Raw genomic sequence first — 122081 nt, 5'->3', positions numbered from 1 at the left:
TTGTCATTCTGTTCCTCAGTCTGACGTCTTGTTCGATTCGTTCTTGATGTTCTCTCCAGGCCTTTGCCTTGGGTACGTAGTGGATCTGGCACTGGTCGTGTCTGCAGTCGTCCATTCTACGTATTCGCTGTTCAAGCATTGCATAGGAAAGTTTGGATTAATATATTTGCATCGGGGTTCGTCGAGATCCTCTTCAGAACTGGTGTCGTCAACGCTAGGCGGTGCCTTGTGATCGATCTCCGTCTGAGCACGTCGTCGAGCGACGTTACGAGGTTCGTCCGAATCGTAAGGTGAATTTTCACCTTCGTCGAGTGTGTGTGAGCTAGAGCCGAAGGTCGGTTCTTGGCTGTCTGTTCGGAAGTCGATTTTTCCGTTCTCGTCCATTCCGAAATCGAGGTTCTTTCGCTTGATGATTTCGATTCTGTGTTCGCGGTCGAGGTCTTCGAGCTGCCCGAGGACCTTGCGTTGGAACTTGTTGTTCGGGGTTTGTCGCATCATGCAGATGGACTTGGTGGGAATTCGTACTTCCCTAGCTGGGATCTCTTCTTCTAGTTGAAGTAGAGATTTCTTGTCCTTCGCAGTCATTCTTTTCTGGAGTCTTCCTCCGACTGCTGCGAGTGTTTGAGCTCGTCTCGGATGGCTGCTAGGTTGTGTCCTGACGGCTTCGTAGGTCGTGGACAATGTCTGAATGCATTCCTTGTTATGATCCTCGAGGGTCTTCGGTCGTTGCGTGACCTCTTGCCTGCTTGTCATAGCGAGGGTCTTGATGCTGGCGGGCTCCTTAGGGTACCATCCCGTGTTTTCCTTACTGTCTTGATGGGTAAGGCAGTTGTCGTCGTAGCATGCTGTCCAAGAGAGTTGCTTATGCGGAATTTCCTTGGTAGCGATCCTGATCTGTTTCTCGGGCACAGGTCGCTGCTGGATCCTTCTGGGTTGTTGACAGTTGCGGGACATGTGTCCTGGCTTGTCGCAGTTGTAGCACCTGAAGACTTCCTTCTGGTACGGTTGTTCTCGTTTGGCCATGCTGAGGTCCATCGGTCCACTATGGTGTCCATAGGCCGTGGTTTGTCGGTTCTGCCAATGGTTGTTTCTAGGGCGGTTCTGTCCTTGGAAGCGCGGTTGATAGCGTTTCCCAGTGTTTGCTTGCGGGACTTGTTTCCTTTCCCTTCGTCGTTCGTAAAGTCGATTGTCAAGCTTGATAGCCAGTTCGACGTATTTCAAGAAGTCGTTGGGTCTGTCTTGTCGAGACAGTTCGTCCTTGACTTCCTCCTTGAGACCTTCATAGAACATGAAAATCTTAGCGTTGTCGGAGTAGTTAAGTCGGGCGCAGATTCGTCTGAAATCTGCAGCGTAATGCGAGGCTGATCCTTTCTGTCGAAGGTTTGAGAGCTCTCGTTCGTATTGTCGTTCTTCATCTGGTTCTTGGAACAGAGATAGAAGTGCACTTTCGAATCCGTGTAGTCCTTCGAAGATACCTTGGGTCTCTGGCTTGAGAGTGTCCCAGTCGTTGGTTATCATAAAGTCGGTAAGATGTGGTTCGAACCATGCGAGGGCTTTTCCCTTTAAAAAGGAGGCGGCATGGATGACCTTCTCGGCTTCGTCCTTAAAGTTCATTCCGTGGAAGCGTTGGTAGGCTCTGACTTGCGTGAGGAATCCCTTCAGTTGTCCTGGGGTTCCGTCAAAGGCTTGAGGTGAGTTGAGCCTGAGCTTCTCTCGTCCGTCATGCGACGTAGCGGTGATATTAGCGGTACCGTGGGGAGTATTGACCTTCTCCGTAAGGTAGTCCGCTTCCTTGGTCTTGTTCTCAAGTCGCTCCATAGCGTCATTGAACATTTGTTGCATCATGGCGATGTCGGAGTCGTTCTTCTTGATCTTCTTCTGTAGGTTTCCATAGACCTTACGAGTGAAGTCAAGTTCTTCTTCCGAGTCTTCGACGTCCTTCATTTCTTCGTCCAGGGTTTTGGCGGGCATAGGGGCCTTACCCTTGGAGTCGTTGGAAGTGGACGGGGTGGCTTGGGAAGACATCGTCGTTCTTACTGTTAGTGAGTTTCGTAGGGTCAACTTACTGAACAGGAGCAATTAAAGTGTTACGGCCAGCTAGTCGTAGGGGTAGTTTGCAGAAGTTGAGGCTGCGGAACTGGTAACAGTAATCGTAGTCGGGGATAGCTTCAGGGAAGCTATGTCTGTCAATCGTAAGATAAGGTAAGGCTTCGGTGATCAATCGTAGTCTTGTCAAGGTAGTAGCTGAAAGCGGATGTTAATCCTGATACGAAGTTAATTGCTGAAGAAGCTATGGGAAGTCTGTCCTAGAGTCCGGCTCAAGTCCATCCTTATATACAAGTCCTGATTCTGAACATGTCCTTTGTGCTGGACAGTGTCCTTGTTTGGATATGTTGGATAGCTCATATCCTGGTTATCCAAGGATAGCTTGGATAACTCATATCCAACATATCCTTATCCTTATCTCTTATCTCTTATCATCACGTGACTTGTCCATAGTTCTTCCGTTCCGTGAGAGGGTGCCTAGTGTTCCTTGTCCTCTGCATACATGGTGCGCTGTAGCCACCGCGAACCTGCGGGGCAGAGCCTGCGGGGCAGACCTTGTTCTTGGTCATGCATGTTGGGTCGTAACATGTAGTTGTATTTACCGCCTTTATGGGGAAGTACTAGGTCTTTCAACTAATTAAAATCGTGAACGCGGACGCCGCTGTAAGGTGGACGCCGCTGTATCAATTCCGGACGCCGCTCTATCAATTCCCTATTAGTATTCGTATTTTGCCTATATATATGGTGCGCTATAGCCGCCGTGACCTGCGGGGCAGGCCTGAACTTGTGTTACGCCCGCCGCAACTTGTCACTGTGGGCGCGTAGCTATATAATGCAGAACAAGGTAAAATGATGCGGAGTCATCATTATCGAAGCTTTTGCTTTGTGCCACAGTTGGTTGCCTTGTCCTGCTCGTAACAACTTGGTCATGTATGTTAGGTCGTAACAAAGGAGTAAAGGGAAAGGATTACTATAATAGACCCGATATTAAAGAATCGATAGTAATAATACTGTATAGAGCTCGCGTACAACCCCTATATTACTAGGATCTAATAGATAAGGATATTACGGCTTTTAATAAAAGGCTTAACTAGCAAGCCAATTGCCATAGTTAATAGAAGATTAACCTACTAACTATACCTCAAAATTAATATTAGCACGACTAACTATATATATTTTTAACGGGTCATTTATAAACAATACGGACCTAACCCTACAATTAGGTTATATTATTATACTAGCTAACGAGATGTTACGCCCGCCGCAACTTGTCACTGTGGGCGCGTAGCTATATAATGCAGAACAAGGTAAAATGATGACCGGAGTCATCATTATCGAAGCTTTTGCTTTGTGCCACAGTTGGTTGCCTTGTCCAGCTCGTAACACAATGATGACTCCACCCTGCGTAGAGGGGTTGTGGGTTCGATTCCCGCACGCTGCGTCGATAGTGTGATTGTGCCTCCCACACTATGAAGGGCGTCCCGACCGTAGGCAGCACGTGTAGGACTGGTTACCCCGCACCTATGCTGGAGTTTCCCTGCTTATACCCGAAATGTCCGATTGGTCCTCGGCATAGGGACATGCCTCTTGGAGGGGAGATGTGGTGTTACGCCCGCCGCAACTTGTCACTGTGGGCGCGTAGCTATATATGCAGAACAAGGGACAATGATGACCGGAGTCATCATTATCGAAGCTTTTGCTTTGTGCCACAGTTGGTTGCCTTGTCCAGCTCGTAACACGAGACTATAATAAAGAATAGTTTTTCCATCTATAGTAGTATAATGTTACGGCCAGCTAGTCGTAGGGGTAGTTTGCAGAAGTTGAGGCTGCGGAACTGGTAACAGTAATCGTAGTCGTGGAATAGTTTCAAGGAAACTATGTCTGTCAATCGTAAGGGTGGGTAAGGCTTCGGTGATCAGTCGTAGTCTTGTCAAGGTAGTAGCTGAAAGCGGATGTTAATCCTGATACGAAGTTAATTGCTGAAGAAGCTATGGGAAGTCTGTCCTAGAGTCCGGCTCAAGTCCATCCTATATACAAGTCCTGATTCTGAACATGTCCTTTGTGCTGGACAGTGTCCTTGTTTGGATATGTTGGATAGCTCATATCCTGGTTATCCAAGGATCGCTGATGATGATGATGATGATGTATTTAACGTCTGGTAACAAAAGGACGTGCCGGGAGCTATGCCGACATGGTCTATACTAATCTAAACTATATTACAGGCTACCGTCTTCACCTAACGTTCCTGTTCAATGACTCGGGCAAATTTCGGAAAAGAAATTGGTCTCCTCTATCCATTCGTATAGAAGAGAGGCTCCCTTAGCAGAACCTAACAAGAAATCAATGCTTGCTTTGGCCATACGTTGGCGGAGGTAGCGCGGTGTAGCCTTGCGTCCACGCTTGCAGAAGTAGAAATGGACTGGTGTCTTGGGTTTCCCACAGCTGCAGTTGAGCAACGCATCTTGATGAGCGAATCTCTCGTGGTATGCTGCAAAGTCTCCATGATGGGATCTTGCTGCGTATAGCCTTCCTAGTAAGTGCCGAGGGAGGCGGAGTTCGGGCGGCTTGGGGTGAAGAATTATCTCGAGGTCGGCATATTGCCGAGGGCATTGGGACAGCCATTTTCTGGCAAAGGCTTGGAAGGCAGCTACTTTAGCTTGCCTTTCTAGGTGCGCTAATGAGGGCTGTGGTTGTGATTTTGGGAAGACGAGAAGCACAGCTTTGAAGGGAGTAATGAACAACAGTATCAGTATGCTTTGCCTCCTCAATGGCAGCCAGAATTGCCAGTAGAAGGGCATGGCTTGTATGAAATTCATGCCACCAGCATGACTGTCAGATACGAGATGTCCTCCCATCCAGGTATGGGCCACGCAGGAGATGGAGATAACAGACCAAAAGCGTTCACAGATAATGCACGATGAGTGTTAGAGCTTCTCGGAAGAGGCACTAATCGCATTTGGTTGGTAATAGTACAAAGGGTATCCGCAACTCCTCTCTCCACAGACCTTCTGGAGCAGTGCCTTCTCTACTTGGCCTGCTCGGTGACCGTGGCAACACGTAATGTTACAGGGACAGAAGTCCAGTAGTCATGTTCCGCGTGAAACCTTCTTCCCATGGTCTCCCGCTTGCCGTCAGGAAAGATCCTCTGTATGCTGAGTAGAATGTCTCTGCGTGGCTCTTCTGGCATCTCGATCCAAAGCTTGTGTATTCTGGGCGGCCCCGGCAGAATTGGAATCACAAAATACGGGGACGCCCTTTTCTCGTCGACGTCTCCTTCGTAGAGACCCCGTTCCTCGAGAACCATCACTTCTTTTGCTATGCGCGCTGATAATATCGCATCCCAGATTCCTTCTTGCTGTTGAGAAGCTAGAAGAAGCTCCAAAGCCTGTCGTCGTATCCTGGGCACGCGACACTTGACGGCTGTGAAGAACAATGGTGGAACCAAACCGGTGTCTGAGGCGTGCTCAGTTTGATGCATGCAATCTTCTGGGGATGATTCAGCAGCAGGCGTCGGCATGGGTGCTGATGATGTCGACTCAAGGATTTGCCTTGCCGAAGCTACAACTGACGCAAAGTGACTCGTGTAAAGGTCAAAGATGAGCTCGTTCCCAGGGTTGAGGGAAGTGTTGGTGATGATGTATGCCATGGTATGGTAAATCGGAAGCGGCCCGTAGGCGACCCTCTCTCGGTCTGTTACGAAGTTCCATTTTCTGGCTTTGAGGACTTCAAAAGCTTGAATCCAGGATTCTAGCTCATTCCGAAGCGTTTGCTGAGTAGCAAGCAGCTCAAAAATATCGGCTGCATCCTCAGCTGGTCCAGCTGCGGCACCGTCCTTCTGCAATTGGTACGCTCTGAACAAGAGGCCGTCGAGGCTTTGGCTAGCGTCTCGAACTGATTGAAAGAGCTGTGGCAATGGCGGCCATATTGAGGAGGTGTGCTTCGTGCCGGCCCCTTGGTAGAACTCGTTTGTAAGGAGAGTCGCCTGGATATCGAGTCGAGGTATGATGTCGGTAAACCAGTCGTCTGCTGGGTCGGATGATGATGTCGGAGCAGTAGATTTCAGTAAGCTGCCTAGCAGCTGGCGGCTGTGTCTGAAGTGAAGGAAGCCCGTCTTGTATCGCTTCTGCATGAACTCCATACATATGTAAACCGTGCAGACAACCAAGACGACGCGTATTGATTCAGTGCTTGGTGTGCGCAGATGCCTCTGAAGATGGTAAATGGACTTATTATAGTATTGCAAGCTGAGATGTTCCTGTTGATCCGCTGTGTCGGGACTTGATGGCTCGCGTTTGACGATGCACGCGTCAGTATTTGTTGTCTCATGAGCGGCACCCAGCGCGAGAACGGCATAAAGAATAGCTGGCTCGGTTGAGCTAGCCTGAAGCACCAAGGTCTTCCAGAATGGCGAGTTGAAGACGCCAGGCAGTTGGTTCGTGGTCCGGCTCACGAACCATTCGAAATGAAGTTTGTCTATGAAGCTCAGTTCCGCTAAGCCAGCATGCGTGTCACAACGCGATGGAGATATTGATGAGGTTTTGAGGAGTGACAGTGAGGGTCTGCGGGCCGCTGAGCCGCCCCCCTCACCGTCGTAGCCATCGCAGACCTTGCCTGTGATGCTGCACCGTCGACAAGCTGGTCTCGTCTCGTCACACTTGACTCTGTGAATCCTAAAGATCAGGTCAGCATGAGGCCCTTTTATATCGTCCTATGTGGCATCGCGACGGAATGTTCGGACTCACCTGCAAGGTGTGCAGCCCTTCTTAGCTTGGACGGATGGCCGTGACTTGGATCCGGAGGTACCGGGTGGAGAACGGCCACAGCTCATGGCAACGAACTCTAACGAGACCTTACAGTCCGCCGGACACGCCGGGCTCTAACAATGGGGATTTCGGAGACGCGGCAAGGGCGCGCGGCGCGGGATATCGAATGCGAGCTGTTGCTATATTTTTGCCGGCAGAATGGGGGAGTGTGGAGCTGAGCGACACCTTGGCCGGTCCCTTTCAACTCGACTCGACCTAGAGGTGTTGTGAATCGAGGAGAAGAGGGGCTGACGTCAAAGGAGGTATGCGATGGCTTAAACTAACTTTCTAAGAAACCAGTAGTCGGTTACCATTTACCTATGCTGATTGGCGGTCGCCGGAGGAGTTTCATCGTCCCCCGTTCTGGTTGACGGCCAGGGTCAAAGTGTAATCTCGCCAGAGGGCTGAGCTTTCGGTGAGCTGACCGAGTCATGGCCTGATTGTGGTTGAAGCTCGACGCCTCACCGCCTGCAAGCTGCATGGGCCTCGTATATCGCAGGCCGCGTACTGATGAAGGATATGGTCGCTTGACAGTCCAAGTATCTTCCTTGGTGACTGCGAATAGAATCACTGGCAACGGCTGATGATCCGACCCTCCTCGGGCTGTTAGAAGAGTCACGTTTATTTCGCTAGCAGGCTATGGTACCGTGCTTTGCTACTAGTACACGATAATATGCGAGAGCCCGTGCAAATAACTCTTCTTGCTCTCTGGCTTGCATACTCACGCTCAAAACCTTCCGAGATTCAATCAAACTAGCCCGCGTAAGTTCCAACGCGCGGCCCAAAGTACTCACCCTTGGGCAGCTTGAGAAGCGTGCAGGCGGTAGATTCGCATCCACTCTCCGAGTCATTGCCCCACCAGTTGATCTCGAATCCGTGGTAGCTAACGGCAAAGAAGATAATGACACCAGCAATGGCGATAGCAGTCGAGAAAGCCGCCGACAAGACGTAATTATACTTTGACCAGAACGCAAGCTAGCGCTGAGGGAGATACACCATGCTCAGCCAGCCAGGCAGAACGGCCGGCCACATGTAAGCAATGTTGTACTAGACTTGATGTTAGCCACCGAAACGACCAGGGACCAGCCAGGAGAAAAGCTTACGGGGGACCAGCTAATACCACCGCTGAGAATCATCACAAGGTGAATCTTGGCGAACCAGTGGGTGCGAGGGAGTTTGCGCTGGAAATAGTAGAACATGAACGGAAGCGCAAATCCGACCGGAAAAGCTGAGAGCAGGGCCGTGTAGATTCCGCCAGAGCCAAAGACCTTGCTGGCACCCAGACTACCGAAAAGTACTGCAGCGGTGAAGTAGGTATTTACACCTGGGCAAGTAAAGCGGTCCTTTTGGCTCCTATAGGTGCGTATGCACATTAGCCGTCCGATTGAGGCAGAAACAAGTATAGGGGGTAAACTCACGTTGAGCAGAGATCAGGATTGTTGCTGATTTGGAAGTTCATAACGCCAGTGCAGACAAAAGCTGAGACAAAGACAGCAACAACCTGAGCGGCGAATGTGTGTCTCTGCGGGATCTTGAGATAATGAGCCAGCTTCAAGTCGTTGACGAAGTCAAGAGCATGAGCCGTGGTGACATAACTGCGAGTCTCGTAAGTTGATAGGCACTTACGAAGGTTAGTGGAACCAATAGTAGATCAGTCACTTACCCGAAGCACTTGAAAAAGTTCATGGCCAAAGCATTGCCTGGCTCCCAAGCACCACCAATGAATTCGGCAAGGACGCTGAAGATCGTCAGCTTGAAACATACCGCGAAAGTGCAAACATGAGTTTGCTTACTTGAACTCAACTTCCATGCCAGTGGTGGCAAAGATGATGCCCGTTGGAATAACGAAAACCAGGGCAAGTGCGATATCAAAGAAAACGACGCCGACGTTCGTCTGGAAAAAGGGTTAGTCGCCTATCGTCAACCAAGGTAGCTACGACCAGCCACGGCGAAAGGGATTGATTCAACTAACCTCGGTTGACCATGCAGCAACAGCCGAAAGCAATGGCAGCCAAGTTAAGAATCAGATACCACCATTCGGGAACTAGGAGTGGTGTCAGTATTATTGTGGCTTTGACATGAGCTTTAGACATACCTTCGGGGTAGTTGGACATGAGTCTCGTATGGACATCCTTGAAATCGGTCGACGCCTCTTTCTTGAAACTGCGCCACAAACTTCGGAATCCAAGCGCAATATCATGGCGATGATAGAGGATAGCGTAAGAAACTGTAGCGGCATAAACGGCGAAGAAGTAGTAGTACATGGTGATACTACTAGCTGCGAGATATACGGGGGAGTATGCCTGGTCAGCGCTACCGCAAGTGCAATCATTTGTCAACGCATACAAGTCAACCCAAGCAAGGGGAGGCCATCGCCATACCTAATTCAGCAAATTAACACCCCTCGATTGACTTAAATACTTTGATTGATTCAGATATTTATAGATTTGGCTAATGAGAGGCTGCAGATCTGCTGCCGCCCTATTTATTTTCTTATCGAGTGGTATGCCTAGCTATTGAAATATGCCTCTATCGCTAGTTAACCTTATTATAATTATATATCTTGATATAACTAGCTGAAAGCGGATGTTAATCCTGATACGAAGTTAATTGCTGAAGAAGCTATGGGAAGTCTGTCCTAGAGTCCGGCTCAAGTCCATCCTATATACAAGTCCTGATTCTGAACATGTCCTTTGTGCTGGACAGTGTCCTTGTTTGGATATGTTGGATAGCTCATATCCTGGTTATCCAAGGATCGCTTGGATAGCTCATATCCAACATATCCTTATCCTTATCTCTTATCTCTTATCATCACGTGACTTGTCCATAGTTCTTCCGTTCCGTGAGAGGGTGCCTAGTGTTCCTTGTCCTCTGCATACATGGTGCGCTGTAGCCGCCGCGAGCCTGCGGGGCAGACCTTGTTCTTGGTCATGCATGTTGGGTCGTAACACTAACCTATGTAATTAATACTATAATATTTCACTACTAACTATTACGGATAGTATATATAGACGGAAGGGATAGATAGACTATTTAGGGGCGGTATAGGAATGGATTGTTAAAAGGATAGGTTATACGGAGGACGTTAAAGGGATTACTAGACCACGGCCGGAAGTAAAATAACCCCTTCCAATAACTACCGGATTTTAATTTGAATTATTAAACTCCTCGGATTTAATTAATTTAGCCTAGGGATAGTTAATCCTATTATTATATAATAGATATTACTTACGGTGGCTAGCCTTGGTAGCCTGAGGGGCGGTATGGGACTATGGATACCTGAGGCAGTGGCTGGTACCCCAGGCACCAGCTACCTGATCCACCTCCTGGTTGATCCAGCCCACCGTAGCCACCTTCACCACAACATCACCAACCAACCGTCAATACCAGTCGTATTGCCTCATTGCTTGCCTCGTTGGTCCAGATGAGCAGTGTGTACTGCCCACAACACCTTTATCGGCAATGGAAGTCGTTGGTATAATTGCCCCTGGTCTTCGCCTGATGCTTGTGTCTAGAGTTCGCCAGTTTCTTCTGCATGGGCAAGCATGAATTTGCTGTTCAGTTTCCACAACATTCCACGTGAAGAGACACCACCTCGCTAGAATCCCTCATCGCGGGCTGTGATAATGTAGACGTGCTTCCTTTATACTGATTTGTGCACAGGAGAAATCGGTGTCCTTCTATTATCTGAAGATATCGATTGAGATCGCGGACTTGCCGTGTTAATGAATAGCTGGCGGATGTTTTGCATATGCCTGAAAACCTTAATAAAGTGTGAAATCCACCAGAACCGTGCACGCAACCGGTCCCGCGTATTAAACTAGAGACTGCACAGACTCATATCACTGAGTCAAGAAACTTTCCTAGGGAATTATGTGTTTAAGAAATTGTCGCAAAAACGACGCCGTTAATTGCGGGCAGCAATTAACGCCATATATACCCTACGACAGAAATAAAAAGGGGGAAGTTTGTATCGTGATAAAAAGCCAGTGATGTGCCAGAAATCCATTGAGTTCTGACTTGACCTAACTTTGGCAACGGCCCAACACAACTGCACCAGCGACAGAATTGGGATTATACCAAATCTCTCAATTAAACATCAACACTCGACCTCTTTCGTCGCCATGAAATTCATTACTGCAATCTCCTTTCTCTTCGCTGCGGTCGTATCCGCCCAGTCCTGCGTCGGTGACGAGCTGCAGGTTTGTGTAGGTAACAAGATCAAGTTCTGCAACCTCGCGAGGAACAACGTTTTCGATGTAAGCATTCTCGCACAAATTGTCATCAACTTCGTGCTCATTTTTTCATAGTTTATGGACTGCGGCAGTCAAAAGTGCCACAATGTTGCTGGAGGAGCAAACTGTCAATAATTTGGTTCATGGCACTTTGTGTGGAGAGGGAAATTTTGGATGGAATGTTGGCCTCACGCGTAGACTTTTTGAGAATAAAGCCAATCAAATGAGCTCAGCTCTGATCTAGTCATGTCATGAAACACTGGAACTTTCGCGAATTATGTGAATGCCCAACTGTGGGCAGTACACACTGCACATCTGGACCAACGAGGCAAGCAATGAGGCAATACGACTGGTATTGACGGTTGGTTGGTGATGTTGTGGTGAAGGTGGCTGCGGTGGGCTGGATCAACCAGGAGGTGGATCAGGCAGCTGGTGCCTGGGGCACCAGCCACTGCCTCAGGTATCCACAGTCCCACACCAACTGTCATCGGTGATCCGGGCAGAGCCTCTATGTAAGCCGCTACTGGATGCACAGAAAGGCGCTCACAAATCATGAGTAACTATTGAATCGTTTCACAACTAGGGTTCCTGTAAAGTCATATGCAAACAGAAAGGCGGCAATGGTTAAGCCGGTGTTCTCACTTCGGGTAATCTTGCGATTGACCTGCAGAGTGTAATTTGACAAGTCTAGAGAATGAACCAAGTTATTCCCTGACTACGGACAGCTAGGATCTTCCAGGCCTGGCTCAAGACTGTGCCAGGTCAGCATACAGTCGTATACTCAGACGGCTCCAAAGCTCCTGACGGGGCTACAGGGTTCGGCTTTGTTATCTACCGCAACAATAAACGTATAGCCCAGGGCTGCGGCCGTCTCGGCTTAGCAGAAGTGTTTGATGGTGAGGCGGAGGGGGCGAGGGCTGGGCTCCGACGGGCCCTTCAGACCTCCCAAGGCCAGCCTATACGCATCTGCATCGACAATACCAGCGTTATTCAGGGGATTCGCGGTAAGGTCCCAGACTCCTCATAAGCGGCCTTCCTTGAGATCCAGGAGGTAGCTAGGATACACGATATACAAACCCATTGGTCTCCTGGGCACCAAGGTATTAAAGGAAACGAAGAAGCAGACAGCCTAGCTAAGGAGGGAACAACTCTACCAGTCCTTAAAGGCCAACTAGCTACTCTATCAGGTATCAAGTGGCTTGCTAAAGAGCGGCCAAGACGCCAATATAGACGATGGTGGAAACAAGAGGCAACTCCCCGCTATACCCAACTAGGGCTCAAGGCTACCCTTGCTTGCCCTCCTGAACTTGGCCTCCCTAGGGCTGCCCTTCATCACCTCCTCGCGGCACGGTCAGGCCACGGGGACTTTAAACAATATCACCAACGCTTTAACCACACAGAAGCACTACTCACCTGCTCCTGTGGATGGGTTAAGGAGGCAGACCATCTAGTCTACTGCCGAAAGACCCTACTGAGGAGGCAACAGTGGCCCACCCTCTACCCCTACAGCCGCCAGGAGCCCGTAGGACCTATAGGGTCCCTCGATCGCTACTTCAAGGGGCTAATCACTGACTCTGAAGGCTTCCAGGCCTTCCTCTGCGTGACAGACTTCTTCCAGAAGATCTGCCCGCGGTACTAGGAGATAGGTCATAACCTATCCTCCAAACGACAAACTACCTCTATTAAGAAACCAGATGGTTATAACGGAACTAGGGCACCAGTGGGAACTAGGGATGGATAGAACACATAGTAGCTCACGAGCAAGATTTGGAGGACGTCAGGATACGGCGTGTACTATATAGTATATAGCTAGAGCCTGCGACCCTTCACGCCACATACCCTCCGGGAGGTCTGCCGCAAGGGCGGCTGCGCCCTTGCCGCCATGGCGTTAAATAGAACAACAACAAATCCCTGACTACGGAACATCGCCCTCAAATAGGATATTATATCTTGGCATTTGTCTGAATCCAGGTTCGACTGCCTCGTATAAAATCTTTCGCTTCCTCTCACCACTTGCCACAATTAATTTCCCCCCAAGCTCATCTTGGAACTAATCTTGGTACCGTTATTCGGCAGTTTGGCCCTCAGCAACGAAATGGGTCTGTCCCAGGATAGACTGCAGGGCCGAATACTAGCTGGTTGTTGGTGAAGTAGATGTACCCATCCGTGGCCACAGAGAACTTTACTCTCTGTCAGTTCAAGACATCAATGACGAGGTTTAGAAACAGGTGGAACCTACTGTGTCAGCCCAGTTGATTCTTGGATCTCGCAGGAATACCTGATCGGTCCCGTTCTCAGGGTTGAAGAAGTTGACTGCGTTGTGCTCGAAATTTCCATGGTAGATGAACCCGTTCGTGTCCGTCTCGAAGCCATCAGAAAGTCCCTTTTGACTCTCCGTCACAACAGCCGCCTGAGCCCGAATCTGAGACATTGGACCATTGTCTCGTAGACGTTCCGTGGGAACGCTGTACAGGTATCTGTTGCCGACGCCGCCAAAATACAACGTCTTGCCATCCTTTCCGAGAGCGACACCATCAGCACCAAAGGTCAGATGACCGGCTCGGTTGCCGGCCTGATTCGCGTAGAGCTCCCGGACCCAGACAAATGCGAGGAACTGCCGGTCGCCCTGCACGTAGGGACTTCCGTCGAGGTGTCTCCGCGATTCACCAGATCCGAGATCGACCACGATCAAACCTGTCCTGCCCTCGCTCGAAGAATCAGTGATGTACGCAACACCCTCACCACTGCTGGTCAAATTAGGATCCAGGTCAAATCGAACGTCGTTCAGGTATATGTCGGGGTATGCGACGGTGTTGGGAAAGACAATGGTCTTGATGACTGAATTTGTTGTCAGATTGACGCCGATCAGCTTTGCGCCGCCAACGCTCGCAGGAACGAGGACCCCTTGTGGTGTCAAGACTCTTCCAGTGTCCAAAATCCAAAGACGGTCCGCACTGTCAATGACCACGCTCTGTACACCGATTAGGTAGTCCTTGTAATTCGCGACCGTCGGTGGAGTGGTAGTGAAGTTGATTGCGCCGCCAGGTGGACTATTGAACTCGACGCTTGGGTATGGCTTCTCGATATTGTTCTCAAAGAGCTCGGCTACCGTGTACTTGCCATTGGTCCCTTGTGTTATTTGGGTCTAGGCCGCCGGGATAGTTTGAGAACTTTCGTCCAGTTGACGATACGACAACGCTTGTTCAAGCAGATGAGCTCATGCGCGCTCCATTGTTTACACGAAAGATTACCTGTAGGCCACTGGTCATGATACAAATGCATTACTTCAAGGGACGGACCACTCCGTCCAGAGTCAAAAATGAGGTTCTGTGCCTTGGCTGGATAAAAGCCAGCTAGAGCTGCAATCGATGCCCACTTGATAGAAACCATGACTGGTGAAGGTTTGAATGGGGGTTATTGATATTCTCAAGTGAAAGCTCCGACAATGCAATGCCTCCCACAGCAGAAGATCAAAGTGACCATTGCTTATATGCCCTGCCTCATCTCGGAGCATTCGTGCTGTTCTCGACCCATGACGCATGCATCCACATCTGTTCACATCACCTTGCCGATTGAACAGCGCCCAAATTCGGCGTGAGTGGTCAATTCCCTCATTCCTCAACTCGCAATTCTTCAAGAAATGTTTCGCAAGCGGACACTCGCTCAATTGCCTCTATTTGGTCGCTAAGTACTACTGCCGCGGCACTAATTGTTGGCGCTACCACTCCATGAGCTCATACTGCGGGGAAGCCATGAACTCAGTGCCTTGACTTGGCGGGCGAAGAGGGTGTCCTCGCAGGTGCTGTTAAAGAATGGCAGTTAGAGATTGTGTTTGCTGTTCGCTTCATGAATTATGACGAGAAAGGGTCGTCCGCAAAACTAAGGGGAAAAGTAAGAAGGGAATCCCAAGCCACTGTTGAATCGATGTTTTTACAATGTGTTGCCGAGGCCATCATCGCACACCAGACGTCCTTGAACGGGACTGCACTGAGCACCATCAAGTACAACTCTGCCTGCGCTGTTATCCTTTGCCGGAACGCTTTTTGCCGGTGCAGCAATGGCAGATGTCACTATGGTGCTGAGAGCGACGATGATGAGAGAGAACTTCATCTTGTTCGGAAAGCCTCAAAGTTCGCTTAGTTGAATGATAAGTCTGGCCAGCCAGGAATGATTAAAAGTCTCTGTTGATGAAATGAAAAGCCCGCTTGCAGGTAGTGACAAGATAAAGTCTTGACCATGAACGATTCATCGCGCATTTAATATGACTTTGGGCAATTCAAGCTTAAAAGGGGTGGTCAACTATTTTGGTCGAGATGAGACGATGTCAGGGTACAGTTGAGACGAACACCCAGTCATATCACACTCGGCTGTCGATACGAGCACCTCGCAAGTATCAAACCTCCCCCTTGTGTTCCACAGTCAACCAACAACATTGTTCCACATTACCCCACACGCTTCAGGAGTAATGTTTCGGCCTGGAGATTTCCTACTTGAGGAAGTGAAGCACCAAATTCTTGTATCCCTCTATGCTCTCGATCAACTCCGGGACGCGGATGAACTCGTCGGGCCCGTGGGCTACCAGGATTGACCCTGGCCCGTACAGCACCCTATTGTCACAGTACTCCGCCTTGAGTCGAGGCACGTCGGTCCCGAAAGCCACGGGAGCCGCTTCAAAGCCGTCAATCTCCCATTGCAGTAGCGCTTCAGGGTACTCAAAAACAAACTTCAGCTCCGCGTCGGGGTGTCGTGAAACGATCTCTGCAACCTTGGTCTTGATGCCGGGCAGGTTGGAAACCATGCGGACCTCGCACAGTGCCTTAGCAGACGGGGCGACAATATTGTGTTTTTCGCCTCCTTCGATAGTTCCAATGTTGAAGGTAGAGGGGCCGAGGAGTTCGGACTCCGGCCAGGTTGCTGCAGAGAGGTCATTCAACACCGCGAGCAGGGCAGAAGTTGCACTTTTCCCAAGATGAGGGTATCCTGAATGACTGGATCTTGGCATTAGCACGGTTTTTGAAGCCTTCCAATCTCTTTATAGGCAGTTGAGAGAGTGGACTTACCAAGCGATGCCGTTGGCGATGACTTCAAACGCTACCTGCCCCTTATGGCCCTTTGCAAGTTTGCTCTCCGTCGGTTCGGCAAAAATGCCAGACTCCCACTTTAAGCCCATGTCATTTGCAGCGATCATTCCGTGACCGCCGTTCTCTTCACCGACCACAAACAATAAGGCAATATCTCCCTCCTTCTGCACCTTGCCTTCCTTTCTTAGTTCCTCTGCAGCTAGGATCTGGGCTGCCAACGGGCCAAGGTCATCAGACGAGCCTCTTCCCCGGATGATATCCCCGTCGATAGTCAGAGGGATGTGCGGCGGTACTGTGTCCATATGAGCTGTGAGGAGCACACGTGTCTTGCGTGAAGAGCCAAGGTATGCGTAGACATTGTGGCGAGATGAGTTTGGCGAAATGGGTATGCGCTCGACGGTATAGCCTAGGGAATGAAGATGTTGTTCTAGGAAGACACCGATGATTTCTTCAAGTTCGCTGGTGCTGACGATTGACATGAGCGACTTCAACAAGTCAACTACAGGGTGTTCCATGATTGCAGACGCCATAGCTTCCAATCGGCTCCAAGTCTGGATATGTGGAATAGTATTACTGAGCATAAACTGAAAAGCTGCGATGATTGTGTCTGGGGTGGCCCCCCTCTTCGTCAAAACAAGCAAAGAGTGCCCAGTTAAGGGTGACTTAGCCAACCGTGCATTAACGCTCCAAATGGTGAGTCACGACCAACCAACGAGCGAATGTGGATCTGTTGGCGGGAACCTTTGTCGGGCAGTGGACATTCGGGCCAACATCCGACTGCTCGGGATAAACTCCGTGTTAGTTTCGGGGTGCATGATGTGAATTCTGTCCTTTTTGATTTAGTGAGTCGGAGTAAGAATTGCGACATATATCATCTTTCCAGATGTCGGGTGTTTTATCGATGATAATAGAGTGAGTACACATAGGTACAACAAACAAGTGCCCGCTCAACGACCTTGGCTAGCCCAGCACGACCGCAACCGGCGGACTTGGAGCCTCCCCAGTCAGTTCACTTCAGGAATTATACCAAAACTAAGAAAAGAAATCTTAAAAAGAAGCTCATTTTCCAGAGAATTCTAATCGTGTTCACTCAGAAAAGAGTCGATGACTATTTGACCTAAGCCGTGAGGGGCCTCGTTGGTGATCAGTCAAGTGCTGAGTCTGGCAAAATCCGTGCCTGCTGCAACACCCAGACAGGGAAGAGGCGGAACGCGATAAACGTCAGGCTAGTTTGAGTTCATTCTAGGCTTGGGTAACTTTTTGGATGTTATTTGAACCAATCTTTTTCAATGTTCTAGGCGTAACGCGAGCCGTCATGGCACACCTGTCAAGTTGGGGTGTTGACGCAGGGTGGAAGCTCTCAGAGGCCAACTGCAGTTAGGGGTAGAATGATGAATTACTGAAATTTGCTCCTCCCCCGACGTGTACTCCCTGCGCTGTATATATATCTGAGCTGCTCCTTTGTTGCTTGGACTCCTTACTACCTCTAAGTAGCCCCTATCCGGGAGGGCTCTGACAACACCCTATTTCAGAGGATAAAATCCTAGTTGCACCATTATTATTTCGTGGAGCACTGCTGTCCTATCACCTTCGTGCAGCCTGAAGCTCCGACTTCCCGAGTAGCTTAGGCAATGGAGTAGAATTGTTTTCCTGATTAATATTTCCCAAGCCAGTGGAATCCTTCTTAATCTCCCCCTGGTGTAGATTCCCAATCAAGGCCAAGGAAATCTCGCCGAGCTCTGCTGATGTCAGATCAAATGTCTCCGACAGGTTAGCGCGGCATTGAGTATCTCTGAGAGTCTTGCAAAAAGGACCAACGTGTCAATCTGATAAGAAGCTGTGCCATTCTTTTCTGTGATGTCGGAAATTGTGCCTGGGAAATATTTCAGTCGGAACGACATCTCCAGGGTTTCTTTTCGGCATCACAAAAGACCTTGCTCTACCACAGATGGCGGACAACTCCTCGAAGCCCGTGGGACGCCACGTCGGCGTTGTCGGCACAGGTGCTTTAGGACTTCTGGCAATAAAGAACCTCAAAGAGCAAGGGCTAGAAGTGACCGCTTTCGAGCAGCATGACCATCTTGGTGGGCTGTGGCACTTCTCACCCAGGCCAGATCAAGTCACAGCACTTCCAATGACGTCTTTCAACACCTCGAAGCAGATGGTGAGCAGGTGTTAGAATCCACCTATTGTGAGATCATGAGATGTGCTAATAATGCCAACACTAGGCGCACATCACAGACTTTCCTTTCGCAGATGGTACAATACCTCACCTACGCGGTAAGGCATACATATGGCTAACGTCGCCGTTGGGTTTTAGACGATGCAACACACCCGACTGCGAAAAGTATTGAACGATACCTCGAAGCTTACGCAAAGGAATTCGATCTTCTCCCTCATATCAAGTTTTCCACCAAAGTCGAAAGAGTAGAACGAGACAACGTCAACGGAAAATGGGTTATACACACCGAGACCACAGTCCCAGAGACTGAAATTGTCATGCAAAGGCACGTCTTCGACCGAGTTGTTTTGGCCACTGGAATAGTCAACACTCCAATGATGCCACACATTCAAGGCATTGAAAGATTCGAGGGAGAGGCCAAACACTCGATTGAATTCAAGGACCCGTACAGATACTCAGGCAAAAATGTTTTGCTTATTGGACTCGGGGCTACCAGCGCTGACACACAGTCCTTCCTGAAGAAGGCAAATGCTCGCTCAATCACAATCAGTCATCGTCAGCAATTCTATCTGGTAAGCTTCCTGTAAATGGGACCGAGAATTGCAAAGGAAAAGAATTAACACGACCCCAGGTTCCCAAAATGATCAAAGGAAACGCCTTTGACCACGGCATGACGCGCCGTACGCTCACAATCTTCCGAAGTCTGGGTGACTGGTGGCCCAAAGCTTGCGCCATGGTCTTCACAAACGCTTTGGACAGTGCCAGAAGGAAAGCATACCCCTGGCTCAGCAAACACCCGTCGTTCGTAGCTCCACGGGTTCTTGCAAGCGCGGAGCATCGGATTCCGGTTCTATCCAACGACCTCGCTGAGAATCTAAGAGATGGGATCACCCGTACTGTTCCTGGGGTAAAGGAAGTTACCGGACCCAAGTCTGTGACCTTCACAGATGGTAAAGTTTTAGACGACATCGATGCCATCATTATCTGCACGGGGTACGAATACGACTTCTCGGTGACCAAGGGCTCCGGTAACCCTACCGACCCTGCAAAAGCTCCAGATCATTTCGAGCGCATCAACGCAACTCGATATAAGGATCCTCATGTGCATTTCGCTCGCCTGTATCGAGGGTTTCTGTCAGAGGAGTATCCTGAATCACTTGCGTTCATCGGTCACTTCTTCATCCTGAAGGCGCCATTTGTATTCAATGATCTCGTCACGATGGCACTGGCTAGTCTCTGGAGCGGAAAGGTCCCCCTACCCTCAGCCGACGTGATGGCACAAGACATCAACAAACACTACGACACCGTTGTGAATACCCTTGAACGCGGGGCGCTACCCCACCTAGGATCCAGGATGTTCGGCAGCGACACCTACACATGGTTGAACAAGGTTGCAGGAACCGGAGTGACGGAGAGAGTTGGCTGTTTCAGTAAGGAGGCTTGGAAGCTCTGGTGGAATGACCCGAAATTCTACAACTTGCTCATGGATGGTGCCGATTCACCGGCGGTCTATCGGCTTTTCGAAACGGAGCGGGGCCGGAAGGCTTGGCCGGGGGCCCGTGATCAAATCCTGAAGATGAATAGGGAGGTGAAAGAAATGGGCGAGGAGTGGATAAAGAAGAACAAGGCAAAGTCTAAGTAGAACTGCGCCCTTTTCTAGATCAATAGTTTGATGCTGTAGGCTCTCGTGGCATCGTAACAGGTAGTCAGTAAGACTCAATCTCTATGGCTTCTAGGCCCGGCGTACATGTGTTGATAGCTGGCTTTCATGTAGAGTGATGACAAGTCATGCAAGTCTCCAATTCCAAAGTAGGGGGAGGCCATTACCCCTAGCATTTCTACATTTTCACATGAGGGGGGAAGAGTGGTAGTCATCAGACGATCGGCTATTCGTAAGCCATTTCAACAAGCGTTACTCCACTTTCTCCGCGGCACGACATCGAAGAGAGCAATGTCGCCATCACCACAGCGAAATCGGGACAGCCAGCACTTTCAATGCGTACTGTATGAGCATAAGAGGCTCAACTTCACCCGAGCCAACGAGCTAACTCAGCGTTGGCTAGTCGCAGATTAGCAGCATCTTCGGATCAATAGGACAGAGTTCTGGAGCTTCCTCAACCGTCACAGGAGACACCTGCCACACCACGTGTACCACCATGGCCACCGTCACTTTGACCCGTCCGGTCCAGCCGGACATACAGTATGCTCCGGACTACCAGAAATTTCAGGCCCGGACTGCGCGCCGAGTTCAGGAGCCTGATCTTCCCAGAAGCTTGCCTGAGGGACTTCCGCAGAAGTTCACGAGCGATATGGTCTGGGAGGGAGCGACTCTAGCCAACGAGTACGATTGGACTTACGCCCTAACACCTGAACAACTCGACGAACTTGATGCAGCGCTGGCTCACTTCAAAGGTAGAATAAGTACATCTAACCCACAAAGTAATTACCAGCCGCTAATCATCCACGAAGCGCTGAATCTGCCGCTCGGCGACATCAATCAGGAAACCTTTCCCCTAGCTAAGCTTCACCCTGAGCTTCGAAAGCTCTCATATGAGTTGCACAATGGGCACGGTTTCTTTGTCGTTCGCGGCCTCCGTGTGGATGAACATACAAGAGAAGACAACATCATCATTTACGCAGGCTTGTCCTCGCACATCGCACCTCAGCGAGGTCGCCAGGACAGGCAGTATGACGGGAAGCCAGCTGATGTCGTTCTCACTCACATCAAAGACTTGACCTTGACGAAGGACAAGGGCCACATTGGCAGCCCTGCTTATACTGCGGATAAGCAAGTGTTTCATACGGATGCAGGAGACATTGTTTCTTTGTTTGCTCTATCGACTGCTGCGGAGGGCGGCACGAGTAAGTTGGCAAGCATCGCAAGGGTTTACAATGAGATTGCTAGTACGCGTCCGGATCTCATCCATACTCTCACGCTAGACTGGCAGTTTGAGGTGTAAGTAGCTGCATGCTGACGAGGACGGATGGATGCAATGAGATGAGCATCGGCTAATGATCTGCTTCTTTGCTAGCTTTGGCAGGCCCGAGAAGTCCTTCACTTCCCGCCCGTTGGTACACTACCAGCCGGCTACTTCGACAACGCCTGAGCGTTTAGCCGTGCAATACGCTCGTCGATACTTTGTCGGTTACGGTGCACTTCCTAGAAGTGAAGAAATCCCCCCGATTTCTGAGGCTCAGGCCGAAGCACTGGACACTCTCCATTACCTTGGGGATAAGTTCGCGGTCAACCTGGATTTCCAGAAAGGCGACATTCAGTATGCCAATAACATGGGCATTTTTCATGCCCGTGATGGGTTTACCGATACTCAAGGCCAACAGTACGTTATTTCATAATCACAGTGAAACTTGAGGATGTGGCCGTGCTAACAATATGATTCTTGAATTCCGCAGACGTCATTTGTTGAGGCAGTGGTTGCGCGACCCAGAGTATGGCTGGGAGACGCCAGAGCCATTAAAGGAAAGATGGGCTCAACTGTACGAGGGTGTTACTCCAGAGGCTCAGGTATTCCCTCTAGAACCATTCATCCGTAGTGAAGGAAACAAGAGCAAAGGAAGGTCATAGATCGGTAATCGGTAGCTTGTACTAGCATGGCAAAGCCATTGATACAGAAGTGGTAACACTCTAATCAAATGAATGCTCTCAAATCTAGCTGGCCAACGGACTGCTGTTTCTCTACTCCGTACGGTGGCCCTCTTAATAAGGAATAAGGTTGAAACAATCATCGTTCTTCAAGCGCTCGCTTAGTGATGAGCGAAAGGCGTGCCAAGGGGCCAGGTTTAGACCTAGAGGAGTTCATTGGCGAGCGACAAGAGGTTCTCAAGGGAAATGGAATGAAATACTTAACCTCCCTAAGAAAGTACATCCAACAATAACAGTACCAATAGATATTTAATTAGCCTTGAGCTTAAGCGAACCTCGGCTAAACATGGACTTTTGGAAGGCAGCGCTTGTTGCCTGTTTAACATGAGTCACCAACACGCCAAGCATTTCCAAACTTCCAACAACAACGAAGCCTGCCCAGGTGGAAGTTGTCACACCACTCTCATAATCACAGTGATCTACTGACGAGAGCGACAGAAATCAGGCAAGACACCGCTCTAGCACCGAAGTCTGGATCAAAACGATCACAATTCTCCGTCTCTTCCAGTTTCCTAAATCCCAAACTTCATTGTGACGAAGACCATCTCAATGGCTGTCCTCACCAACCTACCAATCGAAATTCTCAACAAGATTTGCACTTCACTATGCTGTCATTGTCGACAAAACAAAGTGCAGCTCGATAAATCGAGCGCGCCCGACATCTCGAATGAAGACTACAGTGAGCGACTTGGGCTACGCAATCTGTGCCTCACATCACGGTCACTACGCTACGTCGCCCAACCAATTCTCTACCACGTTTTTCTGCACCACTGCAACATGAACTGGACAAAAAGAGAAACGCACTTAATACCTCGGTTGTTTCGTTTACTAAGAACTAACAATGAGAACCCCCAACTTTCATTCTGCATCAAGTCCGTCGACATCAAAGCTTATGAAGAGAAGTGTGATTGCTGTTCACCAACGGCTGACTGCGCGACCGACGAAGAGACTGTTCAAGTCATGCGGTTCTCCGAAAGGACAGGTCTCTATGTTGATCTCCTCGACGTGGATTACGATACACTCCCTGAGATTCTTACTCAATTTCTGTTGACTGTGACGCCAAATCTTCAGAAACTAAGCCTGTGCGTCCCACGTTGGTGGTACTTTCAGCCGCCGGAAACATGGATCCATGGACATAATGAGTCAATGACATTCCTGAGCCAGGTTCGGCACATGGATCTGGAGATTGAGCGCCATGCCAACGACATGTGCTTTGACGAGCACGACGAGGACACGTGTTTTCATCCCACCGCGCCGAGTCCTGTCGAACGTCTGCTTATTGACAATGCTTCGAATCTCGAGATGTTGTCATGTACTGCTGGAGGACTGGAATACCATCGCTCAGGTGGCTGCACCTCCACATGAAAGGGTCTTGGGAGGGGATGTTGCCTCAGTTGATGGATCGCCTACCACATCTGACACATTTCAGTTACTTTACCCGGAATCTGCACTCTCCCACACCCAGAGAGATCCAAGACTCTCTTCGTAACCACCACGAAACTCTTCAGCATCTGACTGTGGTGAGTCAGTTCTGGGAGAGTATTTCAGGGTGACGATTTGCGAATGGACCCAAGCCGGCCGTACCCAATGACCTCCCTCGCCGATTTCACGGCTCTTGAAACCATCAATCTCGAGGGCTATATGATATGGCCGCATCGGAACGACGGAAGTACGATCCAAGACGTGGAGTCAGACTTGCAGCGTCTACCAAAGTTTTTGCCCCAGTGCGTACAGCAGCTTCACATTGACATGGATGGCTGGCTCAACTATGGAGATGAAAACCTCAGGTCATTAGCCAAGGCTGTGGCAAATGGGAAATTCCCCTACCTGCAGACGGTGATCTGGGGCATGATACATGACCGCCGACTCCTCCGGCGTGAGACTTGCAACAGGGCGTGGGAAATGGGCGAGGAATGGAGGGAAAAAACCGCACAACAAGTCGAAAGCCGCATGCGTCGTGGTTATCATGAGGCATTTCCAGACTGGAGAGCTGAATTGTTGGAGTCTGCGGCCAAAGAGGCTTGCTGAAGTACCTTAGTCATGGAGTTCATTCGCCACAGCTACCACGTATGCAGTATGAAAAGTTTCAGGTTTTGACGATAACAACGGCTATGAAACATGAAAACAGTTTCAACTGAAAACACAGTGACCAGTTCTGGACTTGAGCCACCAACTACCATATGATAATGAAACTTGTAAACCTCAATCAAGTCTTGAACAGCATTGAGGCGTTCACATTGAAAAGATTCCGCGCACGCGCTGTTGTTAATCAGGTCCATGATAGGAAAATATTGAAGTCGTGAACAATCTAGCTCATTTTCAGTAAAGGGAGTGTAAGGTTGTCCAGATATGTTAGCTCACGTCCAGCTATGTCGATTCGAAGCTTGAGATTGCTAGTCGTCTTGCGTCCCCCACACGCCGCAGGATGAACTGTATGGGGAGATTGTCTACTGACTTTAAAAATCCATCTTACGGAAGGTTGGTTCTGGTTAATAAAATATGACCAGAACACACGGTTACAACTCCAAAATTGGCATTGCAGAACGCAGCCATTCTTTTCTCGCTTGTTGTCAACAAAAGATGCCAACGCTGGAAGCTACCGTACATCAGAGCCACTTGATTTAGACATCGAGCTTGACCATAACGGCAACGCTCTTTCCAAACCCTTGGTACTTCTGCAACGCTGCCTGCGCCTCTGGCTTGGTCCAAGCAGCCTTTGCGTCCTGTCTCAGATGTTAGCAGGAAATCATCAACAATCATGACGATTTTATGGATAGCCTACCTCTTCGCTGTTCCATCCCAAGATCCCCAAGCCGGTCGATTGACCCCCGTCGACACTCTTTCCTCCAAAGTGGACGGTCTGGCCGAGGGCAGCGACTAGGTCGATCCAAGCCTTCATCGCCTCCTCATGCTTGCTTTCGTCCGCAACATCGATGAAACAGAGTTGAGTAAACGTCTTGGGCTTTTCACCGGGAAGAGGACCAGTCTCAAACTTCTTGACACGGGGCTCGCCTCCGGGACTGGCCTTGAACTGCTCTTCACGCTCTTTCATCCACGCCGACTCGGAAAACGCCTTGTCATCTGCAGCAGACTCGAAAGCTGCGAAAAGGTTTAGCCACAGTCAAAAGCTTCACCTTCAGCGGAAGATCATACTTATCGTCTGGAGAAATTTGAAGTCTGTCACCGGCGTTCCGCTTTCATTGATGACCTGTCCTCCATCTACTCCAATGACACCTGGCTGTTTGGCAATGTCTTCCTTGATTTGCGGCCATGCACCGAGGAATTCACCCTTCTTATCGGCAGGAATAATGGGCGTGACGACGGCGAGGAAAGGCATTTTGGCGGCTGCTAAACTCGGAACTAGTAGAGATGATGAGATTGTTTGGGCTGTATGCTTTAGCACTGGTCGGTTCGCGGTGATGTGTTTGACTTTGGTTTCGATGAAATCTTGCTTCTCTGTTGCTTTGAAGTTGGTTGATGGATGCGGACACCACAAGCTTTATATGCCTTTCCAAATCAGCTCATCAGACGCCCTGCTGCATCAAGACCGTGGTCGGCCATCTATCACCCCGACACGGAGCGCAACTCAGACCCGGAAATCCCGGTGATGCGGCATGATAGTAGTCAGACGCCGTCAGACGAGTTGCGTCTTAGAAGGCCCCTGGCAAGAGCTGAAAGCCAGTCTATACCGCCGACTAACCCCAGATCATCTAATTTCTGAACCCCTCTTGTCGCGGATGATGCCACCGGCAAGTAGGGATGGCTTCAGGGCCCAACAGCTCATTGGGAGCGCCTGCTAGGTTGCATGGTAAACAAACCGCGTGTATGCTGTATCGTTGATGCTTCAACCTAGAAAGTGAAACTCAGGCGGAGTCGGAAACCGAGGGTCTGGCCAGTGTGGGGTAATGTCGCTGCCACGGCGGCGGAGGACGGGCCGCCGGGTTTTGACGAGACGGTCTCGGTTTTTCGTCTGATCCGTGATTTATGCCCCCTCCACCAAGCCGAAAGTTTAATCTACTCGGCAGCGTGCTTGGAGGCCTGCATGAATCCAAACCGGCAGCCTGGCGGACGTAAGGTTGACTAGGCTACGTCGAAGAAAAGGGGACCCCATGCAAGGAGCTGTCAAATCACCGTTGGTCAAGTACGTCTATTACACGGGTGTTACGGGCTGGACCCGATTAATGGATCCGGGCCAGCGCCCGGATATTCTGCCACGATTGACCGCGCGGGCTCCATTACGCCTACGCTCCACCTCCGCGGAAGCTCCGCTTGTAAATCCCTTCTCGTCAGCTTAGATGCTATATACAGAAATCACCCCTACGTGGCCACACGAGGGCTGGGCTCTTGACAACGGGGCGGTGCCAGAACGCCGACGGTCTTTCAGGAAGCGACACGTTCCAGGTGATGGCTTGACTTATTCAAACCAAGGGTTCATCTCGCATCGTGATGTATTACGAAGCTGGAAACACCTTGGCAGAATTGGGGGAGTATTCCATCAAAGCAGGGAGCTGTGACTAAGTCTGACACATGAAAAAACGTTCCAGAAGAAGTGCAATCCTTCGGGGATATATGAATACTTCGGGGAATTAGAAAAGCAGCCCGTGCTCGTATCCAGACTCTACAATACTCACAATATTCATATGGAACTTCCAATGTCTCACCTCAGTGTGGGGTGGACTGCGGAGATGCTCGTATGATTGAGAGTGGGCAAGGTCATGTCTTCAAGCTTCTTCATCAGATATCGTCGCTAAGCTTCCCATGCGGAGCCCAGTAGGTAGCTAATGACAAGGTCAATAGAATGCTCCTGGGTTTAGGCCGCTACTGTTCCGGTCAGTCGAAGGCATTCTTCTTGCTTCGGAACTGAACATACAAGATCGGAAACGGCCGAGACTTGAATTCCGGTGTTGACTGGGTTCTTCGGGATGTCGGGCCAAAGATGACTACCGATTGAAGAGGTAAATGTGCAAAAAAGCCTTGTTTCCTTTTGATATTGAGCAAGTCCTACTATTTTATGAAAATAATGCACATACACTCCTACTAACCCATGCCTCGACTGGCGTTTTGACTGGCGGTGTAAGGCCATGCAATGACTCGTTCCCGGCCATCACAAAGACAGGCCGATGCATCATGTACGGACCCGCAGCCATGGCCAGTTCTCCTCATAGAACTCCGAACGTAGATACCGAGCCCGAGGAGAGATTCTCCTGCTATGGCCTGCTGCAGCGGTTCCTCACTTAGAGCCATGATGTTTTCTCTATCATAAATGATCTAAAAGATGGGTCTATGTCTCTTGCTATTCACGAGTCACGCAGAAGTAAGGCATGAGAAACAAATGCGTCGTTGGAAAACGCAACTCCTTGCTCATCAGGCTAACGGATAGATATCAATTGGTGAACTACCCTCGCCCTTTGTTCAAACCACTGGAGAGTGTGTGACGCCGTCCACATTGTCTGCCAAATATCCGACACCTGATTTCCTCGCCCTTGACAGCATGATCTTGGAAGACATCCGGGAAGAGGACTCATCACAGCTTGAAATATTCACATTCAAGAGCAGTCAAAAGCTCAATTCCGTTATATGCTACTTGCCGTCAAATTGGCCGAAGACGATTGACAACAAACATGTACTATAGGCAATTGTCTAATCCAAGCTAGGTATGTCAAGCCAGCCGAGACCAGTTCACCCCAACTATTTTGCGCCGAGCATAAGGGAATCGCGCTTCCACCATGCCATTGTCAAAGTCCCCAGAATCGACGCATGCAAAAGCCTTAACACGATTCTGCCCAAGGTATATCTATTTGAGGCGATCAGTAGCAGCCTCAAGCAAACGCCACAACAGCGGCCGCGACGCCGAGAACAGCCGCCATCTCCGCCCGAGCCGTCGACCCCGCCCCCGCCGGAACCGTACTCGGCGAGGGCTCCGCTCCGCTTCCAGTCCCAGTGGGCGCGGCCTCACCCTCCGTCGACGTCACCAAGGTACTGCCCGCACCGCTCGTCCCAGTCGTGATTCCGCTCTGCCCCGACACCGTCAGCGATGCCGTCGGCGACGTAGTGACGGTTTTGACAATGGTGCTCGTCGTCGTAGGCGGTGTAATCGTCACCGTCGTGCTGCCGACCCCGCTGTTCGACCCCGGAGGCGCCAGGGTCTGGGTGACTGTCACCGTGGGCGGTTTGACGGTAGCGCAGCTGGGGAGGAGGCTCTTGGTGATCGTCTCAGTTCCGGAGTACCCTGGGCAGCCGGGGATTTTCTTGCCGATCGCGTTGTCGGTACCTCCGCAGTCGAGCGTGGTGCAGATTTCGAGGGTGTCTGGGACGTAGTGGATTACTGTCTTGATGGAGTTGCCGGAGGATCCTGGGATGGTGGATGTGAGAGAGGTGCAGCCTGCGAGGTCCGTCTTGGCTAGGACTGCGGTAGCTGCCAGGATCGGGAGGAGGTAGCGAGCCATTTTCTTCTGGAGTTGGGAAGCGAGTTTAAAATAATTCGAGGGAACGAGCGTAACTGCCCAAGGCTACTGATAGACACCTGAGATCGCGAGGGTGAGAGAGGTATGGATCGCCAAGTCGGATCTGGATGGCTGAACGGGTCCTTTTGAATGCGTGATCGTGCGGAAAGTCGTAGCGTTCCCATGCTTCCTTGATGTTTGGCGACCAATAAACAACACTCCTGAAACCTCATCACCTCGGACTCGTCTCGCCTCCTTGGTACGACCCCAAGAGGATACGACGTGCCGCATTGGCGCTTCAACTCCTTGCACCACCGACGTTCTTTTGCCATGTGGCACGAGGAAAAGAGACAAGTGGCAGAGAGGTCAGCTTTCTAAAATTCGAAGCTTCATGCCAGATACGCGAGGAGTGCAAACTAGACTGATTGTGGAAAACGCGCACTTGTATGAAATGACTGCCCAGTCCCTTGCTTCACGTGTTTGGCAATCAGTGGCAGGGACGCCAGGAATAGAAGTCCAGGTCGTCTGCTATGCACTGTAAGATCATTGTAGACTTGCATGCTACAGCCTACTAAGTAGGTACTTGATGAAACGAGAAACCAGGGGGCCCAGAATGTTATAGAGTTGAGCTAGTACTCAGAGTCCTTCTGAAAGTCAAACTATCAATTTAATAAGGAAAGTGGCTGGCCAGCAAGATAAAATCAGCTTTGCTCTCCATATCCATGCCTCTGTTCGTAGCCGAATGCTTGAGTTAGCCGTCGAAGATCGAGGAAGGGGATTAGATCTAGCGACAGATCAAAGTTCCGCGGACAACTGCTCAAAGATGGCCATACCCAAATACTCGTATGCGGGTCCCTACTTGCGTTAATATCAAAAGAATGTAGTTTGCCGTTGTTTCCCTCAAACACTGCCGCATTGTTCTCCCTTCTGTGTGACGCGACCTCGGCTTTGTACTCGAGTCACACGACACATCGCTTTCTTTGCTGTTGTCGGTGGAAGAGCCTATGCTGGTGCGCTTCCATCTCTCTGTCTAGCGGGACACATGCTTAAAGCGCGTTATCTTGCCATCACATCGAACCTCAAAGAGCGCCGAGGGCATTACAATCTGTATGTACAGCATTGATATAGTAACAGTAGCGATTGTCGCAGTAGTTGGTAAGTCTAGAATATTACAATTTATCATAATGAAGTCGTCGTGTCGGCCGTTAGAAAGGAATGATTGCATAGCCGGGGAGTCTTTCGCGACGACTCCGCCACTACGGCGTTCAAGTGCGGCCGGATCACCCGCCGCCATAAGGACGGGCGATCTGGGTAAGTGGGGTGAGCAGGGTGAGCAAAAAGTAAGTATAAGGGTTGAACAGCGAATAGGTAACAACCCTGGGAGATGTGTTAGCGGCAAAGGCTTCGGAATGCCCTTAGTAATACCTCGATGAGTCCAAAGCGTAGTTGAGTCACCACCGCCAATGAACGCCATATTCGTCTCTGCGCCAAGATACCAGTCTGCTGATCCTAGTCCTTCCCCCTCACGCCCGGTTCCAACTCGAACTCAACAACCTACCCAACTACCTTTCCACCTTTCCACCTTTCCACCTGTCCACTCTACCATCATATCGAAGTGCCTTTCTTCCCAGTCTACTCCGTACTATCTTGCCATAACCGCTTAAACGCTTAAGCGGATATAAGTAATATGCACAAGCACATGGCCCCTTTGATATCATTTCTAGAGGATTTCCAAAACGGCAAATTTACGAAATGCGATATCAATCGCAGACTCATACGCATGAAAGACCTAGTTGATGATAAGCCGATATCGAAGTCGAAAGCAGCTACTCAAAGTCTGTATATAGTAACCTAAAGGTATCTTTGTAATATCCGAGATAGACTCGGCCGACCGGTATATTACCTCTGCATCCTTGCGTCGTCTATGAAGGTACTGTACTAGTACGACCGGACCGGGTTCCAAGATGCCTTGGAGGAGTAGACGGAGGAGATATACGTACCTACAGCATTTGCTAAAAAAGTGCGATGCGCGGTTGAGGAATTCCTAGCTAGCCTTGTTATTAATACTATAGCTCGAGTTCTGAAACATCGTCGAGAAGTAGGCGATAGTAAGCGGTAGAGTTTAATACCCGAATATTAAAAGATGCTAAAGTGTTACGAGCAGGACAAGGCAACCAACTGTGGCACAAAGCAAAAGCTTCGATAATGATGACTCCGCATCATTTTCCCTTGTTCTGCATTATCCCATCGAGTGCTGCAAGGCGACAGTACATTGGCTCCACATAAGGGGCCCTCTTTTACCCCGCACCGCATCTGGTACATCCACTGCTTGAGTTGCCCCTATGATTTCTACTACGGTACATCCACCAAATCCATCATTACCAATACTCAATTAATGGATTCTGACGATTCTGACGGATCTGGCTGTTCCACGGGCTCGGCGAAGTCGTGTATCTTTGCCCTGCTGCCCGAGGACCTCGCCGCCGCCTGCACTGCCGACTGTACGCCGGAGCAATGTGATAATGCCACTGTTCGGCCCCGCGAGCCTCCGGAGGTTGAGCCCGGTATCCCTGGGCAGTTCGTGCCCTTCGAGGTGCCGCAGCGGCCCGCGGAGGTCCGGAGCCTACCACCGCAGCCGCTGGACCTCCTCCTCGAGTTCGTGCCGGCCAGCCTCGTCGGTCGGTGGGTTAAGTGGACGAATGCGGCGCCGTGCTCGGCGAGGCTGGGCCCGGTTAAGAAACACTCTCGCAGTCTCAAGTGGAGGTCAGCGACTGTAGACGAAGTCTATTTGTTTTTGAGCATTTTGATTTATATGGGCTTACACCCTGAAACTAAAATATCTAAATACTGGTCTACTTCACAACAGACAGAGGATCCTATCCATTTGTTTACTCGATTTATCTCGAGGGACCGCTTCCAGCTCCTCCTCCGCCGCATCCGGATCTTTGACCCGGCCAAGATCCCTGCTTCCGTGCCGTCGACGGCAGGCCGGCGCCGCGGGCAGCCTCGGGAGAAGCAGATGCCGAAGGTGTACCAGCAAGTCAATGAGTGGTCAGCTCACATCCAAGAGACCGGCGACCGCTTCTACCGGGCCGGCTCCGACCTCACCGTCGACGAGGCCATGGTCCGCTTCACGGGCCGGGCAGTGGAGACCACGACGATCCCAACGAAGCCGATCCCAACCGGCTTCAAGGTCTGGGTTCTGGCGCAAGCCGGGTACTCCCTCCGCTGGCTCTGGCACGTCCACGGCGACGGGCCCTGCGGCCTCGTGGCACAAGCCCGGCCCGCAGCCGGCGACGAGGAGGCCCGGCGAACGGCCTTGACGCCAACCCAGCGAGTGGTCACATCACTGCTTTCCTTGCTTCCGTTGGCCACTTATCACGTGTTTCTTGATAATCTATTTGCTTCAGTAAAGCTCTTCCGGGCCCTTCGTGACCAGCGGATCGGTGCCACCGGCACGTGCCGGAAGGATAGTGGAATCGACAAGACATTGGTTACTGAGAAAGAGACTGACGGCAAGGGACTTCCATGGGGTCAACTACACGCGATCTCCACGGCTGACGGGAAAGTATGTTAACCCAAATCACTGTCAGTGGCTATTCCATACTAAACCATTCATCGGAATAACTTCCAGGTCAACCAGTTCACTTGGAAGGATAATGCCCTCGTTCTCTTCCTCACGACGGTCTTCCGAGAGACATCCGACGTTGTACGAAGCCGCAAACGGCCGGCTGGAGATACCGCTGCGAAGAGGGCAGCACGGGAGGTCTTCGGGCCCGAAGTGCGGAAGGATCTCCGGATTCCACTCGCAATCGATGAGTACAATCACCGTATGAACGGCGTAGATACCGGGGACCAAATGCGGTCCTATTACGACTTCAGCCGGCCCGTGAGGCGGGGCAGTTGGCAGGCAATTGCCTGGAACTTTCTCCTCGAAGTCATTATTATTAATACCTTTCGTCTTCAACAATGGGGAGATCCTGAGTGGCCCCGGGTTCAGAACCAGTATGAATGGCGTAGACTGCTTTCTGCCCACCTAATTCAGCGGTTTGGACCATTGGCAGAAGGTCGTCGACGGGGACGTCCAAGGAGGGCAACAGATAAAAGGAACGAGGCAATACCGTGGCAATTACACGTACGAGGGCACAGAAATGCTAATTCTGCTTGCGTGGGTTGTAGTACGATATCGCAAGTAAAAGCGAGGACTGCGCTGGGCGAGATTAGTGGTAATATCCATACCCAACCGCAGCGGCGGAAGTACACGAGGATGGGCTGCCTCGAGTGCGATGTAGCTCTCTGTAACTCAGAAGATTGCTGGTACCGATTTCATACGCAGAATCTCTAATAATTGGAAGTATCTATTATCAATTACGTTGGTTGGTTGGAAAAAGGGGCCCGAAGTGGCCCGATTGGCTGCTCCCCCGCATCTCAATGTACTGTCGCCTTGCAGCACTCGATGGGATACATAGGGATCCATAGAGAATCTACATTATTAACCTATCAGTCAACCTAACAGCAAACGGAGGATCCTATCCACCTATTTACGCAGTTTATTTCTAAAAACCGATTCTAATTACTACTCCGGCGACTATAGATATTTAGCACGGCTGAATTTGAGCCTAGCCAGCCCAGCCAGGGCCGGGGCCGGGGCCAGCGCCAGGCCCAAGATCAAATACCAGACGTATACCAAAAGGTTAACCAGTGGTCAGCCCACATCCAAGAGACTGGTTATTCCTTTTATATACCTGGTTCAGACCTTACAGTTAATAAGGCTATAGTCCGATTTACAGGTCGATCTCTTAAAACAACAATAATTCCAACAAAGCCTATCCCAACTGGCTATAAGATCTAGATCCTTGCTCAGTCTAGCTACTATATACGGTAGCTGTGGCATGTACATGGAAAGGGCTTATACGCATTAGTCCCCCAGGCCCAGCCAGCCTAGCCAGCCCAGCTGGCTGCTGGAAAGCTAGCTCTATTAACACCAACACAGCAGGTAGTAACTACTCTTATTTCCCTACTTCTAGCTACAACTTACCACGTATTTCTTAACAACCTCTTTACTTCTATACGTCTCTTTCGTACCTTACGGAACCAATAGGTTGGAGCTTCTGGTACTTGCCGAAAGGAATGTGGGATAGATAAGACCTTAGTTAAAGAGAAAGAGACTGAGGGAGGAGATATCCCCTGGGGTGAAGTACACTATATCCCTACTTTAGATGGGGAGGTAAGCTAGCAGCCTAGCCAAGCCTAGCCAGCCTACCTACCTAGCTAACTAGTAAATAGGTTAACCAGTTTACCTGGAAGGATAATGCCCTTGTATTATTTCTATCAACTGTCTTCCAGAACGGCGAGGAAGTTATCCGCAGCCGCCGCCGCCCAGCTAGGAATTCCACTGATAAGAGGGCTGCCCGACAAGTCTTTAGCCCAGACGTCCGCAAGAACCTACTAATCCCTAGGGCAATTGATAAATATAACCATAAGATGAATGGGGTTGATGTAAGTGACCAGATAAGGTCCTATTATTAATATAGCTACCCTATTCGTCGAGGGGGCTGGTAGTCAATTGCCTGGAATTTCCTGCTGGAAGTAGTAGTTGTGAATAGCTTCTTATTGCAGCTCTCGGGTAGCCCTAGGTAGCAGAAGGTAAAAACCCATGACCGCTAGCGGCAGCTACTTATAGCCTAGCTTATCTAGCAGTTCGGACCATTAGTACAAGGACGGCAGAGGTCACGGCCTAGACGGGCTACAAATAAAAGGAATACCTCTATTCTATAGGAACAGCATAGGAAAGGGGTCGAGGAAGGTTAATTCGCCTTGCTCTTATTATAGTAATCTAAGGGTATTAAGGGCCCGCCAGACCCTAGGTAAGATATCTGGGAATAACCTCATTAAGAAAAGAAAGAAAACACGGAAGGGCTGCTTAGATTATAATGTACCGTTGTGTATTGATGGAGAGTACTGGAACCTCTGGCACACCCAAATTATATAGGAAATTGAGGTACTATGCCCCTATTGGTTAACTCAATAGATTCACAACCCCTTATTGGCTCTACCCCGCTCTTGGCGAAAATGGGGTCAAGTGGCACTTGATGGGATAGCTCTAGGCCAAGAGATCACTCATATACTTAACTAGGGCACTAATAATAAGGTTAATTTTGACCTAGCTAAGTGTAAGGTAGTCCACTTCAGCAGGAAACATAACGAGACAAAAGACCTACCAGATATACAAGCGAGGGGCCTAACTATTAAGGCCTCAGTGTCAAGTTGGGATGTTGACGCAGGGTGGAAACTCTCAGAGGCCAACTGCAGTTAGGGGTAGAATGATGAATTACTGAAATCTACTCCTCCCTCGACGTGTACTCCCTGCGCTGTATATATATCTGAGCTGCTCCTTTGTTGCTTGGACTCCTTACTACCTCTGACTAGCCCCTATCCGGGAGGGCTCTGACACTCAGCTAGGCCTATACGATGGCTAGGAGTCTGGTTTAACAAGAGACTCACCTTCCGTCACTATATCGAAACTAAGGTAGCGGCAGCAAGGAAGGTAGCCCAGTTCCTTCGGCACCTAACAAATACTAAAGAGGGGCTCCCAGCAGCCGCAGTACAAAAAGCGGTTATTACCTATATCCTTCTAACAGCCCTATATAGAGTTAAGACCTAGTATACGAGCCTAACCAAACCAGCCCTAAATAGCGGCACTAATACTAGCAGTAGTACTACTTTATGGATAGCTATAATTAGCATAGGACAGAAGGGCCTAGCCCGTAAAGTTAGCAAAGTTATTATAGCAGTAGCAAGGGCTATCCTGCCTATCTAGAGAACCACACCGACCAGCAGCCTCATCCGAGACGCTGGCCTTCCTACAGCAGAGGTAGCCCTCGAAGCAGCGCGACTACGCTTCGCTATACGCCTGCAGAAGGTTGACCAACAGCATCCCTTGGTCCCAAGGCTGCTACAGCCAGGGCGGCAACAGACCAGGCTCCAAAGAACAGCTGGCCTGTTACCTAAGTGTCCAAGGCCAGCACTCCTACAGCCGCAATACCTCCCAGGGTCTTATAACCTTATAATTACACAAACGAAGGATGTAGCAGCTAGGATCTTCCAGGCCTGGCTCAAGACTGTGCCAGGTCAGCATACAGTCGTATACTCAGACGGCTCCAAAGCTCCTGACGGGGCTACAGGGTTCGGCTTTGTTATCTACCGCAACAATAAACGTATAGCCCAGGGCTGCGGCCGTCTCGGCTTAGCAGAAGTGTTTGATGGTGAGGCGGAGGGGGCGAGGGCTGGGCTCCGACGGGCCCTTCAGACCTCCCAAGGCCAGCCTATACACATCTGCATCGACAATACCAGCGTTATTCAGGGGATTCGCGGTAAGGTCCCAGACTCCTCACAAGCGGCCTTCCTTGAGATCCAGGAGGTAGCTAGGATACACGATATACAAACCCATTGGTCTCCTGGGCACCAAGGTATTAAAGGAAACGAAGAAGCAGACAGCCTAGCTAAGGAGGGAACAACTCTACCAGTCCTTAAAGGCCAACTAGCTACTCTATCAGGTATCAAGTGGCTTGCTAAAGAGCGGCCAAGACGCCAATATAGACGATGGTGGAAACAAGAGGCAACTCCCCGCTATACCCAACTAGGGCTCAAGGCTACCCTTGCTTGCCCTCCTGAACTTGGCCTCCCTAGGGCTGCCCTTCATCACCTCCTCGCGGCACGGTCAGGCCACGGGGACTTTAAACAATATCACCAACGCTTTAACCACACAGAAGCACTACTCACCTGCTCCTGTGGATGGGTTAAGGAGGCAGACCATCTAGTCTACTGCCGAAAGACCCTACTGAGGAGGCAACAGTGGCCCACCCTCTACCCCTACAGCCGCCAGGAGCCCGTAGGACCTATAGGGTCCCTCGATCGCTACTTCAAGGGGCTAATCACTGACTCTGAAGGCTTCCAGGCCTTCCTCTGCGTGACAGACTTCTTCCAGAAGATCTGCCCGCGGTACTAGGAGATAGGTCATAACCTATCCTCCAAACGACAAACTACCTCTATTAAGAAACCAGATGGTTATAACGGAACTAGGGCACCAGTGGGAACTAGGGATGGATAGAACACATAGTAGCTCACGAGCAAGATTTGGAGGACGTCAGGATACGGCGTGTACTATATAGTATATAGCTAGAGCCTGCGACCCTTCACGCCACATACCCTCCGGGAGGTCTGCCGCAAGGGCGGCTGCGCCCTTGCCGCCATGGCGTTAAATAGAACAACAACAACAACAACAACATCTTCACTCATCACTTTTAAATCCCCAAGAATGCGTGCTCTAGAAAGGGTTGCATAAACGCCTGGCCGTCTCACATATGTGGGTAGACGCCATTGACAATGTGTATCAAGCTTCACAACCAAAATTCACCTCAAAACTTGCTCCAACATTTTCTGCGTTGTTAAAGACACCCGATTGCTTGTAAATTCGCATTTACTTTTTCTTCCCTAAGATTACCAGCAACGCTCTGAGATAAGAACCTCGTCATATAAATTTGACGCAGTATAATGAAGCACTGCCCTGCGGCCTTCTCCTCATTTCCAGGCATCTAGTAGATAATGTTTAGAACACTAATCATCGCGATAACATCATGATTTCGGGTTCTCTTCTCATCAGGTAATATTCGGCGCCCGTGTTGTTCACTTCTACAAGTAGTCATTCACGGCGACGTAAATCACAAAACTGGGAAATCACGACAGCCCGATCAGCCGGACTATTGTCGGAAACTGATTTATCAAGTCTACACTTGGCTCGAGAGTGGGATATTCCAGAGTTTCCTGTCTTTGATTTACAATAGGTAGCGGCTGACTTGTTCGAGTTGGGTCAGGTCTTTACGAGGGTTGATATTGGTGCAGCCCGCATGATAGGCCCCCGCATGCTGCACATCCGGAGAATAGACCAACGTCAAGCCAACTTACCTCCCTGCCGGATCCATCGTTGGATTCGACGTCTCAAAAAGGGTCAGAAATGACGCCAGTGTCTCTAGTCCCGTGTTCGAAGGCTTAGCACGGATTGATGAAGTGGAGTTTGAACTTCAGTTGCGGAGCGGAGTGGTCGGGTCCCGGCCTTCAGCTATCCTAAAATGCTTATAAATCGCCGGAATTCCGGCGAAAACCTACTCCATTCGGTCGATCGAGATGTTAGTCTCGGCAGGGTGAGCCCGACTCAGGCCCACGCCGACTCGGCGGGTCAACACACATCCTCTGCACCGTGATGTACGGAAATGCTTGCTGTCGCAGATCTGGCCAACCACAAACTGCATCATTCTTCGCCTGCTAATCAACGGAGTCCTGGGGATGGCTATGCCAAATCCAAAGAATGACAGGGCTTCTTCCCCATGGGGATGTCGTTAGCTCTCGGGCATCTTTCCCCAGAACCTCGTGAGATGCTGCTCTCCGCAATCTGATTACATGCAATATGATTGGCTAGACCTGTGCCAAGGTTCGCGACGGTCTGCTTCCAGAAAGCTTGGACGTATTGAAAGTATAAAGTGTTCATCAGAGAATGTTTAGACGAGTGAGTTTGTGCTCGGACAAGCCTCTTGCAAGTCTTCAAGTCGCGTCACACACTTGGAAGCTGCAGTGAAGACAGCTGTTCCTTGGCAAGTTCTCTTGACTGTCTTTGTTCAACGAACTGCACCTTCTTCTCCCTCCGCAACACACACCAGCCATGTCCGACTTGGAAAAGCGAACTTCTCGGAGCGGCTCTCAAAGCCAAGTTGAAGATGTGAATAACAACCTCCTGGCCCGGGCCGATGCACCTATCAACTATGACAGTGATGGCATCAAGGGAATTGTGCGCTCGCCTTACGTGCTTGGCGCCGCGTTGCTCGCGTCTTTTGGTGGTTTCTCGTTTGGATATGGTAAGGCCCGGAGTTTGGTTCTTAAGTGCGGGATCGCTTCACGCCTTGCTGACATCCACAAGACCAGGGTGTCATCTCCATCATTCTCGTTATGCTCCAGTTCCACGAGTGGTTTCCCGACACCGCTCCTGGCGGTCCAAGATATGGCTTCTACACCGGGTTCATGACCGGGATGCTCGAGTTTGGAGCCTTCATCGGCTGTCTTTTCCTCCCGTACCTCGCCGATAAAATATCTCGCAAGTGGGCTTTAACCATTGCGACCTTCTTCTTCTGCGTCGGTGCCATCATCCAAACCGCCGCTCACAACTATGGAACGCTCGTCGCGGGCCGCACCATCGGTGGCGTTGGAGTCGGAACTTTGGCAATGGGTGGTGCGCCGCTCTATATCTCAGAGATTGCGCCCCCAAACCTTCGCGGTTCCCTCCTCGTGCTCGAGTCCATCAGCATCGTAATCGGCGCCATTATTGCTTACTGGATCACATTTGCGACAAGACACATGGATGGAGAATGGGCCTTTAGACTACCTTTCGCTCTGCAAATGGCCCCAGCTCTTATGGTCGGTCTCGGAATCCATTTCTTCCCCTTCTCTCCTCGCTGGCTCGCCATGGTGGGCCGCGACGAAGACAGTCTGGGGTCTCTTACGAAGCTGCGCCGTGTTCCCCCAACAGACGAGCGAGTCCAGACTGAGTGGAAGGGGATCCTGTCTGAAGTTCGCTTCCAGCAGGCCATGCTCGCTCGGGAACACCCGAGCTCCAACGCTTTCACGGCAGAGTTGAACCAATGGGCGGACCTCTTCAAGCCCAGGTATTTGAAGCGCACAATTATTGCCCTCGGCATTCCATTTTTCCAGCAGGTAAAGATCCAGGATGGGCACTGGAAGCTCAGCAGATGGCATAGTACTGACACCCATTCCAGTTCAGTGGTATTAACGCGTTTGTGTACTACGCACCAACGTTCTTCGCCGCCCTGGGACAAAAGGGAGACATGCCTCTCATTCTCTCCGGCATGGTCAACATCTGTCAGCTTTTTGCCGGAATTCCCACGTTCCTGTTCCTAGACCAAGTTGGCCGCAGAAAGCTCGCTATCGGTGGTGGTTTTGCAATGGCTGTTCCCCACTTGATCATGGCTGGGGTGTCGGCAAGTTCAACTCGTCGTGGGATGAGCACCCTGCCATGGGTTGGTTCGGTGTCGCCCTCATTTGTAAGTTGGCCTGGGTCTAGGACTGCAAGCTATAATTTACTGACACGTTCTCTAGATATCTACGTTCTTTACTACGCGACTTCGTAAGTCAATCTTAGCGTCTCGACGCACCCAGCCACTGCACGTGCTAACTTGTTGCTCTTTTAGCTACGGCCCTCTTGCCTGGACGCTGCCTGCTGAAGTCTTCCCCAACTCCAAACGCGCCAAGGGTGTTGGAGCTGCAACTGCCATGATCTGGCTGGCCATTTTCATCATCGGTGTTTGCGTACCGGAAATGGTCATCAAACTGGGATGGGACACCTATCTGTTCTTCGGACTGTTCTGTGTCGCTGCGGGCGTCTTTTCCTTCTTCCTGGTGCCCGAAACTGCCCATAAGTCTTTAGAGCAGATTTCTGAGCTGTTTGGTGATAACAGTGTGTTGAGGAGCAGAATATCCGCCGCCGCATCATCGAGGAAGTCTGGACTGACCCCAATCTCGATCACGCACACGGATGATAATTAGCGATTTGATAAGCCAGGTCTAAGTGGCACCAGTAAGATGAAGAACATCCAGTGCAAGTATCTTAGCCTGTTCATGTAGTCATTGTTATGTAAAATAGAGTGATCTTGCTTCCGCGCGCTTCATCTTCATTGCTGCAACAAAGGCGCGCTAAGCAGTGTAGCAAACCACGTAAATACTTCGCTGTTCGTGCGCCTTTACGTTCGGCCAAACGAGTACATTCTGTCCAATCAGGCCCATTAAGCAGACCCTTACTTCAAAGTAGAAGAGCGAAACCGACACTTATCCGTGGCGTTATGCACGGATACGGGCGGAGGGGAAACCCTAACAGTTAACTTAGCACGCTTACCTAGGTCGGAGAACGCGTTAGGTAGGGCGAGTCAGAACATGGATAGGCCGCCAACTAAGCCAGTGCTAGGCCACATGCCGCTACTTTCGCCGAGTAATGTCCCTCTTTATATCCCCTCTGCCGCCCTGTCTCACTGAGCAGTCTATCGGCGAAATGCTACCAACCTGGGCCCATCCTATGCATCCCATCTCCTCCTTCCTATCATCCTTCCCTCCTCCATCTTAGCCATGGTCTGATTGTCCTACTTCGGGACGGGAAGGGATGGCTCCACCACAGCGACGCGAACGAATTGTGCCCTGCGTGAAATGCAGAGGTAAGTAGGATTGCGGGATTGCAGGTTCGATGATTGGTGATTTTCCTTCTTTTTTATCATCGGATATAATGCCGTCTTACACCCCGAGCAAGCCGCGGGATGCGCGGGCTAAAATCTTCAACTTCACCCCTTGTTTTGATTTTTGGTGATGTCAATCGAACGTCGAGAACTGATTTGATCGATTTTCTGGGTCATAGAGAAGCACCTAAAATGTAAGACATAACCATCCTCTTCATCCATCTATCGGACATTGTCCTTGGGTGGGCCTCCACGGTGGTAGTCCCTAAGTATCGTTGGGTCGTATTAACCTGTTTTGGTCTCCAGGCGACGGCGAGATACCATGTTCTCACTGCAAGAAGTCGGAGTCTCGATGTATGCGAGTGAACAACAAATTCAGGTTCAAACGGGTAGTTATGACCGAGAAACGATTTTCCTTCGACGTCGATCAGCCTTGGTTACAGACGACCCCGGACAGTTGTAGGACTGACCCTCTCCCTCTCTAGTCCTTGACACATCTCAGCCCTAACGCAAGCATGGAAACGTACAGTCCAGGCTCGCCCTCTCGCCACTGTCGATGAATCCAAAAAGCCATCAGAAGACACGAATCCGAAACCAAAACATACATCGGCAGCACCGATTTCCGATATCATCTCTCAGGATGAAGAGCCAAATACCCAAGTCGACGATCAGATTCACGACCATATAACTGTCTCAGCGGAATTACTTCAGTCCATCTCACAAAGAGAACACAGTAATCCATCTGTCGTGATGGCTTCAACCATCTGTGGCCTCACTATCCGTCACGTGACCTCGGTTACATAATCACCGAGGCCCACACTCGCTCGCATCACCTATTTCAGAGCGAGCGCAACATACCTCGAAAGGTACCCACTGTTAGTAATTATTAAGGTTATAGAGGGCTACGGCCCACTGCACTATCATCTCTCAACATCAGCCCATACGAGCTGAATTCCACGACCATGGCGGTCTCCCTAGACGTAGGGCCATCGATCACGGTTCACGGGGACGCCGGTATAACTCGGCGGTCGGGACGAGTCCGGAAGCCGACTGTAAAGGTCAGAGTGTTGAGCAGGTTAACCACCAGGACAACTCCGAGCTTAAAGACGAGATCAATAAGCTTTCGAATCTTGTCCAGGACCTCCTACGTCGGGACGCCGAGAGGGAATAGCTTTTGAAAGACTGTTTGACGAAGATCGAATCCTTGGAGAGAGAGCTTTAGGAGGAGAAACAGCGTTTAAACTGGCATCAACGTGGTCTAATAAGGTCTATGTACGCTATTGGCACAGGGCCTAGCGAGACTGACCTGAGTTCCCAGGGGCATCCCTCGCACACAACCCAGAACCAGCCGCCCCTAGTCCGTTCATACGCGGCGGCGGCGAGCCAGCCACTGTCCAGAAGACAGGATGAACCAACGCCAGCCAAATAAGCCGTAAAACAAGCTACAAACCGGGCGGCCTTAAAGGATCTATGCGTCTTTGCGCGTCTATTGCCTGAAAGCCCGCTTCGGAACGAGAAAGCCTACGATATATACATCTTGGTTCGGGAAAGGCTAAGTCCCCAAGCCCGAGAAGCCCTCAAGGGGATCGACTATGTTAAGATAGGATTAGTACTCCTACTTTCGTTAATGGATGGTGTAGAAGTCCTGCTAGAGAATAGAGAATAGATCGCTGCCCTTCTCCAAGCGCAAGCGATCGAGCAACGTAATACCTAGATCCGAGCCTATATTACAAACGTCCCTTATACTAGGTATTATCTAGTAACCAATACTGAGCTGGAAATCACGACCGAGGAGCTCCTTAAAGAGATCTAGGTCTCGACGAAACTTAAGCCTGAAAAAGTACACTTCTCTAGGAAGGACGAAGTCGAAAGGCTAGGCACGGTGACAGCCTAGTTCAAGGCGGAAGCTATAAGGCAACTACCAAGACGCCTCCGTTTAATAGGGGCCAGCGTTTTTATAAACCTGCAGTTCCCAAAGGAGAAGAGGTCTCCTTAATGTCTCCGCTGCGGCGGTTTTCACAGCGAACGACCGTGCACCAGAAGAAAGAGATGCCTCAAGTGCAGCTCTCCTTCCCACACAACTGATCAACACCGGGCACCCTGCGGCGGCACTGAGGGTCACGATGGCTGCGACTACCCCTTTAAATGCCCGTCGTATAACGGGCCTCACGCCGCCTTCGATGCGACTTACCCTATCCAACCTAAAGTGATGAAGGGGGTAGTCCAGAGGAGGGATAAGCTCAGCTACGGCCATCCGAGCTGAGGGAGAAAGATTATAGAGAAATGCGACCCAGTTGTCGCATCGACATTCCCGTAAAGAAGAATAAGCGATGGACTATACCCCGGCGAATGAGATATAAAAGAAGAATATAGCCCTTTAAAACCCTGTAAATTATGTAAGCGAATGTGGGCAGGCGGGTACCCGCCTACGAAACAGTACTGAACCTGGCTTACGTAGCCTAGATCGATATACTCTTAATATAAGAGCCGTCTATCCGTTCGGAAGAGAGGAGGCTCATAAGACACCACCTAGGTTTTAAGACTTTCACCCTAGTAGATAACTGGACCGAAGACCGTCCCAGGGTACTTACCTACCTCCGCAGAGGAACTAGGGTACGAGGCGTATAAATACGGCCTCTACCCGATCCGTCCACAGACCTGCTCTTCTTACGACTCCTCTTAGGAACGAAGGAGGTCCTTATAATCATTAACGTATACAACGCCCCTCGTGGCTCTCTACGATCTGGCCAGGCTCTCAGGAACATCCTAGCGGCCTAGTAACCCAAACCTGAGGATCGAGTACTGATTACGGGGGATTTTAACTTACACCATTGGACGTGGCAGCCCGAGGCCACGAGTTCCCCGGACGCTGAAAACCTAGTAGAATGGGCAGAAGCCGCTAGCCTTGTCCTAATGTCACCTATAGGTGAACCCACGCACAAAGGCGGCAACACCCTAGATTTATGCTGGGCGTCCAGCAACCTCCATGGGGCTTCCACCAGCATAGAAACGTCACTACACACGACATCAGACCACGAATCTCTGCTTACCCGGGTCCCCTTAGCCCTGATCGATTCACCCAGCCAGACCCCGGGAAGGTTTCGGCTCGACACGATGGACGAGGAGCTTTTCCTCGGCATCATTAAACGCAACTTACAACCCATGCGCCGCACTACAAGCAACATCCAAGACCCACAGTCTTTAGATCTCCTAGCACAATAGCTTACGGACTATCTTATTAAAGCACTTACGGCTTCCATAAAGCGCACGCTCGGGAAAGGTACAGGGAGACTATACTAGAGCGAGAGCTACATACGTAAATACCGAGCCTATACGAGTAAGCGAACGATATTAGCAAGACTCCGCGCAGCCGGAGTGAACTGCCAATGGGAAGAAGAGGAGGTCGAAGCTCTAAAACAGGACTTCCTTTACGAGTTTAAACGCTGCAAGGATGCCTTTTAGAAAGATAAGATCTCCTCAGCCTCCTTAAGTAAAGATATATTTGAAATAGTCGGTTAGCATAAAGCCATAGGATCTTTTCAGACCCCGCCACTCCGAAATATAGAATACCAAGACACGCTTGTCTTATAACTAAAAGAGAAGCGCGACTTATTTACCCGCGTCCTCCTTAGAAACGCTGCAATCTCCGAGGACATACCAATAGAAAGCCCAGTCCTACAAAGGCAAGCTACGCTTCCTTTCCCGTAGGTTACGAAGGACGAGGTACGGTCTTCGGTTCTCACCGCGGGAAACACGACTCCTGGGACCGACGGAATTATTACGACTACTTTGAAAATAGCATGGCTAGTTATTGAGGATATTGTCCTCTTACTTTATAGCGGGTGTATACGCGAGGGTTGGTATCCTACTTGTTTTAAAGAAGTAACTCTCGTGATCCTAGCAAAACCGGGAAAAAGAGATAAGATACTCCCGCGCTCCTATAGGCTAATTGCGCTCTTGGCCGTCCTCGGAAAAGGCTTAGAGAGACTTATCGCCAGACGACTTGCCTGGATCGTAGTTAAATATCGTGTTCTGCACGATTAATAGTTTGGAGTACTCCCTCTTTGCTCTTGTAGCGACCTTATCGTAGCGGCTATCCACGATATTGAGTGCGCCTGGCAAAGAGGCCTCGTTATTTTTATACTTATGCTCGATATAAAAGGGGCTTTCGACGCCGTGCTCCTAGGACGACTGGTCCGATGCCTCTGCGAATAAGGATGGCCGGAGAACCTTGTACGCTGGGTCTTAAGTTTTGTTACCGGAAGGATAGCAAGAATAAGGCTTGATGGGGAGGTAGGAGACGTCTTCGGTCTCGAATGCGGACTATTATAAGGCTTACCCGTGTCTCCTATTCTATTCATGCTCTATATCGAACCTCTTTTTAAGCTAGGCATAGCTCGCCTAGGAAGGAAGCGATCTCGTTTTGGCTATGCCGATGACGTCGCTATCTTAGTAAGCTTAACATTACTAGAGAATAACTATGACATCCTAACTAAGGAATGGAAAGAAACCTTAGGATGGGGCGCGATAGAAGGAATTACTTTTGACCTCGATAAGTCCGAACTGATCCACTTCATTAAGAAACGAAAAGACGGAAACCTATTAATCATAGTAGGTTTGCCGGATAGGAGGTATTATATAGTTTAGGCTATTAAAGAAGGCTCTTCTTTATGCTGGCTCGGCGTTTACTTCGACCGTAAACTTATATTTAAGAGTTACGTAAGAAACCTCTCTATAAAAGCATGCTAAGTAGTTAATAGACTATAGGGACTAGGGAATACTGTCTGGGGCGCGCCTGCGTACTTACTTCGTCGAGCGATCACCTCTTGTGTATTACCTACTTAGTACTATGCATCTAAAGTATGGTGGCCCGGTAAGAGCCGGATAAAGAATGGACGTATTATCTTAAACGGGGTTGGTAGTCTGCTATACTAACTGGACGCGATATAAACCAAAGCCATTAGAGCGATGGTCCCCGTATACAGAACTACGCCTATACCGATCCTATAGCGCGAGGCGGCTCTACCCCTAGCAGAGGTAATACTGGATGCGAAGCTCTATATAGCGTCCACTAGAATCCATCGTCTGGACGAGCGATACCCTCTCCGAACGAGACTCAGGGACAAATCAGGACCAGACTTACGGCTACGACGAATAGCAAGCCTCGTAAGCAAAAATACCGAATACATCGATCCGATAGAACTCCCCCCTTGGGAGCAACTAGCGGACTGGCAGACAGCCCTCGCCAGGGTCGGCTACGAACCTAATAAGACCAAAGAAGAACAGGCCCTCTTCTTTGCAGGCAGGATGGCAACTTTCTCCAAGCGGGACATTGTTGTCTACACTGACGGGTCCCAGATGTCGGACGGCAGCAGCACCTCCGCCGGAGCAGGCTGGGTAGGGTACCAAGCTACACGGCAGATCTTCCGCGGATCCGAACCACTCGGCTCCCAAACTGAGGTGTATGACGCGGAGGCACATGCTGCGTATCACGGCCTAATAGAAGCCACCCGGGCTCCTACGGCTCGTATAGCAGATAACGTCCACATCTACCTCGACAACCTCGCAGTCGCGGCTAGACTATACTCCCAGAGCACAGGAAGCAGCCAGGCTAGATTTAGGGCCTTCAATAGGCTCTCTTCCTCCTGGACTCGGAGACAAAGAGAGAGCTGGACAACCCCCGGCAGGGTTTATATTTGGTGGTGCCCTGGGCACACGGGAGTACCAGGAAATGAAGAAGCGGATGCTCTAGCCAAGGAAGCCTGCAAACTAATCCCAAAATCACAACCACAGCCCTCATTAGCGCACCTAGAAAGGCAAGCTAAAGCAGCTGCCTTCCAAGCCTTTGCCAGAAAATGGCTGTCCCAATGCCCTCGGCAATATGCCGACCTCGAGATAATTCTTCACCCCAAGCCGCCCAAACTCCGCCTCCCTCGGCACTTACTAGGAAGGCTATACGCAGCAAGATCCCATCATGGAGACTTTGTAGCATACTACGAGAGATTCGCTTATTAAGATGCGTTGCTTAACTATAGCTGTAGGAAACCTAAGACACCAGTCCATTTTTACTTCCACAAGCGTGGACGCAAGGCTACACCGCGCTACCTCCGCCAACGTATGGCTAAAATAAGTATTGATTTCTTATTAGGTTCTGCTAAGGGAGCCTCTCTTCTATGCGAATAGATAGAGGAGACTAATTTCTTTTCCGAATTTTGCCCGAGTTATTGAATAGGAACGTTAGGTGAAGACGGTAGCCTGTAACATAGTTTAGATTAGCATAGACCATGTCGGCATAGCGCCCGGTACGTCCTTTTATTACCAGACGTTAAATACATCATCATCATCATCATATTTCAGAGCGAGCCTCGTACCTTTTCTCTACTTTCAATGGATAACCGTTCTCTATCACACATCTCGATGCCCACATTGTGACCACACGACACCATCCGAGTCGCTCGACCAGTTGGGGGACCTATCCCATCAGTCTCTAGTTCGGAGGAATCAGTCGCATTTAAGAGGAGAAATAGTCCCTGAGGATATTCCTCAAATAGCGTTTGAAGATGCCATTGATCCCAATCTTGCTGCTACTCCGGCAGCCTCTTCAACCATAGAAACTCCGTATTCTGGGTTCTCAGCTCCCAGTCCGTCGGTCCCCCGGTCAGTACCAGAGGGATGGGGTCGCAGGACTCCAGAAACTGGAAGCAGCAGATTGAGTGCTCTCTCCCAACGATGGCAACCGCCACTAGGAGATACCCGCGGACGATCGTGTTCAATATCGAGGAGTCTCGGTGGGGAGCTACACGTTGGTCTCCAAGAGGAATGCCTTATTCGTTGCTTCATAGAACATCTTGCTGCAGCTGTAAGTTGGTACTTCGATGCTAGACGAGTTGCTCGGAAGCCTCAATCTCTCTCTTGACTTTGCTAATAGTTTCGACAGTTTGACACAACTGATAGAGACCGACACTACGTAACTGTGGTTCCGCAACGAGCCATGCACAATCCATTGCTGATGAACGCAATTTGTACTGCATCATCCAGATTCATTACCCAGATCTGGTCAAAGAAGCCACTGAATCAAATCATAGAGTTTAATGGGATTTCTCTCCCGGATCTAGACAAAGAGTCGGCAATTCACTATCACAGCAAGTCCATTTCGTATCTGATGGATACTTCGACTGATCCTGCAAACCCTTGTACGGATGATGCATTGACTGCTATTACGATTCTACGATATCATGAACAAGTAGACAGTAGGAGATTCGGCGACCCGGGCAGAGTAGAAACCTGAAGACTAATCTCGCTTTCACAGCGCACCTTATCGGAACCGATCACAAAACCTACATCAATGCCGTCCAAGCTGTCTTCCACGCTCAACAGGAGGAGACGATCGGACTTTGCAGCATCGTATACCACCCTCTCCGAGGCCTCGACATTTACGCGCCGACTATGCCCTCTTTACGACACTCTGCGACTCTAATCGCTCTCCGCCAAGAAATATGGTCTGTTCTTCTCTATCGAAGGCCATTTCGACTGCCCCTCTACGGTACCGAAGACTGCTCCTTGTTCGATCCCGACTCTGTTGCCGACGACTTTGACTGGGCCAATCGCATCTTAGTCTGGTGCGCCTACGTCGTCAAGTTTTGCTTCGGGGCAAGCTCCGAGAGCACCGTCGAAACGGAAGATCCAAAGATACGAGCTGATCAATGGAAAGCCATCGAGGCTTTCCAACATAACTGGGACACGCATCAGCCGCCTCACTTCAAGCCCTTGGCCTACCAGGAGCGAAATCCAGAGAAAGGGGAGTACTTTCCTACAGTGTGGCACGCCAACGACTGTCAAGTGCTGGCGCTCCAATACATTGAACTCATGCGAATTGTCTTGGCTGTGCGCGGCGCCAAGAACCAACGGCTCGGCATTGGTGCTCAAGCTGCTAACCAAATGTTGGAGGAGACCCTGAGGGAGTCGACAAGGAAGATTTGCGGTTTGGCCATATCGAATCGCAAAGATCAACCGTCAATGGTCACGGCCGGAGTCGGGGTGTCGTTGTGTGGGGAGTATTTCCGTGACGAGGGGGAACAAAAGGCTGTCGTCGGCTTCATGGATATGCTGGAGAATGCATGCCTGGCCGACGAGCTCAGTCGTAGATGCTTTGAAAACGGCCTGGAGTACCCATACGAAGGCTTGATGCAAGGAAGCAGGAACTTAATACAAAGCTTGCAATGCCTCTATCAAACAGTAACGGTCGTCTCGCTGGCTAGTCCAAGTTTTCTCTTAATCCTTCATTAGTCTACTCATAATCTCATTCAATCTCTTAGTGACTGGAGATTGTCGAGAGTTTTGAAATGCCATGGACTGGCTCTGACTCTTTTCTAAAAGACTTATGTAAATGCTGCTGTTAAACTCTTATTGAAGGCTCTGTTTCTCAAGAGAAAGCTATCCGAACGCAAAATGCAGTCAGTCTATCTACATTGAGGTGCCCTCTTCCTACCTTGACTGAGCATCACCTCTCCACTTCTTAAACTGTCGCGCCGGCAGCTTGATATTGAACATATGATCGATCTCCATCACGCTTCGCCCCTTCATCTCTGGTAAGAAACACCAAGAAAGCAGGACTCCAAAAGCACATAATCCAACGTAGATGAAGCCCGTCTTCCCTCCCCAATTTCCAGCGTCAGGATTGTAGGCTAGAGGGAGGAGGAAGTTTATCAAGACAGATGATCCCTGTTGAGCAACGCCACCGATACCTTGAGTCTTTGCTCGCAGCCTCAACGAACTTGTTTCCCCCATGATGGCATAGCCGGCAGGCCATGCGCCCATACCGCAGACAATGATGATGGCGATGCATCCTCCGGCGGTGAAGTATGCGACCGCAGGTCCTCTCCATATTCCAGAGATACCTACAGCAATCCAGAGGATAGTGGAGATTGACATCGATATGAGAGTGACGTTCCTGCGTCCAACTCTCGACAAAACCCAAAGACCGACGCCGTTAGCGAAGGTGCCAGCAACAATGCCGCCGATAAGAATCATGAGACTGGTGCTCGACTTCATGCCAATGGTCTGCAAGAAGTAGCTCGACTTCGCAATAAGGTCGAGACCGAACATCGCTGGAAGCAGGTTGGCCATGATTACAATCATCGTTCGTCGAGTATTAACACCCTGGAAGCAGGTCAAGTACGTCGCTCCTGAAGTAGCCTCCTTCTCCTCGGCGATGCTCGCCCGGACCTTCTCCAGGACCTTCAAGGCGTCCACTCTAGGTGCGTAGAGTTTGCGGGAGGACACGAGAGCTGCATCGGATTGTCCGCGTTCCTCGAGATATGCTGGAGTCTCGGGGATGATTACTGAGAGAATAAAGGGGACGACAGCAAGAAGCCACTGGGAACCGAACGCGAAAAGGTATCCGGTTCTATTGGGGGCTTTGTTGACGAGGAAAATGACAATAGACCCCAGTAGTTGACCCAAGAGATTTCCCGTCGGTACCAAGCCCATTGCCGAGGCACGTAGAGACGTCGGCGCTGTCTCGGAGATGTACGTCATGGCAGTGACTTTGAGTATTCCAATAGCGATTCCCTGGACCGTCTTGCCGGCGAAGAAGAGGGCTCGCATGGTCTCGATATCCGCCGGGAGGTAGGAGAAGAAAATGCCCGCGACGCCAATAGCGCAGATTATTGCGCCCGTCCTCAAGCTCCAAATGCGACCGACACGATCCTGATACCATCCCGCAAAGACGGAGCCGATGGCCATGCCGAGAGGGATCGCGGCCGACCAGAGTGAGACCCAGAGCGACGGAATGATCCATTTGTCCTTGTACAACTCCCCATAATCATGCTGAAAGGGCTCGACGGCGACGATGGAGCCGACAATCACCAACGCGTAACCCCATCCGACAACGACGATTGTGAGCGACAGGCAGTACGCTACGACCTTGGGGTATTGGCGAATTGCCTGGCCAAGAGGCAGGTCCTTTTCTTCATCTGGCACATTGGTGACAGACGCGGTGCTGGTTGACTTCATGAGAGGGTTCGTTGACTCGTCTCGGACGCGACTGGTTTCGCCTGGCGCAAGATCTCGTTCTCGTCCGCCCCTCGCCTCTGTTATGTAGGACGGAGAGGGCGACTCCGTCAACTCGATATTGTTGGTCGTGATCGAACCCCTGTCGCCAGGGCTGATCTTATCGTGAAAGGGGTTCATCGCTTAGCAAATATTTGCCAAGAACTTTAAACGGGCGAATGGGGTAGACAGAATTAGGTATAGCTCCAAGCAGAGTGAAATGAGATGCGACAATGATTTGCTGTGTGCTCTGCTGGTATCCCCCGGCAATTGTTTGCGTAACCTTCTGGAGTGTGATTCTGCGTTGGTCGGAGAGAACAATGGTTAGAGATGGTGTGATGCCTTTTCATTAGGAATTCCAGTATTGTGATTTGAGCAGACCAGAAGCTTTTTAAGGACCCGAACTCCTCTCTGCACGCCTGTATCTTCATCTTCAAATTATGCATTCTCATCAACCATTCTCAACAAACATTGCGGTGGCATTGCTGTGAAGGATTGACGACTAGGACATGCCAAGGCGCAGCACGGGTCAGCAAAGACGAAGTCCCCAACGGAATCATTGACGATCGCCAAGATAGAGTTGACGACGCTCTTGACTTTACTGTTTTGCACGTATTAGGGACTTGGATCCTTCGAGTAGTGATCCCAGATATCCAAGTCCGCATACCTGGTCGTCGTCCGCATAAGAAGATAAGCATTGTGGCATTCTGAGAGGATGCGGGGGCGTGCAACGAGGCGGCGCGGGGCCGCTGTACGATGTGCGCTTCTTCCGACGGTTACGGGAACGGGAACGGACTAGAATCTGAGATCTAACTTCTAAGGTCCACGACTTCCTTAGCTGCCGGTATTCTTCGATCCTTCTAGGCTCTAGCCAACGGTACCACTCTGAATGGAAGCTCCATATGGGCCTATCTGCATGACCAGTCCCTACGGACACGGATACGGATAGCTCGTTTAAGCCACATACTTATTGACTACTGTCCCAGACGTAGCGAAGACACTCGATCATAATGCTGCAATGAGATGAATGCGTCGTAATCCTATTCTTTACTCAATTCCCGTAGGAAACTGAATATGTCCCGCTTGCACTGGCGGAGAATATCCATATCCCCGGATCGCCGAAGCTTAGGAGGATGAGAGCAGCATCCAACGCCTCTATCGACAGCTTTTCTATCTTGGATAGACTCTAATATATTTCAAGAACTGTTATCAAGAATTACCAAACATCTTTCCTAACTCTACAAGGAACCCCGACACCCAGGATATTCATCCAAGTCAATAGTTCTATCTTTGTTGGAGTACCTACCGAACAAACACCACACCCTCAGCATGAATTCTTTACTTCAACAGTCTCCTAGCATGAGTCCCACCCCTCTCTGCCACATTGTTACACCAGTTGGGTGCATGGGTTACGGCTTTGACGAGGACTCTTCCGCCAATGAACTTGCACAACTCGTTCCCAGTGGCGTTCCCACGGCCATTGTCCTAGATGCCGGGTCAACTGACAGTGGCCCAGAGAAGCTGGCCCTTGGCACCATGACTTGCCCTCGCTCAGCCTATGTCAGAGACTTGACCAAGCTACTGAAGCTCGTACACGCCTTCCGAGTTCCATTGGTCTTCGGCTCCGCTGGCGGAGATGGCTCAGATGAACACGTGAAGTTGATGGAAGAGATCATTGAAGAGATTTGTGCAGAAGAAAGTAACTCGTAAGTTCTGGGTGCTCCAAAGATTCAATCACTAGCTGATGGGATAAGACAATACTCCCTCAAGACAATCTCGATCTTTTCTGGCATCGACAAGTCCATCATCCTCGAACGACTTAACGCCGGCGGAATTTCCGGCTGTGGGGTTTGTGTGCCCCCCTTAACCTCGAAAGATGTCACGGATTCAGCCCGTGTGGTTGCACAAATCGGACCCGAAGCATTTGTCGACGCAATGGAAGCTACACCAGACTTTGACATCATTATCGGCGGAAGAGCTTACGATCCTGCCCCTTATGTTGCATACTCCATGTATCAGCTCAAGCTTCAACACACAGGCCTTACTTCCGAGCAAGTTGAGGCAAGACACGGCGGTTTCCTGCACATGGGCAAGATCATGGAGTGTGGTGGGCAGTGCTCGACACCAAAATCTCATGGTGCTGTGGCCACCGTCTACGAAAGTGGCATGTTCGATGTCAGACCTATTGTGTCCACATCACGCTGCACGCCGCTATCTGTAGCCGCGCATTCATTATACGAGAATACAAGGCCTGACGTTTTGCGAGGGCCCGGAGGTGCTCTCCATCTTGACCAGGCGCAGTATGAGCAGCTCGATGATCAGCGTACCGTCCGGGCGCGCGGGGCACGGTTTGTCTCATCAAGCGCCGATGGGAAGCCATATCAGTTCAAGCTTGAAGCTGCACGCATTCTCGGATATCGATCCATTGTTCTTGGCAGTGTCAAAGATCGTGAGTCTACAGCGAGCTCAGGGACTTTACTATCAGTGAATACATGTAGACAGGGTTACGAGGCTGACATAACACAGATATTCTCATCGGCCAGCTAGACGAGTTGCTCACGCTTGTCAAGGCTTATGTGAAGCAGCAGCACAAAGATGTGCCCGGTAACTGGGATCTAGACTTCCACATATATGGCAAAGAGCAAAGTACGCCTAAGGGCCCCGGGGAAATCTTCATAATCGCGGAAGCCATTGCCCCCACTCAAGAACTTGCTACGGGTCTCGTATCGACAGCGAGGATTGCATTGATTGTAAGGATGACCGTTATACGTAATGATGATGATTGCTAAAAGCCATACAGCATGGGCCATACGCAGGTCAAAAAGCTACCTCTGGTAACTTCGCATTTGGGATTGCTGGAAAACTCGAGATTGAGACGGGCCCCTGCGCACAGTTCTCGGTGTACCACCTCATTGACCTCAAGCCGGGTGAAGAAAGACTCTCGACTACATCAGACAGCCAGGGAAACGCAAGCATTCTTCGCTCTTCTGTCTCCCGCTTTGGAAAGGGCCAGGGTCCTAAGAGTAGCCAGCCTCTTCCGTCGGACGGCGAGTCTCAGTCGACAGACGGGCTGGCTACGAATGGCAAGAAAGCCCACAAGAGCCCACAAGATTACTCTTCAAGTCCAGAGAGCATCGTAGACCACCCAAAGACGCTTTCAGATATCTCCCGGGTCCTGCGTTCGAAAAATGCGGGTCCCTATGAGATCACAATAGATGTTATTTTTGAGTCCGAGTCGATCTTCAACGCAGTTCGGGAGTCAGGACTGTTATCTCCTCTACATGTTGCCGATGCCCTTAGTATTTCTGAGGATGAAATTGTGTGGACTGGATTCTTTGAACCAGCTCTAGCATTCAAGGTGACTATACCCCGGTTTAGAGGGGGCAAGAAAGCTTCAGCTGGCAGCTTCATGGAGAATGACATTCACGGGTCGCAACAGCATTTGGGACTTTCAATTCTGAAGCTTCCGCAAGACTTTGTGGTACTGAAGACTTGAAATGATGAGCTTTGAAGTTGTTTTGGATGAGGCGGTGGTTTTTGTTATTCTTTTGTATCACAAAGCGAGGTAGCAAGTGGAAGACATGTATAGTAGAAAGTGGCTTGATTCCTCTAAGTGGAAGATCCGTATGAGGGTCATATCTATATACCGTACAAGACGGGTAATCGGCTTGTGGAAAGCGGTATCGTACGGCAGTAACCGGCAGCGCCACGTGTGGCGCTGCGACATTTTGGCATATAAACATATAATTCAGGACATGATACATGATGACTTATGCGGTCGATCGTGGCCGTGCTTCGGGATGTGACGTTCCAGCGCGCAGCATATCGAGTGGGCGTGAGACCCAAAGCACTGCGGCCCAAGATCAATCACCCTCGCTTTCCGGTTGACCCACCCCTCACCATAATTCGCCGTCGCGTGATAGATGCAGTAAACACGGCTTCGATCATGAGGATTTGGCAGGAAGCTGGCGTGCCCCGGCCCGTACGGACCTCCACACCGCTTGTGACTGACCATCAACGGCGTCGATCGCTTAGCCCAGGCGCCCGGATCCAGAGGGTTTTGCCCCACGAGCGGCAGTAGACCGAGTTTGTAGTCGCTGGTCCAGCTTCCGTCAGCCGAGTACACGATGCCTCTGAAGACGCTAGGGATGTCGACCCATGTCGGGCCCTCGTTGACACCACGGCGGCCCTCATCGGGACGCTCCCATGAAAGCTCAGCCCTTGAGATACATAGGAGTGTATCTGTGATGGCTTCTTCCGGGACACGAAGCTTAATCAAGAACAGGTCCTGCTGGGTGTCTGAATGATCTCCGAGAGGCCATCCTGACCAGCAACAGTACAAGTCATGCCCGTTGGGACTGAATACTGTGGCGTCAATGGACCAGTGATCCGGCATGCCCTTCAGCGGTCCTAAAAACTCCCATGCAGAGGCATCCATCGGGTCCTGGGACGACGATCGGAGGACCGTGGTCCGATGGCCCGGGTTTCCGACCCCGGGCGGCGCGCCGCAGGTATAGATGTACCACCGGCCCTTGAGGTAATGCAACTCTGGTGCCCAAATGTTGACCGACCATGGAGTCCCCGGCGCCGGCTGCCAGACGACGCTCTTGTGACAGTGGTGGAAATTCTCCAGCGTGTTGGAGCACCATATCTCGATGCGGTTGTCGAGGGTAAAGGTGAAATAGAACTTGCCGTTGCCGGCCACGATCCAGGGGTCCGGCGTGTCGACATCGCAAATGGTTCGGTTGGACATGATTTCGAGCCTTTCGAATGGATTGCCAAGTTGATCAGGCGTTTGTCTCAGATGGTGAGGCTCTTTGAGGTGTTTTCAAGCTTATTCGTGGTGTGTTCAAAGAAATTAGACCTAGCGGCTCGGTCAAAGGGCTGGAGTGTTGAAGACGCGGCGCCGCTTGGGCTGCGGGAACGTCACCGGCGTTTCATCCAAAGTCATCTGATATCCCGGCCTTGGAGTTGGAGATTTGCAGGGACAAGGGCCGGTAATCCTAGCTCTTGCGTCATTTCTCCGCATTATCTGCCCCGGGTTGATCAGCAAACTCAAGCATCGTTTGGAAAGCTCGGATGGGCAGAGCTTTCGTAGAGTTGAGATCTCGTGGTAGCTAGTTTGACACGTGCAAGCCGATATTGAGAGCTTTTTCGTAGGCCGTGATGAACTAGCAGCTCCGAAATCATTAACACACAGTGGTGAAGGCATTTCATGACAGGTATTGGCGCTTCTATTCACGAGTCATGACAAGACCGTTGGCCAAATCGGATTTGACTCCATGCGGACTGAGAACACAAACAGAGTCTAGTTTGGCTTTGGCAAATAAGACCTGAACTCAAATTGATGCCTAGAGGGCCTACTGGAATCCTGTTAGAGAATTGCAGAAGTTTATTTTTCATTTTCTGAAATTGCATGGCTGGCTACAAGCACCGCTGGCCATCTCTATAGAAAACAGAGTCGAGTATGCCTTTCATTGCCGTGGTCTCCGCTCGACAATGATGTGTTTTGTTGGGTTTGGCAGAATCTAAAATCTGTTGTCAGATCTTTGTACTATCTACGGGCAAGAAAAGGATTGATAGGGAGGCACATACATATTGGCCAGAGTGAAGGTCCTGATATCTCTCAGTCTCCCCTTCCTCGGGACTGATCTGATAATTGGCCAAGAGCTTAATGAGAAACATCTTGGCGATGGAGCAGCCGGCCCAACGACCAGGACACATATGTGAGGCATAGCCAAAGTTCACGTCGTCCTTTGTCGCCGAGCCCCAGTCATACTTGTTGGCACCGATCGTTGTCGTCATTTGCTGCCGCAGGTCGTGGTACCGGCGTCCGTTCCACTTAGAGGGATTTTCGAGTTTCGGGTTGGACAGGTGAGCAGCCGCCATGACCACCTCGAATATCGTGCCCGCTGGTAAAACTACTCCATTGGGGAGTGTTTGAGTCTTATGGATCTTCTTCATCAGATTGGCTTGAATAACAGAATGAGAGTCAGTAAGCCGATCCTGATGTCTATGTTTGCTCTAGGTAGGTGCATTCTCTGGCAAGGGCGGCGATGAAGGGTAAAAATGACGAAAGGTACGAGGTTCAAGACTTACAAGCAGCGGTTGGATGGTGTTTGTGTGTCTCCTTACAGAAGCTGTCCAACAAGGACAGTCCGTGAAGGTTGTCTCGCGAGAACCCCCAATGCGCAGGGCGTTCCCCAAGGATATCATATGCCTCCTTAAGCACGAGGTCGACGTAGTCAGGACGGAAGGCGAACTCGTACACAACTTGCGTAGTCGATGGTCCCGGCGAGAACACAAATGTGAAGGCGAAGCCGATGAGAATATTAGTGAGGTACTTGTAGTCGCGTCGCTTCTCGGCGGGCGCCATGCGAGTCAACTCCTCAAGCCAATCATTGTCTATGGGGCTCTTCGGTAGTCCCTCCTCGAGGGCATGTACGCATTGCTCCAATAGGGGTGTAAAGAACGCAGCGGCTTGTTCAAGCTGCAAGTTGACTTGGCGGACGTCCTTCGAAAAGGCGGCGGAGATTCGAGCCATCATGGGTCGTTGGGCCTTGAGTGTTTTCATCACGGGGATTAGTGTTGCGGAGTACTTTTTGAAGATGTCGACCACCTCAGACTTGAATCTGTCCCCTAGAATGACCCTCCATATAACATGTGAATAGATGTGAAGAATCTGCGGCTGCATGATAACTCGCTTGGATGCTTTCGAAGACTAGCGTTAGTAAGGGTTTCGATATAGGAGTTGCAAAGATTGTAAAGAAAAGACTACTGATTGAAAAGCCTACCCTTTTTCGAACCATGGGACGATTGATTGAAGACACTAGATATACCCTCATCCAACGCTGTAGATATGACGTCGAGATAACGGTCTTGCACCAGAGGTCGTTGTTAGTTACAGGGACGCAATCTTACGAAGGGACCTGGGAGTATGATACGCACCGAATCCTGGCATGCGCGAAGCAAGGTAGCGATAGAGGAATGGTTCTTCGAATGGTGCGCCGTGCAAATCGCAAAGGAAGAACTAGGCAATTTCAGTTATGCTCAGTCGATAGTCGCGTCTTCGTGGACAAACCTCCTTGCGAGCGGGCGCAACCTCCTCGTCCTTCTTCTTGCATATTGCAAGCCAATGTTCTGGTGCAATCAAAACCAAATCGGAGCCTGGGATCTCGTCAGACACCAGATAGTCCGTTTTTACTTGCGACGAGCGTTTTGCTCAGAATGGACACACCATCGAGAGCGGTCACCCGAAATACACCACTCTTAACCTGTTTGAAACCTTTCTCGATGATCTCAACGCCATGCGCGGCGAAGTCCTGCCTGCTTGCGAACCACGAATTTGAGCTCGTGACTTTAGGTATAGAAATCTCTGGGGTGGCCCGGTCCATGACCATGGGGAGGATTGTGACGAGAACCACGACAACGGCTAATGCCGAGTAAGGAGTCAGCAGGCTCGCTAGTTGCGGGAACCAGTGCAGCGGGACAGTGGTGGAGTCCATCTTCAAACTAGGTCTCAATACTACGACTTGAATGAGGTTTTGGAAACGATTAGGGTGCCGAGCTAAGGTATGGAAGGAAGAAAGTAGGTGGAGTGAGAGGACGAGGTCTGAAAAGCTTCGGGACTGACTCTCACATGCGCGCAGAACAAGGATAAAGAACTAAACGTAGACGCCCAAATATCCTGGCAACAAGCTTTGCCGATGCCTACGCCTTGATCTCAATTCTCCGCGGAGCTGTGAATAGCCGAACGCGAAAGGGTGGGAGCGGAAGTATGGGCTTTTCAGACAAAGCATGGCAGACCGTCCCAAGGGGAATTCTATTTCCCCATGTCTGGCGGCTCATGCTCCCCGGCTTCGTCGTAAACCTTCTGCTCGTATCCGGGGCGGACCGTCCGACCACGTTGATCTGATTCGACCGATGATTTTGAGGCTCGAGCTTGCAACAACTTGCTTCAAAAGACGACGAGCTCGGGATGGTGGTGTATAGACGATCAAATTTTCTATCTTGGTGAGTTCTGAACCCCCCTTCGGAGGTAAGTCCCTGATCTTCGAAAGTTGTTGTGAGCCAGATTGCCCAGAATGGGTGAGATCCGAGACTTGCGAAATTCCAGGCCTTCTCAGCCGGGCTCCACGGTCTCGCAACGCCCCGAAGCTACTAAGCGACTATGCTAAACAGTTGAACACAGGATTCTTTCAATAATGTTCTTTTGTTTCATTCGGCCGGTACTCCGTGATGGGGCGTTTAATCTCTCTCGCTTCAGCCTTGAATCGTTTGGAGCATGAATATCTAGGGCCTTGCTACGTGTGGGTTTGTGTCTGCATGTGTAGATATAAAAGAAATTTCACTCTGAGTTTCCTATGTGTTGTTGTGTATTATGTTGAGTACTTACTTCTCCGTTCAAGACAAGCAGATTCTAAAATACAACATCCACCTATCAAAATGGTAGCAGCAACACTTAGCCCCGCCTCGGCTCAAAATCAGGAAGATTCAGAGTTCTGGTGGGATGAAATATCACATTCTTTACTCTCTAATGCAGAGTGCGGGTTACTCCATTGAAGCTCGAGACCAGTATTCCGAGTTTGTTAAGCAATTCGTGGTCTCGTCGCTAGGCCCACGTCCAATCAGCACCAAACTGGGCACCCGCCTCCCTCACTTTGACAGCTTCTGTTCCGATGACTTCCCACCAGCGGAGCTGAGTTGGAACGTCGGACTAAAGGGATCCAAAATCAGAGTGGGATCAGAGCCCATCGGACCTTTCGCGGGGACCTCAAAAGACCCCTTCAATCAAGATGAGCCCGAGGTGGTTATGTCAAGGCTCCTACGACAAGGGAGAGGTCCAGTTGACGGCGAGCTGTGGGAGTTCTTCAAGAAGCACTTGCACGTTGAGGCAAAGTACGCCAACGACATTGTGTCCAAGATGGCGCCGAACGAACACATGACGACAAATACCATCTCATTCGACTTGGAGGGTGAACAGCCAGCGCCAAAGGTTTACTTCTATCCCATTCCCATCTCTCTGCTGCAGAATAACTACGCCGGCGAGCTCATCACCGATGTCATTGCTCAGCTACCGCTCAATCTAGCGCCGTCCTTCAACTACATTCGCGGCTTTGTCTATCAGTAGTTATGAGAAGCAGCCTAACAACGAAGCCATCCTCCGACTGGAATTGATCGCCTTCGATGCCATCCGCCCAACCGATGCGCGCTTCAAGATCTATCTACGTACCAAGGAGACGTGTCTAGCACGAGTTGAAGAGGTCTACACGCTAGGTGGCACTCTCCAAGGTGCAGAGATTGATGCAGGCGTAGACTTGATCCGATCGTTCTACATGCACGTCCTCGGTCTCACCGCGCCGGAAGAGGATCTCGCTCACAGCTCGCATCGAACGGCGGGTATCATTTTCAACATGGAGCTCATGCACGACCGCCTCGTTCCTGTGCCAAAGGTGTACATCCCCGTACGACACTACGGAGGGACGGACTTGCGTATCGCTCAGTCATTGAGCAACTTCTTCCGGGCGTGTGGATTCCCGGATCTGGCTGACACATATGTCGATGAAGTGCAGAAGGCCTTGTAAGGTATCCCCGCGAACATTATGCCAGTCATGTCTATGCCAGTCACATCAGGTTTAGGCAAGTCTTGTTTGAGATAAAAAGCTAACTAGGGTGTTAGCCGAAAGCAGGATTTCTCCAATACCATCGGACGGCATTCCTATGTCGGTCTATCATATAAAAAGGATGGGCCTTATGTCACCATGTACTACAATACAATGACATTTTCCGTAGGGGATGAGCGGGATGGGGATGGCAAACTCGTTGGACCTGCGGCCATGAAGCAACGGCATTTGCTGGATTAGTGTCTTGATATCTCAAGCTTAACAGAACCAAAGTTTATATGCTCAATATCAAATCGTGACTCTCTATGCGCCCCGAGCTGCTAAGTGTGTGAGGCGGGAGTTTCCAACCCGGTTCTTCAGCCTTACAACTCGAAACCATAGCTATTTGCCGAAAACAGTGCCACATCCAGGATTCCTGTTCCAGACTGGCGACATGGAAAGTTTAGCCTCAAGCCTGAAGTAACGGCTACGCGAGCTTCACGTGCCGTGGAAAGCTACAGGCCTTGAGACGAAGATCAGGCGTAATTTCAAAGCAAACCGGTTTCTGCTACCACAGGCAATATGAGCGGGGAATATGAACCATTCCTATTACATCGAATGTTCCAGAGAAGCACTTTGAGCGTACGAAAGACCTCCCGGAGAAGGATGGGGAATCCGAGCAGCGTGGACGGCATGGCAAAGGGTGGGCCGCACAGATGAAGAAGACAGCCGGATGGGGTCCGGTTTCGGGTCGGATTAGTGACCTGAGCCTGCGAGTCGCACTCGAGCATCCGTCAAAAGTGGGCAAAGCCTGTTGATCGCGAGACACTCGTACTCATCGAGGCTGTGATACAGGAAAGCCTCGCTTGGGCATTTTTAAGAAAGTTGAAGACCCAACCTGGGACTCGGTTTGTAGAGAAGATGAAATATCTAGTTGAGGGAAGATGTAGCGAACAGGATAAGCAAACATGGTGATGGATCATGAGCTCCTTTTACACTGAGCCATCTTGAGTCAGATTTCTAAGGTCTACGTTAAGGCCATCAACCTTCACTTGAGTGGCTAGGAAACTAGCAAGGAGTTAGAACTTCCGCCCTCTTCTACCGATTTTCCAGCCTCAATGTCACCAACTCATAGCACCTAGCCTGAACATACCACTCTGACATCAAGTGTCAGAACCAGAACCAAAGCAACTCTGCGCCATCATGGAGAACCCCAACATGTTGCCAAAGTTCACAGCCAACACGGCAACCCTAGCCATCGCCATTCTCGCAGCCTACCTCCTCTACCGCGCCCTCCTCTCCTCCCCAATCCCAGGCATCCCCTACAACAAAGAAGCATCGCGCTCCCTCCTAGGCGACATGCCAGCAATGATTCGCCACGCCAACAAAACAGGCGAAATGTACGACTGGCTCGCTGCGCAAAACATCAAGCACGCCTCTCCCGTCGTTCAAGTCTTTGGCCGCGGGCCCCTAAGCAAACCCTGGCTCGTCATCTCAGACTTCCGCGAAACGCAGGATATCCTCCTCCACCGCGGGAAAGAATTTGACAGATCCGCATTCACTGCCGATTTGCTAGGCGGCGTGATCCCCGAGCATCATAGTCGTTGGCAGACGGATGAGGAGTACAAGAGTCGTAAGAGGCTTGTGGGTGATATTCTGACGCCGAGCTTCCTTGGGAAGGTTGCCGCGCCGTTGTTGCATGAGAGTACGATGCGTATGACGGCCCTGTGGCGAGAGAAGGCGAGGCTGGAGAGGGGACGACCGTTTAGTGCGTTGAAGGATGTCAGCCATTGTGCATTGGATGCGGTGCTGGGCTTTACCTTTGGTCCGGGGATGGAGGGTCTCAGCGCGACGCAGCCGAACGTCGACTTTCTTTCGGCCATGTCTTCACTGCCTTTTTCTGGAAAAGGAGAGAGCATAGATGTGAACCAGCCGGCGGTGTTCCCACAGGCGCCTCCCAGCCCCGTCATTGAAGCCTTGTTCAAGATATCGGATAGTCTCGAGGTGGCGATGAAGTCTGCATTCCCGGTCCTAGCGCATTGGTTTTTGCGCCAGAGGCATGCTTTGAAGACGGCAATTAAAATCAAAGAAGACCTGCTAAGGGAACAAGTCGATTTATCCGCCGCCAGAGTCCAGTCTACATCGGAGGACCACGTAGTACGCTGTGCGGTAGACGAGATGGTGCGTAGAGAAAGCAGCCAGGCAGAAAAGGACCAACGCCAGCCATCCTTCCACACACGACTATTCTACGATGAGGTGAGAACTAAAATCCGACCCAGAACAAGAAGCAAGAAGCTGACATGAATCCCCAGCTCTACGGCTTCACCCTAGGCGGCCACGAATCAACATCAAACGCGAACCAATGGGCACTCAAAACCCTAGCCCGCCACCAAAACCAACAATCCAAACTCCGCGCCAGCCTCCGCGACGCCCTCCCCGACGCCGTCACCAGCAAACGCGTCCCCACCCCCCAGGAAATCATGCAGGCGCGGTGCCCTTCCCTAGACGCCAGCATAGAAGAGCTCTTCCGCGTATCACTGACGGCGCCAATGTGCGTGCGCGGCGCGACGCAGGATACGCAGATCCTAGGCTTCGCCGTGCCCAAGGACACCGTCGTCTTCCAGGTGTGGAATCGGGCGGATTGCACGATGCCTGGGTTTCTCGTTGACGAGGCGCTGCGGACGCCGGGGGCGCTGGCGATGGGCATTGGGGTGACGTCTCGGGCATCGATACGGCGACGTATGCGCCTGAGAGATGGCTCGTGAGGTCTGAAGATGGCACGAGAGACATTTTTGACGCGAGGCGTGGTCGGAATATGATCTTCAGCAAGGGTCCTCGGGGATGTTACGGGCGGAAGCTGGCATATGTGCAGTTTCGGATGCTGGTGGTGCTTCTGCTGTGGAACTTTCACCTCCAAGAGCTTCCGCAGGAACTCAACACGACTGGGGCTTACGATAAGTTGACGAGGGAGCCCCATGATTGTTTCGTTCGTTTGACGACCTTGCCGTTATGAGCATGGTTGAAATGACAGCATTGCCGGTTGAAACGCAAATCAGGAAACTCCACGGTCCTGCAATGAGAAATCGGGTATTTAGAAGAGTTCTGCTAGGGGGGCTGTGTCAGTTGGCTGGGGGGGCTGTGTCCCACGTTTTCTGGCCAATGGGATAATCGCGATTTTCTCGACTAACTATGGCAGGCAATTGGTTCCAGCCTTCCATTGCTAGCCTCGCGCAGACCCGGCTTACGTAAACTTGTGTAATTCGAAAATTCTTTGGCTTTTATTGCGGTAATCGAGAGATCTTGACGAATCTCGATTTCTGTTAATTTTTATTAAAACTGCCTTAACTACGGCCTCTGATTGGCCAATTGAGTCGCCGGAGCTATAGCTGTGCTGGCGCCGTTGAGGCTGGAGGAGCTTGAAGTCGTTTACTTCGTCTCTTTGCTGCTGGTCGCTGGGCTTCTTTAACTTCTACTACTTGACTTCCGCCTACTATTATGGTCGACTGCGTGCTCTGCGAGGCCAACTCGTCCTCGTCGTCGTACTTGAATGCTGACCGATTATGGCGTATATTCTGCCTAACTGGTCGCGATGCTGGGTACTGAGCTCTGCGAGGTTGTCTAGGTGCCCTCGCCGTTAGCCGGCCTGGTGCTGCTGAGGAGGTGGGTGCCCCTGAGGAGGAAGGGGTCGGCAAGGTGCCGTAGTAGGCGATGTTCTTGTTCTTCGGGCGCCCACGCAGAGTAGTAACAACGGCAGGGTCTTCTCAGTGCTTTCAGGCCAACCTCCTTGGAGACGGTCTCAAGCCAGTCACGGCGGAGGTACTCATAGCGAGTACGAGACTCCATTACCGCCACCCTCTCCCTATAAGTACGGGCCTTATTGTGGAGGCAATACTACTGTATTGGATCTGATGATGATCATGGGAAAAGCTGAGCGCTGGCTGGGCTGGATATCTGGGCAAGGTGTAGGTGGGGCAGCTCCGAGATGTGAAGGAGCTGCCTCACGTGACCCACCTGCACCTGCCACACTTATTGCGCAGCATCTCCTCAATTACCTAGGCGACGGCTGGCCAAAGCAAGCATTGATTTCTTGTTAGGTTCTGCTAAGGGAGCCTCTCTTCTATGCGAATGGATAGAGGAGACCAATGTCTTTTCCGAAATTTGCCCGAGTCATTGAACAGGAACGTTAGGTGAAGACGGTAGCCTGTAACATAGTTTAGATTAGCATAGACCATGTCGGCATAGCGCCCGGCACGTCCTTTTGTTACCAGACGTTAAATACATCATCATCATCATCATACCTAGGCGACGGCGTATAAGTCGGAGTTACCGTTGATGACATACGACTTCAGATCCTTGTAGGCAGTCTCGGTGGGACTATTGGTCCTGACGCCGAAGTTCTCATACCGGGAGATGAAGCAGTTGGCCCATTAATATCGCAGTAGAAGGTAGGTGTCTGTGATGTACTTCAGAGCTAAGTCTTGGTCGGCAAACTCTTCCAACAGGCGGTCCCAGGCAGCGTCAAAGTCGTCCTCAGTATTGGCATACATAACGTAAGCCCACAGTTGACAGAAGCCGGTAGGTATGTGAGGAATCTCCTGAGGCTGCTGGCCGCAGCTGAGGGCCTCGTTGGCACGGGCTCGATCGTTGAGGTTCTGAATGGCCTCATCCTCTGCGGCCTCCCTATTACGAGTGACGTCGAGCTCGTTGATTAGCCCTCCAGGCCCCTTCCACTTCCTTTTGACGTTAAGAGAGACATTCTGGTTAATGTGAAAGATGCAGAGCTGAAGTTGGGTATCGGGCCAAGTGAATCACTGGCCTCTCATTGGTCGGATGAGTTCGAGAAAGTGGGACACAGCCCCCCTAGCAGAACTCATTTAGAATGGGCTTTTGCTGCGAAGAGATTCGAAAGATGGGTCATGGAAAATGCGTCTTGGTCTATTCGTAGACAACATGGACGTGGTAGTAAACACTATGGTATCTTTGCTTTAGTTCTCCTCCGCCTCCAATGGTTCCGATTACGAGCCATGTGGCGATGCTCCAAGTCTGTGCTGATACCGCAAAGCACGAGGTCAATTGATGCTGGGCCCTGTTTAAAGTCCATTACTGGCACAGCCGAAAGGCTTGCCAACGGTCCCCGCTCTAAACTCTTCAATGATGCCTTCAACACTGGCGTATGTGCCGGCGGTAAGGAACAAAAGACCGGTGAGAATGATAATGACGTTGAGACCCATCGTCGCGAGATCGGCAAGCTTTCCGGGCTTGGGGACACCGGCGCGATTGTCGGCGCCTCGCATGCGGAAGTAGGCAACGCCCCAGAAGATGAAGCCAAAGAATGAGTCGAACAACGAGGACATGAGTGAAAGCACTAGATCTAGTCAGTCAAGCTTCTGCATCACGGGCTCAGTAAAACTCACGAGAAGAGAAGAAAGGAATAAGTTCGGCGATCAAGAATGCCAGAAGCCATAGAGCAAGGAGAATGGTGGCCCAAGAAGCCCAGCCAACAACGGTGTGCTCGTGCAAGTGCTTGGTGCCCTTGAAGAGGCGGAAGAAGAGGAACCTGGCCGAAACACTGGCGTACAAGACGCCGAGGAAGACCAAGGTTGGGATCATGAAGGAGAAGGACACCTTCTTGTAGACTTCTTCGAGGGATCCAAAGGCGGGCGCAGTCATGTACTGGTTTCCAACGAAGGCGTAGACAACAGCTCCGACAATGCTGAAGACGATGATCTCGCCAATTGTAACGGCCCAGAGGGCCTTGGGGAAGTCCCTAGCCTTGGCTTAGCAAATATCTCGAAGACAACGTTATTGTAGTCTTACCTCGGGTCTTTCATCTCCGCAATGAAACTGGGCAACGTGATCTGGCCGATGAAAGTGTAACTGATGTTCAGGAAGGCATTCATTCCGGAAACGAAGGTGGTGGCAGCAATGGGAATGGCTGTGACCATCGGGGCACCGCCAGCCTTGGTCGTGCCAGTGGTCTCATCGACATATGTTGATCGGGGGTCGTAGCCGGCGGGGTGCGCCTGGATGCCAGCAAAAATGGTTGCCAGAAGCACTGAGATGAAGGTGAAGGCCGCGGAGGCAGTTCCGGCTTTCGAAAGCGCATCAAAGGTGCGAGGTAGCGAACAGAGCCAGCAGATGATGGTAACAACGATGGAGAAGACGACGGTTCTGCAGACGACGGGGTCGGATTCGGTCATTGTGTTGAGGTACTTGGCGCCGACGAGGACGTGCAAGGCCTGGATGAACTGCGCATTATTAGCAATGCGCCCATGTCGGCGATGGTAATAGGAGGCTTACAGTGTTGTTCAGGATGAACATGACAGCCGTAGCGTACCATGCCCATGTCTTTCCCCAGAAGAGCATCTGGCCGATATCGCAGACGTCGCGAACTTCAGGGTGTCTCATGCAGAATTGCCAAAGGACCAAAGATCTACACGGGCGGTCAGTATTATGTCGAGGCGACCTGGGCGAGACGGTAGGAGCCTACGTGTAGAGAACAACGAGCGCGATGACGGCAGTGAGGATCAAACCAGGCACTAGTCCAAGAATACTGTATGACGACGGAAAACTCATGATGGCCTGTACCGGTCAGCACGATGCGCCATGCGCCAGATCGTCGCAAAGACGGAAAGCTCACCAGACAAATGTATTCGGAAAACAGCAAACCGGCCGTCTTCTGCCAGCTGCACGTCCTGTACTTGATCGCATGGCTATTCTCCTCCGCAAGCTGCTTGGTCAGGATGGCATCGGCGCTATCCTCGCTATCGGAGCCCTCTCCGACGCCCTCCTTGCGAGGCGCAATTCGCGGCCCGACCTTTGTGTTGCGGCCGCCGAACCAGGCGCTGAAGCCGGAGGAGCCGCCCGTCTCGGCATCGGCGCGGGCAAAGGCGAGCTCGGAGGAGCCCTTGTCGTTGGACGTGGGCTCGGGTTGGCGTAGATCTTTATCCATGGCGCGCGCCAATTGAGTCGCGGCGGTGCGCCGGACGACGTTGGGAGAGGAGAGAGAAGAAGAAGAAGAAGAAGAAGAAGAAGAAGAAGAAGAAGAAGAAGAAGAAGAAGAAGAGAGGCGTCGGGGTTTTCGCGTTACGGTAGGTGATATCGATGACAATGGCGTAATGTTATACTGCTGTGACGAAGTGGTGGGAGGGATCACAGACGCTGACGGGGCGGATGAAGAAGAGAAGAGACGGTGGAGTCAGGTAGAAGAGGAGGGACGAGGCGCAGGGACGAGAACAGAAGGGAGGTAGAGTTCGGAACAGACTCCAGGCACAAGATGACGGAAAGAATGTGCGAGCACGTGGGACGTGCGAGTTTAAGAGGAGGAGGAGAAGGAAGAGGAGGAGAGCAGCTACGGGACACAGGTGAAAAGGAAAAAGATAAGCTTAGCCAGGCGTCAGCATCTTTGATCCCGGCAGTTGGGAAGACGCGGCATGGCGTGGTGACATGGGAAGTTGGGAACGGCCGAAGGGCTGGAGCTACGGACGCGGGTTCCTTGCGAGCCAGGAGTGTAAACTGGGCCGGAGGGAGCGATGGGAGGAACTTGTTGCATGCCACTTGCAGTAGTAGACGCAGTAGACGCAGTACTGCGGTAGAAGCAGCAACGACAGAGGAGGAAGCGTGGATGGTGGCAAGTAGTATCCATAGAGATGGGAGTACATATCTGTATGGTAGGTTTTCGCCTTGTCAAGGATGATGGCAATACCTGAAGAAACACTGCAAAGCAGGTGGATTGCCATGTCACTTTTGCCTGTCCATCGACTTATTCTGACCATGGCAAAGTTGGTCGAGTCTCGACAACGTCCGCTAGAGATTACGATACCCGCCAGCGGACATCCCCCCAGGCAGAAACGAGCCAATGCAGGCAGGAAAGTTGAAAGCGTGCAGAGGAACAAGGGGAGGAGAAGGGTCTCCCTCCCCCCGTGCGTGGGTGGAACTCACACAAAGTTCCGCCCCGGTCAGAGATTGCAGAGCCTCTCAAAGTCTTGAGAACACAGAGGGCAGAGGCGTCGAAAGGGATCACAATCCGGCCCAGGCTCGCGGAGCACGTCATTGTAGGATATGGGGAAGACGTCGAACCAACAGCAGCGCTTCTCTCAAAGGGGCATTGGATCGCGGATGGCTTCGCGGCTCGGAAAGACTGCTGGAGGTACCTACCTAATAGCTTGTGCTTAACCTTGCCGGTATCTGCAGTAGTGTATCCGCAAAGAGGCGGACATGTTGCTGTCCCCATAAAGATGTCGTTCAAGAGATAGCATTGGACACTGCGAGAAACAGAGTGGGCGAACCAAGAGCAATCTAAACCCTCTAGCGGGCCGAGTAGAACGAACGTTTCTTACGACCGCGGCGCCGCCGGGCACCGGTTCAGCCCTCGAGAGACTCAAATGTCGTTGAAGAGCCAATTGAGCGACGCCAGCGATCGACAAGAGACAAGCAAAATGCCAAAAGGGAACAAGCAAAGACAAGCATCGGAAGATGCGCCACCAGAAAAGCTTGCTCGAGCTAGTGACGTCGTCCCTCGTCAGCCCCCAGTGCCCCCCAATCCTGGTCACTGGTGAAGTGGTGCCTCATCTCCTACTAACAGACTAGTATGGGCGTGAACTTGGTAACTTGGTGGGTGCGTGTTTACTCGGAGGATTTGTGCCAGCGCCAAGTAGCCAGCGTCCTCTGAGCGGGAAAAGTCCAAGAGATTGTCAAGAGATGGCCAAGAGATGAGGCACTTGCTCGGCACGCGGGAACATGAAGCTTGGCAGGGCGGCGATGACGGGGGAGACGGATATCTGGCTGATACTTGAGACATGAGACTCTCATCAATAGTCGCCCCATCTGTGTGTTCCCAGGAGACCAAAGCACACTGAGCTTTCATCGAATGAACATTCTAGGACTCCACACTGAGCAACCAGTTGATGTTTACTCACTCAGTCTGAGTCAGAGCTTGGGGCGTGGAGAGCTCTGAGAGTAGCAATGGAAAGACTTTGGACTCGAAACTGGGGGGGAGGGGGGGAACGCCCCAGACACTCACATCTTTCAACGCTTCAACGGTGGTGCCCCCCCCCCCCCCCCCCGCCGTCCTCTGGTTCTGCATTAGCCCGTCAGCATTCCCAGGATGCTGCATGCAACGAGCAGGGTGGGCTTGAGGTGGGTGGTGGTGGCACCGTCGGGCCACATCCGTGCCGTCCTAGAATTTTGCTGGACATCTGGAGTATGAACATGTACCTATCAGTCCATCTTCAGTGTGCGCTGCCTGTACTCCGTGCTCTTGGCCATGAGACTCGAAGGATCGTCATCGCAGCCATGTATTCGAAGATGTAGCAGTGATTGAGAGCCTACGAGAGTAAAGACAGACCATCGACAACTTGATTAAGAGCCAAAGAGTCTGAGTCTTCAACCACTAAAAGAAACACAATGACACATGGAAACTATACCAACGTGGGATGTTTGCGTCCCTTTTGATCTTCCAGTCACGGTACCCGTAATTCAACCTTGTCTTCAGCTGAGGTCGGGATACGGCTGCCACCCGCTCAGGAACCGTGGAGGCCATGGGTCGAGATCCAAATTGCGCCATCGGCTTTTGAAATTGCATCAATCTGCAGGCAGAAACGTAAAAACGTGAACCTCAAACGTCAAATGTATTCCTGAATCTTTCTTGGTGACCCAAACCAGCGGGATCCCGATCGGTCGAGGCCCGCGGACAGCTGCCGAAATGCAGGGTTCTGTTACTGCCCCGAAATCTGGATGCCGTCTTCTATACTATCGTGATGCTGATTGTAATGCTATACGAAATTGGAATGCGATGAAAAGTCCGTTTGCGCCGTTCGCGATGCAGTGCGTGCAAATAAAAGAGCATATACCCAGCAGTCAATGGTGACCCGGTCACAGCTCACTCCCTCTAGAGACAATCCTCAGCAAGTCCGATCAACTCGCCAGAATCAAACAGTCGTCTCGTCCCAGTCGACCCATCTCCGAATCACATCGTCCACCGCGCCAATGCCCTTCTTGGACGTCTGCACCTCAAACCACTCGCGGTGCACCGAGGTGCATCCGGCACACGTTATGGGCCCAGCATGCAAACCCATGCCCGACAGCTCAATGTGAATCAACCGCTCGACGCGGTGCACATGCGGCGTCATGCGCGGCTGCTGTCCCGATGCCGCGCTCGATCCCGGTATGTACGGGTAATATCGCAGTACCTCGATCTCGTAGGAACACTGCTTCGTCCACTGCTGCATCCGACGCTGGACGTTTTGCGCCCTTCCGATCTTGATGAGCATCTTATTGTCTCCCGATGCGCCGCCATTCGCGTTTGCAAATGCCGACACAACGTCGCTAGACCGTCGGTTGCGCCCCACGCCCCGGGCCGGCGAAGGCGGTGCGAGGAGCGATCTTGCCTCCTGCACAGGTGCCGCTTCCTTCTTGGATGTCGGGGTGATCCAGAACATGTAGATGTAGCCCGGTTCTTCAGAGTTGCCGTACGGTCTCGCCAGTTCCGCCATCAGCGCCGACGCCGTCTGAGGGTCGGTCGATGGGGGGATGAGCGATAGATACTGAGCTGTCTGGGACGTCGAGAGCGGCTGAGGCGACGCTTGCTGGGAGCTCTTCCGGGAATGGCTCGACGTGCTCGGTCGCGGGCGTGAGTTCGAGGGGGCCAGGAGCTGGCTCGAGGGCCGGGGCATGGCTGCGGAGCCGCCGTTCTGCACCGGCCGCGGCTGGGGCCGAGGCGCGGGCTGGGATTCTTGGACTTCATCGATGGGTATGCTGAAGCAGCAGCAGAGGTGCAGCTCCTTGCGCTCATTTTGCGGCGGACGCGTGTATGCTGATGGCGGCTTCGAGGCGGTCGTGGCTTGCGTTCCACTGCCGCCGCTGAGCCGTCCTCCCTGAGGTCGTTTCTGTTTCTTGGTTGGGTTGGAGCCGACGTCCATCAGGCCAAGGCGATCCGCGAGTGTATCGATGCTCGTTCGCTCTTCCAAGATGGGTCTGCCGGACAGCCTAGGGCCGGGACTCGACTGTGCAGAGCGACTTGCGGCCTGGTCTTTGTGGTGGTGGCAGTAGAGCGACTCCTCCTTGACCGTTGGCGAAAGCATCTTGCCCCTTGCGGGCGTGACTGAGTTGCGACATAAGTTCCCCGCGCCCGTGAGGCCCTTGCAAGTTGTCTTTGGATTTTTCGAGTCGGATCGCTCGAGGCGTTCCTCGGGTGTGTTGGCAATGTAGCCCATTGTTCCTGCCCTTCCGGGGTAAACAATAGGATTGTTCGTTCTCCTTTATTCGTGGTTCAAAGGTCGTGATTGTCTTCGTGTCTAGAACAACCGAGGCGCCAAGAAAGATGCGAAGAATGGGAAGCTCAAATGCGATAGCGACAGCGAGCAGAGGGCGCGTCAAAAAGAAGGTAAAGACTTGCCAAGAGTCGACCAGACGAACGGCAAGGAAAAGAAGAGTGTGACGACACTTGAAGCGGATTCACAACGATTCTTGTTGTGCGTGTGCGTGAATCAGGGCCGCGTCCAAGATGGCCTCGCGAATGACGACCTGCAGCCAAACCACGATCAAGAACAGGAACAAGAACTTTGATAAACAACGGCGACACCCTGGTCCGGCCGACGATGGGTCATCTTGACTGAGAGAGTCTGAGGTCACGAGGTGGGCGCGGACTCGACGTGACTGGGGAGATGACTGGAGGAGGTTGGGTCTCGACGGGGTCTAGATGGGGTCAGAGACCAGGGCAGAGAACCTGCTGAGCCTCTATTTCTGGTTGCCGAGACGGACTGAGAGCTCTCTGCCTTGCGATACGGTGTGTGCGGGTGTGCGGGCGCGCTTCGCGTGGGTGCGTGGATGCGTGGTGCCAGTGGAGAGCTGCGGGAGCTTTGGGCGCAGATGTCGTCGTGTGGCTAGCGTCGAGTGGCTGGTGTGCACAGCCGCAGTTGAGCCACAGTCGGAGGAAACAACTAGCCGACGTGCTCAGCCACACTTGAACATCTGAATCTTCACTCAACACCAAAAATCGCATCACCACACCACATTTTCGGCCTCACCTCCCATGCGATTTTGGAGACTCCAATTCAGCTCGACGCGGGGTTGAGAAGACTCGTTCATTATAGATCTTTCAACCTGCTTCGAAAGCCTTTCGAGGGCCTGAGTCCAGACCTCTTCCTCTGCTCTGCTAGACGTTAAAGATGCCTCTCCAATTGGGTGGCCACCGGCACAGCAGTGAGAACAGATACCGTTCAACCCTCTTCTAACATCAATCCATAACAACATGCGAAGCCTTTCGCTTGCTCGCCTAAACCCCCCAGGTCCAGTGACGTGACCAAAATCAACCCCTCCGGCAGCCCTTCCCTGCGAGGCCAAAGGCGTCACTGGCAAGGGAAATGGGCCTGGCCAACCTCGACGAAGTTGATGACGAGTCAAAAGCCAGCGACAGTGAGGATTCCACCTGGACGGCAACTTTCGCACCCTTGTCCATCCAAGGTTCAACATCCACCACCTCAGTTGGCCAGGGTCAACTTTGGCATCCGTATCCGTATATCTCCTAGGCCGGAACCCCCACACCGCAAGTTCCGTTCCTCACCAGTCAAGCTACTCCGATGAAGACACCATCAGGCCCGAAGAGTTCCCACATTCGGCCGTTGCAATCAAGTTCGGGGGTGCTCCGTCGCGAATCGAGTGACTGCCGCGTGTCTGTGGCCATATGGGGCGGAACGGCGAGCTGAGAACCGACTACTCGACGGCGGGCGGACTCATCGGCGCTCCGAAGACGTGCATGTTCTTCTGGGGACCTTGCGTCCGACGCGGATGCACAATCATAGCATGTGAGCAGTGAAAAGCTTCACTGCCAGGCCTACGGATACCTTACTCGGAAGATGCCTTGAAGATCCCCCCGTAACTATATGGACAGAGCTGCAGATACTCAGCTTGCTCATCTGATGATAGACCATCACGCAGACCACATATTTGCCATCTTCTCTGGCCCTAGCAAGTCTCAAACGTAACCACTACTGAGAAATCACCCAATGCCCATGCCAACGTCAAATTCCCCCATTCGACAGTCTCATCACTTCAGAAGTCCATCTGCACGTCCAGAACCAGAGTGCGCGTAGGCAACATGCGCTGCCCCTGAGGCTGGCAATGTCGGGGACTCGAACGCGGCGGACAAAATCACACCACAAACAGACCATCGGGAAGTGGGTCGCCCGGGGATGGAAAATAGATCCTCTGTGCCTCTCTTCAGCTGGAAACACACGGCTCCGGGTCCTTCACGAACAGAGCCACTGTTCACGGAGGGAACGAAAGACTCCCAGGCGATGAGAAGCTGTCACCAGATTTGCCAATCTCATTAGCTTCACAATGAGCCAATGACAATGGTCTGCGAGGCGCAACTATTTCGTTTCGTATTCGGATCGGTAGATTCATGTTTACATGTAATGTCTCCAGTGTCCCCCGCCCCCCCCCCCCCCCCCCCAGAGGAACAGGCACAGCAAACATGCAAGTTATCGTACCACACCTGAGCGGATGCCGGTGAATTTTTATCGTCCCATCGGCGTCTGGACCCCTGCACCGCCCTTCGAGAAGAACCCTCCATTTCCAAAGCCCGTTCAACGCCAACACGCAGTCTCCACCAAATACGGATGGTTTATTGATTCAAGTTGACCCCTTTCGCTGTTCTGCCGGAAATCCTTTTTTGATCTGGTTGCTGCCGTTGCATCTCGAGAGTTGCACATCACTTTCCTTTAGTCTCTCCCTCTCGCCTTGGGGTTCACTCAATACCATGGCGTCCTGGTAAGTCAGCCTAACCGTAGCTTCTCACGTTCAAGTTGACCATTCGCTAAGATTCGATACTCTCATAGGAACTCGACCGTCGTATTTCCCAACCAGACCTCTACCACAAGCTACCTCGTAGTACTCGACGATGTAAACAAGTACAATGTCCAGCTCAACGCCATCGAGCGCCTGTGGGCGGCATGGTATCTCTGGATGCAGAACGACATCCTCGCCACAGGCATCATGACCTTTGTCATGCACGAGGTCGTCTACTTTGGTCGAAGTCTGCCATGGATCATCATTGACGCCATTCCCTACTTCCGCAGATGGAAAATTCAACAGGCACGTCACTCCGCGAGTCCGCATTTCCCATGTCTCATGTGTCCAGCAGGATCCTAGATGTGGACGACCAACAACACGCATGCCGTTTGCTAACTTTGAATAGCAAAAAATCCCAACTTGGAGAGAGCAGTTTGAATGCGGCGCCCTAGTTCTCTTCAGCCACTTCACCGTCGAGCTCCCACAAATTTGGCTCTTCCACCCCATTGCCACCTGGTGCGGCCTCGACTACGGCGTGCCCTTCCCAGCCTGGTGGAAGATGGCTTACCAGATTGCAATCTTCTTCGTCCTCGAGGACACATGGCACTACTGGATGCATCGCGGTGCCCACTGGCCTCCTCTCTACAAGGCCGTCCACAAGATGCACCACTACTACTCGGCACCCTTCGGCATGACGGCCGAGTATGCCTCCCCGATTGAGGTCATGTTCCTTGGTCTCGGCACCGTTGGGTCCCCCGTTCTATGGGTCCTCATCACCAAGGACCTTCACCTCTTCACCATGTACATGTGGATCGTCCTGCGACTGTTCCAAGCCATCGACTCGCATTCCGGTTACGATTTCCCCTGGTCTCTGAGGCACTTCCTCCCCTTCTGGGCCGGCGCCGAGCACCACGACGTGCATCACGAGAAATTCATCGGCAACTACGCGTCTAGCTTCCGGTGGTGGGATTACCTCATGGACACCGAGGCCGGCGCGGAGGCCCACCAGCGCAGAAGGGAGAAGAAGTTGGACAAGGCTAAGAAAGCTCAGTAGAGGGATCAATCCTCTCGCAAATGCATTGTTCCCGACTCTCGCCTCTCGGCTGGGACAAATATTGGCTGGACTCTCGAAGTGGCAGACAACTAGGTGATTTAAGTGAAATCGCTTCACTACGCTACTCACCTTGGCCTGGCCGCTTTATACATTCTCACAAAATGCTAGAGGAGCGTTGGGTGAGCTGGGTGAGCAATTGCATAATCTAAGGCGGCGCTTGTTATTAGCGTGTTAGTACAAGAGCCATCCGCTCAGCGCTTAGTACACTGAGGGGTACGTACATACCTCCATAGACAAATGTGATTCGTTAATCGCGATTATTGCTTCTGGAAAAAAGACAGTTAAGCAAATGCAAAAGACCTATAAGTGAATATTTAACAGCTAGGCGGCCTGTAATTCTCTTACACGGATTTTCTAAAAATTAGAGTTGTTGACAGAATCCATGCATGCTTCTACGCGAGTCATGGACATAACCCATTCGGAATGGTCTGACCATCACGAAACAGGCCAGACTGTCATTTCCACCTGGTCCTAGCTCTGCAAGACTTATTAGGATAGCATTAGGCCCACAAGCCTGTGGTGATTCCATCCACTCTTTAGTACGAATAGACGCTCTTTTCTGCTCACTCACATATGCATATTCCGCTGGCCACCCTGACTAACCGTCAGTTGTCATGTTAGCACTGCCATCACTACCTACATCTAATAGAATTTCTGCCTTTGTTTGATCGCCTCTAATACGCCAAACCCCAGGAGACATCATCGCGGCGGCGAAGCCCAAGGGATACAAAAGAGGGGCTCACTAAGAGCAAGACATTCAGACTAAGCTGGAGAGGTACGGCCTAAACACTATAGCAATGCACGGCACTATTCTGGACCAATACGTTACGTAAGTTTAGCATATAAGCTGATTTCCACCACCCCGATTAACTAACAGGAATTTCAATTATGGATAGTATTAGGATAGGCTTTACGATGAGGTAATCAAGTCGGGAGGAGTAACGCCCGATTTTGAAAACACTCACAAGTACGTACTTCGGCCATACGCTCCCATGCCTAGCTTGGCCGAAACTAAGGACTTTTTCCGCTTCTATATCGACTCCAGTATCGGCAAGATCACGAAGAATAGAAGACCATTAGTTAAGTCGATAGTTACGAGAGCGGAGGACTTCTTCCGGGCTTTCAGCTTCGTCACAAGAACGGAGACGGATAAGGAACAAAACAGCGAGGTCTACTACGTTCGTCGTCACTTTCCAATAGCCTCTTATCACTTCTCACCGGATTCGCTAATTTTGCGGCAGTGGATGAGGAATGTGTGGGACTGTGGATACCTGAGGCAGTAGCTGGTGCCCCAGGCACCAGCTGCCCGATCCACTTCCTGGTTGATCCAGCCCACCGCAGCCACCTTTCACCTTCACCACAACATCACCAACCAACCGACAATACCAGTCGTATTGCCTCATTGCTTGCCTCGTTGGTACAGATGAGCAGTATGTACTACCCACAGGTTATGAGAGCCCATTTTGACTCTTTCCCCAGCTATTGAAGCTATTCGATTATTCCGTTAGATTCGCCTGCCGCAACTTCCTCCGTTTGTTTATTTGGACTATCACGTCGTTAATACGTAAAGTCCACCCCCGACCCTTAATCCCCTGCCACGCTAAAGCAAGGATCCCGACCCTGCTGATCGACAAGGATTCCGTTAATCCATTAATTAACCGTACGATCAATTAATAACCTATAGATCATCACCATATCCTACTAAGGGTCTTCCGTGTTACGCCCGCCGCAACTTGTCACTGTGGGCGCGTAGCTATATAATGCAGAACAAGGGACAATGATGCCGGAGTCATCATTATCGAAGCTTTTGCTTTGTGCCACAGTTGGTTGCCTTGTCCTGCTCGTAACATTTAGGATAACTTATATATATAGATAGCTGGGCGCTACCTCTGTACATTATTATTAAGGGCAAATACCACCTCCTCTCGTGGTATGCTAATAGCCAATTTCCCCCGAATAGCACATCTACCCTAGCAAAAATGGATGGACTATAAATGAGATTAGCCTAGATTAGCTAGAGCATTTTGAAAAATATATAAAGTCTCGTACGAAGGGTATTAAGCGGCTCCTGATTCTTAATAGCTATAATAGCCATAAATCGACCAAATTTAACGATTACTACAAGGAGCACAGCATTATTGCTCTTTGCATGCCTCCCCATTCATCGCACGAACTTCAGCCTCTTGATATTAGCTATTTTGGTCCGCTAAAGGCTTCGTACGGCAAGGAAATCGAGAAGATAATAGGGATGCAGATTACGCATATTACCAAGGACGACTTCTTTCCTGCTGTTGGATCTCTGAGCAGTCGGCAGAAAAGGTGGATCTGGAAGGCGGTATGGGCACTTACAAACGACCCCTTACATACCACTTCTGAGAGGCCGTGGGCTCTGCCCACAACCTCCTCCTTCCACCTCCAGACGCAGCAATAATAGACCATTATTGACACTTCGTTCCAACCGTACGGTTGCCCTGCTGACGTGTATACCAACACCTGCCTTCAAAGCAGCCTTTTTTACTTTAATAAGTAAAGGAAACGTACAAGCTGGTTTTAGACAGGCTGGCCTTGTACCCTTTGACTCAGAAGTAGTTGTTTCCCGCCTTGATTTTAAGCTAAAGACGCCAACACCATCTAACTCACGCCCAAGCAGCCAGGGCTCCTGGGACCCAAAGACACCAACCACAGCACATGACGCCGTACGAAGCTCTGATTCACGTAAGAAAAGGATTCATAGCCATCAATATAGCTCACTAACATATTTATACGAAGTTGTTGACTTGCAAGCCAAAGGTATTAGCAAGTTAGTACATAAACTAGCTTTTATTGAAGCTGAGTGCCGCGGGCTTTGTACGGTAAATGAGATACTAAGTAAGCGCCGGAGGGCTAAAAAGACCTAACTGCGTCTTAGAGGGTTACTTAATATAGCTAAGGCCGAGATAATCCGGGTAAAGAAAGGGGTTATTAATATTAGAGGCAAAAATATACGTTAGGAGGGTACTCGTACAGAGGGGGGTGAATTGCGCAGGCGGCGATATGGTAACTACGGAAAGACTGGACATAACGTACGAATATATTAGGTAGTTTAGGAGACCTCTGAAGAAGAGGCTGATGAGTAGTTCTAATTAATTTTGTACGATGCGGCTTAATTGACTTATACAAAGGGCTGGAGGGTATTTGAAAGTGGGCGACTCGTTATGATAGGCGACTTGCTAACTTATGCATGTACGTTAGCTACTATAAATATTAAATATAGAATAACGTGAATGATAAGCGAGTGAGACAGACAAGCGAGTGAGACACAAAACTGCGCCGATGATGCTTCAACACAAATGGAGACGTTTCTTCCACAACACATCATGGCATCCAGAAGTAATGAGTCAGGCATACAGCTGGCCCTTCAAGCTATCAGAATCAATCCAGAGCTTAGTGCACGGGCTGCAGCTACGATCTACTCGGTCAGCCATGCAACATTGAGTCGACGATTGAAGGGCTCTACATCTCGAAGCGACAGGATACCGAACTCGAGGAATCTTACTTTGCTAGAAGAGCAGACGTTAGTTGATCACATTCTCGATCTAGATGCCCGATCATTCCCTCCCCGGATCCGTGGTGTAGAAGAAATGGCTGATCGACTACTTGCTGATCGCGACGCGCCTCCGGTTAGGAAGCGCTGGGCCTTAAACTTCGTCAAACGACAACCACAATTGCGGACGCGGTTTTTTCGGAGGTACGACTACAAGAGGGCCCAATGCGAGGATACAGAGGCTATTCGCGGCTGGTTCGCTCTTGTGAAGAACACAATCGCGAAGTATGGTATCGATGAGTTTGATATCTACAACTTTGATGAGACTGGCTTTATGATGGGCCAGATTGCATCTGGCATGGTTGTCACAAGTACTGAAAGGCGTTCAAACACAAAAATGGCGCAGCCTGGTAATCGAGAATGGGTTACAGTGATTCAAGCCATCAACTCGCAAGGCTATAACGTCCCGCCGTGCATCATCGTTGCAGGCCAATATCACCTCTCAACCTGGTATACAGAGTCAGGTTTCCCGGACGACTGGGTCATTGCGACGTCAGAAAACGGATGGACAACAAATGAAAGAGGCCTAGATTGGATCCAGCACTATGATCGTCATACGAAACCACGTTTGAGAGGCCAATATTGCCTCCTCGTCGTCGACGGGCACGAAAGTCACCACTCAACAGACTTTGAGCTATATTGCAAGGCAAACAAGATCGTTACACTTTGTATGCCGCCTCATTCGTCTCATCTACTCCAGCCCCTTGACGTTGGGTGCTTTGGTCCGCTAAAGACGGCGTATGGGCAACAAATTGAGGATAAGATGCGGCGGGGCGTAACCCACATCTCAAAGGAGGACTTCTTTCCTGCATATCGCAGCGCATTTAGTCAAGCGATGACTGAAAAAAACATCCAAGGGGGTTTTATAGGAGCTGGGCTTGTTCCTCTGAGTGCAGAAAGCGTCCTATCAAAGCTGGATATCCGGCTACACACTCCAACGCCTCCAGCATCACTACCACAGACACCTCCGCCTTGGGTTTCAAGGACACCAAACAACCCAGTAGAGGCAAGCTCTCAATCCAACTTTATTAAGAGTCGGATCACTCGTCACCAAAGCAGCTCCCCAACCTCTATTTGCGAGGCTGTTGAACGACTTTCTAAAGGTACAAGAGGCATCATGCACCAAGTAGCCTTACTTAGATCTGAGGTACAGATTCTTAGAGACGAGAATAACCAACTCAGTCGACGACGGAGAACTAAGAAAACACGCCTACAACATGGAGGAAGTCTTACTGTAGCTGACGCAGCAGATATACAGTCACAGAAAGATGTGACTGCGCAGGTTCAGGAGGAAATGCGTCGTACTAGTGGTCGCAAACTGAGGGCCGAGACAGGTCAGCGACGGTGTGGCGTTTGTGGTCACCCGGGACACAATTCACGAACGTGCCAGTTTATTGAAGAGATGTCTGAAGATGAGGATTATGAGTAGTTTGAATTGAATTGATGCTGTTGATGTTGATATGGAAGCCAGTTTATCTCATCGGCGCAGTTTTGTGTCTCACTCGCTTGTCTGTCTCACTCGCTTATCATTCACGTTAGTCTAACTTAGTAAAAAGGCATAGTTATACACTCATTCAATTATCCTCTATATTAACTGCCTTATACACATTATTGTGATACTTTTCCCGGCCGAGTCTCCGTGGCATCAGCGTCGTATTTACTCGGTCGCACTGAACTCTCGCGCCGGACTTCTGGGGGCCAGCATCGGAGTTATATCGTTGCCGTTCGACCGGGTGGATTTTGCACGAATCATGAAGGAGGATGTACGCGAAGGCCTGGAGATCTCCACGTTCATGACTACTAATTATACTTAAGTTTGTACGGTGCCGATCGGTTGGTGGTTGACATTGCGGAAGCGGGGTGATGCGGGGAAACCACCCGTTCTGGAAGATTTGTGGTGGGATATTCGAGAGTCTAGAAGAATCTTCGCTTCGGATTGTCGCCAAAGGTTGATGCGGTCTGAAGTTATGGTGTAGCACTTGAGCTTCGATGCGTAGTTCTGTTGGAATATTACGGGAAAGGGAATTCCAAAGACAACGTTGTCTAGAATGATTTCTGTCCTCTGGACTCAATTGAATTTATTGCATCGGCCGTTTCACCATATGGTTCCAATTTGAGCTGCGATTTTCTCGTAACAGCTTGATGGCATCCCTTGTCTAGGTAGTAGCAAGTTCCCAGACCGAATTGAGACTCCCTGACTAATAAATCACGCCTTGGTTGAGATCTGAGAGTCGGTCGAGACCTGCGAATCGGTTGAGACCTGTGACTCAGCTGAGATTTGCGACTCATTTTCATCGATCTCCTTCATGAACAGTAAGAGCGCCCTGTCTTCCTCCTTCTTCATCCATCGTCGCATTCTCCAGAAAGTAAATGATGTTACGATAATTGTCAGCGCACAATAGATAGCTACCCAAGGTGATATGATCTGATTGCTGTCGGGGGAAGTCCAGTTGAAGAATGACATCGAGAATAGGCTCTAGGTTCTTGTTAGCTCTGCTGATGTCAAAAGCTGGCCCAACTCTATTGGAATGACCAGGAGTTTATGCTGGCTTACAGCTAGAAAAGTGCCGGGAAGAAAGATCATTCCCAGGTGTGAAATGCTTTTCATTTGGCTACCGTCTTTCTTCGTCGCCCGAGCGATAGCAATTGCAACTCTCGCATCTCGCCTGGTGTAATGGTTCGACTCCTAAAGTAAACATGACCTTGTCAGCGGCATTCGTCCCGATGACATAAGTTAATATAAAAAATCTGTGAGCACCATTTGCGCCGCCAACGCCATTCCCCCAAGTAAGCTGTCGCAACTCCTCACCTTGCTATCGAACTCGATGAGCATCTCAGATAGCCTTGTCTTGATTCTTTCTCCTGTCTTATGCTCCTCATCGTGTCTATCGGTCTTTCCATCCCGTTTGGCGGGCTGTTTGGACACCGCCGCTCCGAGTACTTCGCAATGCTCGATCATCTTCACAAGCTGTCCGCGGAGACTCTGCAGTCCATTTCTAAGTGAACTGACCTCTATCCATAGCTTGGTGGACTGACAGTCTCTGTTGTTTGATCCAAGCTCCACATCGTTTTTCCCTGACTTGGAAGCTCGCGACTCTTGATGAAGCTTGTCTTCCAGTTTGATGATCCACTGCCTAAGGGCTGTTGCCTTCAGGTCAAGGACGTTGAAGAGACGTTTGCGTTCAATCTCTGCAAATATTAAAGGCATGACTAACGGGTGAAGAGACTGTCCTTTGAACATCCCTAGCGACGTGGATACCAGCGATATTGTTTTGGGTGTACATCCATACATCGCAGCGTACGTCATTCGCTGGTCAGTGAAGTGTGTCGCAGACAAGACTATATCGTCGGGTTCGCCAGGAGACGATGTATCGGATTTGCAATTGTAAACTAGATGTTCTCACAGTGTTAGTAATACCGCCAGCACCATCTGATGACATTATTGTAGAAAGAAAGATTGCATCCATATCATCTTCTTCACAAACGCATGTATCACCTGGCGGCTTCACGTACCAATGGCCGGTGCTTTGGATTCACCAAGATTCCATGCCACTGATCGACTATTGAATAATGCAGTGGAGATCCTTCCTAGAAGAAAGGCAAGGGATCGGTGTTGGTAGAGACATTGTGCGACTTTCTGGAACGTTGCCTTTCCGTAGGGTATCGTCATGGCCTCTTCAGCCATTTCAGGGTCTGCTGTGGATCTTGAGTGCATGACGAGCAGTAACCCTGCTGACCTATGATGCTCTCGCAAAGCCGGGGTCTGATTGGTCCTATGTAAGAACTCGAATGAATGAAGGTTTTGCAGGCGGATATGGTCGTACCGTTTCTAGGGACCTGACGAGATCACTCTCAGAGCCATATTTAGGCTCTTCGAACGTAATTTGGGACCCAGAAGGCTATATTCATCCTCTGAGTTGCTGTCATTGAGAGAGGGGCTTGAGCACTTACGTCTAAAGAGTTCTCATGCAGACGCACGACGTGAAAGGAACTTGTTGGGCAGTGCTGGACTTGACAGAGAACATTTTCATAGCTGTTCGATTCCTGATTTAGCCAATCCATGTTGAATTGTACAATACGCGGGAAAGTATAATTTTCTACTGTTGTTGTCGGGGTTGCCGTGACATTATACTCCAGTCAAGTTCATGCTGGCTTCCACTCATGATTGATGGATACCTGTGAGGATTGCGCCTGCTCGCCTCAGAATACCTATGAGAGACGTAAAGCTGTTCGGCCCATCCAGTCAAAAGCCCGCAAGATGCTGACGGCAGATGCAAATGCAGATGCACTCCGGTCCAACGATGTGCCAGCAGTTTTTCTCTCGTCCGAAATAATTCCAACTCGTGTGGCAGTACATATTTCTACCTCAGGACATCATCATCGTATATCCAACCAATAGTATCAGGGGCGGTGGTCAACACCGATGAGGGCGCAAGCGGTGGGTGGCATCCAGCCTGCCTCCAAGCCACCATGTTGCTTGGGATGCATGTGTTGTACAATAATCCCATCACTTGACCACATGCATTCGCCAAGACATGGCTGGACAATACTTCCATATTGGTGTCAATCTTTTGATTGGATCAGTCAATATAAGGCAGAATTCTGCCTTACAGATATTTATCTTTCATAGCCACAACGATTATGCATCCTATAGAGTTCGGTGAGAACCGTCGCCCAAAACAGCACTTTGATGACTGGGAGCCTTATGAAATCGAAAGCCAAGGCCGAAGTGGCGATTGGAAACAGAGAAAACACACACCTGAGACGTATAACATCGTGCAGCCTCTTTCAGATTGCTCACATCCGGCTGAGAGATTTATATGCTGCCATCGCAGCAGTTATCGGTGCCCCTCATGGATATCCACAAAGACCAAGCTTGGATCACGAGACTCAGAGTTTTCCTTTTCCGCAAACGCCCTAAGATGTCTGATCCCGAAGATTTTAAACCGACTGACAGCCTGGATTGTCGATATAAAATCGACAAAGAGGTTTTGAAAAAAAAGCTTATCGAGTTCGGGATACCCGAGAATCAAATTGCAGTAAAGGTGCGGTTTGAGATACTGATCAGTCTACCTGCCATTCAGTGAGACTTTGCATCAGTAACTAAACCCTATCACAGCTTACAAATAGAACCGGATGCCAAATGCAGCTCCCTAGACATTTGACTGAGGTACGTTAGCAAGACCACTGAGATGCAGCTCGTTAAATTGACCTCAAATGTAAGGAGGAGGTGAAGAAACTTAAAGACGAGTTCGAGCGCTTGCACAAGGAAAAGTCGACTGCTTGACCAAGGGGTCTCTACTGAATCCCTTCCTCTTCTTTCTGTAGATTGAATGGCCATTCGCAAACAAGAATACTAGGACTGCAGTATCAAAATTCCCGCATCTTACATATTCAAAATGCATTCACAGAATAGAACGTCTCAAAATACAAATAGACATCTAGCAAAGACGCGGAGCGTTCAATTCTCGGTGCTTTTGAAATTTTGGCTAATGCGAAATAAAGCATGCTTATTACGGCAGCCTTGCGTGGAAGATCATTGAGCTGATGTTTTAAGTGACATGATGAAATTTCTATTGTGTTAAAGTACATTGCTTTCAAATCAACTGTTGAAAAAACTCGCGAACCTTGCTAGATTCGTCTCTCTTTTTGGTGTTGACGACTAGCATCTTCCGCTCGATGTAATCAAGAATCTTCCCTAACTTCATGTTACCACGGCATATTTCATGACGTCGCAGGTCGTCCATATGCTTTCCAGACATCAAGTTAGTCTTTGGCCTGAGTATTGGTGAACAGCCTCTAGTACTAGGAGGCTATTCTGGGAGTACATGTGAGGTACTCACCGAAATGACGGAAGGCTTGATGTTTGCCTCCTTCCTGAAGGTCTTTCTAAAGCACCAGCCATACTGAGCAACCTTCCTTTTAGCAAAGAATGTATCCTCTATCCATATAGAGCCTCCAGATTCGGTTTCGTCACGTTCAGTGCGTTTGTCCTCGAAATCTTCTACTCCAGACCAGCCGAGAATGGCCCAGGTTACGAAATCGAGGTAAAGGCAACCCAAACACCAGACGTCCATCTTCTGCCCCAGATCAGATCCGTCAGGTATGTCTACTTCAGGGGGTCTATATGTCAGTGTTGCTGTGATATCCTCTGGTCGGAAGGTGGATCGGCTATCGGCAAGCAGCGACAGGCCAAAGTCTGTCAGCATGAGGTTGTATGTAACCTCACCGTTCCTTGAATCATCAAAACACAGAATATTTTCCGGCTTGATATCATGATGAATCTGTGGCCTGTTCACAACCGCATCTCCATTAGATGAGTAACCGTGGACAGTAGCTAGTGCATCGGCTATATTATAGCATTGCTCTGTTACCCATTCCGGTGAAAACCATGGGGCTGGTTCGCCCCCGAGGTCAGGGCGAGGCCCAAATTTCTCCCAAAATTGCTGAAGATCGCCACCACTTGCTAAAGGGAACAAGAGATGAAACTTATTTCTATGCTTGAAAGCGGCAAGGAGGGGGACAATTCGTGGATGGGTGGCTCGTTGATTAGCGGCCGTCTCGCGTTTGAAGACATCCTCAGCATAGGCGAGCACCTTGCCTTTCTCGAGAATTTTGACCGCAAACCAACCTCCATTCGATGTCTATAATATGATATATGTTAAAAGGTCGATGGAAAGGGCACTTGAAGATAATAGGGGTACTCACATGATCGTCGTGGTGGCCTGCATGAATTTTGATCTTGTACACAGATGACAAGTTTCCACGCTCGCTTCCCACTATCTTCACAGCCTTTATCCATGGCAGAATTACCTCATCGCGAACTTCAAATGGCTTTACGCCTTGCGAAACTTGCGTTGTGGTCTTGAAGTAAGGAGATCTCATACGCCATTGGAGGCTGATGAATAACTCTTTATCTGGTACTTCAAATGACTGTGTGATATTCCGGAGAGCTAAGGCGGTCGGACACTCGTTACTTGGGTTATCAAGCGGCCAGGTACTATCACATATCTTCTCCCCAGACTTGTGTATTTCCAAGATACACGCACCCCTGTTCAGGAGCAGTAAGGTTACGAAGATGATTCTCAATCCAGTGCATGTTGCGACTGAACACCGAGGACACTCTCCATCCTCTGGACTGATATCGCGAGCGATTAGATCGATTTTTGTAGTTTCGACACTGGACGAGAGACAAGCCGATAGGCATTGTAGTGCGTTGTTGTAGTTGAAAACAGATATCAACCGATTTCGTGGTATGAACCCATTACAGTCGTCTCCAGAATCGTCGTTTTCTTTGGGCTCGTCGGGATTTCCTCGCGAGATCGACGTCAGCATCCGTTTGATATCGTCCGGGGCAATATTGGCGCCGTGCTCCAATATCTGCAGGAAGGGATCGTCAGCAGTGCAAAATGATTATGCCCGCACACAAAATGCTCTCTCTGTCGAATCAACGAAATGTGCGTGCAGGAGGCAGTGAGACTACGTACGACTGATGTGCCTGGGATTGGATCCATGCTTGGAACTTCGTATCGGAATGACTATTGGTACAGAGGCTGGTGCTCGACGTAATGATCTGCAAGTGATTGGATTCGATAGGGACAATTGACTTCGGATGTATTGTTGGGTTGAGTGAGATTGAACGGGGACAGAAGTGTTCTTTTGAGAGCCGACTATTTGACGCTCGGTGAGGCCAGCAGGCAATCCATTACACTCCTGCAGGCAGGTGGCTTGAAGTCTTCGACATCGTTAGGCGTACAAGCGCCAAGGCATAGCCGGCCGTTGCTGACAGTAATTATCTCTTCAAGGCTGCTTTCATAACCAAGGCTGCTGGCATTTATTGCATCAAGCTGATACTTGAGGGGCAGTGAACTTTGAAGTGCATGAGGACCATGTGGTCTCAAATCTGAACCTCTGCGCGCATCCAGTGCGGCATCAGCATGTACATGTAACTTGTATTCTAGATGTCCGGATGAAATTAGAGCGCCACCTGGTCTTGAATGCGCAACCGACATGATTCGGTGTGGTGTTGCTTAGTTCTCAGCCAATGAGGTGCTCTCGAGTGTGTGGGATACCGACAATGGTGGGCAGCACGTCGCCGTCATAATATCAGAGTGGCAGAGCCTGCTTCATCACACCATGTTCTACGGATTCTTGTTCTTCTTGGAGGGCTGACCGATCGGACGATTGGCCCAGCAAGGATACGCCCCGAGAACTGCAAGTCTACTGTATAGGTAAGATCTGCCCTCAAATGAAATAACTTGTTCAGATACCTTCCATATACAATCGCGGAGGTGTTCTCATTATTGTGTGGCTAAAGAGTTTACCAATAGGTAGCTATTTTCTCCCGGGTGATTGACCAGATTATCATGCATTTGCTCTTTTCCGAGACCACAAGCACCACGAGCCCTCAATCAAGGGCCTCCCTTCGTTCCATGTGAGGGGAAATTGATGTCTTACAAGCAAGCGTAACCCATGGACAGGAATGGTGACAGCAAGTCCTGATGCAAACCGGCGGCCGTAATTTAATGGAGCACCTAGCCACCCCCAAAGTGATGGAAAGCTGACATTCTCACCTCTGGACCCATTCACTTACTTCCTTACCTGAGTACATACAATCGAAAAAGGTTTCTAACATTGTATTATCGTCATTTGAGACTTCGTCTCGAGAAACTACTTGCAACAGAGTATTTGCCACGGACCTTTCATCAAGAATGAGCCCATTTTCAAACTTCTCCCTCTTCCCAAGGTCGCACTCCTCACAAGCCAATGTCGAGCCTTGCTCTCCAGCTTCACACTGGCGAAGTACAGGCTTCTGGTCTATATCATCATCCTTATCATCTTCGTCAGGTTCATCAGGTTCATCCGAACGCTCCTACAACGAAGTGACTAAGATCGCCGGTCGCCACATCGACAAAAGAAAGCTGCAAGAGCTTCTGCAAGACCGATTCGGGGATGAATACAGGCTGCAGGTGTGTCGCCCATTAAGTCAGCAACATACAATTAAGCCACTGACTGACACCGATTCGATTCATGCACAGTTAAAGAATAACAATTATCGATTACATGCCGATGGACAACTGAGTGAAGCAGAAATATTAAGTTGTTGCTGAACTATTTTCCGGGATCATTGTGTTGCCCTTAGGCCTGTCCCTCCATTGAGCTGCGGTTCGTTTGCTTTCTTAGTTTCTTTTCAATCAACTTCTACTTCTTCTCTATTTGTATTACCAAGATTGTCAACCGTGGTGGATGAGGTTTTGTGCTAGGTAGTAGGACACAATCGTGCCAACAGGTATCGGGAAATTGCAACTCAAGGAAATTTCTTTGTATTAAGTGCTCATGTAATAGTATCTTGGTCAGGAACTCTGCAGTCATTCACTTTAATCAGGACAATAAAGAAGGCCTTACACATGGAGGGTCATGGGCATCGGGTCATAGACTCCGCCATCACCGACTGTATGCTGGGAGACGATTGAGTGGAGAGGAGATTTTGAGTTGTTGCTAAACTAGTATCTTGGAGTGTGTTGCTATCACAAAGCGAGGTAGCAAGTGGAAGACTTGTATGGTAGAAAGTGGCTTGATTCCTCTAAGTGGAAGACCCGTATGAGGGTCCTATCTATATACCGTACAAGACGGGTAATGGGCTTGTGGAAAGCGGTATCGTACGGCAGTAACCGGCAGCGCCACGTGTGGCGCTGCGACACACCCCCTCAGTCGCGCCCGTGTGGAACGAGGGCGCGGCTGCAATACGATATCGTCAGATTCCAAAACGATCTGTAGTGAATGCGGTAAGTACAAATGAAAAAGTAAATAGTCGTGGTTGTTGTGTTCCGTTATAATTGGCCCCTGGGTGTGCATGGCGATGCGTTCCGTACATCCTGTAGGTTGAGAAGTGCTCGGAAGTGTTCAAACTTCGCTCGTGGTAGGTTTTTCGTAAGTCCGTCTGCTGGCATATCATTCGTTGGCATGTAGACGACTTTGAAGCTGCCCGCTGCGTGCTCTTGTCGTAACCACATATTCTGGATATCGACGTGGCGGAGTCGGGTTGAGATACGTTCCCCTTCCCCTACTACGAGACGAATCGTTTGCTGATTATCACAGTACACGTTCCAGACGTCGCCGAGATCGAGGGTGATATCCCTGAAGAGCCTCTTGAGTGCCATCGTCTCTTTCGCAGTATGTTCGAGGGCCAGAAGCTCTGCTTCTGTCGTAGACGTAGTAACAGTACTTTGGCGCGTCGCCTTCCACTGGACGACTCCGCCGAAGAGGAGGAAGATGTATCCCTGTGAAGATCGACGAGTTGAGTCGTCAGCGAACGAAGCGTCACTTGCTGCGAGGAGGACATGAGCGCCGTCTTCCATTCCGTAGCGAATCGACAAGTACGCGGTGTGGTAGAGATATCTGACCACTCGTTTGGCAGCGCGGATGTGAGTTTCGCTTGGATTGGTAAGAAATCTTGACAGCAGAGATGCCGCGAAGGCGACGTCGGGTCGGATCATTATTGACGTATACAGGATTGATCCAACAATCTCTTGGTAGAGCTTCACTTCGGCCTTGGTCGCCGTTCCCTCGTTCGGTACGAAGTCGACCATCGGAAGAGGGGTGGCCGGTGCGAAAGCGTCGTCGAGACCGAACATTGCTGCCATTGCTTTGATATACTGGTCGTGGCAGAGGTAGATGTGCCCGGCAGCACGATCTCTTGTGATACGAATGCCGAGATACGAGTTGGCTTCGCCCATGTCCTTCATCTCGTAGGCATTCTTCAGGCCGTCTATTATTGCATTCCCGAGGTGTTCGTCTTTCTTATGGTACATCACGAGGATGTCATCCACATAGAAGACGACGAATACCTTCGAGTCCGTCGTCCTGAAGATGCACGGGTCCTCCTTGCACTGGACGAGGCCTAGGCTGCGGAGGGTTGATGAGAACTCTGTGTACCATAGTTGGGGGGCATCCCTCAGTCCGTACAGAGCGCGTGTGAGGGTGGCCACCATGCCATGGAGTTTGTGCCCATCAGGCAATTCGCAAACGACTGGTTTGCCTGATGGGTCTCGTTTCGCGTTAAGGAAAGCGTTGATCACGTCGAGCAGCCTAAGCTCGAGGTCAAACTTCGCTGCGAGAGCGATGGTAACACGAAACGTACGCGCCGCAAGAGTTGCGGCGTATGTGTCTTCAAGGGGATCCTTTGGTTGGAGATCGCCTCTCACGCAAATTCTCGCTTTGCAGCGTGAGAGGTAGTTGTCTGTATCCCACTTGTATGAGAACACCCACTTGAGAGGGAGCGGTTTAGAGTCGCCCGCGTCCTCTCTTCGTACGACCTTCCAGGTGCCCTTTCGCTTCAGCTCGGCAATTTCTTCCCGTGCTGCTGCGAGGAACAACTGTTTGATGTCTTCTGGGAGCTTATGAAGCTCTCTCCAAGAGTTGGGAGGTCGTACGGCGTGGTCTCTATGGAGTCGAACGCCTAGTGGAGGCAGAGGTAGTCGGCATTCGATCCGTCTTATGGCAGCAATCACCATGGAGTGAAGGGTGAAGTGCCCGTATGAGGCTTCGTCTCGTGCTTGCTGCTGATCAGGCAGGAACATCGAGAGAATTGAGTCCTCGTATCGCTCGCCACGAAGGAGCGTGAAGAAGGCTTGAGTTGACGATTCACCCCCTGAGTCTACGGTGCGAGATTTCCGTTTGGGTTGGTCGACTATTCCGTGGAATCGTTGGGGAGGTCGTTTGACTCTTTCGCTTCTTCTTGTTGGGCCGCCGTCTGAGTGCGCGCGCTGCACGTCAGACGTCGAGTCTGGAGGTGGGATCTCGGTTCCGTCGCGTGGCCGCGCGAGGTCTTGAGAGGCTGACTCTTCCAGCTCGTTCTGTCGGGAGTGACCCGTCTCGTCGTCGGAAGGAGAGCTTCCGCGGACGTAAATTACATCTTCAACCAGTTCTTCTACGTGCCCTGGCTCCGACACGTCGAACTGGCCTTCGACGTCTTCTCCATCGCGAGGTCCCACTGCCCGTTCACTTTCGTGTTCGGGTACCTCGTTCAGTGAGAGATTTTCGGTCAACTCGGCGAGAGGTTGTACGTCCTCAGGGGCCGGTGTTGACTCGGGAGTTAGGAACCCTGTTTGCCCTCGTTCCGCCTGACCATCGTTCGAGCGGACAGCGTCCTGTACCGCTTTCTCTATTGGCAGGGGATGAGGGGCTTCAGCTTGCGGCTGTGAGGGTGTCGTGTTGGAGGTCAGTTGGATCGTTCTGATTACTCCGAGCATGTCGGCGAAGGCGTCGGCTACATGGTCCTCTTCTTGTATGACGGAGACCACGTTTTGTGCCTCGGTTTGTTGGATCGCTTCGCTGGCGTCGCTCTTCGTATAGAACTTCGTCTCGTCGAATCTGACGTTCCGTGTGATGACAACCCTTCGTAGCGCGGGCACCCAGATCCTGTAGAGGTTGTGCGCGTTCTGCACATACCCTACGAGGTATCCGATATGGGCGCGTGGTTCTACTTTGAATCTTCTTCTGTTAATCCCTCTCTCTCGTTCGCTCATGAGCGGGTACGCTCTACAGCCGTACGCGTAGGTCCAGCCCCAGTGTGGTCGCAGATCTCTTGTGAGCGCCGCTGCGTACGCTGGCGCCCACCACCGGAAGTACTGTCGGAACCAGAGTTCCTCTGTCTGAATTGGAGATATCCAATCGTTACGTTGGATTGGACTCGCATTGTATGTGTATATAGCTGCGAATCCGACTTCTGGCCACAGCTCGTATGGTAGACCAGACGAGTCTAGCATCTTGACGATCTTTGTGATGATCTCAAGGCCGGTTCGTTCGCCACTGCCGACAGGTTCCTTCGTGTTGGGTGGAGGTAGCTCGAGCTCAATCCCTTGGTCTGCTGCCCAACGTTCGTACTCTGTACTTCCCTTGATCCCAATAACCGCAGTTTCGTTGTCTGACCGAATCTTACAGATCTGGAGGCCTCGCTGTGTGCTGACCCATGCCTCAAAGCGTCTTAGGATGGTAAACACCTCGTCGTGGGTCTTCTTCGCGAGTGGGCTGCCGAAGATACGTCCGGAGTACTCGTCTCGGATGAGGAGGAGCCATTCAGAGCCGTCAAAGCCTCTGGTGAAGTCAAATAGGTCCCATGAGATGCGGTAGTACGGTCTCACTGAGCGTCGTTCTGACGTACGACGCGATATAACCTGGCTGGCGTGTGCTCTCGCGCAGTGCTCGCATTCAATACGAGTAGGACCACGGATTCTCACCCCCCGAGTGTTGGTGGCGAGGTGAGAGAGCGCTTCAGGGCCTAAATGTCCGGTACGAAGGTGCCAAAGCCAACCGTCATCTACGCGGTCCGGTGGAGGCTGACGGGAGGTACGGAACGAGGTTGAGAACACGTCGATTCGCGTTATTCCCGCGAGGCTGACTGGTGGTCTGTCACGTATCGTAGGGGACTGTGGACAGGGGGAGATCGGCTTGTATTGCAAGAAGACTAGGTTTCCTTCACGCTGGAGTTTGAGAATCGTGTTGTTCTGCTTCTCCATCGGTCCCCAGCGCAGCGAGCAGTCGAATCCCGTATACCAGAGACCGCTCTTTTGTCTAATCAGCCCTTCCGACGCGATGTTGACGTGGAATCCAGGCACATACGCGACGTCCTCAAGCACGAGGTCGATGCCGTTCAGTACGCCTTTCATCACGCGCGTGCCGTATCCCTCGATGGGGTACGCCGTCGTTCCGGACTCAACAAAGTGCGTGTCTCCTGGAGGCTTGAGAGAGCCTGGTTCGAGCAGGGATTTGTCGTTCACAAGATGGGTTCCTCCGCAATTATCCAGTACAGTAGATTCGCGCAGTGGGTGAGCGGGTTGAATCGGAGTCGAGAATACGCCAAGAGACGAACCTCGCACGAATGGGGTTGAGGCTACTAGGGATGAGGAAAAGTCGTTCCGTAAGATCGTAACTGCAACAAACTTTGTTGGCATGCTTTCGGTGGTAGATGACTCGCTCCCCTGTCCCTTGGTCCACCCCTTTGCTTTGATTGTCTTGCGAAGATCGGCCCAATGCCCCTTTTCGACCCGCTTTCTGATAGCCGCTCGAGTTTCGTCGCTCAGAGTTCCTCGGAATGCCGCTGACTTGCCGCGGTAGGCGTACTCGACGAATCCGCACTCGGCCGGGGTCCATGGGTGTACATTACGCTCGCAGGGGCACTTCTGGTTGGGTCTCTTGTTTGATCGCTCTGTCTGATTGCCAAGCGTTGCGTATGCCCCTGTCGCTTTACGGAGCTTCGGCGGGTCTGTCCGTAGGAGGTCTCCGAGAAGGTCCGCGTACTGCTTCAAGGTCAAACGGACTCCCGTCTGAAGGCGCTCCTGTTTGTGGATGTCGTTGAGCTCGCTGGTTGCCCAGGATGTGGCGATTCGCTGCTGGACGGCTCGCAAGAACGTCTTGACCGCGAGAGATCCCTCAACCTCTGGTATGGAATAGGCCTGTCCGTTCAGGAAGGCGCCGTACCACTCGTTTAGCCAGGTCATTGGGTCCACGGTCGACGCTGCGAGATCCATCGCCTTGAGGTATCGTTCGCGAGCGAGATCCATGGATACGTCTTTCGACGGAGCGAACCTGTCCTTGAGGGCCTGTATCGTCTGGCGTAGCTCAAGTTTCTTGTCTCCATTCCTGTCGGCGAGCTCAGCTCGGATGGGCTGGAGGATATCCGACGCGACGGTAGCCTCAACCCATGCTGACAGTAGGTTCAGATCGTTCTTTTGCTGCTTGAGATCTCCGTTTTCGATCGCTTGGCTCTGAATGAGGAGGACGTATTCGTTCACGATGTTGATATGACTCGTCTGGTGTGGAGGTGATCTAGCAGGTTCTGTATGGCCTGTCTTGTCTGCGAGTTGATCGTAGTCTGCTTTCGCCTTAAGGAATTCGGCTTCGGCTAGTACGTTGCGTTCCTGGACATAGCGGTCGATTGACGGAAGTAATCGTACTAAATTGATGCTGTCGGTGCCGTCGGGGTCGATATATTTCCAGACGGCTCGTTCGCGAGCCGAAATGCGAAGGGAATTCCACCACGGAAGCCAGTCCTCATTGATAGTCATAGGACTGTTGAGCTTCCTGGTGGTAGGGAGCGAGACTGTAGTCATTGTTGCGTGTACGATGGTTTCGTTTTGTACGAGAAGGGGTATGTGAGAGAGAGAGTAGGCACTTGCAGCCTGCTTCACAATAGTAGGGGTTTCTGTTGCTTGTGGTCAAGTCAGAGCTGGGCTCATAACTATCACAAAGCGAGGTAGCAAGTGGAAGACTTGTATGGTAGAAAGTGGCTTGATTCCTCTAAGTGGAAGACCCGTATGAGGGTCCTATCTATATACCGTACAAGACGGGTAATGGGCTTGTGGAAAGCGGTATCGTACGGCAGTAACCGGCAGCGCCACGTGTGGCGCTGCGACAGTTGCGTTTGACCTTGTCCTTTCCTTGAGTCTCGCGTCTCTCGCCCAGCACGCCTCTGCTATATCGATTATTTTTCCAGCTTTGTTATCTCGCTATTTTAAATACTTTCACTGGCTGTATTATCTCATCTCTCAAATTTGTTTTCAATTTCTGTCATCTGTCTTCCACAACCTACTGGTTCTTGTATTACTTCTTTCTAGTTTCGGCTTTTTTCTTATGGTTGAATATTCGTCTACGCCCAGCAAAGGTCAGTGAATATGCAGTATGTGCAGAAGGTACATTAATAAAGAATCCAAGGCATTAAAATGCTAGGGATTTAAGCTTGAGGGGATCTTAGTACCATCAGGACGATCTAAACCCAACTTCAACTACCTAGAGAATAGCACATGGTCTAGAGGTTTTCAGAATTTACGGGAGCTGATCTCGTCACATGCCCGGATTATGAATTCAATCCTGACGAACAACGATCGGGAACTATGCTACCAGGTCTACCAGGAAGTGTCTATTGAACGTGGATGTGTAGCATTGTCGAGCTAATTCACTGATAAGTACCACGTTGTTTTGCTTCAAGAGTCGATACTCAGCACAAATGGCCGTCGGTCAATCCTCGACCTGGCTGAGAATTGTGAGCGTCGGTTGCGGTGCGACTTTTCCTGGCATGTGCTATTCAATTGGGTACAGTCGCATGATAAGAGCGACGGTGATCATCCTTAAGGATTTATCCATCTCAGAATTTGGATTGGACGACGAGTGTATTAGGTCTGTGGCAACTATTGTAGCATTCCCGTAGAGGAGCCCTGTGCCAATACATACTCTCACTCAATAATCATCTCTTCAATGAAAGAGGCCCGGGACCAGATATCTATGTTCATGAAGTATTCTGAACACACATCAGGTGCTGTGACCGCGAATGCATTGTCGGCTCCACTAAACCACCCACATGGCGCGTGAGACTTCATCATTGTTGTTGTTGTTCTATTTAACGCCATGGCGGCAAGGGCGCAGCCGCCCTTGCGGCAGACCTCCCGGAGGGTATGTGGCGTGAAGGGTCGCAGGCTCTAGCTATATACTATATAGTACACGCCGTATCCTGACGTCCTCCAAATCTTGCTCGTGAGCTACTATGTGTTCTATCCATCCCTAGTTCCCACTGGTGCCCTAGTTCCGTTATAGCCATCTGGTTTCTTAATAGAGGTAGTTTGTCGTTTGGAGGATAGGTTATGACCTATCTCCTAGTACCGCGGGCAGATCTTCTGGAAGAAGTCTGTCACGCAGAGGAAGGCCTGGAAGCCTTCAGAGTCAGTGATTAGCCCCTTGAAGTAGCGATCGAGGGACCCTATAGGTCCTACGGGCTCCTGGCGGCTGTAGGGGTAGAGGGTGGGCCACTGTTGCCTCCTCAGTAGGGTCTTTCGGCAGTAGACTAGATGGTCTGCCTCCTTAACCCATCCACAGGAGCAGGTGAGTAGTGCTTCTGTGTGGTTAAAGCGTTGGTGATATTGTTTAAAGTCCCCGTGGCCTGACCGTGCCGCGAGGAGGTGATGAAGGGCAGCCCTAGGGAGGCCAAGTTCAGGAGGGCAAGCAAGGGTAGCCTTGAGCCCTAGTTGGGTATAGCGGGGAGTTGCCTCTTGTTTCCACCATCGTCTATATTGGCGTCTTGGCCGCTCTTTAGCAAGCCACTTGATACCTGATAGAGTAGCTAGTTGGCCTTTAAGGACTGGTAGAGTTGTTCCCTCCTTAGCTAGGCTGTCTGCTTCTTCGTTTCCTTTAATACCTTGGTGCCCAGGAGACCAATGGGTTTGTATATCGTGTATCCTAGCTACCTCCTGGATCTCAAGGAAGGCCGCTTGTGAGGAGTCTGGGACCTTACCGCGAATCCCCTGAATAACGCTGGTATTGTCGATGCAGATGTGTATAGGCTGGCCTTGGGAGGTCTGAAGGGCCCGTCGGAGCCCAGCCCTCGCCCCCTCCGCCTCACCATCAAACACTTCTGCTAAGCCGAGACGGCCGCAGCCCTGGGCTATACGTTTATTGTTGCGGTAGATAACAAAGCCGAACCCTGTAGCCCCGTCAGGAGCTTTGGAGCCGTCTGAGTATACGACTGTATGCTGACCTGGCACAGTCTTGAGCCAGGCCTGGAAGATCCTAGCTGCTACATCCTTCGTTTGTGTAATTATAAGGTTATAAGACCCTGGGAGGTATTGCGGCTGTAGGAGTGCTGGCCTTGGACACTTAGGTAACAGGCCAGCTGTTCTTTGGAGCCTGGTCTGTTGCCGCCCTGGCTGTAGCAGCCTTGGGACCAAGGGATGCTGTTGGTCAACCTTCTGCAGGCGTATAGCGAAGCGTAGTCGCGCTGCTTCGAGGGCTACCTCTGCTGTAGGAAGGCCAGCGTCTCGGATGAGGCTGCTGGTCGGTGTGGTTCTCTAGATAGGCAGGATAGCCCTTGCTACTGCTATAATAACTTTGCTAACTTTACGGGCTAGGCCCTTCTGTCCTATGCTAATTATAGCTATCCATAAAGTAGTACTACTGCTAGTATTAGTGCCGCTATTTAGGGCTGGTTTGGTTAGGCCCGCATACCAGGTCTCAACTCCATACAAGGCTGTTGGAAGGACACAGGCAATAACCGCTTGTCGTACTGCGGCTGCTGGGAGTCCCCCTTTGGTATTTGTTAGGTGCCGTAGGAACTGGGCTACCTTCTTTGCCGCTGCCAAGTGAAGATGCATAGTAGCGTTGGAGTAAAATTCTGGATCACCTCTGATAAATCGCAAAAGACATCTATGTTATCTGACCGTGTAAGCAGCATCCTAGAATGTGCGGGCTGGTACAGACAGTTGGATGCAGAATGAACATCGAAGCTATCTTCAAACAAGGTAGGTACCTCGCCACTGCCCATAAACCTTGGCCGTAGCCACACGCTGCCCATCAATGTCCACGGCGTTCAGTCTCCATCTTGGTATATGTTCACGCGTAAAGTTCGACTGGACGTCGGTTCAAGTTCTTCCATTGGTCTTCATATGCACTCTTTCGCTGCTCTTTACTGCGTGTGACTTGCCGCCTCCGTTGACCGTCATCTACGACCTCTCCTCCTTTACAAGTTTTGAAGCATAAGCAAGGCCCAATATGCCTCCAGTCTCCCCCAACACCACAGTTTTCTTCGACGTCGATGGCACGTTATTCGATCACTACCACTCAATGCGCTGCGGTATCTCAGCGATCCGTCAAAGGTGTCCCGCCCTCATGGGATTTCATTTGGTGGATCTCATCACTCGGTAGTTACAACAGATCGCTTCAGTCAGCCTATAATGAGTATCTCCAAAAGATCATCACGTACAACGAGGCCGATTCCAAAAAGTTCCGGTTGTTCTTCAAGAGCTAGATCTCGCTATACCAGGCGACGAAGACCTTGCCGAATTCCGAAATATCTATAGGCAAGCTTATCGCAACAGTCGGAGAGCAACACCGGGAAGCATCGAGACGCTTCTGCAGTTGCGAGAGCAGGGCGTGCGCCTAGCTATTTTTACGAATGGCCAAGCAAAAGACCAACTAGAGAAGGCGAAAGCTATTGGAGTGCACCATTTTATGGACTACATGATCACCTCAGAGGAAGCAGGCTGTTGCAAGCCAGACACCGCTATCTTCCAACTCGCCATCGAAGCTCTGGGCTGTTCTCTCGAGAAGACCTACATGGTTGGTGATTCTGTGGAGTCTGACATTAAAGGGGCGATCAATAGCGGCATGAACGTGATTCTCTTCTCGCCGATGGCAACAAATAGCCACCTATCGGTGAACGCGAAGACGGTCCCCGTTATTCAAGATTTGTCCCAGCTTACCAGAATCCTTGGGGTATCGGCCGCATTAATAGGACTTTAGTTACTTTGAGTCGCCCTAGATTTGATAGGTTTAACGGATGCGAAAAAGGTTAGAGTGTTTGTCATGGTACAATTTGAGAGCTCGGGCAAAGTATTTGCTGCATGGATCCAAAATGTAGGTGTCTCCAAAGATATTTCGATTATGACGAAAGAACTTGCACTTATTCATCTTCTAGACAAATTGAAAACATGCAGTCTGCTCAACGAGTACTACTAAACATCGAGCTTAGATCATTCCAATTTTCTCCGCCAGATTTTCACCGGTAAAGCCCCACAGATGATGTTGAAAGCCTCATGCCTTTTCAACTCAAAGTCAGGAGAGGGAAGAGCGAACTCGTACGTGTGAACAATCGAAGAAGACTTCATGGACTGGAAAGAGGTTCTGTTCAAAATTTTGGTCTCCGAGTTCGACTACAAGGAGCATTAGCTCAGTTCGCACCAAGTCAAAAGGTTAAGACGGAGTTGATGATAATCGGAAATGACAGGGAGGCTTATTCCAAGTTTCTCGGGAGAAACCACGTGACACTAGCCCGACTCCTGAAGCACACCATCGCTGTCGACCCGGCGGCGACATGGGCTGGTCTACCGCTCTCTTTCATCATCGACTTTTTGCCTGCTATGCAGCCACATCTCTATTCCATTTCCACTTCACGCATTACATCGCCTCGGAGTGAGGGTCTAACTGTGTCCGTCAAGCCGTCGCCACTACTTGAGAATCAAGATATCCAAATTCCTGGACTTGCGAGCACCCACCTATCAAAACTCCAACCTGGACAAGTTTCTTCGGCAGGAGAGCCAACTATCGACTTATCCTTTGTTCACGCCCAAATTCGCGGGTCGACGTCCAAGCTCCCATTTCTTTCATCAGTACCTCTGATCATGGTGGCAGCCGGCACTGGAGTCGCCCTCTTCCGCACATTCATCCAAGAGCGTGCTAGGCTTGCTTCTGTAGGCAAGGAAGTGGGGCGAATGATTCTGTTCTTTGGATGCCAGAACAACAGCGACTATCTATACCGTCACGAGTTTGCCGAGTGGATGGCTGGACCCCTCGCTGGTAAACTTGAGGTCGTGACAGCGTTCTCAAGGGCGGACAGTGAGAAGTGCTATGTCCAGAACAAAGTGCAAGCCAGAGGCGAGGACGTTGGGAGAATGTTGCTGGAAGATGATGCCGCATTCTACATCTGCGGTGCGGCGAACATGGCGAAAGATGTTGGCAGCGCTGTCGAGAGAATTGTGAAACAGGCGAATGGCTGGGAAGGTTCCCAGGTGGAAAGTTGGAGACAGGAGAGAAAGCGGTCAAAGAGATGGTTCGAGGATGTTTGGACTTAGGAACGAGAACAGATTCCTAGATGATCCCCTTGGCCCAAGTTCGATGACTACAGTCAATATGAGCATGTCAATTTTGTGTTTGAGGAGTTTTCAAGAATAAAAGAGTCGTTTTCCTACGCCCTGCCGTCCCTCAATGAATTCGATACACTGGTGCTGTACTATTCTGGTCTGTTGCACAATAGCGACGGCTTGCAAGCTCGTCGTCTGTTATTCTGTGGGGCCCCGTTCAATTTCCGGAATCCTTGGTCCCTCACGTTCTATGTTCGTCCTGAGCAACCCTGGTCGTGTTCCATGCACGTGGTGTTGGAAGATGCGGCCTTTGCTTATGATCAATCTTGGTACTTAAGTAGAGGCTGCTTTCACTCAGTGTCGATGTTGATGCATGTTTCGACCTTGATGAAACCAAGTCCACTCATTTTCGACAGCTCTCCGTTGACGTGAGTCATGTCGAAAGAATCGTCCTCGAAAAAGTCGTGAGGAAGATGAGATGATGGGTCGTATTCTTCCATGATCTTGATAGCCTCATTGATAACGTCATAGCCGAAGTTGAAGGCTAAGTTTTCTTGCGGGTTTTCTGAAAGAATAGTGGGATTAGCGTGACTTCATCATCTCCAAGGCAATACTATAAACTTACTTGGAATCTCATCCGCCGCGACAAATTCCACTAGGTCCTTCTCAACAAGACTTGTTTGGTCGGTCCCAACGTTGCTAAGAATTTGGATCGCACTGGCACGGTTTCTGCGAATCTTTTCAAAGAGCTCCAACCTCTTCTCGAGATCAGAAGTGTCAGATACACCGGCGAACACGACACCTAGAGCCAGGCCATCTTCGAGACCCATGGCATCGCCTTGTCCTTGATCTGCGCACAGACTTTGTATCAGCGACTAAATCAACGAGGGTATAACCGGTTGTACGATGTAGCACTCACGAGGTAACATTGGATGCGCCGCATCGCCGGTTATGACCATCTTTCCTTTCCGCCAAGTCGGTAGCGGAGCACGGTAAAACAGTGGCCATCGCTTGATCTCAGTTGCTTTGCTGATTGTGACGTCAGGTACGGCCAATCTGCGCCGATCTTGAACGCGACCTACTTGATTATAGCCAGTAGACTTGGATGGAACCCAGCAAACTTTTCAATCACTTGTACTTTGTTGACATCGGCTTGGTAATCTATCGTTGCGGTGTGAGTAAACCTAGTCACCTTGCAGACTACACCGAGATGGGTATTGCGAACCTTCGCTGGAAGCGTCCTTCATCTCTTCATCGTAAAGGATACCAACGAAGTTGTGGATCGTATTGCTAAACGGTCAGAGGGAGCTTCATTCTGGAAGTCGTAATAGACGTACTTTCGGCATGGATATGACACTAGCCTCCTGTTGCTCTTGTTGTCAGGGAAAAGACGAATGAGGCCGTCGGCGTCCTCGTTCCAAAACTTGGTTTTGGAATCTTCCTCCAGAACTTCGGCGGGAATCAAGAATCGGTAGCAGCAGTTGTGAAGAAGGGGCGCCACGGGAGGATTCTTGTGACCGAGAATTGTCTCGGCCGCAATAGAGTGAATGCCGTCTGCACCTACGACAAGGTCGCACTGAATCTCATCACCATCTTGAAGGTGCACTGCCGGCAACTCAGGGTTCTACACAGCAATCAGCCAAAAAAGCAAACATCACGGTGGAAATGGCGGCAGGGATCTTCCCCGCACTCACGTATCCCATAACCCACGAGTTGGGATGGATGGTGACGGGAACGCCCGGACCTGCAGGATCGGTCGCTATCCTCTTGAGGGTATCGTGCAGATCCACGCGGTGGGCGTACCAGAGATCGGCATCGTAGAACTCCTCGTTGTCGGCGTGTGACAGTGTCGACGTGATCTCCATCGTGACAGGGTCCTGGAAATGGACAGGCCCGGCCTTGACGAAGCCGGAGGCCTCTGGGTCGAGACCCCATCGTGTGAGAAACCGCGTCGCGTTGGGAGGGACGTTGATGGCGGCGCCGACCTCGTCGTTGATGGCAGATCGCTCGTAGATGCGCACAACGTGGCCCGAGCGGCGGAGCGAGATGCCGGCCGAGAGGCCGGCGATGCCTGCTCCAACAATGACGACGTCCAGCATGGTACTAGTCGCTTTCAAAAAAACGGGAAACACAAGTCTTCGTGTTTGGTATCACGCCTCGCCGAAGGAATCGTTGATATCGTCTGGAAGATGTCACGTCGACGAAGGAAGAAGCCAAGAAAGAATTTCGTCGGCCTCGGCCTGAGCAGAACCAACACGGGGCCAGGAAGCCGTTGCATTCGCCTGTATCTGACAGGGACTATGTAGGGTTACGACCGCCCTCTCTCCGCCAAGAAAACCGCGATCTGCGGCGCAACCCGCTCTTTGATGGAGACATAATCCTGGGATCGGGACTCAACGGCGGCACTACGCGAAGCTATTGGACGGTTACCGAAATAGAGGAGTCTTCGCCATCAACCTGAGGATACTACCGGGGTCCGTGCCAAGGGGGAGCGAGACGATTGAGAAAACAACAGTTGTCTCGATTCATATATGTCGACATGTATCCGTAGTCTTGTCCATTTGGGGGTTTTGAAACACACTTGGCAATCTGGAGAAGGTGGACAGAAGTTGAGGACGGGCTCAAACGCAACTCCAATTTCGTTGACTTCCTAGGTCAAACTATGCCAGCTTACTAGCACCGGAATAGTCTATGTCCTACCCCCTTCACTGTGTACGACTACTTGTCCCCAACGGAGCGACTCCCCGATTCAATCCAGCACAGTGGCCAGAAACGAGACCGAAATCACTGTTTCTGTGCTATTGAAATAATCAGAAGCTGTGGCAACTCGTCCTCGCTTCGGTGAGCTTCTATATCCGTACGGACACATTGATTGAGCCAAACGGAGCACTACCACAAGTGAGTTCCAACGTCGCGGAGAAGGACAGGACCCGTCAAATGAGTCCCACCGTGGCAACGCGTCGGAGTTTGTCCCTTGGTCCGCTATTGGGCCAGATTATCACGAATGGAGTCCGCCTGCAGGCGCCCTTGTCGAAAACCGTTGTGCCGAACCCATGTCGGAGAAAATTTGATTCACTGAGAGGGCCATGTAGGAGGCGGTTTCATATCCAATGAGTGAGCGGTTTTCAGTTTGATCTTTTCGGCAAAGCAATAGGCAATTCGGGTATATTCTGACAGCTGCATTCTGGCCAGCGCCAAGACGCGTCCAATTTGAGCTTCCTTGGTTGAGTGACAGGACTAGGAAACTCAAATCTCAGAAAGATACTTGATTATTGATAAGATAGTGTGGCCGAGATTACAGGAAACAAGAAATGGAGTGTGGCATCCGAAAAGCGTTGGAAGGAATGCTGCGTGCCGATCGGCGGCCCGCACCATAGTTCAGCCACCTGCAAGCACAAAGTGAATCTTTGTGTGGCAGCACAAATCACACTGAGTGATTATTACGTAGGCCATCCTCTCGGTTCCCATTCATCCAGAGGCCGAGCCCAAGGCACACCATGGATCAAGATCCGCCTTATAACGTTGTGGCCGTGCACCCTTGCCGTCTCGGCCGGGGAGTTCCGGGCAGCAAAGGGGTGGCGGGGCCGATCCTTGCAAAGACGAAGTCGCTCGTTGCTTGAGGAAGTCTGTGCTGTCTAATGAGAGATACAAAGAACAAGTGTCGAGTCACACAGCTCTGGACCAGCTAAAAGTAGTTGCTCTTTTGATGTTTTGTAATTTGTAATATTGGGCGTCGTAATTTTGAGTGTTATACCTTATTAGGCATTCTCCCCAGAAAGAGCCACGTAAGTGTGAACAACGAAAAAGAAAGCAATGCTACGCTGACCAGCACAGAGAAATGATCTTTGGTTGAGGTGGTTAACGATTACAGGAACTTTCATTGAAGCATTACTCGGTGATTGGACTACAGTTTTGTGCCTCTCTACTGCAGGCTGAGATGCATCACACGAAGCCATTCGGATAAGCGTCCTATCGCAAGGACATCTTGCATGGTTGCATAACATCTACGCAATTTTCCAGCGCAACCTTTGGCTTATTACACCTAAAAAAGCGGTGGTCAGCAATGTATATATACCTACATGTTGTGTTAATACGCTAATCTATTACTGGCTGTCGTGCTTCAGGGGCTACATCCGTTGTCTTAGTTTGGTTCCACGGACATCCGTCCAATATGTACGTCAGCGATCCGGTCGAGTCGTCGTTCCAGGTGATTTCTTCCCGACGTAATGAAGGGTGGAATTCATTCATATTATGGCCGAGATCTGCTTACCATCGCCTTCTCACATCACCGCAAGTCACCTTTCGAGTCCTCCAAGGGCCGAAGCTTCTTGACAGAATTCGGAATTGTACCGTTGCGCCATATACAAAAGAGAGATCCCTCTACTGCATTTAGGTAGTTGTGGGTACATATAGTTTCCGTCACTTCTCAACTTCCGCGGATATGGTAGTAGATGACAAGGTGATGGAGAAGCCAACTCATCCACCTACGAACACCGGCTGTGAGAAGGCGGTAACGGGGTCTTCATCGGAGACAAAGACGTGCATTGGACCTGATGGCCGTCCTCACGCAAAAACCTTTGTTGCAGTTTTCGCCATCTGCCTCATTTACTTTGCGCAATTAGTAAGCCTCGTCGGGGCTGGTGCTGTAAGACCCTCGCCCATAGTGGAATATGTTTTCTGTTCTGTAATGCTCATGCTCATGTTCATCCTCTAATAGCAAGGACAAACTATTGCCGGCCACTTCAATGCAACTGACAAGACAAGTTGGTTCTCAGCCACAATTACCATCATGACCGTCATATTAGGCCCTATCGTCTCCCAGGCGGCAGATTACTGGGGTCGAAAGTGGTTTCTCGTACTTCCCACACTATTTGGGGCGGTAGGCTCACTTGTCGTTGCTCGAGCTCCGGATATCGACACAGCCATCGCCGGATTCTGCATCATCGGCATCGCTTTCGGTACACAGCCGCTACTTCACACCGTAATTTCGGAAGTTCTGCCAAGGAAATGGAGGTCATACGGCCAGGCAGCGGCCATGATATCCAATAGTCTGGGGAGTATCACCGGTCTAATCGTTGGAGGTGCCTTCAATAGAACCAACGACCCGGCCTTTAACGGTTTCCGGTATTACTTCTACATGGCCATGGCTTGGTACTTGATTGCTGCCATACTCTGCGTTGTTGTTTACAACCCACCGCAAACAGATATTCAAAAGACGCTCTCTAGGATGGAAAAGTTGGCCAAGCTCGATTGGATCGGATATTTCCTGCTCGCAGCTGGGCTTGTCCTATTTTGCCTTGGACTATCCTGGTCGAACAATCCGTACAAATGGTCTGATCCGCACGTCTCGGCAACTTTCGCGATTGGTCTCACCTTGGCGCTGGGACTCGTTGCTTACGAGACATTCGCGAAGAACGACGGCATGTTTCATCATGGTCTATTTAACGGCAATCGCAACTTCTCCATCTCTGTATTCTGTGTCTTCGCCGAAGGAGTAGCCTTTTTCGCAGCGAACACATACTTCGCCTTCCAAGTTGGTGTCTTATATGAGACAGACGCCATTATCGTCGGGGCTCGCTACAGCTTGATGCTAGTGTCTGCGGGCATTGGCGCAGCTGTCGCTAGTTGGTACTGCACCATCACGAAGAGAGTGCGATGGATCACCACCATTGCGTTTCTAATATTCGTCGTGTTCTTCGCATGTATGGCGACGACAAATTCCAGCAGTAGCAATCCGGTCTGGGGATACCCGATATTGCTAGGCGTTGCTTTAGGCATGACGTTAACAACTCTCGTCACAGCAGCCCAGCTAAGTATTCCACCAGAGCTCATCTCAGTCGCTAGCGGTCTCATCATCAGCGTTCGGTCACTTGGTGGGACGATTGGTATTGCTATTTACAGTGTCCTGTTCAATGACGGCATGAGCCACACGTATGCAAATATCGCCCAAGCTGTTCTGCCAGCAGGGTTCGACGCTATGGACCTCCCGTCTCTTATCACGGCTCTCAATTCTCATGATCAGAGCGCTCTCGCTGAAGTTCCAGGTGTTACTCCGGATATTCTCTCGCGGGGAACTCATGCACTTCTTGATACTTACGCCGAAGCCTTGAGAAATGTCTGGATCTCGGCGAGTTGTTTCGTTGCTTTCGCAGCTATAGGTGAGTATCTTCTGTCCAAGCCCAAAGCTTGATACGGAAGTTCCACTGACTCATGACTCTTAGCCTCTGCATTTCTTTTTGATCTCGAGAAGGAGTTCAATGACCACATTGATGCTCCTCTGGAAAGGAAAGGCAGCGTCTCTACGGAAGAGTGACCTTAACTGTTAACATCGGCGAGGGCTCTTTGGGTCCATCTATGATACGTGTGATTTTCTCCGCTCATCAATAAATATTATCCATCGCATCTCAAGGCTTGTTCACTACTACATGAAGATACTAGGGTTCTTGGACCGAAGCATGGCGGACCTTTCCCCAGTTGAGTTGAAAATTACAGACGCCGCATACAAATCTCTAAATTCGTGGAATCTTGGAAAGCTTATTAGAAGCTTTTCGTAAGCGGACGCCTTGTTTTTGATCAACTTTCGTTTGTCTAACCAATGTAAGCTTTCTCGCTTGAGCTTGAACTCTAGATGCATTGCCCTTTCGGGCATGCCGGAGCGCCGAAAGCGGAGTCGGACTTCGGAAGAGAACACCGACGGATGAGGGGCGGGGATCACCCGTCCGCAGATCTCCGGCTTACCTCACATCACGATTGACTCACTCTTGGCAAGGAATTTAAGGGCTGCAGAACCTCTGTGAAATATGATTGGAGACCAAAACTACAAGCAATTCATCATTCGTTACTCAATTATCACAATCACAACCTCTAAACACTCGAATTCCAGGTACCCCTAGAAAATCCGACCAGCCGCCAAGCCGACAAGATGAGCGTCGCTTCAACGGTATCTTCGGCGCTGTACCCGCGGATGGGATGGATCGGCGAGAACTGACTGACTTGAACTGTCACTCGACTCTCAATTTATACTGACATAGCTACCAGGTCTCGGATCGATGGGTCTCGGCATGGCCACGAACTTGCAGAACCATCTCAAGACGCACTTTGCTGGCAGCCTTCAGTTTCACAACCGGACTATGTCCCGAGGCGCTCCGCTGGAGAAAGCCGGAGGAGCCCCACAACCGAACATCGTCAACCTCGTCAAGAACACAGATATCGGGTTCATATCTCTCAGCGACGATAAAGCACTCGAGGCGACACTGGACGCAATCCTTGACAACACAGCCGCAGGTGATCTGACCGGCAAGATCATTGTCGACACTTCCACAGTCCATCCCTTGTCATCTGCAAAGGCAAAGGATAGGTTGGCAGCCAAGCAAGCCCAGTTCGTTGCTGCGCCTGTGTTTGGGGCAAGCCCAATCGCCGCGCAGGGTAAGCTGCTTTGGATCGTGGCAGGACCTGATGACGCCGTAGAGAAGATCAAACCTTTCATTGTCGGCGTCATGGGTAGAGGCATCATCCGTTTAGAAGAAGATGTGCAGAAGGCCAGCATTATGAAGACAGCTGGGTGAGTAGAAGATGAGACCGCACTTTTCTATACATCGTTCAATCTTGCTAACATACCGCAGAAACTTCGTCACCGCGGGGATGATGGAGCTAGTCGCAGAAGCTCAAGTATTTGCAGAGAAGTCTGGACTCGGCAGTGAGGCAATGGAAGACCTTCTTGGGCAGCAGTTTGGACCCTTGGCACAAGGCATGTCTAAGCGTCTGACAACGGGTGCCTACTTGCCGCCTCGGGATGAGAGACCGTGGTCTGACCTGTCCCTGGCAATGAAGGATGTCGGGCATGGCCTGAGCTGTGCAGAACAGGCTGGTGTGCGTCTCGATATCGCCGATATTGCTGCCAGGCATCTGAAAGAAGCGAAGAAGATCTCAGACACTCAAGGGCGGCCCTTTGATTCTTCGTCATTGTATGGGGTGGTGAGAACGGAAGCTGGGCTCGATTTTGAGACGGATTTGATCAAAAAGAGAGATGGCTCTGCTTGATTGGGATCTGCATCTTTTCCCATGTATATGTATGGTAGAATAAACTCGCAAATGCTGTAATCCTGATTACCACGAATGGCCTTCGATATTAGCAAGCTTTCAAACAATTTTGTTCAAAAACATTGACGGGAGTCTACAAAGCTCAGGCGATGTCGATTCAATTCGGTCTTCATGACCACGCACACGGCGAGGCAGTCCGTTCGGCAAAACAGTTTTCACTCACGGAAGTAGAAGGTGGAAAGGGGAGGGCCTATGGGATTCGGGGAACTTGCCTTGTGTGTATTTAATGTTGCACGTGTTGCTGTCTGGTGATATTCAAGGGGAGGAGCCTCAATCGTGATCGGGGTTTCTGCGCCGCGCGCTCTAGAGTCAGATGATAATTAACTAGCCTGATATGTCAAGAAGAAACAATGTAACTTGAGTCGCGGATTCCATTGATTATATGCCCGAGAATGCATCTCAATTGGACGGGTTCTTCGACGGCATCTACAACTTAGACATGGAGCTTTGACGCCATTTTCCATGCATATGGATTTAGTCAGAATGAATCATCCAGCACCATCCATGCATCATTGTCGTCTGATCTAACTCAACGGGAAGCGATTGGGGGGATCTAAGTTGGATGTACAAGATGAGGACAAGTGAGCAACTATGAATCATTCTAGCCAAGACCCTCAGTGCTGTCATCCCACCGGCATCTGATGTCTGCCTGTGCGATGTTCAGAACTCCATCAGCCTTCGGCCCCCGAAAGATTGAGTCCGGGGAAATACGATGCTAAGATTAAGTACTTTCTCTATGAAGCAGTAATCAAACAGGTTCCGGTCTGTCACAACGAGTGCGGTTGCCGGAGCTAGCCTCCTATTCTTGATGCACAGCTGGAGGTGCATTGACTTTCGACACCTGGAGTACTTTTACGAGGAATTTCGTATCTATTGAGTGCTACTTTACATGTTTGGAAAGCAATAAAAATTACCAGGAAAATTACCGTTTGAAGCAACTGTGATCCCAGATGTTCCGTCATACAACTTGCGTAGGCGTCTGCTGGACGGGTGCAACTTCACTTCCCCGATTCACCGCGGTCATGTAAACTTTGCGTCCGATCAACGGCTTCTCCGCCACAAGAACGGGCGTAGGTATTAGTGGCCCGTCACCCCAGCCGCTCGACAAGCTAGAGTTACTTGAGCTGGTGGAGCTTCGCCAAGGAAGGATCAAAGATTCCTGAGAGACGGTTGAGAATGTCTGCTGCCCCGAAGACGATATTGGTGACATTGCAGATGCATTCGAAGTCCTGGAAAGTCTTGACATCATTCCTCTCAAGGAAGACCCTCTTGGCTCCTTTCTACCAATGTATGGAGGTGGAGGCCAGCTTTCCACCCAGGCTTGTGCCATTGCTGCATTTCTCTGCCTTCGTTCTATGGCAGATTGAAAGAATGCGGGTATCGCGTACGTAGCTTGTGGCTTCTCATCTCTCGATGATGGTGTGATATCAGCCATCGTAGAGTCGGTCTGATCCAGTGCTTGTTGTCTTTGTGAACTTGGACCCGGGTCTAAGCCGTACCTGCTGGATACTGATGAGTCGCGGATATCTGATGACCTGGGAGGAGGCTGACCAAAGGATCGCTGGAACGGGGGCGGAGGGGGAAGTGACGCCATGGGTGGATTGGAGGTCAGCGGAGGAAGACCAGGGCCTTCAGGTCTGTCAGGTCTGTCCGGACGAGGGGGAACTGTTGGCTCTCCCACGACGGACTTTGCCTTCTCGGTCTTACGGGCTTGACGACGGCTCCGCCACCTCCCGAAGAAGAAAAAGCCTGCGAACAAGCCAAAGAAGGCTAAATGTCACCTGTTCATCAGTAGCTGCTCTTGCACGTCACAAATAGTTCACGACCAACTCACCAAGAATCAGAAAGACGATCCCAGTTGTCCTTCCGGCATTGTTTGAGCTGGTACTAGCTTGTGTAGGCGGTGGTGATACGGTTGTTGCCGGAGCACCAGTAACTAAGGAACTGGTGCTTAGTGTTTGACTTGTTGGCAGTGGAATGATGTTGGATGATAACGTCGATGTCTCTGCGGCAAGAGGTGTGCTGGAAGTCGGCACACTTGTTGCCGGAGGGATTGGGGCCAAAGATGGAGCTAAGCTCAGCGTCGATGTAAGTAAGGTTGTTGGCTGCGTCGAAGAGGCCGACGGTGGCGGTGGTGGAGGTGGAAGAGGGGAAGGAGACGACAGGGCAAACGTCGATGAAGGCGGAACGGGTGTATTACTGGGAAGGTTTGTACTCGTTGTAGATGGCTGTGCTTGTGTCTGTGTCACTGTTGCGGTGCTGTTCTGCCCGGTTCTTGTTCTTGTGCATTTCTTCTCATCATCGTCATCGTCGCATTCATCGTCCTTCTCATCTGGCTCATTCTCATTCTCATTGTCTTGCCTCGCTTTGAGAACGTCTTCAGTATTCGTAGCGCTGTATCTCCTCCTTCTGAATGACTGTTTCGTCTCTATGAGCAGGAGACCTTTTGATGTGATCCAATAGTGGTGGAGGCAAGGGAATTTGACAATTGTACGAACCTTGACTCTGGGTGAAGACATCATGACAATCAGTGGCAATTTCCCAAGGCTGTTGCGTTCTTGGTGGGTTTCCAAAGTTGGCTTCTTCTGGATGATAGAATTTGATGTCGTCTCGTTAATTGATCGCGCCTGCATCGAATCGCAGCCTACTTGTTACATGCCTGCTGCACATGAAGTAGACCTAGAGCCAGTGAGTGGAAGCAGAGAACACACTTTTCTTCCACCTTACGAGACGTGAATGACTTGATCTCCTTAAAGCCCCTGGCGAGCAACATCTACTCGGTTGCTGACAGCGTCAAACAGCGTAGTGCCTTGAACAAATGTTTCAAAGCTCAGCTTTACCGGCTTCCGGGGCGTGAGGTGGACCGCGGAAAGCTTGTTTTGGAGCCAAAAATAATCTGCCGTGAGTAATCCCCGCCCAATACTGCAAACGTCTTATTCACAGCAACGGGTTGAGGAGTTGAAGTTGTTTCACACCTCAGGACCCCGCATGGCTACCGCGTCTTTTATTTGACAACGACAGAGCCCCTGAGGTATAGTCTCCGAGATGCCGCGCCTGGACTCACTGCGGAATGCAACACGACACGGAGACGGGTGTAACTCGGTATGGTGAGAGCCAGATGAAGCTTGATCATGAGGCTCTTGATGATTGATATTGAATTCAGATGAATTGCCGATTAGGCTGCTGAAGCCTGTGCTGATACAGCCTTCAGTACCGTACTCCGAGAGTTTCTGTGAATCCGAGGGTCTGTTTACCCTTGTGTAACACCAAACCTTACCCGCTCCTTGATATATAACAGCATTGACGATAAGAAGCCTTGAAGCCGGATGAACGATCACGCGAGTCGACTTTTTGGCCTGTGTATATTAAGTACCTTAGGCTTACACTTATCGAAAAGATCCGACAAAGTCGATTCCGACATGGCATTTCTCTGGCCTGATTCGCTTTTCATGCTATGTTCTTGAGAGCTCGGTAGCAGGTGCTTGCATTCATAAAACGCAACACGGAGGCTTGCAGACTAGCGACACGTCCGCTCCTCAAATATTTTTGGTTTCGAGACGGCCGTGAGTACATTTAACGAGCATGCGGTGAAAAGAAACATGAAGCCAATATAGACAGCCGCTATCGAACATGACTTGCAACCTCCTAGTCTTCCCGTGATGTTGAGCGGCGAAAGGGAGATGATTACAGACAAAAGATGCATTCTCAGCTTAAGATTTTGGGAAGTTCTACTCGTATGAGGATCTTGAGCCGTCGTTGTGTTGACGGGATCCTTCAATTCCTCTAGGTACATTTCAAGAAGTCAGGGAGCGGGTAAAGCAAACATGATTTGTTACTAGAGTATTGACATTGAGGATCCCGCCATAATCTCACAACAGTCGACACACTCTTCATTCAATCTGAACACAACCTGAACCGAACGCATATTACCGTAGCCTAAAGCAAATAGCCTAAGTAGTAATACAATAAACGAAAGTGATATAGCCGCGCTTTATAGTACGTTCTTTCCACAAGCTTAATCACAATAGCACAGGGCTCGTGGTGTGCCCGATCACAAACGTGATCGAGCGCAACAGTAACGTTCAGTCATCCATATCTTGTTGGCCGGGGGCATCTGCAAACTTAGCATGATTCTATTTACACGATCGCCGATTGACGTTTTTTACGTACCGTCCTCATCATCATCCATGTTCGTCACAGCTGGTGGTGGTGGTGGCGGATTGGGATTGGGAGGCGGGTTGGATGGGTTCGGTGGTGGGTTAGGAGGAGGGTTAGGAGGGTTAGGGGGAGGTGGAGGAGTCTGTTGAGGACGAGGTTCTGTCTTATTGTTAGATAATAAATATCCTGCTTCTTCAGTGAACTCACGATCGTCGTCGTCATCCTCATCTCTTTGAGGAGGACGCGGCGGTGGCGGGTTGTTATCAGGCCGGGGCGGTCCATTGGGTGGCCTCGGTGCTGTGGATCCCGTCAGCATTGAAATCCATTGTCAGATCTCACCAACATTGTTGCTACTCACGGTCATCGTCGTCATCATCTCGAATGAAGAGTCCTGCATGAGGGGACAGATTGTCTCGCTGCTTAATGTGATGACCCTGAAGGGAGAGCTCGTCTGACTTGGGCATAAGAGGTCTAGGTGGGAGAGCAATGGCTGAGCCAAATGACTCTATGAGGAGTACCCCAACAAGAGCCTCTTTCCAAAGGTTGAGCATAATGATAAATGTATTGGCGGAATCCCGCTGAATTTTTTCTCTGTGTGAGCCTATTCGTGGAAGACACCGATGAGCCTAACCATCTGCAAGACAAAGAGGATGTGGGTTCCCATCATCTTTATAGCCCAACGACGGGATTTATCAGATCAGAAGAGCGCACGTTCTCTCGTGAATAGTATGATAACACCGACCGCGCATTTGCCATCATCAACAACGTTCCAGCTCACTACCCGGAAATAGACCAGCTTCGACCTATCAAGGCATAATCTAAAACGGAGTCAACGGAGTAGTTCACCGCATGGAGAGTTCTTAGAGTTTCCTAATGACGCGAGACGGCTCAAACTTTCTAGATCGACGAAGACCATGCGAAAGATCAGTGGACGATGTTCAACCGCCAAGTCAAAATGCCCAGCTTTGCTAAGCGCCATCCCGCAGCTAGAAGTGCGAACATCATGTGAGTCTGTTCTTGTTCGTGCTTTAGAAATTTGTTGTGTTCATTAGACGATGCGACTTTGGCGGGGGATGTGAAGCAAGGACAGGGGTCAGACGCCATCTTATGGTGAAGGGTAAGCTACGATAGGTTAGCTTGTCTCATATCCTTCAAGAACCGTTGACAAGAATGCATTGACTCTACTTTGGACGATTACGATACGCCGTCACCGACTCAAGTCCAAGAAGCATCCGTAGCCGAGTTCCATGTCAATGACAGGATGTGACGGCAGTCGGCGTCCCAGAATCCCGGCGCCAAAAATAACCGTACCATCAACCAGGTATCGTTAAAAAAGGTCGAATTCGACCATGGCATATGTCGAGCTACCTAGTATTCCAAGTGTTGCTCAGCCGGCAGATGCTTTCTACAGCTTTAATCCCGATCAATCCGGTAGCTGAATTGTTTAGTAGCCCCTAACGAGCTGGAAGAACTCTAAAGAGACCCGGTCAAAGAGTCAATACCAAAAGTTTATCATGGTGGCACAGTGAGGGGTAGCTCTTCGGCTGCTCCCGACACGCAATATGATGAGTTTGTGTCCGCATTCCTACACCGTTGGGGGAATCTTAACCGCTAGCTTTACTGCTAGCTTGGATTTCAACAAGTGTGTTTGACTCATTTTCAAGCTTATTTGAACGTGGCAAAAGACCTCGACTCGTGTGCAGCGGGTGAACTGATGATTGAGCAATGGAACTACTACTCAAACAAATATAACCTATAGGCTACGTGTATCCAACAGTTGTCGCCCATCAACGTGACGCGTTGAGAGGCTCATCGCAACTTTGATTCATCAGCATGAACACCAATTCATACGCTTCATCCTCCGTATGTATTCAATTTTCGTGCGTACATCATGCGGCGCAGCTTCTTGGCTGGACGAGATCGGGCGAATGAGGGCCGAGCAAATTTAGACTTCTGAATAACGTCAATATCTCGACATTAAAAGCTCTGTGAACAGGCCTAAGAAGCTATGAGGCTTGGCCTGTTCTCAGCTGTGATTACGACATTTGTAGATGTTATATGGGACGATGGCGAAAAGTCGAGGGACAGCGTGGTCGTTCTCGCCACGACTAATTTTTGATTCGAGCTAGACTTTGGCATCTTGGCGTCTGGTTGCTTGGAACCTTGTCTGATTTCTTCGCGTCAGCATTAACTCAGTGCAAACTCAAAGCATCTTTCCCCATGGCTTGAGGGTGAGGAAGGTCCAATTATCTTATCTATCCACACCTTGACGATGACCGCGTTCCGATGGTGTGACCAGTACCGCATTACCTACATGTATCCTGCACTATCATCCACTGATGACTCTATTTTACAAAACTTGCCTCAAGGCATAGTTGCACACAACCTTCATTGCCTTGGCTCAACCCCCTCTCCTTCCGCGACTCTTCTCAAGCTGACTCCGTGTCATCCAGCGTAATCTTCACCAATGTTCGAAAAAAGTTGGTCCAGTAGCGGTAGCCCGTCTCCAGGGCAGCAGTAGACTGAATTGCTGTTGTCATCCTGTTTGCCTGGGGTACAACTTTTGAATCTCGAAGCGGCGGAAGCTTGGCTCTGTATCGGTCCACATCTGATGTTCCTGGCCACCAGAGCATGTCCAAAGGGTAGAATTGGGTCCGCATATCTCTCTTCTGCTGCTGAAAGTTCCATGTCTGGCCAATTCGGAATCCACAGATTTCTTAGGCAGGGTTGTTCTCCATTCTCAAGCTCGGCGCTTAGGTTGAGAATGTCGAAATACTTGAAGTCGTTGCTCGTGACGCTCACAATTTTCTCAGGAAGAATGGGTTGGAGAACGCTATGCCGATATACACCACTGGGGTAGTACGTCGGGCTGTACGGGTTTAAGAGGCCATTGCCCCAAAGAAGAAGGTACTTGAGTTCCTTGAAGCGAGTCAGCGACAAGATGGTAGGCTCTTCGTCAAGTTCGAAGCTGCGTCGAAAAATGTGAATGGTGCGGAGTGTCTTCTTGTGTCTTAGCAACAGGATCGACATCTCTCTGGGTGTGACCTCATAGGGGCAGGCTTCGGTGCCCCATGCTTCGCTCTCTTGGAAGTTGTAGACGTTTCTTTCTCTCCACGTATCTACTAAAGAGGCTGAGTAATAAGAGAAGATCTCCAGGTTGCTACTCATTTTCAAGATACTTTCCAGCTCTTTGTATTTGAGGAAGACGTTCTGGGCACCAAGATATCTGAGCTTCTTCAGCACAGGTAATTGTGAGTCGACCGCATCGCATCGATCAAAACAAAACTCCTCAAGATTGGGGCTGGACAAAGGAATCATCAACTCTTTGGCCACAATGGGATTGGATAGTGACATCCCGTCTTTGTGTTCCCAATGGTCATCGTTGTCATCGTCACTGTGCTTGATGCGAAATCCCTCGAGGTTCGGCAAGTTCCATGCCCGGCCATGTGCTTGTTCTCGGACCCAGATGATATGTTCGAGCAGCGGCCGCCAGACAACCGTGTCGGTTTCATTGAGCAACACCAGCTTGAGCAGTTCAATCTTGCGAGCTTTGAGGACAAGAATCTGGATCAAGGCACATAGTGCTGCGGGGCCCATGTCTTTGATAAAGCGAGTCGAGTCGAACTTGTGGCCGTCGGCTTCAACTTCGTGGAGACGAGCTTTGAGATCTGTGGGAATCGGACCAAAGGCACTGGAATCATCAACTGATTCTGAAATGCGATTCTCGATAATCTCGACTTCACGGACCATGTTGGCGAGGATTGGTTTATCGTTGATGGTGGCAACAAAGTTGGCGAGGGCTAAGAAATCTTTGCTACAGAACTTGAGATTTTTTGAGGGCCACGATATGGAAAGACAAAAATGTCTATAGAGCAGAGGTTGTGCTAGGGCTTTTAAATGCTTCGAGACCAAGCACGCGTTGGCAAGAGTAGCCTGAGCCTCGCGGCGACGCCCACCTTTAGGCCGGAGGTTGGGACATGTGCTCTGTATAGGATCGGAGATTGGGGGACTGTAGTGCTTGCTGGCCACAGCCTTGATGATGAATCTTTGTATCTCAGTCGGCAGTGCAGGGAATCGATGAAAGGCTTGCATGGGCATCTGCACCATTTCTGCGTCGTGGGATGATTTGGGTTGTGCGTCCATACTGACGGCTTGATTGCTTTCTGCCACAGAGGGAAGAGTTATCGAAATCTCTGTGTCCTCCTTGGTTAGATGCGCTGTTAAAAAGCGAGGGTGAGACTAGAAGACTGACTTTCGAATGGCCTCGAACGGAGAGGGTCTCTCCATGTCCTTGCGATGATGCCGGAGGACTGTAAGAAGGCAGTCAGGGAGCGAGTTTCTGTTTGCACAACCGCTTTAGTTGAAGACGGAATATTTTCAATGCTTTGCGATAGAGGATGAATGGAAAAAGGAAACAGTGAAGGAAGTAAAAATGAAAGGTCGAACATATTTACCTGACAGAAAATGCGTACTTGTCCCCTCGGTAACCGACCCAAGCAATAGGCAAGTGGCTAGGATATTTTACCTGCGTAGGTACCAAACGTAATGGTAACATGTGCTGATGAAGGTGGCAGGTGGAAGAGAAAAGAGGTTCGCGAGCCAGAAGGTGAAGTTGTGGAAATGGGTGGGCGGGCACCTTGGTACTTGGACGCGGCGATTTGTGAATACACGGGCGTCAACACATTGGAGTATTCCACCACCTGGGCAAGTGTGGGGATTGCGCGCAACTGGGACAAGAACTGCTGCCATTTTCACTCCAGCGCTGTTGACCACATACAGTTGCAAGGGGCGGTCTGGTTGATCGGGGCTTCATCAATTTACTTACACGCAGCTATTTACTCGTACTCACCCATCACTGATCATGTCAAGCGCACCAACTCCTACTACAACTACGGTTGTCAGGGACAATAGAAATAGTTTCCAGCAGAATTTAACCCAATGGACAACATATCGTAAATGATCTTCTCTTATTGTGATGGTACCAATGTTGAAGCACAACCATGAACATATGAGAAGTGTGTGTTTAGCTACGCAAAGACATCATGTTGACGGTCAGATCCCACGTGACCATCAACAGTAGCGCAATTGAGTAGGTACCCAACATGAGTATCGCGTCTGATAGCCTAAGGCACGCGTATACAGCACGCGTCCACGGTAAAAGGTGAAAGTCGGAGGTGGGGAGGATAGCAGACACTCGAAGAAAGTGACGTGGGAATCTGCTATGGGTGGTCGACACACTAGCTAGTGCTTAGACAAGATTGGAAAGGAACAAAATTAAGCATGCTGAGTTACGAAAGGCTGAGAGACGAATTTATGCTCTGGCATAGTCCCATGTGTTAGGGTGGGAATAGTGATGCTTTCCAGTCGTGTCTCTCGTTACGAGGTAGCTCAACGATGACATTATGTTGTGCAAATTCTCTCCCCGAAACGGTAGTCAAATCTTCTTGAATAAGCACTTGACCTTACCCTCGGATCTTGCTACCCTTATATTTTCTCGAGGTTATTGCACTCTGCTCCGGTCGAGTGTCACAAAACGGCCCCTTCAACATCCGGCCAGCAGTCTCCAATCTTCCCGTCACTTTGCACAGCCAAAACAACACTCCCCTCAAAACTTCCCTCGCCTAATTTTTCTTGGCATCTACTGTTAGTGTAATAAGTGGGCTACCACCCAAGTCCTTAACAGCTGAAGACCCTTCACCTCTCCTCCGGCGCCCTCCCACGATGGCCTCGCAGCCTCCGGCGGGCTCTGGACCGTTACCGGCCTCCTCGGCCGGCCCTAATCGAAGCTCTGGACCGTCTTTAGAGCCGCCCCTATCCTCAAGGGCTAAACGCCGCCGCGAAACCGAGGCCTAGCCACTCCGGCCTAGCCTCGTGGGAAGCTAGCCCGACGCCCCAATAATAACCTCCTTAACGGCTAAGGGGCCCTTAATTATAACTAGGACAGCTACTAGAGCTATCCTTATAGCTCTTAATAAAGAGGCTAAGTATTATAAAGCCCGAAAGGACGTCTTTATAGCTATTACTTAGTCTGTAAATAACGTGATCTCTTGTTTTGAGGGGCCTAGGGATTTCTTGTCCTTCGTAGTCATTCTTTTCTGGAGTCTTCCTCCGACTGCTGCAAGTGTTTGAGCTCGTCTCGGATGGCTGCTAGGTCGTGTCCTGACGGCTTCGTAGGCCGTGGACAATGTCTGAATGCATTCTTTGTTGTGATCCTCGAGGGTCTTCGGTCGTTGCGTGACCTCTTGCCTGCTTGTCATAGCGAGGGTCTTGATGCTGGCGGGCTCCTTAGGGTACCATCCCGTGTTTTCCTTACTGTCTTGATGGGTAAGGCAGTTGTCGTCGTAGCATGCTGTCCAAGAGAGTTGCTTGTGAGGAGTTTCCTTGGTAGCGATCCTGATCTGTTTCTCGGGCACAGGTCGCTGCTGGATCCTTCTGGGTTGTTGACAGTTGCGGGACATGTGTCCTGGCTTGTCGCAGTTGTAGCACCTGAAGACTTCCTTCTGGTACGGTTGTTCTCGTTTGGCCATGCTGAGGTCCATCGGTCTACTATGGTGTCTATAGGCCGTGGTTTGTCGGTTCTGCCAATGGTTGTTTCTAGGGCGGTTCTGTCCTTGGAAGCGCGGTTGATAGCGTTTCCCAGTGTTTGCTTGCGGGACTTGTTTCCTTTCCCTTCGTCGTTCGTAAAGTCGATTGTCAAGCTTGATAGCTAGTTCGACATATTTCAAGAAGTCGTTGGGTCTGTCTTGTCGAGATAGTTCGTCCTTGACTTCCTCCTTGAGCCCTTATAGAACATGAAGATCTTAGCGTTGTCGGAGTAGTTAAGTCGGGCGTAGATTCGTCTGAAATCTGCGGCGTAATGCGAGGCTGATCCTTTCTGTCGAAGGTTTGAGAGCTCTCGTTCGTATTGTCGTTCTTCATCTGGTTCTTGGAACAGAGATAGAAGTGCACTTTCGAATCCGTGCAGTCCTTCGAAGATACCTTGGGTCTCTGGCTTGAGAGTGTCCCAGTCGTTGGTTATCATAAAGTCGGTAAGATGTGGTTCGAACCATGCGAGGGCTTTTCCCTTTAAAAAGGAGGCGGCATGGATGACCTTCTCGGCTTCGTCCTTAAAGTTCATTCCGTGGAAGCGTTGGTAGGCTCTGACTTGCGTGAGGAATCCCTTCAGTTGTCCTGGGGTTCCGTCAAAGGCTTGAGGTGAGTTGAGCCTGAGCTTCTCTCGTCCGTCATGCGGCGTATTAATGATGTTAGCGGCACTGTGGAGAGTATTGACCTTCTCCGTAAGGTAGTCCGCTTCCTTGGTCTTGTTCTCAAGTCGCTCCATAGCGTCATTGAACATCTGTTGCATCATGGCAATGTCGGAGTCGTTCTTCTTGATTTTCTTCTGTAGGTTTTCATAGACCTTACGAGTGAAGTCAAGTTCTTCTTCCGAGTCTTCGACGTCCTTCATTTCTTCGTCCAGGGTTTTGGCGGGCATAGGGGCCTTACCCTTGGAGTCGTTGGAAGTGGACGGGGTGGCTTGGGAAGACATCGTCGTTCTTACTGTTAGTGAGTTTCGTAGGGTCAACTTACTGAACAGGAGCAATTAAAGTGTTACGGCCAGCTAGTCGTAGGGGTAGTTTGCAGAAGTTGAGGCTGCGGAACTGGTAACAGTAATCGTAGTCGGGGATAGCTTCAGGGAAGCTATGTCTGTCAATCGTAAGGGTAGGTAAGGCTTCGGTGATCAATCGTAGTCTTGTCAAGGTAGTAGCTGAAAGCGGATGTTAATCCTGATACGAAGTTAATTGCTGAAGAAGCTATGGAAAGTCTGTCCTAGAGCCCAGCTCGAGTCCATCCTTATATACAAGTCCGATCCTAACTGAACAGTGCTGAACAGTCCACTTTGTCTGGATATGTTGGATATGCCGCATATCCAACATATCCTTATCCCTTATCATATCTCTTATCATCACGTGACTTGTACCATAGTTCTTCCGTTCCTGGGGTTTCCCCAATGTTCCGTCCCGTCCTGCATAGGTGAAGACGGTAGCCTGTAATATAGTTTAGATTAGTATAGACCATGTCGGCATAGCGCCCGGCACGTCCTTTTGTTACCAGACGTTAAATACATCATCATCATCATCATCATCAACGTCCCGTCCTGCATATATGATGCGCCGTAGCCGCTAGGCGTCAGCGGGGCACGCCCTGGTCTTCATGTTGGGTCGTAACACTCAGCTTATCTAAAAAGGGAATTGATATACCGGCGTCGCAAATTGATACACCGGCGTCGACCTTACACCGGCGTCGCTGTTCGACCTTTTGATTGGCTCAAAAAAACAATACCTCCCCATAAAGGCGGTGAGGGTGACTGCACTAACATGGCTATTCCTGCCCTCTTCTCTAACCTAAGCTCGGATTTGAGATTTCTAAAAGTACGTATTACAGCCTACTTATACCCCAGGTTTGTAAATCTCAAATAGGGACTATATAACCCCTCGAAAGGCCTATTACCTAACTACCTTTTGCGACGTGGTTGCAAAAATTCATCGTCACTACAGACCATTTCCCACTAACTCCGTTTCCTCCGAACACTAGGCTGCATCGGCCGTCCACTTACATAATTCCCTGTTATCCTCCCCTTACCAAGAACACTAGACTAGCTCCTTGTTTGTCGCTGGGATGAGCTTAATATCTAGCTTTAACTTGGCTAACTTGTCTCTTATGTAAGCCCAGCTAGCGTCGACTTATTCTTACTCCCAGGTGGGCGGCCTCGCTTCTTACTACTTGCGCCTTAGCTGCTGTAGGTAGTGCGGGCTTGTCTAGCTGACTAGCCCTCTGCAGGTAAGGCTAGTTGTGATGGGACAGGCTGCACTGTGTTCTTTGGCCTGCCGCGGAGGGATGCAGCAATCTTAGGGTCAAGGATCCGGCGGTATGGATCTAAGGAAGACGTCTCTCGAAAACGCCACCGAGGGTGTACCTCCCATTTACTAAAAGTAGCTGAATCTAACTTTTAGGAATAGATCTTATGGCAGCATGGGATACCCAGCTCAATTAAAACAGTGCAGTCTGGACCATAGTCTCCAAGGGGGGCTGGGAATGGCCTCGTACCAGACGGCATTACCTTCTTTGCCAGCCGGTATTACTTCCCAATTAATGCAAGACACTTTGAGGAAAGCATCGTTCGAAGTTCGCCTAGGTACTCAAAGCGAGTACCTATATACTCCCGGCCTATAAGCACTTCATCCTCAGCACAAGCTTGCCTGAAGCGTATCTCCTGGTCACCAATCATATCCTGCATAACATCAACAAGCCGATATAGGTGACTAAGACCATTTAAGAGATAACTCTTAATGTTGTTATTACTTGACTCAGTGCCAGAGGTGACGCGAACACCAAAGTTCTGGTATTTTCGGATAGAGCAGTGGGCCCACTGTGCTCTTAAAGGTAGGTATGTTATGTGGAGGTACTGGAGGATTGGGCGTTGGTAGTTAAACTCTTTACAGAGCTTGGTCCAGGCTTTCTCAAAAGCGTGCTCAGTCTCAGCAAAAACAACAAGCTTCCACATCATAAGGACCCCACGATACGTATGAGGGGGGGCTCATCAACAGATGTGTTGATATAGGCCTCATCCTCAACACTTAGCGTGGCCATTGCTTGTGTTGGTAGCTGATATCCCTCGTCATCAGACTCACTGCTGTTACTGCTACAGCTGCGGTCCTTAACCCACTTCTGATTAGCCCTGAGCATAACGTTAGAATTGATGTGGTGGATGCAGAGTTGTTGCTGAACGTCTGGGAACTGCTCATTCAGTGCAGCCTTCATCTGCTTGTCGTAGTCTGTAATAATAACAGTAGGGTAACGGACTGAGTGTTGGTCCATGAGTTGGCGGATCCCTGCTGAGAGAAACTGGAAACCCTCTAGTCTCTCGTTATCGATAAGGCCAAACGCAGCGTTGTAAACAGATCCAAGGCAGGTCTGCCCAGTAGCTTGGAAGAGAGGGAGCTTAAAGCGATTGGTGTTGTAGGTGTTGTCAAAGCTAATCACCTCAGGGAATCGCTTCCACATTTAGAGACAGTAGGGAAAGGTCCAGACAAGGCCAATAAGGCGGTTTGGCTCGACGTCTACCCATTTCACCACGTATAGGATATCTCCCTCATCAAACAGCTTGATTAATGCTACAGTTGGCGAATATCCCGCTAGTTTCTCTCGGTTTATACAAGTCCTAGCGTTATAGATATCTCGCTGGGTGAATAAGGACTCTAGGAACTGCTCCTGGACAACAGCACGCACATCGCGAGCCCGAATCCCAACTCGTCGGCTTGTAGTTTCAATGGCATCCTGAAGTG

General features: G+C 50.5%; 35 protein-coding genes across 35 annotated transcripts; 16 read left to right on the top strand and 19 right to left on the bottom strand.

Annotated features, from left to right (window-relative positions):
* Positions 1 to 4951: 4951 nt before the first annotated feature.
* Positions 4952 to 6937, bottom strand: BDP81DRAFT_362453 (uncharacterized protein). The gene is made up of 2 exons (XM_060586447.1): positions 6789 to 6937; positions 4952 to 6716 (listed from the first exon to the last, which is right to left on the bottom strand). The coding sequence occupies exons 1-2, from the start codon at positions 6872 to 6874 to the stop codon at positions 5072 to 5074; spliced, it is 1731 nt and encodes a 576-aa protein (XP_060437547.1). The 5' UTR covers positions 6875 to 6937; the 3' UTR covers positions 4952 to 5071.
* A 525-nt stretch (positions 6938 to 7462) lies between these two features.
* Positions 7463 to 9160, bottom strand: BDP81DRAFT_511978 (OPT oligopeptide transporter protein-domain-containing protein). The gene is made up of 7 exons (XM_060595782.1): positions 8944 to 9160; positions 8831 to 8892; positions 8642 to 8742; positions 8512 to 8586; positions 8267 to 8443; positions 7952 to 8201; positions 7463 to 7895 (listed from the first exon to the last, which is right to left on the bottom strand). The coding sequence occupies exons 1-7, from the start codon at positions 9110 to 9112 to the stop codon at positions 7824 to 7826; spliced, it is 906 nt and encodes a 301-aa protein (XP_060437546.1). The 5' UTR covers positions 9113 to 9160; the 3' UTR covers positions 7463 to 7823.
* Positions 9161 to 10787: 1627 nt separating this feature from the next.
* BDP81DRAFT_443439 (EC44 protein) lies at positions 10788 to 11424 on the top strand. Its single transcript, XM_060591732.1, has 2 exons — positions 10788 to 11107; positions 11159 to 11424. The coding sequence occupies exons 1-2, from the start codon at positions 10973 to 10975 to the stop codon at positions 11216 to 11218; spliced, it is 195 nt and encodes a 64-aa protein (XP_060437545.1). The 5' UTR covers positions 10788 to 10972; the 3' UTR covers positions 11219 to 11424.
* A 1743-nt stretch (positions 11425 to 13167) lies between these two features.
* BDP81DRAFT_511971 (major royal jelly protein-domain-containing protein) lies at positions 13168 to 14473 on the bottom strand (the record flags this gene model as incomplete). Its single annotated transcript, XM_060595781.1, has 3 exons — positions 13168 to 13263; positions 13323 to 14212; positions 14335 to 14473. The coding sequence occupies 3 exons, from the start codon at positions 14471 to 14473 to the stop codon at positions 13168 to 13170; spliced, it is 1125 nt and encodes a 374-aa protein (XP_060437544.1).
* A 342-nt stretch (positions 14474 to 14815) lies between these two features.
* On the bottom strand, positions 14816 to 15193 carry BDP81DRAFT_387826 (uncharacterized protein; the record flags this gene model as incomplete). Its single annotated transcript, XM_060587043.1, has 2 exons — positions 14816 to 14962; positions 15018 to 15193. 2 exons carry the CDS (start codon positions 15191 to 15193, stop codon positions 14935 to 14937), a joined length of 204 nt encoding a protein of 67 aa, XP_060437543.1. The 3' UTR covers positions 14816 to 14934.
* Positions 15194 to 15569: 376 nt separating this feature from the next.
* Positions 15570 to 16679, bottom strand: BDP81DRAFT_336560 (uncharacterized protein; the record flags this gene model as incomplete). Its single annotated transcript, XM_060585929.1, has 2 exons — positions 15570 to 16071; positions 16144 to 16679. 2 exons carry the CDS (start codon positions 16677 to 16679, stop codon positions 15570 to 15572), a joined length of 1038 nt encoding a protein of 345 aa, XP_060437542.1.
* A 1316-nt stretch (positions 16680 to 17995) lies between these two features.
* On the top strand, positions 17996 to 20089 carry BDP81DRAFT_486043 (flavin monooxygenase-like protein). Its single transcript, XM_060595195.1, has 4 exons — positions 17996 to 18328; positions 18393 to 18423; positions 18485 to 18918; positions 18978 to 20089. The coding sequence occupies exons 1-4, from the start codon at positions 18113 to 18115 to the stop codon at positions 19986 to 19988; spliced, it is 1692 nt and encodes a 563-aa protein (XP_060437541.1). The 5' UTR covers positions 17996 to 18112; the 3' UTR covers positions 19989 to 20089.
* A 226-nt stretch (positions 20090 to 20315) lies between these two features.
* On the top strand, positions 20316 to 22190 carry BDP81DRAFT_443434 (TfdA family taurine catabolism dioxygenase TauD). Its single transcript, XM_060591731.1, has 4 exons — positions 20316 to 20758; positions 20816 to 21302; positions 21379 to 21684; positions 21758 to 22190. Exons 1-4 carry the CDS (start codon positions 20503 to 20505, stop codon positions 21927 to 21929), a joined length of 1221 nt encoding a protein of 406 aa, XP_060437540.1. The 5' UTR covers positions 20316 to 20502; the 3' UTR covers positions 21930 to 22190.
* Positions 22191 to 22556: 366 nt separating this feature from the next.
* On the top strand, positions 22557 to 24185 carry BDP81DRAFT_476989 (uncharacterized protein; the record flags this gene model as incomplete). The annotated part of the gene is made up of 2 exons (XM_060594801.1): positions 22557 to 23311; positions 23537 to 24185. The coding sequence occupies 2 exons, from the start codon at positions 22557 to 22559 to the stop codon at positions 24033 to 24035; spliced, it is 1254 nt and encodes a 417-aa protein (XP_060437539.1). The 3' UTR covers positions 24036 to 24185.
* A 341-nt stretch (positions 24186 to 24526) lies between these two features.
* Positions 24527 to 25489, bottom strand: BDP81DRAFT_387814 (uncharacterized protein). The gene is made up of 3 exons (XM_060587042.1): positions 25161 to 25489; positions 24790 to 25106; positions 24527 to 24730 (listed from the first exon to the last, which is right to left on the bottom strand). Exons 1-3 carry the CDS (start codon positions 25342 to 25344, stop codon positions 24629 to 24631), a joined length of 603 nt encoding a protein of 200 aa, XP_060437538.1. The 5' UTR covers positions 25345 to 25489; the 3' UTR covers positions 24527 to 24628.
* Positions 25490 to 27826: 2337 nt separating this feature from the next.
* On the bottom strand, positions 27827 to 28453 carry BDP81DRAFT_456140 (uncharacterized protein; the record flags this gene model as incomplete). Its single annotated transcript, XM_060593132.1, has 1 exon — positions 27827 to 28453. The coding sequence occupies one exon, from the start codon at positions 28451 to 28453 to the stop codon at positions 27827 to 27829; it is 627 nt and encodes a 208-aa protein (XP_060437537.1).
* A 9712-nt stretch (positions 28454 to 38165) lies between these two features.
* BDP81DRAFT_466712 (general substrate transporter) lies at positions 38166 to 40138 on the top strand (the record flags this gene model as incomplete). The annotated part of the gene is made up of 7 exons (XM_060594430.1): positions 38166 to 38358; positions 38421 to 39211; positions 39274 to 39465; positions 39501 to 39558; positions 39614 to 39641; positions 39706 to 39971; positions 40077 to 40138. 7 exons carry the CDS (start codon positions 38166 to 38168, stop codon positions 40136 to 40138), a joined length of 1590 nt encoding a protein of 529 aa, XP_060437536.1.
* Positions 40139 to 40636: 498 nt separating this feature from the next.
* BDP81DRAFT_174684 (uncharacterized protein) lies at positions 40637 to 41620 on the top strand. Its single transcript, XM_060582204.1, has 4 exons — positions 40637 to 40719; positions 40917 to 40931; positions 41044 to 41196; positions 41267 to 41620. Exons 1-4 carry the CDS (start codon positions 40668 to 40670, stop codon positions 41539 to 41541), a joined length of 495 nt encoding a protein of 164 aa, XP_060437535.1. The 5' UTR covers positions 40637 to 40667; the 3' UTR covers positions 41542 to 41620.
* A 5846-nt stretch (positions 41621 to 47466) lies between these two features.
* Positions 47467 to 49209, top strand: BDP81DRAFT_466711 (uncharacterized protein; the record flags this gene model as incomplete). The annotated part of the gene is made up of 5 exons (XM_060594429.1): positions 47467 to 47539; positions 47595 to 47596; positions 47675 to 47987; positions 48095 to 48825; positions 49114 to 49209. 5 exons carry the CDS (start codon positions 47467 to 47469, stop codon positions 49207 to 49209), a joined length of 1215 nt encoding a protein of 404 aa, XP_060437534.1.
* Positions 49054 to 50853, bottom strand: BDP81DRAFT_443416 (general substrate transporter). Its single transcript, XM_060591730.1, has one exon. The coding sequence runs from the start codon at positions 50749 to 50751 to the stop codon at positions 49222 to 49224; it is 1530 nt and encodes a 509-aa protein (XP_060437533.1). The 5' UTR covers positions 50752 to 50853; the 3' UTR covers positions 49054 to 49221.
* Positions 50854 to 52146: 1293 nt separating this feature from the next.
* Positions 52147 to 54283, top strand: BDP81DRAFT_336546 (uncharacterized protein; the record flags this gene model as incomplete). The annotated part of the gene is made up of 4 exons (XM_060585927.1): positions 52147 to 52493; positions 52542 to 53281; positions 53314 to 53537; positions 53588 to 54283. 4 exons carry the CDS (start codon positions 52147 to 52149, stop codon positions 54281 to 54283), a joined length of 2007 nt encoding a protein of 668 aa, XP_060437532.1.
* Positions 54284 to 54419: 136 nt separating this feature from the next.
* Positions 54420 to 55601, bottom strand: BDP81DRAFT_174661 (alpha-L-arabinofuranosidase II). Its single transcript, XM_060582203.1, has one exon. The coding sequence runs from the start codon at positions 55538 to 55540 to the stop codon at positions 54536 to 54538; it is 1005 nt and encodes a 334-aa protein (XP_060437531.1). The 5' UTR covers positions 55541 to 55601; the 3' UTR covers positions 54420 to 54535.
* A 660-nt stretch (positions 55602 to 56261) lies between these two features.
* On the bottom strand, positions 56262 to 58292 carry BDP81DRAFT_466707 (cytochrome P450; the record flags this gene model as incomplete). The annotated part of the gene is made up of 7 exons (XM_060594428.1): positions 56262 to 56315; positions 56383 to 56759; positions 56887 to 57508; positions 57616 to 57665; positions 57736 to 57817; positions 57869 to 57954; positions 58025 to 58292. 7 exons carry the CDS (start codon positions 58290 to 58292, stop codon positions 56262 to 56264), a joined length of 1539 nt encoding a protein of 512 aa, XP_060437530.1.
* A 1031-nt stretch (positions 58293 to 59323) lies between these two features.
* On the top strand, positions 59324 to 60650 carry BDP81DRAFT_466706 (aromatic prenyltransferase; the record flags this gene model as incomplete). The annotated part of the gene is made up of 3 exons (XM_060594427.1): positions 59324 to 59880; positions 59918 to 60367; positions 60467 to 60650. 3 exons carry the CDS (start codon positions 59324 to 59326, stop codon positions 60648 to 60650), a joined length of 1191 nt encoding a protein of 396 aa, XP_060437529.1.
* A 957-nt stretch (positions 60651 to 61607) lies between these two features.
* On the top strand, positions 61608 to 63507 carry BDP81DRAFT_486038 (cytochrome P450 monooxygenase; the record flags this gene model as incomplete). The annotated part of the gene is made up of 3 exons (XM_060595194.1): positions 61608 to 62645; positions 62702 to 63105; positions 63144 to 63507. 3 exons carry the CDS (start codon positions 61608 to 61610, stop codon positions 63400 to 63402), a joined length of 1701 nt encoding a protein of 566 aa, XP_060437528.1. The 3' UTR covers positions 63403 to 63507.
* Positions 63508 to 63854: 347 nt separating this feature from the next.
* On the bottom strand, positions 63855 to 64334 carry BDP81DRAFT_443411 (uncharacterized protein). The gene has a single exon (XM_060591729.1). The coding sequence runs from the start codon at positions 64230 to 64232 to the stop codon at positions 64008 to 64010; it is 225 nt and encodes a 74-aa protein (XP_060437527.1). The 5' UTR covers positions 64233 to 64334; the 3' UTR covers positions 63855 to 64007.
* A 482-nt stretch (positions 64335 to 64816) lies between these two features.
* Positions 64817 to 65191, bottom strand: BDP81DRAFT_336548 (uncharacterized protein; the record flags this gene model as incomplete). Its single annotated transcript, XM_060585928.1, has 1 exon — positions 64817 to 65191. A coding segment is annotated over one exon (375 nt), but the record flags the coding sequence as incomplete, so codon positions are not given.
* Positions 65192 to 65479: 288 nt separating this feature from the next.
* On the bottom strand, positions 65480 to 67341 carry BDP81DRAFT_336541 (transmembrane amino acid transporter; the record flags this gene model as incomplete). The annotated part of the gene is made up of 6 exons (XM_060585926.1): positions 65480 to 65754; positions 65804 to 66156; positions 66207 to 66637; positions 66690 to 66822; positions 66880 to 66971; positions 67030 to 67341. 6 exons carry the CDS (start codon positions 67339 to 67341, stop codon positions 65480 to 65482), a joined length of 1596 nt encoding a protein of 531 aa, XP_060437525.1.
* A 2819-nt stretch (positions 67342 to 70160) lies between these two features.
* BDP81DRAFT_174616 (meiotically up-regulated gene 113-domain-containing protein) lies at positions 70161 to 71844 on the bottom strand. Its single transcript, XM_060582202.1, has one exon. The coding sequence runs from the start codon at positions 71600 to 71602 to the stop codon at positions 70319 to 70321; it is 1284 nt and encodes a 427-aa protein (XP_060437524.1). The 5' UTR covers positions 71603 to 71844; the 3' UTR covers positions 70161 to 70318.
* A 1555-nt stretch (positions 71845 to 73399) lies between these two features.
* On the top strand, positions 73400 to 75234 carry BDP81DRAFT_466702 (fatty acid hydroxylase superfamily protein; the record flags this gene model as incomplete). The annotated part of the gene is made up of 3 exons (XM_060594426.1): positions 73400 to 73445; positions 74281 to 74483; positions 74587 to 75234. The coding sequence occupies 3 exons, from the start codon at positions 73400 to 73402 to the stop codon at positions 75232 to 75234; spliced, it is 897 nt and encodes a 298-aa protein (XP_060437523.1).
* Positions 75235 to 80941: 5707 nt separating this feature from the next.
* On the bottom strand, positions 80942 to 82641 carry BDP81DRAFT_174528 (uncharacterized protein). Its single transcript, XM_060582201.1, has 4 exons — positions 82391 to 82641; positions 81636 to 82267; positions 81432 to 81563; positions 80942 to 81353 (listed from the first exon to the last, which is right to left on the bottom strand). The coding sequence occupies exons 1-4, from the start codon at positions 82590 to 82592 to the stop codon at positions 81084 to 81086; spliced, it is 1236 nt and encodes a 411-aa protein (XP_060437522.1). The 5' UTR covers positions 82593 to 82641; the 3' UTR covers positions 80942 to 81083.
* A 1001-nt stretch (positions 82642 to 83642) lies between these two features.
* BDP81DRAFT_174517 (uncharacterized protein) lies at positions 83643 to 84088 on the top strand. The gene has a single exon (XM_060582200.1). The coding sequence runs from the start codon at positions 83698 to 83700 to the stop codon at positions 83962 to 83964; it is 267 nt and encodes an 88-aa protein (XP_060437521.1). The 5' UTR covers positions 83643 to 83697; the 3' UTR covers positions 83965 to 84088.
* Positions 84089 to 84429: 341 nt separating this feature from the next.
* On the bottom strand, positions 84430 to 86399 carry BDP81DRAFT_511911 (kinase-like domain-containing protein; the record flags this gene model as incomplete). The annotated part of the gene is made up of 5 exons (XM_060595780.1): positions 86365 to 86399; positions 85586 to 86257; positions 84721 to 85521; positions 84505 to 84627; positions 84430 to 84450 (listed from the first exon to the last, which is right to left on the bottom strand). Exons 1-5 carry the CDS (start codon positions 86389 to 86391, stop codon positions 84430 to 84432), a joined length of 1644 nt encoding a protein of 547 aa, XP_060437520.1. The 5' UTR covers positions 86392 to 86399.
* A 1079-nt stretch (positions 86400 to 87478) lies between these two features.
* On the top strand, positions 87479 to 88457 carry BDP81DRAFT_443388 (uncharacterized protein). The gene is made up of 2 exons (XM_060591728.1): positions 87479 to 87844; positions 87914 to 88457. Exons 1-2 carry the CDS (start codon positions 87589 to 87591, stop codon positions 87985 to 87987), a joined length of 330 nt encoding a protein of 109 aa, XP_060437519.1. The 5' UTR covers positions 87479 to 87588; the 3' UTR covers positions 87988 to 88457.
* An 8954-nt stretch (positions 88458 to 97411) lies between these two features.
* BDP81DRAFT_456125 (HAD-like domain-containing protein) lies at positions 97412 to 99489 on the top strand (the record flags this gene model as incomplete). The annotated part of the gene is made up of 5 exons (XM_060593131.1): positions 97412 to 97493; positions 97611 to 98134; positions 98210 to 98275; positions 98414 to 98496; positions 98538 to 99489. 5 exons carry the CDS (start codon positions 97412 to 97414, stop codon positions 99487 to 99489), a joined length of 1707 nt encoding a protein of 568 aa, XP_060437518.1.
* A 359-nt stretch (positions 99490 to 99848) lies between these two features.
* Positions 99849 to 101597, bottom strand: BDP81DRAFT_401085 (FAD binding domain-containing protein; the record flags this gene model as incomplete). Its single annotated transcript, XM_060588778.1, has 7 exons — positions 99849 to 100063; positions 100124 to 100348; positions 100418 to 100527; positions 100581 to 100659; positions 100724 to 100788; positions 100836 to 101122; positions 101193 to 101597. 7 exons carry the CDS (start codon positions 101595 to 101597, stop codon positions 99849 to 99851), a joined length of 1386 nt encoding a protein of 461 aa, XP_060437517.1.
* Positions 101598 to 104062: 2465 nt separating this feature from the next.
* On the top strand, positions 104063 to 105787 carry BDP81DRAFT_281989 (major facilitator superfamily domain-containing protein; the record flags this gene model as incomplete). Its single annotated transcript, XM_060583010.1, has 3 exons — positions 104063 to 104143; positions 104216 to 105656; positions 105720 to 105787. Coding segments are annotated over 3 exons (1590 nt in total), but the record flags the coding sequence as incomplete, so codon positions are not given.
* A 514-nt stretch (positions 105788 to 106301) lies between these two features.
* BDP81DRAFT_362420 (NAD binding domain of 6-phosphogluconate dehydrogenase-domain-containing protein) lies at positions 106302 to 107619 on the top strand. The gene is made up of 2 exons (XM_060586446.1): positions 106302 to 107059; positions 107121 to 107619. The coding sequence occupies exons 1-2, from the start codon at positions 106548 to 106550 to the stop codon at positions 107536 to 107538; spliced, it is 930 nt and encodes a 309-aa protein (XP_060437515.1). The 5' UTR covers positions 106302 to 106547; the 3' UTR covers positions 107539 to 107619.
* Positions 107620 to 108556: 937 nt separating this feature from the next.
* On the bottom strand, positions 108557 to 112307 carry BDP81DRAFT_511894 (uncharacterized protein; the record flags this gene model as incomplete). Its single annotated transcript, XM_060595779.1, has 10 exons — positions 108557 to 109347; positions 109433 to 110225; positions 110376 to 110407; positions 110663 to 110844; positions 110876 to 110945; positions 110983 to 111050; positions 111486 to 111534; positions 111769 to 111915; positions 111964 to 112053; positions 112115 to 112307. The coding sequence occupies 10 exons, from the start codon at positions 112305 to 112307 to the stop codon at positions 108557 to 108559; spliced, it is 2415 nt and encodes an 804-aa protein (XP_060437514.1).
* A 1894-nt stretch (positions 112308 to 114201) lies between these two features.
* On the bottom strand, positions 114202 to 116619 carry BDP81DRAFT_456120 (uncharacterized protein; the record flags this gene model as incomplete). Its single annotated transcript, XM_060593130.1, has 5 exons — positions 114202 to 115973; positions 116009 to 116095; positions 116282 to 116495; positions 116534 to 116549; positions 116606 to 116619. 5 exons carry the CDS (start codon positions 116617 to 116619, stop codon positions 114202 to 114204), a joined length of 2103 nt encoding a protein of 700 aa, XP_060437513.1.
* Between the last annotated feature and the right edge of the window lie 5462 nt (positions 116620 to 122081).

The sequence above is a fragment of the Colletotrichum phormii genome (genome assembly GCF_030913505.1).
Source record: "Colletotrichum phormii strain CBS 102054 chromosome Unknown BDP81scaffold_48, whole genome shotgun sequence".
Classification (NCBI taxonomy): Eukaryota; Fungi; Ascomycota; class Sordariomycetes; order Glomerellales; family Glomerellaceae; genus Colletotrichum; species Colletotrichum phormii.
This window is presented reverse-complemented; position numbering and strand designations above follow the sequence as displayed.

Coding starts and splice junctions, on each gene's coding strand:
- BDP81DRAFT_443411 (XM_060591729.1), bottom strand. CDS start 64,232: ATGGAGTCTCGTACTCGCTATGAGTACCTCCGCCGTGACTGGCTTGAG.
- BDP81DRAFT_443439 (XM_060591732.1), top strand. CDS start 10,973: ATGAAATTCATTACTGCAATCTCCTTTCTCTTCGCTGCGGTCGTATCC. Junction 11,108..11,158: donor CGAGGAACAACGTTTTCGAT/GTAAGCATTCTC, acceptor ATTTTTTCATAG/TTTATGGACTGCGGCAGTCA.
- BDP81DRAFT_174616 (XM_060582202.1), bottom strand. CDS start 71,602: ATGGGCTACATTGCCAACACACCCGAGGAACGCCTCGAGCGATCCGAC.
- BDP81DRAFT_174517 (XM_060582200.1), top strand. CDS start 83,698: ATGCTGCCATCGCAGCAGTTATCGGTGCCCCTCATGGATATCCACAAA.
- BDP81DRAFT_362453 (XM_060586447.1), bottom strand. CDS start 6,874: ATGAGCTGTGGCCGTTCTCCACCCGGTACCTCCGGATCCAAGTCACGG. Junction 6,717..6,788: donor AAGGGCTGCACACCTTGCAG/GTGAGTCCGAAC, acceptor CCTGATCTTTAG/GATTCACAGAGTCAAGTGTG.
- BDP81DRAFT_511978 (XM_060595782.1), bottom strand. CDS start 9,112: ATGTACTACTACTTCTTCGCCGTTTATGCCGCTACAGTTTCTTACGCT. Junction 8,743..8,830: donor CTTTCGGCTGTTGCTGCATG/GTCAACCGAGGT, acceptor CCCTTTTTCCAG/ACGAACGTCGGCGTCGTTTT. Junction 7,896..7,951: donor GTGGTATTAGCTGGTCCCCC/GTAAGCTTTTCT, acceptor CATCAAGTCTAG/TACAACATTGCTTACATGTG.
- BDP81DRAFT_174528 (XM_060582201.1), bottom strand. CDS start 82,592: ATGCACTCAAGATCCACAGCAGACCCTGAAATGGCTGAAGAGGCCATG. Junction 81,564..81,635: donor TGGCGTTGGCGGCGCAAATG/GTGCTCACAGAT, acceptor TGTTTACTTTAG/GAGTCGAACCATTACACCAG. Junction 81,354..81,431: donor TTCCCGGCACTTTTCTAGCT/GTAAGCCAGCAT, acceptor ACAAGAACCTAG/AGCCTATTCTCGATGTCATT.
- BDP81DRAFT_443388 (XM_060591728.1), top strand. CDS start 87,589: ATGAGCCCATTTTCAAACTTCTCCCTCTTCCCAAGGTCGCACTCCTCA. Junction 87,845..87,913: donor CGGGGATGAATACAGGCTGC/AGGTGTGTCGCC, acceptor CGATTCATGCAC/AGTTAAAGAATAACAATTAT.
- BDP81DRAFT_443434 (XM_060591731.1), top strand. CDS start 20,503: ATGGCCACCGTCACTTTGACCCGTCCGGTCCAGCCGGACATACAGTAT. Junction 20,759..20,815: donor AGCGCTGGCTCACTTCAAAG/GTAGAATAAGTA, acceptor TCATCCACGAAG/CGCTGAATCTGCCGCTCGGC. Junction 21,303..21,378: donor CTAGACTGGCAGTTTGAGGT/GTAAGTAGCTGC, acceptor CTTCTTTGCTAG/CTTTGGCAGGCCCGAGAAGT.
- BDP81DRAFT_174684 (XM_060582204.1), top strand. CDS start 40,668: ATGGCTCCACCACAGCGACGCGAACGAATTGTGCCCTGCGTGAAATGC. Junction 41,197..41,266: donor ACAGACGACCCCGGACAGTT/GTAGGACTGACC, acceptor GGAAACGTACAG/TCCAGGCTCGCCCTCTCGCC.
- BDP81DRAFT_362420 (XM_060586446.1), top strand. CDS start 106,548: ATGGGTCTCGGCATGGCCACGAACTTGCAGAACCATCTCAAGACGCAC. Junction 107,060..107,120: donor AGCATTATGAAGACAGCTGG/GTGAGTAGAAGA, acceptor AACATACCGCAG/AAACTTCGTCACCGCGGGGA.
- BDP81DRAFT_174661 (XM_060582203.1), bottom strand. CDS start 55,540: ATGTCCAACCGAACCATTTGCGATGTCGACACGCCGGACCCCTGGATC.
- BDP81DRAFT_443416 (XM_060591730.1), bottom strand. CDS start 50,751: ATGAAGTCAACCAGCACCGCGTCTGTCACCAATGTGCCAGATGAAGAA.
- BDP81DRAFT_486043 (XM_060595195.1), top strand. CDS start 18,113: ATGGCGGACAACTCCTCGAAGCCCGTGGGACGCCACGTCGGCGTTGTC. Junction 18,424..18,484: donor AGACTTTCCTTTCGCAGATG/GTACAATACCTC, acceptor GTTGGGTTTTAG/ACGATGCAACACACCCGACT. Junction 18,919..18,977: donor ATCGTCAGCAATTCTATCTG/GTAAGCTTCCTG, acceptor ACACGACCCCAG/GTTCCCAAAATGATCAAAGG.
- BDP81DRAFT_387814 (XM_060587042.1), bottom strand. CDS start 25,344: ATGCCTTTCCTCGCCGTCGTCACGCCCATTATTCCTGCCGATAAGAAG. Junction 25,107..25,160: donor CAAATTTCTCCAGACGATAA/GTATGATCTTCC, acceptor ACCTTTTCGCAG/CTTTCGAGTCTGCTGCAGAT. Junction 24,731..24,789: donor TGGGATGGAACAGCGAAGAG/GTAGGCTATCCA, acceptor CATCTGAGACAG/GACGCAAAGGCTGCTTGGAC.